The sequence below is a fragment of the Onychostoma macrolepis genome, chromosome 04, assembly GCF_012432095.1.
Source record: "Onychostoma macrolepis isolate SWU-2019 chromosome 04, ASM1243209v1, whole genome shotgun sequence".
NCBI classification, from domain to species: Eukaryota; Metazoa; Chordata; class Actinopteri; order Cypriniformes; family Cyprinidae; genus Onychostoma; species Onychostoma macrolepis.
The window spans coordinates 8,107,745-8,241,672 of NC_081158.1; the positions used below are offsets into that span (position 1 = coordinate 8,107,745).

At 37.3% G+C, this 133,928-nt stretch overlaps 7 protein-coding genes and 2 pseudogenes across 12 annotated transcripts; 7 read left to right on the top strand and 2 right to left on the bottom strand.

Annotated features, from left to right (window-relative positions):
• Positions 1 to 2,176: 2,176 nt before the first annotated feature.
• Positions 2,177 to 10,547, bottom strand: LOC131538815 (gastrula zinc finger protein XlCGF49.1-like). 3 transcript variants are annotated; one of them, XM_058772953.1, is made up of 3 exons: positions 10,462 to 10,547; positions 9,719 to 9,863; positions 2,177 to 6,570 (listed from the first exon to the last, which is right to left on the bottom strand). In XM_058772953.1, the coding sequence occupies exons 2-3, from the start codon at positions 9,789 to 9,791 to the stop codon at positions 5,879 to 5,881; spliced, it is 765 nt and encodes a 254-aa protein (XP_058628936.1). In that variant the 5' UTR covers positions 9,792 to 9,863; positions 10,462 to 10,547; the 3' UTR covers positions 2,177 to 5,878. The 3 variants fall into 3 exon arrangements, with proteins under 3 accessions (XP_058628936.1, XP_058628937.1, XP_058628935.1); XM_058772954.1 differs by lacking the exon at positions 10,462 to 10,547 and adding an exon at positions 10,379 to 10,399; XM_058772952.1 differs by lacking the exon at positions 10,462 to 10,547 and adding an exon at positions 10,088 to 10,349.
• A 2,307-nt stretch (positions 10,548 to 12,854) lies between these two features.
• Positions 12,855 to 21,077, top strand: LOC131538788 (uncharacterized). Its single transcript, XM_058772905.1, has 2 exons — positions 12,855 to 16,087; positions 20,214 to 21,077. Exon 1 carries the CDS (start codon positions 13,498 to 13,500, stop codon positions 14,434 to 14,436), a length of 939 nt encoding a protein of 312 aa, XP_058628888.1. The 5' UTR covers positions 12,855 to 13,497; the 3' UTR covers positions 14,437 to 16,087; positions 20,214 to 21,077.
• A 7,285-nt stretch (positions 21,078 to 28,362) lies between these two features.
• Positions 28,363 to 41,173, top strand: LOC131538722 (gastrula zinc finger protein XlCGF57.1-like). Of its 2 annotated transcripts, none has more exons than XM_058772787.1 (3): positions 28,363 to 28,407; positions 29,559 to 29,713; positions 36,618 to 41,173. In XM_058772787.1, the coding sequence occupies exons 2-3, from the start codon at positions 29,629 to 29,631 to the stop codon at positions 38,282 to 38,284; spliced, it is 1,752 nt and encodes a 583-aa protein (XP_058628770.1). In that variant the 5' UTR covers positions 28,363 to 28,407; positions 29,559 to 29,628; the 3' UTR covers positions 38,285 to 41,173. The 2 variants fall into 2 exon arrangements, with proteins under 2 accessions (XP_058628770.1, XP_058628771.1); XM_058772788.1 differs by lacking the exon at positions 28,363 to 28,407 and adding an exon at positions 28,498 to 28,655.
• Positions 41,174 to 43,161: 1,988 nt separating this feature from the next.
• LOC131538720 (zinc finger BED domain-containing protein 4-like) lies at positions 43,162 to 49,207 on the top strand (annotated as a pseudogene).
• Positions 49,208 to 49,818: 611 nt separating this feature from the next.
• On the bottom strand, positions 49,819 to 52,323 carry LOC131538823 (uncharacterized). 2 transcript variants are annotated; one of them, XM_058772968.1, is made up of 3 exons: positions 52,198 to 52,323; positions 51,294 to 51,833; positions 49,819 to 50,956 (listed from the first exon to the last, which is right to left on the bottom strand). In XM_058772968.1, the coding sequence occupies exons 2-3, from the start codon at positions 51,789 to 51,791 to the stop codon at positions 50,753 to 50,755; spliced, it is 702 nt and encodes a 233-aa protein (XP_058628951.1). In that variant the 5' UTR covers positions 51,792 to 51,833; positions 52,198 to 52,323; the 3' UTR covers positions 49,819 to 50,752. The 2 variants fall into 2 exon arrangements, with proteins under 2 accessions (XP_058628951.1, XP_058628952.1); XM_058772969.1 differs by lacking the exon at positions 52,198 to 52,323 and having other exon boundaries at positions 49,819 to 50,442; positions 50,821 to 50,956; positions 51,294 to 51,791.
• Positions 52,324 to 55,274: 2,951 nt separating this feature from the next.
• Positions 55,275 to 56,104, top strand: LOC131538827 (uncharacterized). The gene is made up of 2 exons (XM_058772976.1): positions 55,275 to 55,926; positions 56,016 to 56,104. Exons 1-2 carry the CDS (start codon positions 55,311 to 55,313, stop codon positions 56,051 to 56,053), a joined length of 654 nt encoding a protein of 217 aa, XP_058628959.1. The 5' UTR covers positions 55,275 to 55,310; the 3' UTR covers positions 56,054 to 56,104.
• Positions 56,105 to 58,034: 1,930 nt separating this feature from the next.
• Positions 58,035 to 70,560, top strand: LOC131538725 (tripartite motif-containing protein 16-like; annotated as a pseudogene).
• A 5,797-nt stretch (positions 70,561 to 76,357) lies between these two features.
• LOC131538785 (gastrula zinc finger protein XlCGF8.2DB-like) lies at positions 76,358 to 88,097 on the top strand. The gene is made up of 3 exons (XM_058772903.1): positions 76,358 to 77,053; positions 80,168 to 80,300; positions 82,682 to 88,097. Exons 2-3 carry the CDS (start codon positions 80,216 to 80,218, stop codon positions 83,572 to 83,574), a joined length of 978 nt encoding a protein of 325 aa, XP_058628886.1. The 5' UTR covers positions 76,358 to 77,053; positions 80,168 to 80,215; the 3' UTR covers positions 83,575 to 88,097.
• A 13,316-nt stretch (positions 88,098 to 101,413) lies between these two features.
• Positions 101,414 to 112,718, top strand: LOC131538752 (zinc finger protein 501-like). Of its 2 annotated transcripts, XM_058772838.1 has the most exons (3): positions 101,414 to 101,509; positions 102,107 to 102,316; positions 107,979 to 112,718. In XM_058772838.1, exons 2-3 carry the CDS (start codon positions 102,175 to 102,177, stop codon positions 109,046 to 109,048), a joined length of 1,212 nt encoding a protein of 403 aa, XP_058628821.1. In that variant the 5' UTR covers positions 101,414 to 101,509; positions 102,107 to 102,174; the 3' UTR covers positions 109,049 to 112,718. The 2 variants fall into 2 exon arrangements, with proteins under 2 accessions (XP_058628821.1, XP_058628820.1); XM_058772837.1 differs by lacking the exon at positions 101,414 to 101,509 and having other exon boundaries at positions 101,855 to 102,316.
• The last annotated feature ends 21,210 nt before the right edge of the window (positions 112,719 to 133,928 follow it).

A 133,928-nucleotide genomic window follows, 5' to 3' on the forward strand; every position in this document is an offset into this window, starting at 1 on the left:
TCTTTGGACAGCTCTTTGGTCTTGGCCATGTTAGTAGTTGGATTCTTACTGATTGTATGGGGTGGACAGGTGTCTTTATGCAGCTAACGACCTCAAACAGGTCCATCTAATTTAGGATAATAAATGGAGTGGAGGTGGACATTTTAAAGGCAGACTAACAGGTCTGTGAGGGTCAGAATTCTAGCTGATAGACAGGTGTTCAAATACTTATTTGCAGCTGTATCACACAAATAAATAATTAAAAAATCATACATTGTGTTTTCTGGATTTTTTTTTTTAGATTATATCTGTCACAGTGGACATGCACCTACGATGACAATTTCAGACCCCTCCATGATTTCTAAGTGGGAGAACTTGCAAAGTAGCAGGGTGTTCAAATACTTCTTTTCCTCACTGTACATAGCCTATGCAACCCAGGCAACAATAAGTTCTGTGAAACAAAGAAAAAACAATGTTACACCGTGTCTACGCCAAACGCAAGCGGAGCAACAAAATACTATAGAAGTCATTATAATCAGTGATGCTGTCTACACTGGATGCTGCGCGACGCAACAAATCTCCGACAGAAAACTGCTGCCGCATTCTATTTAAGACGTGCCGACACAAATTGAAAGGATTTTCAACGGTCGCTTTATCGCGTCAAGTGTAGACAGACTTTAGCTGTTGCGGCGCAGCATGCCACGTCTGGTGCAGACACGGTGTCACAGATCCTACTTCTTGCCTTATCGTTCCGCAGATGTTTTCCTCTTTTGTTTTTTATCCGCCATCTCTATCTTTCTGTCGCTCGGCTCGGCTGTTCACTAAACGCTCTCTCCTCCACATCATGAGTAGATATGCCCCTTACTGCTGATTGTTTTAGTACTCGGCCCAGACTCAGTTTTCTAAAGCGTTTTTGAAAAATTACATACCCCACCTTTAACAAATTCAGCGATTACTCTTTACTTACATGACATGTTAGAGTCCTTTGGAGATATAATGTTCCAACAAGCCTGCTTGATCAATTACAGAATGTTATTCAGGAAAATAAAATTTTCTTATCAAAGTGATAAAATGTTCTGTTGCAAAAATGAGCACACCCTCCTGAAAGTACTAAATAAAACAAAACAAAATCTAGTGTAGGTTTAAGGCAATTTTTAGTGAGTCACTGAATGACCCAGTGACATAATTACTCATTTATTTTTATATTCTACACACACATACAGAGGCTGCGTCTGAAACCACATACTTCCCTAAGATATGGCAGGCAAAAAACAGTAGGTGAATGGACATTAAAATTTTCACATAATTTTTTGACAAACTGAATTTCTCTATTTTCTTAAATGCAAATGATCAACCAGTGGACAACCCCCCCCCCCCCCCCCCAAAAAAAGCAATGTAAATAATTTTAGTTTATATTATTTAGTAAATTGATTTCCACTTTAATAAATAATATAACAAACACAATTAAATATAACCATGTTAAAGAAAAAAGGATGTTTTGTTGTAGCTTCTGGAGCAAGAATGCTCCCATCTTGCAATACCACAGCATGTGGCAACACGGGTTGGTTTGCTCCACTGGCCAGTGAAGTAATCTAAACATTTCTTTATGTTTGGAACACATGCATGTACTGAAATGGAGGAAGATGAACTTGAAAGGACTGTTGAGCCCATAATAAGTGCAATTGCTCATGCATTTGAGCCGATATTTTTTAATAAGGAGTTTGTTTGGAAGAGCATCTCTCTTCGTCGGGGTGGGGGAACGGATTTCTCACCGTTGGTTTTTATTTATTTAAAGTGCTAAATGTGGACCATGAGGTTTTATAAAGGATATTTAGATTTACATTACATTTACATTTAGTCATTTAGCAGATGCTTTTATCCAAAGCGACTTACAAATGAGGACAATGGAAGCAATTAAAATCAACAAAAGAGCAATGATACGCAAGTGCTATAACAAGTCTCAGTTAGCTTAACACAGCACACGTAGCAAGGTTTTTTTTTTTTTTTATTATATAATAAATAAAAAGAAAACAGATATAATAGAAAAAGAATAAGCAAGCTAGTGTTAGAGACCTTTTTTGCTTTTGTTAATTGTATAATAAACAAATAGAATACAAAAAGATTAGAGAAGTAAGTTTTTTTTTTTTTTTAAAGAAAACAAGCAGTTTGTAAATGAATAGCGCAAGTCTCCAAAAGGGGCAAGTTTTTTTTTTTAAAGAATAGAATTAGAATAGAGAGTGCTAGAGTTAGAGGGTCAAATAAAGATGGAAGAGATGTGTTTTTAGCCGTTTTTCTTGAAGATGGCTAAGGACACAGCTGCTCGGATTGAGTTGGGCAGGTCATTCCACCAGGAGGGACAGTTAAGCACTGCTTTTATCCAAGATTTGTTCATGCCATTACGAATAGCTATGGAACAGTTTATGGAATGTATGTGATAGGGGTGTCCCTGAATAGTCGACGATTCGATGCTTCGATTCGACTCCCAATCTCACAGTCGAATATTCGCGGGGTGTTATGATCATGCCATTTTGGCTATAAGGGGGTGCTTGGTGTCTGATTTCACATCTAACTACCGGTTTTCTCCCAGTAAGTTAATATACAGCCTATTATGATAATGCTGTAAGAATCTTAAAAGAAAGAAGCTTTAAATAAATATTTTAACGTGCGTAAATAAATCCAACTTCCCCTATAGATTAAAGTTTCGCTTTCTAATCCGTCACCGACAGAGGAGCATCTTGGCGGCAGAGATTTAAATCTTTAACAAGACTAAAATTGACACAGGCAGAGTGGAAGACTTCATTTTTTTCTTTTTCGATCAGGTAGGGTACAACAAGTGATTTCAAAACGTTTCAGTCGGTTTATTTATATCGTGTATATATTATTTATCTCGTATAAGATGCATTTGGTTGAGTTACGCTACAGTAAAGCGCTTCATTGTAGTAGCCTACGGTGATTATCTCGCGGTGCGAGCAGAACAACAATGCAGAATATTAATAACTATGACTGGCACTGTCATATACATAGCATTATAATGTGAACACTATTATAATAAAACATAGTGATTTTTTTTTTGTTTAGTTGTGTTTCTGCATGTTATTGTGTGAAGAACGCGTCCACAAAAGGAGTTCATTCAGAGCCGCGCAGACGCATTCATGTGCATTCGGGGGATTTTGTGCAGATAGCCTATAAGTTGTAATATTAACATTATGTTATATAAATAACGAAGTGTATTCTATGTGAGATAAATGAGTTACATCCCATTGATTAAAAACCTGCTATCATATGCTTCATTCTACTGGTCATCTTCAGCGCACGCAGCTCAAAACAGAAATGCAGAACGTTATAACTACGATCATATACATAACGTTATAATGAGAGCACTATTGTAAAAAAAAAAAAAAAAAAGTTGTGAATTCTTAAGGGTTTCGCTTATGTTTAATGTTAACTAAAAGATTCTGTTTAGATTACATACAAAGTCAATGCAAAGACACGTTTTCCGCGAACGCACAATATTCACCTCAATCGCGTCTTCTGCATAAGGTCAAATATTTCAACTCGAGTGGAAAATTCACATGACTCGTAAGCTCACAAAGAGCTTATTGACACGTCTGGTTGAATCAGAAAATTATTGTATTATTGTATATGCTATCATAACAGCATTATTGTAGCCTGTTATGATAGCATAGAAAACAATTAAAATCAGTTGTAGTGGTAGTTGTATTTTATTAGGGCAGAGATGCTGCTATCAATAATAATAATGAAAAAAAAAAAGAATTATATCAGTGTATACAGTATACAGTAGTAAAATGTAACACACACTCATCCTCCTCTGGATGGTGCTGTGAACCCAGGCACGTCGGCGTTTGGCTTCCATCGTATTTGGGACTTGGTACAAAACAGTGATTGTAGTTATCTCCACCATGGCTTTTATTCGCGCAAGTGACACGAAAAACATCCCGCGTGTAATCTAGAGTGACGCAATGTCATATTCGCTTTGCATCTGGTGTGAACACACCATTATTCTAGTTTTATCCTGTTTATTGCCTTAGTCATTCGTGTCTTGATCCTAGCCTGTGTATTTCGTTTCTTGTCTAATCTCTGCCTGCCCTGTAGTTCATAGTCTGCCTTGTATCCCTCTCTCATCTTGTCGTTTGAACTCTGTTTGCTCCTGACTATTATCGTGTGCCTGGATTATCTCTCTTTGTTTTGCTCCCAGGATTACGTTCGCCGCCGATCGACCCCGTCTGTTCACTGGACTACTCTTGTGTCTTGCCTGTGCCATACCCATTTGCTGTTGTTCAACCCTGCCTGTGTTTTGACCATGTCTGTGAATAAAAGCTTGCATATGGATCCGCACGCCTCTGGTCTCCTGGACTGATGGTGTGAAACTGTTCCTGTTTTGCTTGGACCACAATACTTTTTGTTTATTTTTTGTAACATATTCCAAGAATTCTCTCCTTTTGTAACACAAACTATAAGATTTTGACCCTTGGAGGTCATAGTTTTGGATCAAGTGGACAGGTTTCAACAGTCTACTGCAATCACACCTGATTTCCCTGTCAGCGTCGCTTGTTCAGAGTCCAGTATAATTTCCTGTCAAAATGCAGCCACTTGTCACACAGTATTTTTATGTTACTTAAATTTTTTTGTTATTGCAATGTTAAATTTGTTGCAATTTAGCACTTTGACTTTTGACAAATATTTGAATATTGCATGTAACAAAACAATAGTTTTTGACATCATAATTGTATTGTGTTGTATTGTATTGTTTTAAATACCAAATATTTTACTTAAAACATTTCTCATTAATGCTTATTCAGTTATTTGCAATATACATTGTGAAAAAAAAAAGTTTGAATGTAGCTAGCTACTTGTAGTGTAGCTAGCTACTTTTTCAGAAGGGTAGCTTGATTGTAGCTTAACTACTTTAATTTAAAGGTGCGTTCACACCATATCGGATTTCCCGTAATTACGAGATTCCAACTTGTAAAAAGTGTTCACGTCCTCGTAAAACTCGTTACTAAAACTTGTGAACTGGGAGTTTTCTGAGAGCTACGACTTGTACCACGTGACCACTGTACCACCTGACCACCGCAGGCTCTGTTTAGGCGTTGATAGTGTTGCCATAGAAAAGCATAATTCCGAGGACGTGAACAGCTCCGATTAGAACGTCACGTGTTGTCATCTCAAAATTCCGGTAATTACGATATGGCGTGAAGGCAGCATAAGAGTAGCTTCCCCAACACTGGTGACAGCTTTATCCAACTGATTAATTCCAAAGTATTATCCAGAATCAAAGTATCATATGCTATCTACCATAACTGCTCAATATTTTGAAACTACAGCAAAGATGGACTGTGGCCACATGCATTCATATAAACATGACACAAGAAAATAAAAACCTTCAAGACAAAGTATAAAGAGGTGAAGGATGCAAATAAACTAACTGAACTTGGCCAAATCACTTGTGATGATCACGGGGGATTCTTTTAGGAACCTGGAGTATCTGCATTTAGGGCACATTCAGCTACGGTGTGAACATAGCTTTGATTTCACACAGATACTTAATTGTCTGATGGCTGAGCCATTTAAAACTCTTTCCTCAAAAAGAACAAGAATAGGGTCTCTAATATGCATGGCTTTCCATATGTATCTGAAAAAGAATTTTATTGTGATACATGTGCAGATGATTTTTTAAATTGCTCCTTTCTGTAAACCTCTTTTCACATTCAAAACTTTGTCATTTCTGTCCAGAACGAGTTCGTCAATGATTTTTCATGTCTCTATGATATGTGAAACTCCTTTCACACAGAAAACACTTTTCTCTCTTCACTGGGAAGCCTCCACTGAGTGTTTATGTGCAAAACTCTTTCCACAGTGATGGCAAATCAAAGTCTCCTTAGATGTGAATTCTTACATGACTCTTAAGGTGTTTCCTGTCTGTGAAATTCCTTCCACACTGACAACATATAAAACTGTTCTCTATTGAATGCATTCTAATGTGCTGATTAAAGGCTACTCTAAATCTGAAACTCTTTCCACACTGACTGCATACAAATGGCTTCTCTCCAGTGTGAATTCTTATGTGGGCATTAAGACTTGCTTTTTGAGTGAAGCCCATTCCACACTGTTTGCATTTGAAAGGCTTCTCTCCAGTGTGAATTCTCATGTGGACTGTCAGGTTTCCTTTTCGATTGAATCTTTTTCCACACTGTGGGCAGGTGAATGGGTTTTCTCCAGTGTGAATCCTCATGTGGGTAATAAGGTGTCCATTTTGACTGAACTTCTTTCCACACTGCTGGCAAGAAAACCGTTTCTCTCCAGTGTGAATTCTCATGTGGATTTTAAGGCTTGCTGATCGATTGAAACTCTCTCCACACTGTTTGCACGTGTAAGGCTTTTCTCCTGTGTGAACTCTCATGTGGACAATAAGACTTCCTTTACTACTATAACACTTTCCACACTGTTGGCAGGTGAAATGACTTCTGGTCTTCTGAGCTCCTTGTTGTGACAAAGTATTTTCAGTCTGATGAAAGCATGTTTGTTCCTTTTCTTTCAGTTCTTGATTCTCCTCCTTCAGTGACTTTGGGTCTAAGGTGAAGAAAAGACAAATAAGCCCAGTTTAAATGGCAAAAAGCAACAAACATGTAAAGCATCAAAACCAACCACATGTATGCTAGATCCTACTTGCACTAAGCAGCTCTCAGAAATTCCTCTCAATATTGTTAACTTTTAGCTTTTCATTCAGAAACGAAGCCCCATCATAGCACAGAGATGGTCCTTGTAGATCAGGGATGTGTAACTTTTGTCTTTTATGGCCACCATCCTACTGAGGTCTGTTCCAACCCTAATTAAACACACCTGCATGTTACTGTTAAGCAATCCTGAAGACTTATGTTACATTGTTCAGGTGTGTTTGATTAAATGTTACTGGCCCTCCAGGTCCGTAGTTGTCCATCCTGACATAGACCATCACATTTCCCTGGACCTTGTGAGTCGTGTTGCCATTTGTGGACATGTAATAGCATGGTTATGTCACATCTATTTGACCATTTTGTTTGTGTGAAACAAGAGCAGTTTCTGTAAATCCTCTGTAACTGAATAAAGTAAATAGAAATGTTTTGAATGATGAAACATGAAGACAACACTCGACTGCAACAATGTATAATCTATCTCACTTAAAACCACCTCAGATATTTTCATAATTAAGCACATTTCTAATCCATTGCTAATTGTTATTTTAAACATTTGACTGAAGATGTAAGTTTTCTTTTGTTGGACAACAGGTTTAGAAACGCTTCTCATTGCAAATCATTACAGAGGAAGATTGCTTTTTCAAATGCTTGTTATAGCGATAAGGTGTTTCCTCTTCCTTGCACATAGTCTAACAGACACACACAAACACAATGAGCTTGGAGAGAAAGAAAATGCACAGAAATTATTAAAATGCTAAACCGAAAAAAATAAATAAAGTTCTGATTGGTCGAACTCTTTTGTTGTTGCTTGATTTGAGTACTCAGCCTGGACAGAGGCATCACTAGGTTTGTGCATAGTTTAGAGTGATTAAGTCAGAATTCTGGCAAAACAGAGATATTAAAATAGCTAAGAACTTGGGTGTTGTATTGACAGCAGTCTTTTGATAATCACTTTCTGTGATTCTGTGAAGTGATTCTTATGCCGAGTTCACACTGCACGATTTTCAAACTCGTCGGATTGCTGTTGTTTTCACACTGCGTGACTATCTGGGGTAGCATTCAGTCGCTGCTGTGTTCACACTGCACGATGGATCGGCGACAGGGGCTTTCACATTACATGGCTTTACAATAGGAAGAATCGCGACAACTCTGTCTGATCCGCAAACTACGTTTCACAACAAAACACACACGAGAAGTGATAAGGAAATAACGCGAGAACCCGCGTGCGTCAGCCCGTTGTTCTCGAGCGAGACTGGAAGTATTAAAAAAATATAGCCTGCAAATTGTCTGTGCGCTGATTTCCAGCTACAAAAAGAAAAACAGATTATGCAGGAGGGAGATGCAGGGAACAGGGACTGTGTTCTGCAAAGAGTGGTAAATAATAATTTTGCAGTAACTGTTATGCTGATGTTGCGGCTGGTCAAGCGTTTGTGCTTGTTTCTGTTTTATGATATAATTGTACATATTAAAATACTGATATGGTCTATAACTCCTCGCTGAACTTCCCTCTGCCCTGTATCTTTGTCTCTCATTGTAGTTTTCAGTCAGAAATCATTGCACACAGCGTGATTGTGAATCGCCAACAGCTCCAGATATTTAGCATGCCAAATATTTCACGGGTGTTGGCGACGTGTCGGCGATTCCCTCAGATCGCGTCTTGGATAATTCACACTGTGCGATTGTCACTCGCATGAACGAGCTCCGATATCGGGCATTTGTCTGCGATTTATCAAAACCTGTCGGCGAGTGAAAAATCGGGGCTAAAATCGTGCAGTGTGAACTCGGCATTAGAAATGTTGCGGGATTTAATCAGATTGCTCTTTTTCTGTTATGTTGGACGGACAACCACATTAAGTTCACTGCTTCCGTTTAGGGTGTATTCGAACCTGTCTTGTTTGGCTCGATTGAATCAAACTCATGTTCGTTTCCCCTTTTGGTGCGGATTAGTGATGGGAAGTCTGGCTCTTTCCAAAGATTTGGCTCTTCATTTAATATCACTCGGAGCCTTCTATTTTAGCAAATTTAGCAATTGTGAATGGCTTGTGTGTTGGTAAGCAATTTTTATTCAGTGTTTTTTTAATAGCCTTATTTTTATGCATTTATTCGTTACAAAAAAAATACAGTTACTATTATTTAACATTTTAATGAACACAGAACTACAGCAAACAAACAAAGGCAAAAGTCTTAACATTAAGATACTTCAGTCTTTAGTGGAGGTTGGCATTTAGAAATATCAGATGCCTCGATTTGGATGTGCTGATGTGATTTCTCCTCTTTGTGATTATTTTTTTCTGTTTTTGAGAAGACTCACTGAGGGGACCGATGTTGCAACAATGCAGTGTCTTCCTTCCTTAACCAACGTGCTTGCGTTTAAATCTGGCTCCCACGCCTCTCTCTGTCGCTCTGTGTACCTGGCCTGTAACACTACACTCACCATCTTCAGAGCGTGTGTCCCCCTTCCTTCTTTCACATAATGGTATGATCCTAGTCTATCCTCCCATGTGATTAGCCACATGTTTTTTTTGTAATGAAAAAATGCATGAGAAATTTATGAATTTATGAAAATACTAATAAAAAATTGCTTACCAACACACAAACCATTCACAATTGCTAAATTGGGCTAAAATAGAAGGCTCCGGCTCGCTCTCTGACGGGAGTCAGCTCTTCTCATTTGCTACAAAGAATCGGCTCTTAAAATACAGCACTCTGGTGTGTGGACCAAACAACCGTACTGAGACCCAGCTGAAGTGGGTGCTCGCGATGCACCCAGCTGAACGCGATGCTACTGGTCTAATCGGATTCAATGATCTATGCTAAGCTATGCTAAAAGTGCTATCGCCAGACCCGGAGAGCGGCTGAATGGATTCAAAAACGGTAAAACTCAACTTATTAACTCTGGGGGAGTTGGAGAATGAGCCTATTTCCAAAAAAAGTGTTGTGTTCCTTTAATTATGACATTCATCAAAAATATTGTTAATTTCTGTAGAGCTGGACCTTTTAATAAGGATCAAATGAGTGAGTTCCGCTTTGTGAATGAAACCAACCTGTTTGTTCTTGTTTGACTCTGAACGTTTCTTCAATCTTCATGTCTTCGCTCTCTTCTTTAATAAACACCATCTTTATAATAGTGTATCACGTGGATCTCAGTCGCTTCAGCAGGAGTTTTTCTGTGTGTTTGGACACTTTGTCCTGTTTAACAAAAGAGAATAATTGACAGAAAGAAAAATAAATCTAATTAAATCTTTGTGTGCGCATCTCAATCAGCTCCCTAGTTCAGTAGGAGCCAGTCAGAGTGAGAGTTAATGGACTTAAATCACCTGATGAGACAAAAAAAAAAACTAAGCATGCAAATTAATAAAAATACACAAGTAATATGAGGTTAATAATAAGGTTCACTGATTTGTGAATCATACTTTTATGTAGATTCCACTTTCATGAACACAGTTGCAGTTGGTTTGTAAAAGTTATCATTTCTCATATTTGTGTTTGATCGGTGTTTTGAGCAGCAGTGCTGTCAGTGCGGGGCGATTCAAAAAAGTGAATCATTTTGCGAATCAATTGATTCAAATGACTCGATAAAGTTTGAAAAAGATCCGTTTCTCCATCACTACTTATAGCGACTGAATCTGTGTTCATTATAAACTGGTTCACGATGCATGGAGCGAATGAGACGCAGCTTTTCTGTTCAGATGCGCTTTACTCACACTAAATAACCTTCATTAATAACTCTATACATCGCAGTGTTACACTCGGTATAATTCACTTCATAAATAGTTAAAACACACACCTTTCTTCATCCGAATCACAGACGCAGGAGCGCGGCGCAGCCTTGTGGCGTCACATCGCCACACCAAAATAAAAGTCTTGTCCACGCGCTAAAGAATAGAATTCATAGAACTTTACATTTGAAAACAAATATAAATAACAGATATGGGATGAATCGTAGAGCATGATTACTTAAAGAGCATTTGTGATATTCTCAGTCAATGATAAATTCCAGTATCTTGATCTTCATATTACAAAGGTTTGGAAAGAACCTTTGTAATATGATAATATAATGTAATATAATATTAATGAGTATGAAAGAATGAGTTTCATACTCATTAATAGATCAAAAATTAAATATGTGGTTGTAGAGAGATCCATTTCATTTATTAACTGAAACTACACAGTCTTTGTTTACACTTTGTGGGGTTTGTGATAAATGGCGACCATTACACAGAATGCAAGAGATTCACATTTTCTATACTCCTCACTTTTCACACTTCTCACATCTGCCACACTAGTTTTAAGTCATGTTTACAGTGTTTACTTTGTTGATTGATAATTTTGAATTGAGTTATCTTTCACACTTGAATGATGTCACACAAAATGATGTCAAAATGTCTGTTTTGGCCAGTATTTATTCACGGAAACCTAGCTGATTGTGTCTTAATTTATGTTTTCTGTTCATACAGTCAAAGTCAGTTGTAATCCTTCACAGTCATGGACCTTTAATATAATCCACTTTAACCAAATATAGCTGAAATCTGATTTATTGCCCTAATATTCTGGGGAGAAACTGAGATGAAATAAGATGGATATTTACATTGTCAGGATTCAGTTTCAGTTAATAAATGAAATAGTTAGAACTGAAAGCACTTCGCAGACAGAAAACTTTTCAAAAAATATTAATGGTATTAATAGCTTTGGGGTTTTGATAGCTCTGCAATTCATCTCACATCTGTTATTTGTTTTCTGGATGTTGATGCACATCTTAATCTTTTTTATATCTACCTGTGCCGAAATTATGAATGAATGTGTTTTACAGTCACTCCATGGTCTTCTGTAAATATGTTGCATCATTTTAATTATCCTGCATTAAAATACTAGATATACTGTCATTCATCTAAGTATGCCTATTTTAGTGTTATTATTATGAAGACTGTTCATATTGCTGTCAGAGGTTTGATGAATTCATATATTATTGAAGTTGTTGAGATTATAAGAAATGGCTGATGAAGTTGCAAAGGTGGTTTCATTAAAGTCCGTGACGAGGTCGATTCAGGTGTTTCCTCTTAACGATGGCGTGCCCTTTGTTGGATGATGAACTAGACGAGGAAGTGTTAATACTCAGAAGAGCATTCAGGCTTGAAATGCCGTTGGCTTTGCAGACGAATATCTGACTGAGAGGTACAGATTCTCAGGTGATGGCATCCGATATCGGTGTAGGCTGCTGGGTCCAAAGATACAAACACAGAACATACAAACATACCGCTGCGATTCTTAGCAAGTGGCATGTTCCTTTATTCTGTTGGAGAAACCTCAATAAAGGCACTATTTGCCGCACGATAAGAAATGTTAGTCACTTGGGCACATATTCATCACCTTCCCTAGCCACAGAAGATTCTTCCACATTAAGGAGGAGTTCTACAAGATTGCAGGTAACACGAATTACAGATTACAAAAAAAGTGTTACATAAGCACAGTCACAGTTGGACGCTCATTATTGTGTCACAGCTTTCCTAATGTCCTGTGCACTGCACCCATATTCGTATCAAACGCCCCTCAGGGGCACATGAGGGAGATTATGTTAACAGGAAATATATGCTTGTATTGAACATTAATGGAGCAACAGGTTTTATGTGAAAATAAATCATTCATAAATCATTAATTTTGTTTAATAATCTTATAAATGCATGAGGTGGCAAGGGGCCTTTTATCCCACACACGGTTAATACTTAATATTACACACGGTTAATACAAGTTAATACTTGTTCAAAACAAAGTTTGTACTATTTTCTGATTATTTTGAAAAAATAAAAGAATACATTTTTGTTCAATAAATATATTGTCATTAAAATGTTAATATAAAAATATATATTTTTAAATTCAGAAACACAATCATTTAAAAAAGTAAAGATTCTGAAAGTATTGGAGGTCTAATAATAATTGAATATATATTTACAGTAGTAACAACAAATTATATTTTATTATACGATACGATTAATATCATGTTTTTAAATATGATGGTTTCATTCTAAACATGGTGATTATCTCTAATATGGACAACCAACATAATATATGATATTTACCATCTGAATCTAACCATGTCAACAAATGGAAAAGTCAGCCATCTTTTAATTATCATGTTAATTACTGTGCGCCTTTAGCCCCAACAGCAGGGGCCAAATACCATACTTTTTCATATTATTTGGTTATTTAAAAACTGTTGCTTTAAGGTTTGTGTGGTCATTTCTGACCGGAGCATTTTATATTTAGAATTTTTGAAAAATCACAGCTTCATCGGAATGATATGAAACTTGGTGACTTTTATGGCACTTGGAATGTGAACAGAAAAAAATTGAGGGCATGATTTGAACCGGCTAACCGCCCACTTAGACCAAGAACCACTCTTGGTCTTCGGTCAAAAATGACCGACCATAGGAAATGAATGGGAAATAGACAAAAACACAATAATTCAGAGAACATTTGTGTGTACAATCTATAAATCGGCCAAAAAACTGAAAGAACACAGCAGTGACACTCTAAAACATCAAGAGTGTGATATAGACACATCCAATCACACACAGATGCGCGCGCACACACACACACACCTAAGAACTACTGTGTAACACAGAGCAAAGTTTTGAGAATATGTGAAATCCATTCAATAATTCAGCCATGATGCAGAAAAAGCTCATAGGAGCTCTGTGCCGAGAGCATAAGTAAAAAAAAAAAAAATACAAAATTGTCACGTGACGATATGTTCCTGAAGGCCATGCATCACTTCATTCATTATTTGCTTGCCCACATTTCTCTCTTGACCAAGGACTGTACATAAATGGAAGTCTCTCTACCCATTTTCCCCAAATCTCTCGGACAGGTGCCAGCTTGTCATTTTGCTTTCCTGCAGCTCTTGTTCTCTTGTCATCAATACGTTGATAATACAAATGATGCATTAGGACTTGCATTTACTGACCTAATAAACTCTTTTGGAGTCAAGCAAAATGTCACCGGGCCCACTCATTGTTTTAATCATACGCTAGATTTAATTATATCGCATGGAATTGATCTTACTGATATAGATATCGTACCTCAAAGTGATGATGTTACTGACCATTTCCTTGTATCGTGCATGCTGCATATTACTGATATTAACTATATGGCTCCGCGTTATCGCCCAGGAAGAACTATTGTTCCAGCCACTAAAGACAGATTCACAAATAACCTGCCTGATTTATCTCAACTGCTCTGTGTACCCATAAATACACATGAACTAGACGAAATGACTAGCAACATGAGCACTATCTTCTCTAATACATTAGAAGCTGTTGCCCCCATCAAATTGAAAAAGGTTAGAGAAAAACGTACTGCGCCATGGTACAACAGTTATACCCATTCTCTCAAGAAAAAAACTCGTAATCTTGAGCGCAAATGGAGAAAAACTAACTTGGAAGTTTTTAGAATTGCGTGGAAAAACAGTATGTCCAGCTATAGACAGGCTCTAAAAGCTGCCAGGATCGAGCATATCCGAAAACTCACAGAAAATAACCAAAACAATCCAAGGTTTTTATTTAGCACAGTGGCTAGACTAACAAATAACCAGACGCCACCCAATCTAAATATTCCCTCACAGTTTAATAGTAATGACTTTATGAATTTCTTCACTGATAAAATAGATAACATCAGAAATATAACAAATGTGACCCTGGACCACAAAACCAGTCTTAAGTGTTATTTTTTTAAATTGAGTTTTATACATCACATGAAAGCTAAATAAATAAGCTTTCCATTGATGTATGATTTGTTAGGATTGGACAATATTTGGCCGAGATACAACTATTTGAAAATCTGTAATCCAAGGGTGCAAAAAAAATCTAAATTTTTAAAGTTGTCCGTATGAATTCTTAGCAATACATATTACTAATCAAAAATGACGTTTTGATATATTTACAGTAGTAAATTTACAAAATATCTTCATGGAATATGATCTTTACTTAATATACTAATGATTTTTGGCATAAAAGAAAAATCTATAATTTTGACCCATACAGTGTATTTTTGGCTATTGCTACAAATATACCCCAGCGACTTAAGACTGGTTTTGTGGTCCAGGGTCAGTATTTATGTCTAATACTTTAGAAAAAGTTGTGTCTGCTCAACTGTGCTCCTTCCTGCAAAAAAAAAAAAAAAAAGATCTCTATGACGAATTTCTGTCAGGTTTCAGGCCCCATCACAGCACAAAAACTGCACTTGTTAAAATTACAAATGACTTGCTTCTTGCGTCAGACCAAGGCTGCATCTCATTGCTAGTTTTACTTGATCTTAGTGCTGCGTTCGACACTATAGACCATGACATACTCATAGATCGATTACAAAACTATACAGGTATTCAAGGGCAGGCTTTAAGATGGTTTAAATCCTACCTTTCCGATCGCTATCACTTTGTTTATTTAAATGAGGAGTCATTTAAATGAGGATTAGTTTCCACTGTTATGCAGATGATACTCAACTATATATTTCAACAAGACCAGATGAAATTTCTGAACTATCTAAGCTAACAGAGTGTGTTAAAAATTTAAAAAGATTGGATGACCAATACTTTTTTCCTATTAAGACCAAGATATTACTTATTGAACCAAAAAATAGTACACAAAATCTCTTGGATTACAATTTGCAACTAGACGGATGTACTGTTACGTCCTCTAAAGTCAAAAATCTTGTCTTTTGAAAATAATATTTGACATGTTACAAAAACAGTATTCTTCCATTTTAGAAACATTGCCAAGCTTCGAAACATGCTACCTGTTTCAGATGCAGAAAAGCTAGTCCATGCATTCATGACCTCTAGACTGGACTATTGTAATGCACTGTTAGCTGGTAGTCCTGCATCTTCAATAAACAAGCTACAGATAGTCCAAAATGCAGGGGCTAGAGTCCTTACCAGGTCAAGAAAATATGATCATATTACCCCAATTTAGGATAGCAAAGTCCACTAAAGGAGGTAGAGCTTTTTCGTATTTGGCGCAATGAGCAAATAGAGAGAGTTATTCATTGGTAACTCTGGAATAGCCTTCCTGATAACGTTCGGGGTTCGGACACACTCTCTCTGTTTAAATCTAGATTAAAGACACATCTCTTTGGCCAAGCATTCAAATAATGCATCTCATAATCATGTACTGCAGTTATATCTGCTTAAATGCACATTACTATTCTTTAGCTTCGGTTAAACAAATCAATTTTGCTTGGTTGGAACATCAGCTACGCTAATTATGTCTCTATTTGTTTCTCTGTTTCTAGGATATACACAAGCTTCAGTCTGGATCCAGAACGCCTGAGAAGAGATGATGCCAACCCCTCAGAGGACCTCAGATGATGCAAACCCTGAAACAATATACAGAACTACCAAATGGTCAACAGAATCACCACTGGTAAGCTACTACTAAATATAATGTAGAAACTAATATTTTTTTTTTTAGCTCAAAATACCCGACAGATAATTTTTTATAGCTTGTTAAAATTGCCACTTTTAGGGTATGAGCCAAAACAACAATTAAAGAGTCATTATTATTAATTTAATATTGCTTTAATACAAATGAGCTGTTGCTCCTGGAGAAGGGGGTGGAGCTTCAAGAGCTCAAGCTCTGGCATTAGCAGTGCTAGCCTTTGCAAATAAATATTCCACTATTAGTACAAGCCTGTTATCTTTACAGAAAGTCAGTCATCTGATTGTACTGTACATAATAAATTCACATTTATGAATTACACAGACGGGGAGCACGGCGGGATAAAAATAACAACATAGCTGGTCTTGTGGTGCATGGCATGCTATCACAAACTTTATAAGTCCCACTCGTGATTATGAGCTCAAGAAACTCAAGTGATCGACTCACATTGCTTTCTTATGCAACTTTTAACCACCACATTCCTATTCACGATCATTCATGGGCAGCACCAGTGAAAACAGGCAGAGACGATGGTAGCTTTAGCATCATTAGCCTTACAGAGTGCCAAGAAGCTCTTTCAGAAAGGCAATTTAGAAAAAAAAACACGTGATACTTACTTTGTCTGGAGCTGACATTCGCACACGAAGTGTTGGTTTTAATCCCTACATGTATTGAGGACTTTACTGATTTTTAGGACATTTCCTTAGACAATGAAATTTAACCAGTGTCCTCAGCAGCTCAGATGGAGGGAGTCTATGGAGACTCCTATGTTCGTTAGTGCATCCCAAAACACAACACTTGAAATGCATCTTTGGCGCTGACATTGTATATACTCTATCTCCAGCAGCTACAGCAAGTAATCAGTAATGGCGGAGTCGGACTGCTGCTTCTCACTCAGGCTTTGTCTATGCTTACAGGGCAGCGTCACAAATGGACGGGACTTTTTCCCCTCGGTGACGTGAACAGAGGGAGAATCTGAAACAGCTTGTTCTGAGAGACTGTTTATGATTTTTTTTTAGATTATAAAAAAAGGAGTGGGTGGATTTTTACTATTATAGGCTGGTTGTTTTCACACACTGCGGCCACACAACTGTGTTCAAACACCTTATAAAAGTGATTTTTGCATAATAGGTCCCCTTTAAGACTCATCCACAGACAACTGGTTTTGGGCATGGGAAGGGGCACTTTTACTGCTTTCTAAAGTAAGCAGCAATGCACAATAGTTAATGGGCTGGTCGTCGACTAAGTAGGACCCGAAGTAAATAAATATCAAGTGTGCTTTTTAAAACAATACATGACAACAGCGGGAAACTCTGAATATTCATGCAGTGTGTGCATGTCAAAAGATTATATCCGATCAGAAGCTTGTTTATCACTTTATTTAGTGTTCATGTAAACACTACTTTCGGATTCGTCCATCAGAATGAATTCATTCCGATGGAAGCAAAAAGTGTCCATGTAAACATAGCTATTGTCTCTCTCTCTCTTGCACACACACACACACACACACACACACACACACAGAGTAAGATCAAAGGCTGCAGTAAGATCAAAGCTTGATAGTCAGATCAAAGGCTAAGATTCTGCCCTAGAAACCTTCAGTCCAATCCCAGCATCTGTAAATAAAAACAAAAACTTGATTGGGTGTGAACTGGTACAAGTGTTGCTACTTTGAGCCCTGCACAATGGCACAAAGATTCACTGCTCAGGAGACCCTTGAATACTTGCTTCAGTCTAGTGAAGAGAAAGAGAATGCTGCCCCAGATGATCCAGTGGATGACACCTCTGAAGAAGGCCCTGCAACTTAAGGTCATTGCACACTGAGTCCGAAATTTTCGCAAGTAAAAAAAAAAAATTTGGATCAGGTTTGATTTTTTTTGCATCCATGGCAAGCATTTTTAGAGGTGTTTTGACAGTTCAGAGCCACCGTAAAAGCTAACGCCAAAATCCAGAATGGCGATTGTCAAGTTCATCCACTTCGTCTTGCAGCACAAAGCACTGTATATATAGATCCTTACACACTGAGTTCATGGGAATTGGTTGTCTTCTTTTTAATATGTGGCTCTAGTATCGCTAGCAAAGTATCAAACTGAGCCGCTGACATCCTGAAGTAAACTTTGAATCGCCCGTGATAATCCCGCTGCTCCTTAATAAGGAGGGGGAACTCTCTTTCCTCTATATCTAAGGATTGGATGGATCCAGTATTTCCTTTCTTTTTCTTTTTTTAAGAAGCGCGAGGACAACAAAATCATCCTCAATGCTTGAAGACTATTTAGTAGGCTACTGTTTTGCGAATGTTTTTGCAACGGATTAATTAATACGCATCGGACTCGGTGTGCAAGGTTTCTGTGCATGACGAATTTTTAGCATAACGAATACGAAAAAACGCATACGAAAATTTCGGACTCAGTGTGCAGAGACCTTTACACCTCAAGGAATGGGGAAATACTGTGGTCTTCATCTCCTCTTCTACAGACACAAGGGAGAGTGCAGGCAGAGGAGGTCCTCAGACACACCCCTGGACCTACAAGTGGCATGTGCGCGAATGAAGGACATTCTGTCAACTTTTGAATTATTTTTTACAACATAAATTCAGAACATTCTGCTGGAAATGACAAACTTAGAGGGGCGACGAGTGTTAAGAAATACAAGCATATATTGGCCTTCTGATACTGGCTGGCGTTTTCAAATCAAATAATGAGGCAACGAGCAGCTTATGGGATGGTGAGATCGGGAGGGCAATTTTTCAGGCCACCATGCCACTCAAAATGTTCCAAAGACTGTCAAGGGTTATCGGATTCGATGACGAGAACAAGAGATGCAAGAAGGCAAACTGACAAGCTTGCACCTATCAGAGAAATTTGGGACAAATGGGTGGAGAGATTGCCATTGATGTACAATCCTGATCTCAATGTGAGTGTGTATGAGTGCCTGGCTGGATTCAGGGGGCAGTGCCCTTTTAAACAGGACATGTCAAGCAAGCCTGCAAAATATGGCTTCAAAATCTGGACAGCCTGTGATGCAGAAACTTGCTACTGCTGGAATATGCAGGTATACACAGGCAAACCTGCAGGAGTACAGCATGAGAAAAACCTGGGCGAGCGAGTAGTGAATGAAATGATGCATGGCCTTCAGGGACATATTGTCACATGTGACAATTTTTTTTGTTTTTTTTTTGTACATCTTATGCTCTTGGCACAGAGCTCCTGCAAAAAAATAAAAATAAGAATGCTCAGAATGGTGCGAAGGAACAAGCCGGAGATTCCAAGTGCATTGATAAACCCAAGAGGCAGGGCTCGCTTCTCATCGCTTTTTACACAGTATAGGCCCCTCCTCAGCTAATTCCTCCTTGGCTGGTCCTTCTCTGGCTAGTTCCTTAGCCAGGAGAAGAAGGTGCCCAAGATGCTTGCCGAGGGATATTAAATATTGTACACCTTTCTGGAGTTTTATTTTAGGTTTTGATACCCTTAAGAATATATATTTGCGGTATAAGTACCAAAAACCATCTAAATATATTTTTACAGCTCCTCTTTCAGGAGCTCTGCTAAGAACAGGTTGTTTTTGGCTTGTCTAATTAATATTCACGAGCATCTCTTCTGATTGGCCTGTTGTTTTCTGAGTGATGCATGGCCAGGCCAACCACAGGTAACTAAGGGTCATGTAGGGCTGACGCCACAATTACGTCACAGCGCTAGCTGGAGGCAAAACAAAGGGAAAATTGGAGGCGGCCCATCAAACCAGTGCAGATTCGGCTACATAAGGAGCTTAAAATATCATCTTGTTGTGATGTTGGGTGCCAGAATCGACGTAATGCAGCCTCAAATTAGAAATTTGATCGCATACCTGCTGCCACTGCCAGACAGAAAACCAACGACAGCTGTGGTTAAACGCGATAAAACGAGCGGACTGGACAGAAACGATCGTCAAAAATGCTTGCGTAAAGTATTGTCTTTTGTTGTTATGGGCGCGTCTAAAGATTTCTTGCATCTCATGACTGTCGTGTATGAAATAATGTCTGTTTGCATGTGTGTAAAACAACAAACTGACGATTTATATATAATCATTTGTAATTGTATATACATTATGATTAACACTAGTGTCATTGGTTCAGGTCAGGCGAGTTTGGTGGCCAGTCAAGCACACCAACACCATGGTCATTGAACCAGCTTTTGGTACCTTTGGCAGTGTGGGCAGGTGCCAAGTCCTGCTGGAAAATGAAATCAGCATCTCCATAAAGCTTGTCAGCAGAAGGAAGCATGAAGTGCGCTAAAATTTCCTGGTAGATGGCTGCGTTGACTGTGGACATCAGAAAACACAGTGGACCAACACCAGCAGATGACATGGCAGCCCAAATCATCACTGACTGTGGAAACTTCACACTGGACTTCAAGAAACATGGATTCTGTGCCTCTCCACTCTTCCTCCAGACTCTAGGACCTTGATTTCCAAATTAAATGCAAAATTTACTTTCATCTGAAAAGAGGACCTTGGACCACTGAGCAACAGTCCAGTTCTTTTTCTCCACAGCCCAGGTAAGACGCTTCTGACGCTGTATCAGCTTCAGAAGTGGATTGGTAGCCCTTTTCCTGAAGACGCCTGAGCGTGGTGACTCTTGATGCACTGACTCCAGCTTCAGTTCTCTCCTTGTGAAGCTCTCCGAAGTGTTTGAATCAGCTTTGCTTAGAGTACTCTCAAGCTTGCAGTCATCCCTGTTGCTTGTGCACCTTTTCCTACCCAAATTCTTCCTTCCAGTCAACTTTGCATTTAATATGCTTTGATACAGCACTCCGTAAACAGCCACACCTTTCAGTAATGACCCTCTGTGACTTACCCTCTTTGTGGAGGGCGTCAGTGTTCGTCTTCTGGATCATTGCCAAGTCAGCAGTCTTCTCCATTATTGTGGTTTCAAAGAACAAGAGATACCCGGAATTTATACTGTAGGGATGGTCATTTATTGAACCTCAAATGTAAATATTCTAATATTTTGAGATACTGATTTTTGACTTTCATGAGCTGTAAGCTCTAATCATCAAAATAAAAAATTAAAAATTTTTTTTTAAATGTTTTACTTTACATGCAATTAATCTAAAATATATGAAAGTTTCACTTTTTGAAATAACTTACAAGAAAAAATGAACTTTTTCACGAATTCTAATTTATTGAGATGCACCTGTATGCCCATTGAAAATGAACGCATTTTAGTACAATGCAAATACGTTAAAGAACCATATATGTGTACTACTGAGCATTAACATGTGTTTCATGGAGCGGAAGATATGATGCCTAGTTGCCAAGTACTGTAATGGTGCAAAAAGTCAAACTTCAGAGGCATGTCATCAATAACCTTTATTGGAATGTAAATGTACACCCACCCTGTTGAAAAAAAACAATAGAACCCTGCCCAAAACACAATAGAAAACGTAATGGTTTTAATGGTTATAATGGGAATTGTATTAGTTTTAATGGAAACTATAATGGTGTCTACTGGTATGTGATGGATTCTATTGGTGGGATGTTAAATCCTATTGGAAAAATGCCTAAAACACACTACAAAAAGGAATTTTGTAATGGTTTTACTGGAAAAAGCTAATGGTTTATAATGGTATTTTAATGGAAACCATTAGAATTTCTGTGATGGTTGGGTATAACATTGTATAACATTGCTACAATTTCAAGCAGCCGATGCTCCACATATAGGCTTCTAGCCAAAGGCTAATTTGCAGCCCCAGTCCCTGGTTAGGCTTTTTTAACAACAACAAAACAATAATCACACAAAAACCAAGCAAAACACACACACACAAAAAAAAAACTGAGACTGTGTACGACCATCAGTGTTCACAAACCTGCTTTTGTTTGAACCACTTTTTCAAAAGCTTAGCTGCAGGAATCTGTGAGGGCAACGGACAAGATAATTGGTATACCCAGGGCAGGCTTTGTAACAATTATCCTTGTATGGTTGTCTATATACAATAAAAATTAGTGCTGTCAAAATGAATGATTAATCCAAGTGATTAATCAAAAAATAAAAAATAACTCATAATCCTGATACCTTCCTGGTATGTACTATGCTCAATCCTATAGCTAATGGCAACAATGTCACATTTAACTAGAAGATGTAACAAACACTTTGGACTCAATCCTGTATGTACAACAACAGGTATGTAATCTACATCAGGATCTACACCAGTTACATTTCGTTCGAGTTCTCTTCTTGAGTCTCTGCCACGGACATCTTCGTACTTGGCTACATACGTCTGCTGTGTCCAGTGTTGGGGGTAACGAGTTACAAATTTAGTATAGCCTACTTATCACAACATTGTCAATTGCAACGCTAATTTATTCAAACGTCTCTCTACCGAACTACCTACTGTAGCTTAATTTGCGGAGGATGAAGAGAAAGCACCCGTTTGATAAATGAGCCAGTAGTGGAGAAATAATAACTTTTAAGAAGTAATCTTTTTTTGAGTAACAACCCCAACACTGGCTATGTCCTTGCTGGAGTGTGACGTGATTTGTGTCATGTGCAGGTGCGATGGATCACATACAAACCAATAGGGTGTCGGAAAATGCAAGGAGTAGAAGTAAAAAGTCGGCTGAAAAATAATTACTCCAGTAAAGTATAGATACTCAAAATTTCTACTTAAGTAAGGTAACAAAGTATTTGTACTTCGTTACTTGACACCTCTGATGATTAATTGTGGCTGGAATAATAATGTAGCTGTAAACATAGTTGCCTGCTGAAACTGAAATGTATAACATCTTCTTCATGATTAGATAGTCACGGTGAGTTTGTCTTTACTATACATGTTAGACGTGATCCACCTCATCGTGACAATCCTGTCAGATCATCCATCCTTTGAGTGAGAGTGTAACGTTACAGGTCAGCCGATCTGGTTTCGTCCATTAAAATGAACCTTTTCGACATCTTTCCGTGTTGTTGCTCAGCAATGGCATGGACGCAATGCTGTCTGGGGGTTTGACAAAAGGAGGGTGGGCGGTGCTCGGCGATGGTGACTGAGTAGATCGGACGTCACGTTTTTTACGGAAGCCACAAGGGCTTGTGGAAAATCACAGCTACTTTATGCAGACTGTGTGCACTTTACTGTGGATTGACTGTTTTGAAACTCATATGGTAGTTACAAAACCCCTAGACCTCAGTTATCATGAAAAAAAACAGGAAATTTCAATTTTGAAAATATGGGACCTTTAAAACCACATTCTTTTGCAAGAAATGCAAAAATCCAGTTTGCAAGAGACATTGCGTAGTGATCTGTGACCTCGGCAACAATGCTTAGGCTAGCTGTTATGTTAGTATGTAGTTAGTATATAGTTCTAGTAGTTAGTATACACAGTAGTTATAGTAGGCCACATAAGATAAATAAAGTTAGAATAGTATTTATAACTCTTATTTTACTTTATTATTTCTCTTTTTTCATTTACTCTTTGATCATTATTATATGCTTCCTGTTATTTGAGCTTGTTCATTACTGCTATTTCCTTTTGATTATTGTTCCTTCCATTTGTTACTGTTCACTGACATTTTACAAAAATAGACGTTCATTGCAAAAAGTCCACTACTTAATATAAGTAAGCAATTATGTCTAAAAACAACTAGGGAATTCACAAGCCTCTTTATAGATTCCTATACAGGCATCTAGTGGTTACACCATGAAATTACATGTTTTTCTTTGCTCTGACCAGGTGGCACTAATCTGTTTTCAAAAAAATTGATTTGAAAGGCCTAGTCTCTATTTTAATCTGAAATACCACATAAATTGAAAAATAATTAATTGGGAACAATTGTTCATAATCATTGCATAAATATTAGTTATTACCATAAAATTCTCTCAAAATACAAAAGAAAAAATATTATTGAATAAAAATATTTTACATTGATTTTACTGGGGGGCAAAAAAGTTACATTTCAGGTGTACCGCAAAGACAATGAGTGTGACTCCCAAATGAGGAGCGCACAAGGGTCAATTGACGCATCTTAAACAAAACTAACAATTGTTAAGAAGACCTTTGTCTCAAAATATGTGCATTAATTTTAGTGATTCTCATTTGCTAGTTAAATCTACAACATTTTAAAAAACACAAAATATTAGATCAAATAAGCACAGAAACAGCTTAGCACTGCTGCCCGTGAACGCGTCAAAGATCAGACTAATATACACGTGCATCTTGAAAAGCGGAAATTTTGGAAAGTGCTACGCCACGTTTTTGTGCCATCTAGTGGTTTAGAGGAAAATAATATAATAAATGCCTCATTTAAACATGCCCCCACATGTTTACGTCACAGTGTGGGAAGATTTGCATAACACCGCCCAAATGTACATGCAAAGTAAGAGGGCGTGATTTTTATTCTTACTGTTGTACTGTTGCTGCCACCGGCACCATGTCGTGGAGACGCTGTGTGTTTCGCTGTGAAAGCGAAAGTACTTTGTTTGGGCTTCCAAAAGAGGACACAACTAGAAATCAGTGGTTAAATTGTATTTACAACACTGTTTCAGAACAGTTCAACCCAAATATTAGAGTGTGTGCAGCGCATTTTATGGAGGACTATTTCCTGAACCTGGAAGAGTAGCCTATAATGCTGGCTTGCACAAAGGCTGTTTCTATAAAGTGGGACAATTCCAACTTTGCAAGGACAGTCTGGCGTTTATGACTCACAGCCTTTAAGTATGTTTTCTTATTTGCCACTGATGATTCAAACACGAGTTTTGAGCAGTGTAGAGTAGTGCTTGTTGTTTGTCGTTTCTCCGATCACAAATACAGACATGGTAATGTTTACGCAGCGCGATGCGACGCGTAAAAAGACCATATGAGTCATTATAATCAGTAATTATGTCCCCACTGGATGCAACACATGCCTCGTTTATAATGGGTTTTATTGTTTTGGTCTCATTGCGCTGGGACACGGCATCACAACATGGTAAGGGACGTAACATTTCCATCACACGCTTGAGGTATCCGGCCAAACACAACGCACTGGATAGCTGGCCAATCAGAGCACACCTCGCTTCTCAGAACGATGAGCTTTGTAAAAATTAACACGTTTCAGAAAGGCGGAGCATAGAGGAGCAACAATAATGTACAGTATGTGGAAAATAATGTTTTTTGAACCTTAAACCACATAAACACATTGCATTACACCAAATGCACAAAATAATGTTCTTTTTAGCAACATCATATGACCCCTTTAAGACATCCAATATTGAAATAATCATTGAAACAATCACCATATTGATCAGTATATTGATTGTAATTATAACCATACATAATATTTTAGAATAAAATTTCACAACATTAGTTCTTCACCAACAACTTGCATGCTGGCGAGAAGGCTGTCAGTCGATGGGAAAATGCGCTGCACATGGGTCTTTTGCAGGTCATCTTTTATCAAGGTCTTATGCTGCCATCTTCCCAGGTAACATAAATGGTAGACTGGTCAGAGAACAATATATAGCAAATTATTTCATTTAATTTTGTTTTGATCTCGCCTATCCTTTAATAAAGAATAATTTACGTCACTCTTTCATGTGTGCATGCATTTTATTTGTCACTAGGTGCGTTTACATGGAGCATTGTAATCGGTTTAAAAGTCCAATCCGAATGAAAATGCTCCATATAAACACCTCAATCGGAATAAAAATGCCCAAACCGAATGAAATTGTAATCGGTTTGAGAGGGGTGGGATAAACCTTTCTATAAACCGAACAAAATTAAAATCCTGCCATGTAAACACTTTAAACCGATTACTTTGCGTCTACGTCATCACGTCCAGAGGTCGGGTCGTCAGAACGTGAACGTGAAGTCGGCAACGGCACATTCTGTGATTTGGGGACACCAACACTACAGTAGAGACTGGGTAATAGTGGAGGTATAAAGTTAAAATTTCCATTATACAGTTAAAAACACATTAGAAAGGAGAACGCTTGCTGTGTGATGGACTATCTGCTCTCATGTCCGGAGTGAAAAACAGATCTGAAATGAAGCGCAATTTTCTGCTTTTCAGCTTAGAAACAACACAGTGATGATAGTGAAAGTAGCTCAATGAAAATAAACAACTTGACCAAAAGTTGCCTTTGTCATTTGTATTTGTATAGATGACAGATTCATAATTTCCGATCTGCTTGAATTTATACGTGCTCACGCCATGAATGTTGTACGAAAACACGATTGTGATAAAGCAATGCTCCTTTGATTCATTGTTCAGCAACTCTTGGTAAGAAATCGTGTATTTGTTCCATTTAAGTACAGTACAACTTTGTAGTATCAGAGTACAATTAATCTCAGAGCTGCATTACAGAGGGGCATATGATTTCTATGATCGTGTTCTGGCCATATGACTGAGCGTTCGAATGAACGCAAGGGATTCAAATATTAACCATTTATTCTAAGCAAGTGCAAACAGATATTAAAAATATTAACGTAAATATGGGCGTTTTTTCCTCTGGTGACTTGTTTTTGTTGTCACTGTAGGCTATTAGCATATCCTAAAATCGAAAGCACAGGCACATGTAAACACCATATCGGATTAGATAACGTCTCATGTAAACAGTTCATCGAATCTTTCAATCGGAATGATTTGAATCGGAATGACAAAAAAAGTGTACATGTAAACGCACCTACTGTTAGCATACACTGTGTGGTTATCTTCCCAAATTCTAGTTCCACTTCACTGGATCAACAACTATATAGTGTACTGGACATTCATGAAAAAGGTATGAGACCACAATATTTTTGGATTAAAAAAAAAAAAGTTTTATTTTGCTGTCATCACTTGTCAGCTTGGAGCTTTTGTCTGGTGGCTCCAGAAGTGCAAGTGTGTTACCAGACACTGCAAGGTAAGGCAAAGTCAGACAGTCCACATAACAAAATCTAAATATTGGATTGTTTTCCATGTTCAGTAGAGTATTGGTCAGTTGGCAAGAAGTATGCCGCACAGGTTTTATCCATTTTTGCATCATTGATTCTGTGATCCATCTCGAACATACGTAGCACAGGGCGTCGAAGTGGCCAAGGACGGGTAGAGCTCATATTTTATGAGCTTTGTGAGGAGATCTGGGGTGGGTCGCCTGCTAAGACGCCAGTGTTGTGCCGAAATCAGTGACCTAGAGAAATCTGTGACTAGAGGTCACTGTTCTGTAAATCTTCGCTTGAGAATGCGCCTGGTGTCCGTGCACATTGTCGTGACTGCGCCTGGAAGCCTGTGCTGTGGAGAAGATGCGCTGATTGAACATGCAAGAAGATTCAATAGAGGGAAAAAAAATTATTAGACACATTCTTCATTTTCTGTTTGTTTTTCCCGGGTTTAATTTAGTGTTCTCAATGTTATTTTTATTTATTAAAATTATTAGGCCAGTAAAACGAAGCATACTTTGATGCTTTTGAATGTTGTATATTACTTGTTTAGCAGAAGCTTTTATCCAAAATGAGTTACAATTGAGGAATACAGAAAGTGATTCATTGGAAAGAGGCAAATAAACAGGAAATGCTTGGAATACAAAGATGTTGTAAGATTGTGTGTTTATAGATTTTGTGTATCCATGTGTGTATATTCACACTGATAATGTGTGATCTGTTTTATAACTTTCATTTTGGTCAGATGTGAACAGCAACAGATATACATCATGGCCCCCAAATTCATCCAAAATTTGTAAACATACTGTATTCATTATTAGTAAAATAAAAAATAAAAAAATAAAACGTTTTAGTGTGATAATTCATTGTAATAACTTTAACAAAAAGCACAAATTTTATTTTATTTTGTTATTTTTATTTATTTATTTATTTGCAGAAAATGGACATCAATTTGATGACACTGTATGGTGTTTTAAAGCTACAATTTATTAACTTTATTCAGAAAGAAAAAAAATTGCACATTGGTGGTGGTGGTGGTGGTGGTGGTGGTGGGGGGCATGGGGGAAATGGGTAGGGTCTAATTTCAAATTTCAGTGTACTTTTGAGGGTGGCTTTAAAAACTATTTTAACTTAAATTTGTTTTGCTTGTTGCTGTCTGTTGAGTTACTGCTAAATATGCTCTTACCCAGTTTTTGGTCAGGTGCGGTATATTAGCTGCCGCCTTCCAAGATTTGTCATCGTAATATTTTCAACACATAATTGGACAACATTTGTTTAAATATGTATTTCATCAATAAGTCAACTCAGAAATCCTCTGGCATTTAAATTTGCATTTGTGTATTTTAGACAGCAGACTTTTATTTTGTTTTTATGATGTGATGTCATAAGACTGCGCCACTCTGTTCTCCTGCATCTGTTGTGATTCGGACTGAAGAAAGGTTGGTGGTTTTTTAAGCATTTAACGTGTTTAAATCAATGCAAAACGTTCAGGAAATTTCATAGATTTTACAAGCAACGTGAAATGGTTTAATTATGGATGAAGTAAACATTGTGATACTTTATCTAACATGAATAAGTGTTATTTTTATGAGTAAACAGTACTCACACATGAATAACAGAAAAGCTGCGTCTCATTTCGCTCCCTATGTAGTCAATCAGTTTATCATAAAGACGAGTTCGCTCACTGGTAAGTAGTGATGAGAGAAACGGAGCTTTATGAAACTTAATTTAAGTAATTGAATGGATTGCTTCGCAAAATGATTCAGTGATTCGAAGCACAAATACAACAAACGCAATGATGACTGTTAAAAGCCAGTAGCATTTCTTTTTCGTGAAAACATAATCTATTAAATATAAAAAGTGTTAAATGAGCAGACAGTAATAACAACAACATTATTAGGGTTGCCAACTTCAGAAAAGGAAAATAAGGGACACTACATCATGTGTTTATGATATGCTTTTGTCACTACGCTTAACCTTGGCTTAATATTCTAGCTATAAAATTGGATTTATCTGCTCATTATAATGTATTTTGGCTGCTTTAAAAGCTTATTTCAGACATGAAATTGTTTGTTAGTGAAAAATACACATTTCAGCATTAGAGTAATCTCTCTGCTGGTCATCACTCAGAAACATCTGCAACGTTTTAATTAGTTTACATGGTTATGAAAATTAAACTAAAAATAACCTGCAGGGAATATTCTGGGAAGGTTCTCTTTAGGTTATAAAAGACAAAGAAGCATACAGGGAAAGTTCATAGAATGTATTTATTAGGATCTCAAAATAACCAAAAGGAAACCATTGGGGATCGTTCTGTGTTTGTTGGGTATGGTGTATGTCTGTGAATACGGGGAAAACTGTGTTTCATATGGCTTTCATACGGAACACTTTAATGCCTAAAATATGAGACAATTCTGTATTATACAGAACGGTTGGCAACTTTTTTTTTTAATAAGGTGATTTAAGACCATTAACATCATTTTGACTGGCTCACGTTAGCAGTACAGTAACTAGGGAGAAGATTGAGACGCACGCAGAGATCTAGTTTGCATTTATTTTTGGTTTTCTTTATTATTCTCATCTTAAACAGGACAAAGTGTTCAAACACACAGAAAAACTCCTGCCGAAACGACTGAGATCCACGTGACCCTGTTATAAAGATGGCGTTTATTAAAGAGGAGAGTGAAGACATAAGGATTGATGAAACGTTCAGAGCGAAACATGAAGATACTGAGGAACAAACAGGTTAGTTTTCATTCTCAAAACTCACTCATTTGATCCTTATATAAATGTCCATCTCTACTGAAATGAATTATATTTTTAAAGAATGTCATGAGCGTCCTAATTGAAGTTGTTTTATTTGACATGGAGAGGTTCCTAACTAGAGAAATACACTCAAAATGGCAAGTGATTTAATAAATCTTAAAAAAAACTAAAAGGTCCTGGCAGTCACGGAGATAATGAAAATGTCTGAAGACTGTTATGAAAATGAATGTTAAAAATAAAAACCTGTCTATGAAAATATCTGCCTGAGGTGAAGCTGATTGACTTTATGCCAATAAACTGAAGCCCGTTCTGTGACGCATCCTATGAAATTAATCAGATAACTTAGAATCATAACATGGACGTAACATTACAACATGTAACTGCACAAAAGGATGCAAATGCCAGTGAACTTTAAGTTGCGCGCTATAGCGAGTGAGAGAGCTCCCTCCGTGATGTGCTTTCATGACAGCGCACTGAAACACGGGCAAGAAAAGCAAACAGAATTTACGATAGATTTCACATCCTAAAAAGTTCTTGTTATAATGCTTATGGCGTTCATGTTTACACTGGTAATACGCAGCGTGCTCAACATGTTAATACATTTTAATATCCCAATGTATCCTGTATTGGATTAATTAGATAAGTATGTAGCTAAGCCAGACTGACCGCATGCTGTGGCCAGCGAAACAATCAGAGCTCAGGGTGCCGCCCAAAGTGCTGCCATAACCAATCAGAAATAAACTAAAAAATTCCAACGATCATCGTTTTCATGATCGATCGTCACTGTCACAACTGAGTGCTCAAGAAATATCTGCATACACACAAAACCACTGAAACCGATTCAAAACAATGTAGTATACATGCCGAACCAGTATGTGGCGCTGTAATTCCGCCACAGAGATGCACTTAAAACAGAGAAGACGACCTATGTGCTGTATACAAACTAGGGGTGTGAACGTTAACGCATGCGATTAACAAAAAAACAAATTAACACGTTAATATTTTTTTAACGCAGATTAATCTTTTGATAAGGTTTGACCCCAACTTCTTCCCGTCATCGCAGCGCGGAAGGTTATCTATCATTGTGTGATAAGGGTTCAGCGAACCAATGTTGCCAAGCTAACGGCACAAGTGGGCTATTTTGAAAATACAGTCGCGGGAAAAATTACAGAGCCCTGGGTTGCAGTTTTTTGGGCTACTTTTATAATGTACTGCGTTATACCCAAAGTGTATATAGACAAATAAAAATTAAAATAGATCCTTTTACTGATGTGTATTATACTTGGAACGTATCTCTGGCAACTTAAGAACGGAGAGGCGGTTGTAACATCACAAACAACGTGAGTTTCAGCAGAGCAGCAGAAATAAACATGACAACAGCCTCTATAGATTATATAAGATAATAAACAAGATTACGATAGGATATGGTCTGTATGTGATCTTCTTGAGATGAATACGTGCATCTGAAATGCTAATTTGTGCGGCGATATAAAAGGCTATAAATAGCATATTTTAACAACAGTAAATTACCAAATTCCACATGTGATCGCAAAAGAAAGTTATTGCAAACACTCGACGGTGGTTTGAAGTGAGTTCTGCGTAAAAGTGCACTATTAATTTCATAAATTGTCTTATGTAGCATGATGCTAATGTTAGCTCTAATGCACCTGCAGAACAGGTCCAATTCTTCTTCATAATGCATTTTGTCATAATACTTGACGTAAGGTCGCAAGAAAAGTTTTGTTGTATTTATTTAGAAATACTTTTGATAATAGTTGGGTAAATGTATATTGGGATTGAAGCGATGTGGCTTGGTAAACGTTTTATTGCTAGTATAAAGGCTGATAAACAGCTGAATAAAAACAAAAGAATAATGATAAAAGAATAATAAGGATTATGTCTCATACCTGGCCGAAGTGTGAAAGTTAAACTAGTTTGTCATGCATTTTTTTATCAGCACATTTCCAGGTAAATCCTAGTATTTTAAATTTGCGATTAATCATGATTAATCACAGTCCATGACTGTGATTAACGAGATTAATTTTTTTAATCGATTGACAGCACTAATATAAACCCAACATAACAACAAGGAAAAACTTGTAAAGTTAGTAAAGCTAATAGGCTCAGTAGCTCCTGCAGCACAAACGCAAGCATGTACACTGCAAAAAATGCAGTGAATTTTTGTCTTGTTTCCAGTCAAAATATTAAAAAATTCTTAAGTAAAAATTGTTGTTTTCAGAAAAAAATAGTCAAAATTAAGTGAGTTTTTGCTTGAAACAACACAATTTTTACTTGTCTAGAAAATCCTTCTTGATTTAAGAATTTTTTGATATTTCGGCTGGAAACGACAAAAAATCTAAGCAAGAAAAGCATTTTTTGCAGTGTAGTCTGCTATTGTGATCATCATTTCACAAAATCTGCACAAATCTCACTAGCTGGCCACGGAATGCAAGAGTGAATGTCTGTTTATCATAGCAGACACACAACAAAATAATGCTTCACAAAAAATAAAGTGCAGAGGATGAACGAATGATAAGGAAGCACAAAAATGAAAGTGCAGTAAATAATAATAGATACAAACAAGATTTCCTTGTTAGTTGCCAGCAACACTTAAAAACCAGTGTTACTCACGTATGAAGTAGAATTTCCAGTGAGATTTTTCAGAGTTTTTCTTTTTTGCATTCTCATATCTCTTTCTGCAGTCTTTTGTCAAATCTTCCCCTTGTTTTTTCTCTCTCCTCCACCTTCATATAAGTTTTATTTACACTGAACAAAATTATAAACGCAACACTTTTGCAGGGATTAAAGTTCTCCGTCGCTACGACGGATTTCCGGTAATTGCAGCGAGTCTACGGCGGATTTCCGTCATTTGTGGGGTTCCCGCCTGTCTTTAATGTCTTAAATTCACTTTTCATAATTTTAAATTAAATTAATAAATAGGCTTACATTTCTCAAATAGTGTAATAAATGTCTTAATTTTAGTTTGAATAGGCCTTAAATTAAGGAAAGTCGAGGTGTATTCATCCCTGAGGGGGATGTGATCAAAGCCTGGAGTGGAGTGAAAGCACGTTCCTCTCTCCGCTCGAAGTGTTCTGTAATTACTCCGCTGGGTCCACTCCAGGCTTTCCGTTCCCGCTCACGGAAAAACTGCTCCGTGTTCATTCTATTTGAAAAGTTATCAGGGATTTACGACGGATTTCTGTCAGTTGGAAAAAATGAGGGGAAAAGAAACATGTAGCGCATTGTTGCTTTTCTGCCAGCACATCAAAAATAATCCCCGCCACGGCTGCAGCTTCTCACTGACAACACAGTAACGCTGCTCGCATCATTCACAGTCAGGTTATTATCAGAGAACAGAGCAGAACTTGAATTTCGGCACGGGATTGCGGCTACTAATGATAATTCTACTCATTCCCGCAGGTTTCCGACGGAATGTATCACATTTGCATGTGCTTTTGAGTCTTGAGAAGTTGGGGGCTACTGTATAATTTCAGTTATTTGAATAATTTAATAGTTCTGTATTCAAAATTGTACATTTAAAACATGAATCTCCACATGAATTTATTAATGTAATTGCACTCATTACACCTCTGAGCCTCATTAACTCTTTCAACGCCATTGACGAGTTTTTACGGCAATCCGTGTTCTAGGTGTATTACGGTAAGGAAAGCCCTAGCCCGGGTCTTTAGGGTGCAAATAGAAGACGACCGGCATACATGGAGGATCAGAGAAAATGTAGATCATATATAGATCATAGCCTATGTAGATCATGCTTTGACCATTTTGAATCTGATCGGGACGATGTAGTCAGTGAGAGATGCATTTACAGACAGAAACATCTGTAGTTATAACCGATCCGTCGATCTGAATAGGGGTGGGTGTGTGGGCTCTATCTGTCTGTCTGCATGTACAGTATATGTATGCATATGTATGTATGTAGCCTGTGTGTGTGTGTATAATCAAATGTATGTATACGTGTGTGTGTGTGTGTGTGTGTCTGTTTGTTCTGTTTATTGAATGCTATTTAAATTATTCATATAATTATTTACAGGTGAAAGAATATGACAACTGAATGTATTTTGCATGAAAATGCACTACTTTGATAAAAATGCATTTTTCTCAGTTTTTTGTCCAAAATGTTGTATTTTTGATGGTACCCACCTGCATTCAAATGGTCATAAAACATGAACACATGAAGATAGAATAAAATAAGAGACTTGGTTCTTTATTTTGATATATATGTTCTTATATTCATAGCAGAAAATATTCTGAGGGCCGTCAAAGTTAGGTGAAAATCATCAAAAATGCTGGCGGTGGCTGGCAACTTTTTTTTTTAAACGCTGGCGGTGAAAGAGTTAAACATCTGAAAATGTATCTACAAGCCACTTTTGTGTTCTTCTGTGCCACCTCTGTAGTACAAATAATTTTTTTATTAATAATGATTTCATATAATTGGTAACTTATTTGTCTTATTCTACTTCTTATATTTTTTTTAAATATAAATTTTAAAAAGCTTATAAACAATTTTTTTTTTAATTTGACAGATGAAAATGATGCCATTGCAAAAAAGAAAATGCCCTGTAAGTCACTTTAAGGAGTCAAATGTCACCTTGTATTAGGAAGGCTAGTTTTTGATCAGAATTTTTGATTATGGATCAGAAGGTGCTCCTAATTAAATTAGGAGGACAAAGCTCCTAAAAAGAAAAGTAAGCATAGAGCCATGTGTAACACATTAGATCCATGCATGAGGTCTTAAAGAGACAGCAGCCTAAATAAACCTGCTGCTGTCTTTCATTATACAGTGAAGACTATACAGTGTTATTTTACAGTTGAATAGATTATAGTTAGACCTAACTGAAAAAAATTAAGTACTGATAATTTAATTTATCTTATTTTTGTTTGTACTATTGATTGTCATTAATTTATTTGTTCTTATTTTATTATTTACTAAATTATTCAAATACATGCTTGTCTTTTTTAGTTAAAATAAATTCTGAGTGCAGGTGATTGTTGGGTGGGAGGGGACGTGGTCCGTGGGAAACAGTCCTGCCACCACAGCTGGAATAAATCCTAGAGGAAACACTGCATACATTTAATAAAATTAGAAAAATGTATTTACAAAAGGTAAAACGAAAATGCCCCTGTAAATCACTTTGAGTCAAATGTCACCTCGTATTAAGAAGGCTAATTTTTGATCAGAATTTTTTAGTATTGATTAGAAGGTACTCCTAAATATTTTAAATTAGGAGGACAAACGCTCCTAATTACAAGAAGAAAAACACGGCTCTTAAACTGGATGTGTGACAGGTATGGCTGTGGAATGGGCTTTGGCCGAGGAAAAATTTGCAGTCAAAAGATTTTTTTTTTGCTTTAACCCGTTTTGTTTTTGCCCCCATTTTTCATAAGCTGAACTCAAAGATCTAAGACTTTTCCTATGTACACAAAAGGCCTATTTCTCTCAAATATTGTTCACAAATCTGTCTAAATCTGTGTTAGTGAGCACTTCTCCTTTGCCGAGATACTCCATCCACTTCAAAAGGTGTGGCATATCAAGATGCTGATTAGACAGCATGATTATTGCACAGGTGTGCCTTAGGCTGGCCACAATAAAAGACCACTCTAAAATGTGCAGAACAACACACATTACATTACATATTTCATGGCACACTCATTTTATGCGTTTTTGGCGCCACCTATTGTTGTGGGTGTATTATTGACATGTCAAAGTCTAGACCCTGAATATAAGACGAACGCGTTTTTTCAGATGTATTTCCAAGGAAAAAAACATTGTCTTATATTCGGGTCAATACGGTACTTATATTTAGTTACTTTATGGAAATTTATTTACATTACTTGCATTCATCTATTGCAAACAGTGCTGACAACAGTGAATTGTACACAATAGCACACATATACATCACTCAGATGTCTACTTCATATCTAGTACCTATTAGACATATTCATATCAAAGATTTTAAATAGACATTTAGTAATCGTATTTAAGATGCATATGGTTTAAAATGTATGTAAATCTACTTTGAAGATGTGCGTGTGCTTCCTGAAGCCCCCCCTGTTAGCTATACATAATAAAACGTGTTTTTACAGCAAAATCACAACTATACAATACCATTTAACATCTTTACACTTTCAACAATTTTCTCTACAGTAGTTCAACAAATGCAAATTTAAAATAAAGAACCGTGTTTTTGGTTTGTAATACTTGCATTTGTAAACACCCTCATCCAAATTTTCCGCCATGTTCGATTATGACGCATCCTCTTCTTTTTCTTCTTTTTTATGATGTATCCTCTCGCGTGGCCTCCTGGGATAGAAAAGTATACATCGGATGAGCACTCAAAAAGCTGGGCAGAAGCAGTAGGACATTTGGGAACTTCTCGACCACTCTTTTATGAATACTGAGGTTTCGGACATACTTATTTGCTCGCCTACTGCTTTCCCCCTACTATATAGTAGGTAAGTAGGCATATTCGGACGCACTTTAAATAGACGGACGTCCGAATCTCGCGAAAATTAGTATGTCACCCAGGTAATTCTCGCCTACTCTTTTATGAATACTGAGGTTTCAGACATACTTATTCGCTTGCCTACTGCTTTTCGCCTACTATATAGTAGAGAAGTAGGCGGTTTCGGATGCAGCCGGAGTTCATGGAGCTCTCGCCTAATGAGCTGGTGATTTGAATCAGATGTGTTAAAATAGAGACATAACAAAATGAGAGGAGACCAGGAGTGACTGGTCTATAATATACCAGTTTTGAGGGAAAATGTTTGCTTCAATGTTTTAATACTTTTATCTTGGTTTTGATGTCTGTTGCTTTAAGCCATTAAAGTGCCATTAACCTGTATTTGTCTTTTTTCAATTTAGACCTGATGGCGCTGAAAGAAGAGAGGCGAGAACTGACAAAGATAGAAGAGAAAGATCAAAATGAGAGACTTGACTTCATGACTGTGGAAACAACTTCATCACCAAAAAAAGTTCAGAAGACCGAATCTAACGGTTACTTAACCTGCCATCAGTGTGGAAAGAGTTTCAAGCAAAAATATATCCTTCAAATGCACATGATTGTTCACACTGGAGAGAAGCCTTTCAAATGCCAACTGTGTGGAAGGAGATTTGCACGTAAAGAAAACCTTAAACGCCACATGAATAGTCACACTGGACTGAAGCCTTTCATATGCCAAGTGTGCGGAGCATGTTTAGCACATAAACAAAGCCTTGAGTCCCACATGAAACGTCACACTGGAGAGAAGCCATTCACATGTGATCAGTGTGGAATGAGTTTCAGACATAAAGTATCCTTTGATTCCCACACGAAGAAAGAACACTCAGGAGAGAACTGTTTTAAATGTCATCGGTGTGGAGAGAGTTTCACTTGTAAAGGAAACCTCAAAACTCATACGAGACTTCACACTGGAGAGAGTCCTTTTACCTGCAATGTGTGTGGGAAAAGCTTCACATATAGATCACCCTTTGATACCCACATGAGAAGACATACTGGAGAGAGGCCTTTTGCCTGCAAACTGTGTGGGAATAGCTTCTCACGCAAATCATCTCTTCAGATTCACATGGTCGTTCACACTGGAGAGAAGCCGTTTCCATGTGATCAGTGTGGAAAGTGTTTCAGACATAAAACAACTCTTGATGCACACATGAAAAGTCACACTGGAGAGAGTCCTTACATCTGCAAATTTTGTGGGAAGAGCTTCTCAAGTAAATCGACCCTTAATGCCCACATGAGAAATCACACAGGAGAGAAGCCCTTCAACTGCAAAGTGTGTGGGAAGGGCTTCGCACAAAAAGGAAATCTTAAGCTTCACATGAGAAATCACACAGGAGAGAAGCCTTTTGTGTGTGGTCAGTGTGGAAAATGTTTTGCGCGTGAAACGAACCTTACTTACCACATGGCACTTCACTCAAAGGAGTTTAAATGTCATCAGTGTGGACAGAGATTCCCAGACAAGAGACACCTTACCTGGCATGAAAGAATTCATTCTCGAAAGACTTTCACTTGCCATGACTGTGGAAAGAGTTTCAGATTTAAAGGACACTTTAAGGTTCACATGAGAATCCACACTGGAGAGAAACCCTTCACCTGCACTCAATGTGGAAAGAGTTTCAGTCAGAACATAACTCTTCAGATTCATTCGAGGCTTCACACTGGAGAGAAACCTTTCACGTGTCTTCAGTGTAAGAGGAGCTTCACATATAAAAGAGACCTGAACCGTCATTTGCAAACACATGGAAAGAAACTGCAGTGCTCTGCGAGTGGAAAGAAGCTTAGAAAAAGGAGCAGTTTGAAAAATCAAAAGCATGTTCGCTCTGGAGGAAGGCAGTTTAATTGTGATCAGTGTAATAAGACATTTCTTTTGCCATCACACTTACAGATACACCTGAAAAGCCATGCAGATGTGAAACCATATTTGTGTTCTTCATGTGGAAAGCGTTTTAAATGGCTCAGTAGTTTAAAATGGCACCAGAAAATACGCATCTGTGTGAAACTAAAGCTCCGTTCACACCGCAGCCGAAAGTGACCCAAATCTAATCATCTGCCTTCATGACCATTTGCATTCTTCTCCTCGAGATAGACTCTTCTACATTTTTAACCGCTGTGTATGTGACCATCTGCTTTGCTATAATTCAGTTGTTTGGTATAATTCAATTTTGGTTTGCGGCAGGACACACCTTTGTGTATATTAAATTCATCTTTGAAACTTTACAGATACTTACATTCATAAATGTCAAAATTAAATGTCATTATTATAAGTGTCGTTATTGTTAGATTAGTTCATTGTAAAGTTCATTAGTTATGAAACTCAATTATGAAGGCAGGAAATAATGTCATTATCCAGATTAATTCAGTTCCATCTTTTGTTCTTATCTGAGGGCCTGTTTCCACCTGGTCACTTCATGCATTTTCTCTGATCGGATAGCTATCTGATTTTTTTTAAAAACTGTTCCATTTACACTTGGCCATAAATGTATCTTCGCAAAATGGATATATATCCGATCTTCAGTTCCCGTACTGTATGCAAATTTAACAGATTTCACGACAATGAAAGCAACAGATATGTGCTGTATTTATTTATCAAAAGATAATTTCAAGATCAAAGACTGCAATAGGAGAGAGCGTGGCATCAGCACTAGTTAAGATCATTTAGTATCACTGCTTTTAATGAAGATGATTGTGTGTTTAAGCATCTGCAACGTACTTTTAGTTTCATTTGCGGCAGTTTTTCCGTCGGCTTGCTGAAGAGATACTCAGCTACCCATCTGCAACGATGCATGTTGCATTAGCGCTGTCGTATCTTATTATAACATATCATAGCCTATAAAATGCTCTTTATTATTTTAACATTTTGGGAGGAGTAAAATTTACATACGTTTTTTCAACCAGATGCATTTTCACTTGTCCAGCTTCGTCTGGAATGCAGTCCAGACCACCTCCTGAAGTGGTTTGAGCGATCAGATTTAAATCCGTCTCGAAAGAATGTCGGAGGGCATTTACACCTGGTCTTTTCAAAATTGGATATCTATCCGATCAGAGAAAACGTACAAGGTGGGCAGGTGTAAACAGGCCCTGACAGTGTCAGTGCAGCCTAATTGATCATTTCTGAATATTACTGAATCTTTAAACCCCAACTGAGAAGGCCAAAGGTGACAATGGCAGGGAACACAAACTCAGGTGACCATAGTGGAAGAAAAACCTTGAGAGAAACAAGACTTAGTTGGAGGAACAGTTCTCCTCTGGCCTCAATGAACAAACACTGCAATTTAAGATTGAAGGCTGTATCACAAAAAAATTGGTCCACAAGTCATTTCTGTGATTGACAGTGATAACTGTAGCAATGAACGGAACAAAATATCTGACAAGACAATGTCAAAATAGACCTGTGTATTAAGTGATTCGGAGTAAATTCAGAGTAACAGAACTACAACAGCAACATGGTGTTATTATTGTAATATGTGTGCTTTGTAGAATAATTTTTAAATCTCATATTAACAACAAAATATGAGTTTGAATTTGTTGTTGGCTGCATCTTACAAGCTGTTGTTGAAAGTAAAAATAACTAACTTGTTTACATCTCTGTTTCAGTCTCTGTCAATATAATAGTTGTTACTGCTTCAGTCTCTTGTTGCCATTTTATGTCAAAGCAATGTAACTAATGTAGCATTTGGACCAATCAGACACACAACTATTTGTTATATTTAACAAATAATCTCTAAGGCGCCCTCACCTAACCAAAGGGCCAACAATGAGGGTCTATGGACCCTTCCCCCGAAATGCAACTAACACTTCAAAAGGGCAGAACAGGCCTCTGGTTCCATGGCAACCAAAAACAAACCATCTGTTAACACTAGTTTTATTCTCACAGGAATGCGGGCAGAGCAACTTTAGGAAAGACACATAATGACCATAAAAATGGACTCTTCTCTAATTAATTCATAGAAAAGTATTTCTTTGAATGAACACGCATATCCTTCAGGTCATTGTGTATATTGTTACTGTTCTTGTATATTGTCTTTTGTATTGTATGCTGTTTTATGCATGCTTATGATAGAACCACTTGTTCATATAACCTTACCTATACCGTAGTTTAGTATCGATGAATTCGTCTTCAGATGATAATTGAGAGTTTATATTACATGTTGATACATAGGTAACATATATTCAAATTATATATGCAAATTACCATGCTCCTAGACAAAGGGTCATAAAACCCCCCCAAATATTTCCAACCTCCCACCTGGAAATTCAGCCTTTCTCATTGGTCAAGCCCATCCTGAGAGGCGTGACTCTTCCCATACTTTAATGTGCTCACACACAGTTCCGCCTGTGCTTCCGCTAAATCTTCTGCCCGTGTGGAGAGCCTGAGCCAGTGTGGGCATACCCGGTGTGCTCCAACATATAATCAGTCTGCGGTTCTTTTAGATCCTGAGAGGATGAGGAGGATGAGCTAGAACTCTTCTGGACTCCTAAGTTGGTGCCAGGCCTCGCGTCTTTGACTTTCCATTCATCAAAGATCCTAGGATCTTAACTGATGTCTCTCTTAGCTCTTTTTCACTTTCCACCTGGGAAGAAACTCCCAAATCACCATCGAGTCGGAACATCTTTGGAATTCATCACTCTTCAAACCAGGAAGAACTTGATCGCAAGTCCGAACCCTTGAAACCATCAAGACTTTCATCTGAGACTGCATCCGCACACTCGTCAACGACCAAGGCGCAATGCAAGTATCGTACATTTAACTAAACTAAACAAAGGTTTAGTATAAGCTAGACCCCGTTATAAACGGCACTGATGGTTTTATTCAGGTGGTTAACTGACTCTTTTCATAGCTTCATTCTCTGGTTTCCTGATGGTTTCATCCATCAAGTCTCATTTGCCCTTTCCCATGTATGAGTGATTGTATGTTTGTTTGTTTGTTAGACTAGTTTGTGTTAGTGTTTAGTTAATAAAACTCTTGTGCACAAATTACATGAGTTTCTGATTCTGCCTTGCAAATTAATGTCCCTTTACGATTTTGATCCTTGCTACACGCTCTAATGCATTAATACTGTAGGAAAGGCCACGAAAATATCCTTTCTTAGAGTTGATATTAAATTAAACTAAATGTTCGCTGGACAAACAGATTAGTAGATGGCAATTTAATTCTGCTACAGTTACTACTGGCAGCTGATATAAATAATTGTAATTAATCATAATTAATTGTAATTATTTATATACATTTCCCTTTTGAGCTAATTTGCTACACTAAAATCACAATCACTAAAACACAGACCATTTCTCAATAGTAAGTTCTAGAATTAAATACAACTATTATTTATATAAAATATTATTTCTATTTTTATTTTATACAACAGCCATCATAAAAGTTGACAGCAGTGAGTAGTGAACGCACACACCTGGAGCAGTGGGCAGCCATTTTTGCTGCAGCGCTTGGGGAGCAGTCAAGAGGGTCTGGCTGCAGACATAGGAGCGAGTGGAGCTCCACTCAAGAGCGGAAATACGTCACCTCCATGAGCGACGCGTCCGCCATGTTGGTCCGGGCAAGACTTCCTGTGAAAATACGTCACTTACACTAGCGATGCGGCTGCCATGTTGGTCCGGGCAAGACAGAGGTGTCTTTTAAACTGATCCACAGGTTTTATCCTGTCAAGTAATTTCTACAAAGGTTTAGAGCTGATGTAGAGCTATCATGCTCTTTTTGTTTAAATGCTGATGAAACAGTGGACCACTTATTTTGGTCATGTCAATACACTCAGGAGTTTTGGTATGATATTGGTGCTAGAGGTCGATCGATGTATCGGTTTTGCCGATTAATCGGCACCGATAGTTGATTCCCGGAACTATCGGTTATCGGCAAAAATCCACGCCGATAGTTTTTCCGGGTTGTATCCGCTGCTGGAGCGGCTGTGAATGGTCCGTTATCATTAAAAAGTGCGAGAGCCAACATATATATAGAGAGAGCGGCCTCTAGAGGCAAAAATCACTGAAAACATGTGTATTTGTTTTGACACGTGATACTGCGCGCTGCACAGAGAACACACGCTGCCTGGAGAGAGCGCAGTGCACGGACAGCGCTGACATTTCAGATGCACGTTTAAAACACAGACAGCGAAAAGGTATGTATACAGTACACTCCAGTACATGTTTTCATGTCAATATAAAGTAATTAATTTGTTGACTAGATGCTGCATTGGAGAAAGAACAGCAGTATGTTTGCCGACAAGGCTGAGAGGACGCTAACATTAGCAGTACCTCAAGCGGTTAAATTAATGTGGCAAAAATACAGGCAAGTCCAACCCAAATGTTTAATGTCATGATTGTTACCATAAATTTGCATTAGTTCATACCCAGCTGGTCGCATTCTTTAGCCTGCGAAGTTGCAAATTTAAAGCCTGTGACTATAGAGAGCAAATTACATGCAACTCATGCAGCGGGCAGAAACACAAATTAGAAATGCGTCTGATTTCGGTTCTTTTTGTCGTCGCACATATTTTGCTATTTTGATTAGGTAATAATCAAGTGTCCTAAAATAGAAGCAAATAAAGTGCGAGACTATACATATAATATACATTTATGTAATTATGTAACATTTATTTAATACTCTGGCCTTTGTGGAGACATTTAAAATGGCCACTTTAGGCATGACTTTGGATTTATGTGAAATGCGTTTTACAGTAAAATTCCATTTATAACTTTAACTGAAGTTAATAAATGCATTAGAAGTATTGTTTATTTGTTAATTTCAACATTTACTAATACATTTTTAAATTAAGTTCATTTTAATTTTATCTGTTAACTTTAATGCGCTATGAACTAACATGAATGAGGTACACTTGTATTGCTCAAATATTAATACATGCTGTAAAAATGTATATTGCAAAATGCACAGTTCATGTAAGCTAGCTAATACATTCTTGTTAATAAATGGGACTTGCAAAGTGTTACCTATTAAACTGACATACATGTTTCTAGGTTATAGCTAAAAAAGCACACATTTGACCTTCAATATTTTAATGTTTACCTTATTTTCAGATGGCAAAGGCTTTGAAGAAAGTACCAGTGTGGGAGTATTTTACTGAAGTATCACCAGGGAAAGCACAGTGTAATATCTGTGACAAAATAATCAGCATGGGGGCATCAACATCTACAAATAAAAATACTACAAACATGTGGTCTCATCTAAAGCACACCCATCCAGAAGTCAGTGAAGAAGCGAAGAAAAAAAGGGACAAGAAAGATCCTTCTCAGCCATCAGTGTCTCAACTTTTTGAAAGCAAGACAGGGTGGAAGGACACAGATCCAAGGTCTCAAAATTGATGCAGCTATCATTGAAATGATTGCCGTTGACAACCAACCATTTTCTGTGGTTTCAGATGTTGGATTTAAGAGACTCGTGTCCCATATGGAACCCAGGTACAGAATTAAAAATGAGAAGTTCTACAGAACAAAGATGCTAGATGAAACCTACTCCAGGGTTCTGACAAAAATCAAAAGTGAAGTGACGAAGGACAAGGCCCCATTTATGGCATTCACAACTGACTGTTGGTCTGGAGCTACAGAGTCCCTGATGAGCCTAACTGGGCATTTCATTTCTGAGGACTGGTTGAGAAGGCAAGTGGTGCTCAATGTCAACCCTATGATTGGATCACACTCAGCCAGTTATATTCAAGAAACCTTCCTTAACATGTTAGGAGACTGGGATATCGCAACAGAACGTGTTGTATGGAGTCAATTTAATGCCGCATATATATGCAAAAGAAAATAAAGTTTTGCAAAAGAAAATAAAGTTTTGCAAAAGAAAAATAAAGAATTGCAAAAAGAAAATAAGTTTTGCAAAGAAAAATAAAGAATTGCAAAATAGATAAATAAAACAGAGCAAAAGCAATGATTTTGCAATACATATTTTCCATGGCCATATCTACTAATTTATTTGCAATGCAGCTTTTATTTTGCGTTTCAGTCAAGTTTGAGCTTGCGATACCGTTTTCCCTTTGGCTTCACGTTTCTGCGCGTCTCACTTTGTGGCGCTGTTTTGACACGGGGGCGGAGTCAAGGGACGGGGGCGTGTCCAACAGGCCTGGGCATGCCTCCGTGGAAGTGACGTCATCGGCCCGAGACGCAGATCACAGCTGATCCAGGCACCGTCATTGAGCAGAGGCATGCGGGTGGATCGTTTCCTTTTATTCACTAGCTTTAAAACATGCATGCTTTCGTTTTATTAACAAATGTATATGTGTATTAGCAGCGTTTGCTCAAGTTAAAGAAGTTGTTAATATGAACATCTGCTGTTTATTTCTCTCAATGTGTGCACACTTTTATAGCATTAAAATGTGTATTGTTTCATCTGGTTAACTAAATGTGCATTAATAGTGCTTGTTTAAAATCTCTTAACCTGTGCACAGCGCTCTTTGTTTACATTAGTTCAGAGTTACTGCTAGTTTTAATGTAAAAGAATGCAATTAACTTCACAAACTATACATCATTAAAAAGGTCTAAGACTCAAGCTTCATATCCATCTCGACTTCGTTTTTCATTTACATAACTCCTGGCATAAATTAAGAAATGACTGGCACTGGAAGTTAAAAAAAAAAAAATGAAACTTGAGTCTTTTTGGTTCAAATTTCTCGTGGCCACAAGATATTAATGGGCAAACAAACCAGCTTGACCATAGCAACCTGGGATTATCAGAGATGTATTTATTAATATTTTATTTAAAAAAAAATACATTATTAAATTATTATATTAACACCACCACGGGGTAATTTTACCCATGGCTGTTTTTCAAATAGGCTACATAATATATTTTCAATTAAAAATATCCAAGTCTTACAGTCATTGACTTTTACTAAAATTGTGTAATTTACAATCCCCTGTTTATTGTTAAAAAAATTGTTTAGATAAAACCAGAACAAAAATGGGGCATTTATACCTATAAGCGCCATCAGGACAAATTTACGCATAATTCCTGTCATCACGTTCAAATGAAGATGTTTTAAATGTTTATTCCTCTACTCATAAATGTTCAAACTTTGGATTAAATATTAATTTGTGTTTGCAATTTTTTATCGTTTATGGTTCGCTACTGTGTTGCTTATTTATTCCTGAAAAAAATCTGAATTATGATGTAATGAATAAAACAATTTTATGATTACCCCAAGTTTATTGGTGTTGTTCTCTTATTCAAATGATAAATTATATAACTAAACAAATTAATTAATTAGGTGAAACTGTGCACTTGAATTTGTCATTGTACATCCTTTGCAATGTGGTGAATTAGTATTGCTTATAATAGTCTATTTAGGGTGTTTTAGTCATTTAAATAACATGGGTTATCTTGAAACATTTTATTAGCTATAATATTACAACACCCAAATATGTATTTATTTCCTCGTAATTCTCGTTGTCATTGCAGGCTGGTTTATATTCATCATTAAGAAAAGTGATTAGTGTAACCTGCTTAAAAATAGCTGTGAACTTAAAACAACAGGACAAAAACATAGCTGATGACTAAAAATAATAATTTTATGACTCTAGACATTGTGAAGACAGTAGCATAATACAGTGACATGTTTAGCCATATCAAAACAGTAGTCATGGCATGGGTAAATTTGACCCGCTGGCGCTTTTAGGTATACAGCGACCTCTGGTGGTTGAAGTGTTAACCATAGGCTACGTACTGGACTGTATCGGACTGTATTCATAAGTTTATTATGAATAAATGTTACATAAAGTATAATAAAATAGGCCGACAAGAAAACATTTTTATCCATCCCACAAGTCTTGTAAGGCCATGTATTTTATTAGTATTGGTAATATTTTTATATTCGTTGTTATGTATTTGATTTATTTTCCCTTCATTTCGATCTCTTAACATTCAGGGCTGTATAATAATAATAATAATAATAATAATAATAATAGCCTAATATACACATATATTACATAAAAAGACACGATCAACGGACTGTGGGATGGATAAATATATTTGATCAGTCTCTGATAATCCCAGGTTGCTATGGTCACGCGGGCTTGTTTATGCATGATTAAACTCATGGCCATGACATACAGTATTATCACGTTCCCACGACTTAATATCTCGTGGCCACGACAAAACTAAACCAAAAAGACTTTTTAATCTTTTTTTAAACTTCCAGTGCCAGTCATTTCTTAATTTATGCCAGGAGTTATGTAAATGAAAACGAAGTCGAGATGGATATGAAGCTTGAGTCTTAGACCTTTTAATGATGTATAGTTTGTGAAGTTAATTGCATTCTTTTACATTAAAACTAGCAGTAACTCTGAACTAATGTAGACAAAGAGCGCTGTGCACAGGTTAAGAGATTTTAAACAAGCACTATTAATGCACATTTAGTTAACCAGATGAAACAATACACATTTTAATGCTATAAAAGTGTGCACACATTGAGAGAAATAAACAGCAGATGTTCATATTAACAACTTCTTTAACTTGAGCAAACGCTGCTAATACACATATACATTTGTTAATAAAACGAAAGCATGCATGTTTTAAAGCTAGTGAATAAAAGGAAACGATCCACCGCATGCCTCTGCTCAATGACGGTGCCTGGATCAGCTGTGATCTGCGTCTCGGGCCGATGACGTCACTTCCACGGAGGCATGCCCAGGCCTGTTGGACAGGGCCCCGTCCCCTGACTCCACCCCCATGTCAAAACAGCGCCACAAAGTGAGACGCGCAGAAACGTGAAGCCAAAGGGAAAACGGTATCGCAAGCTCAAACTTGACTGAAACGCAAAATAAAAGCTGCATTGCAAATAAATTAGTAGATATGGCCATGGAAAATATGTATTGCAAAATCATTGCTTTTGCTCTGTTTTATTTATCTATTTTGCAATTCTTTATTTTTCTTTGCAAAACTTATTTTCTTTTTGCAATACTTCATTTTCTTTTGCAAAACTTTATTTTCTTTTGCATATATATGCAGCATTAAATTGACTCCATAGTGTTGTTCTTGTCTTAAGAGATGGGGGAGCAAACATGGTAAAAGGAATGAGGCTGGCTGAACTTCCTGATTTAAGCTGCACTGCTCACACTCTTCAGCTCATTGTAAATGAGGGCCTATCTTGTCAGAGAGCTGTTATGGACATTATTGCCATATTGAAAAGCTGTGCAACTCACTTTGGCCATTCTGTATTGGCAAAACAGAGGCTAAGAGCCATACAGGAGGGTGGGTGTGTGCCAGTGCACAACATCATCCAGGCTGTCCCAACTTGCTGGAACTCAACGCTTCACATGCTTCAATGAATGTATGAACAGAGACGGGCACTGAATGTGTACGCTGGTGAACACGGCCACATCAGCTTCTTATCTGCCACACAGTGGGACATTGTCTGCAACCTGATTGACACACTAGTTCCCATCGAAGAAGTCACAATGGAGATGAGCAGCTCTGAGTCTTCAGCAGCATGCATTATCCCCAGTGTGTCTGTTCTGAAGCTGATGCTGTGGGAAGAGGGTCCATCCTCAGCAGGCATCAAAACTTTGTGCAAGACCATGCTTGACAGTCTGACAAAGCGGTTCTCCAAGGCAGAGGAGACAAAAATTCTTGTCCTAGCAACACTCCTTGATCCCAGATACAAGTGCCTTTGCGTCTGAAGAAACACTTGAGAAAGGAAAAAAATGGCTAAAAGAGGAAGCTGAAGAGCTTGCCATGCTCAGAGAAGATGATCCATGCCCTCTACTAGAAGGACCTGAGCAGGATGAGTGTTTGGATCCAGAGACTAAGAAGCAGAAAATCCATCAGCACACTTTAGTGGACACTCTGTATGCCAGGGTCCTTGGTGCCACAGCTGTATCTCATGGGACGTACAGCTTTGAGACTGAGCTTGAGTGCTATTTGTCAGAGCCTGTCATTGAAAGAAGTGACATGCCTCTGCAGTGGTGGCAGAAAAATGAAACAAGATTTAAAACACTTGCACATCTGGCAAAGAAATTCCTGTGCCCCCCACCATCCACTGTGCCTAGTGAAAGGGTGTTCAGTGAAGTGGGCATGCTTTATGAAGCCAGGAGGAGCCGACTCACTGGACACCACGCACACCAGCTCTGCTTTCTCCATTATAATTTGAGGCTTCTTAACTTTGAATATTAAAATAGAACTAGAACTAGAAATGGACCATGTTACACTTGAATCTCTTGCAGTTCTTTAACAGGACTAGTTAAGTTTCTCTTGTTTCACAAGTTCAAATTTGTTGTTATTTGGAGTGTCTTTTTTATTCATTTTGGATGTTACTTTTTGTTTCAGTTTGAATGCATGTCTTTAATTTACCTCAATATTTCTTAATATAATTAATATATTCATATTTATTTCAAATAGCACATTTTCATGATTCAGTTCTGGATCTTTTATTTTTATTTTTTTTGGTAATAAAAGTTCAGTACTATTTTACATGGAGTGTTATGTTTTATTTTTTTTATCCAGTATCCATTTAAAAAACTATTGGTTAATTCATCGGTTATCGGCAAGTACAGTCCAACCTAGCTATCGGTATCGGTAAAATTCAATATCGGTCGACCTCTAATTGGTGCTTTTGTTAAGTTGAAGCTTTTGCCACAATTTTCTATACAAATGAGAAATATTATATTTGGGTATTTTGACTCAGACCCCACAAAAGAAAATATTTGTTTTATTATAAATTTACTTCTTTTCTTAAGCAAATTTTATATTCATAAATGCAAATTCTCAAATTGTAAACCTGTCTTTGTGGTCTTTTTAAGAGACATGGAGAATTATATTAATTTGATTTTAGTATATAATAATAAGAAAGCTATGAAGACTGTCAGAATTTGCTCTGCACTTAAAGTTTTTGTGTAGGAAGTCTTATGTCAAACAATGACCCTTTATTGCATTTATTTATTTATTTATTTATTTTTCCTTTATTTATTTTTTACTGTTTTATTTTATTATTGTCTGTTCAAGTGTTATGTGGGTATTTTGTATTTTGTATGTTCTTGATTTCAGCAATAAATTTAAAAAAAAAATGTTGGTCCCGGCAAACTTTTAAAAACTTTTTCATTTATTTTGTTATAGCTTTCGTTTTGTAATATTTATTAATTGATATAAGCATATATAAATGGTGCTTTGCATATAGTCACCTCTTTGTAAGCAGTGTTGATATTTTCTGTACTTTTATTTTCGGCATTTTTACCTTGGCATTAATAATAATAATAATAATAATAATAAACTAAGTTTTTACGGTTTATGACACGACAGCACTGTCTTTTTTTTTCCCCCCAGCAATTTGCACTACAGACATTAGAACATAGCAGTAGGTTTAAAATACACATTTTGAGGGCCTCTGCCTTTTGTTCATGTTTGTTTTTTAACTATACATATTTCAACTACCAATGTAACATTCCATACATTTTACTATGTACTATGTTTGTGATATTTAGCAGTGAACATTAAATGAAACATTATTTGTATTTTAAGCTAAATAACAACATATACAAATCAACCACAGTAAAATAATGAATAATTTCCACAATTTAAGTTTTAATTGTTTGAGTAAAAACCCCAAAAACAGAAAACATCTTACACTATATTGAAAACACATGAACTGCAAGTAACGGTGATTGTTACAGTAAAGACACATTGCGCACGCTCACACACACACACACACTTCACTCTGTACCAAGACCTCCATCGTCCATAAAGCAATCCCAGCTACAGTAGCCAGAGCGGTCATCTGAGGAGTAAAACCCCAAAAGCACTCCCCGTTGCCCATTTCCCTGGTAGCCCCACAGTCTTTATAGGATAAAAATATTCCATCGTGTTTCTTCATCCTTTTGTGCATAATTTCATGAAAGCCCTGTGCGTTCTGCTTGCACTGCATGTTAGAAAAGTGTCAGTTCGCCATTGTAGCGATGATAAAATAAAATTATTTGAGTTAAAATTTAAAGAAGACGCCATCTTGATTAATTCAAGTGGAGATGACGTATTTCCTGTTGGAGAGTGGAGCTCCACTCGCCCACGGTCTGCAGCCAGACCCCTCTCGGAGCAGTTGGGATTCGGGTCTCACCTCAGTTGTTGAGGACGGAAGAGAGCGCTGTTCATTCACTTCCCTCATGCAGAGAAAATCTCATCTTATGATTTTTAAAGCTGCAGCCTGTAAGTTTTGCCTCTTTGTCACCATCCCTATTTGAAACCTGCAATTGCAAGTTATTTTCAGAATTATCATCTTTATGTGGGGTGTGCACGGCTGCTCAGTGCGGATGAATCTCATGTTTTGATGTGTGACTGTCAGCCACCGCACCGGTGTGGATATTCTCTGTACTTCGGAATCACAGATTCTATGTCTTGGAAGTAAGAATTTTACCTAAATAACAGTTTTCATCTGAATTGGAAAATATCAAGTAACATGTCTGCCGATTTTGTTCTAACCAATTGAAAAAAGAAAAGCATTACAATACTTCGCTCTACCAATGGTGATTAAATCTAATGATCACTTAGCTCATATCACATCAAACCGTGCAAATTATTGTTGTTGTTATACTTTGTTACACTGCAAAAAATGCTTTTCTTACTTAGATTTTTTGTCTTGTTTTCAGCCAAAATATCCAAGTGGATATAACTGCAGACCGGAGATCTCCAAATGGGGACGGGAACTCCAAAACAGGGCGTGGCCTCCTCATCTTGACAGACAGGCCCAATTATAGCGCGCTAAAGAAAGGGAGAATGGCGGTTCAGGTAAGCAGTCGGTCATGCGATATGATAGCACATAGGCTTAATGAAAAAATAATAATAAATGTAGTTTTGTTGTGTTCAAGTGTGAAGTTTAATATTAAAGGATTTTTACACTATTGATGAATCGGCGGCATTATTCATGCATTATTCACATTATTCACACAGTACCGTGTGTGTGTGTGTGTTTAGCACTTAAGAAACGCAAAGTATGTAGTATGTGTTGTTAATAGTGAGTAATAAATTAATATAAAAATTCAGTGAGTGTAATATGTTGGTGTATTTTTATTAGGTACATGGATCAAGGTGTCTCCACCTTGAGCCCCAGCAGCATCTCCACCTCGAGCCCCAGCAGGATCTCCATCTCGAGCCCCAGCAGCATCTCCATCTCGAGCCCCAGCAGCATCTCCACCTTGAGCCCCGGCTGCGTCTCCACATCGAAGCCCAGCTGCGTCTCCACCTTGAGCCCCAGCAGCATCTCCACCTCGAGCCCCGGCAGCATCTCCACCTCGAGCCCCAGCAGCATCTCTACATCGAAGCCCGGCTGCGTCTCCACATCGAAGCCCGGCAGCATCTCCACCTTGAGCCCCGGCTGCGTCTCCACATCGAAGCCCAGCTGCGTCTCCACCTTGAGCCCCGGCTGCATCTCCACATCGAAGCCTGGCAGCGTCTCCACCTTGAGCCCCAGCAGCATCTCCACCTCGAGCCCCAGCAGCATCTCCACCTCGAGCCCCAGCAGCATCTCCATCTCGAGCCCCAGCAGCATCTCCATCTCGAGCCCCAGCAGCATCTCCATCTCAAGCCCCAGCAGCATCTCCACATCGAGCCCCGGCTGCGTCTCCACCTTGAGCCCCGGCTGCCGGGATCCCAGAAAAACCTAACTATGATTTTGTAGTCATATAGCCTAGTATGTATGATTTTATAGTAGCCTATGATATGATTCTGTAGCCACAGACTCAAGCATGCTTTGTACAATAAAAGGATGTACTTTGTACTATAAAAATTATATTTTATATCTGAGAAACTAATTATTATTGTTTAGCACGCTATTAAAATCTATTTGTGAACAGTATTAATAATAAACATGGTCTAAACATTCTTAGACGCGTAGCATTCATCATGTTGTCGTTTGGGGGAAAACCCAGCTAACTGTTAGTAAATCTGTTCAAGTTTATGTCACAATAAAACGTTAACTAATGTAAAAAAGAAACATTACTTACTCATCTCCTCTGCTGGATGAAATCGTGTTCTTCTTTCGAGGGAAATCCTGCCTTTACTCAGCGCGTCTTCTTCCAGAAACGAACAGAAGCCGCGATGAAGGACCTCCTCTTTGTTTGTGTTGGGCGTTTGCACACGCGCACTTACCACGTGGCTATTTACATATGAGCCGCGCGGGGGCGGGGTCACATTAGCGATAATGAGTCAGACGGGACAGAATGAACATCGTGTTGGTTTCATACGGATTACTTCATCACAGAATGTTTGTTTTCGATAAGACTTGCTTTATTTCAAAGTAGACACTTCAAGCTTTCTATAGATATATTTCTCATGTCTCTGTGTGAAGTATTTGCTGAGTTACAGTTCATTTTAGTGACGCGTTTCTAAAAACAGTTCGCGGAGACGGAGAAGACAGAGAGCACACCCTGTTTGTTTTCTTTATTCTTCAGAAGCACAAAGTTTAGTTGTTATTATGAGTGTATACAAATAAAAGTAGACCCCTTACAGATTCGAATGGTGTATTGCTTTTATCTGTACGATCAAAAATGGCAGAGTAATTAAAGCTCATTTCGGCCTTATCAGGAAAATCTGCCTCAAAACGCGTATACGCGTTTGTCGACCCCAGGGGGTTAAGGACCAGCCTGGTAGTATTCATTGTGAGAATGTGACCCAGCGCCCTGTTAGAGTTAATAAATTAAACCAAACGATTGTGGAGTGTCCTCACTGCAATATGTCTCTGTATTTGAAAAATCTGAAGCGCCATTCTTCAAAGTTCCCAGACATCACAAAAGAATACCACTTACAGAGCCAGCCTATAGACCCACAATCAGGCATTTATGCAGTGGCAAAGGCATTTTGTGGACCTCCTGTTCCTATTCATGTCAAGCATAGCATTCAAGGTCCAAAACAACACATCGAGTGTGAGCTTGAGGAGTGTTGCCTCTACTCTGAAGTTGCTGGTAGAAGTGGACACTAGACATTTCGCCATCTGCAATCACTGGATTATTGTTTTGTGCCTTCCAGTTATTGTACTCTGGAAGAAAACTCATTGAATGAAATGGTGGCTGCACATTGGTTTGGAGATGAAAAAAAAATGCCATGTGTTTAGAACGGCTTAAGAATGCTGGCTTTGCTCCACTTGCTGTATCTGTGAATATTGGACCTGACACAGTCCACTATGTTTCTGTATTGGAGCAAAAACCATCATATTATAGTCGTGTTGGAAGAGTGATGGTGGCCTATAACTCAAGGAAAAATAGCTGGCACTGTCCTTGTGCGAAGCCACGGGCGTCTTGTATACATAAGAACATAGCAAAATGGTTTTTATTCCAAAACAAACGCCATCTGTTCAGATCTGTCAAGTCCACAGAACCAGTGGAGAATACCACAAGCAATTATCTGGAAGAGGGAGAAGATTCACATGATGGGTATCCACTAGGAAAAGAGTTGTTGAGAACTGCAACATACATCCAAAAATTCAAGAAGTTGCCAGCAACGCTTCCCAAGGATGTATTAACACCATCATTTGAGCACCAACCTCCAAAAGAATTTGTACCCTCTGAAATGTTTTGCACAGAATCCAGTAGACAGTCCTTAGTGACCCCATTCTCACAACAAAAAGTGCAAAACTTGTAACTCTAACATGTCTTTGAAGGTAAGAGAAAAAGCCATACAGAACAGATTCCTTGTTGTTGTGTAATACTTGAGCATTAAGAGTAGAAACAAAGACACATTTTAACTAATATCGATTTTTTTTTTTTTTTTGTCTTAAAATTGATTTGTGTCAAATGTTTAGGTATATCAACATTCTTTAAAAAGTGCTTCTATTGTGGAACGATATACCGATATCAAGAGTGGGCTGACGGTGTACACAGTTATGATGACCACATCATTCTTAGCCTTCACTTCTATCTGTACATAAGGGCATCTCTCCAGGTAGGTGACTGTATAGTCCTTGCTTGTTGCAATACAAAAGCATTTCTGGATATTTCACTTTATGTGAATAAGTAGAACATTTTTCTTAACATAATTATCTTTGACATTATCATTTTATAGAGTCACACCGCAGCAGGAAGAGTTTTTGAAGCCATGGAACTGTCATTAGGTGTGAAGCTACCTCCACACAGCCATATACTGCGGGGATACATGCATTTTGAAGCTTTGACAGATCATCAATGTGTAAAATGTGGCTCCAATCCAGCCATTGTTGTAATGGATCTGCATAAGAAAGGAGTGTTCAGCCTGCCAGGTGAGGGAAATGTTTTAAAATTAATTTGAGGTGTTACTGAATTTCTTTTATATCATAGTATATTTATCAACTTGCTTCAACTGTCTTTCACAGTGAGTGAAATCCCTGATCCATCAGATAACACTGGTATGGTGGACATGGAAGAATTTTGGATTTCACTGTCTTCAGAAATCATTTCTGATGGACTTATGGAAACCTTCAATAAGGCATAATTTACTTAACATGCTTTCATACAATAGGAATGTCTAATTTTTGGCTTCAGGGATTCAGTAGCCTAATCCAGTCTTAAAATGTTATATTTTCAATGATATTGTCTTTTAACTGTGTGCATACAGATCAGGAAACAAAGCCATTCGTTGTACAACCTGACTACAATAAATGGTCACCCTGGATTGGGCCACAAACCAGGAAATCAAATGTAGTCTACAACACAGAGTGGGGGAAGGTACACAAAAAAACTAACATCATCTGAGAAGGTCAATGTAGAAATACCTGAAGATAGACTTCTGGAACAAGTGATGGCAATGAAGGTAAACTTCCTTTTTACATTTCTTCCCCCAAAATCTATTTATTCTTAGTCTTTAAATACATATACAATTTTAATCTTGGTGTGTTTGCTGTTTGACAGGTGGAAGAGGTGAAAAAACTATGCAAGTCTTGTGGCATGGACTCATCAGGATCCAAAATGGATCTCATTCTGCAACTTTGCACAGAAATAAAGAACCGTAGCAGCTATTTGCCAAAATTTGGGGTGCCTCTGGTAAGTATGACTATTGTTACTAATATTATTATTACATTTATGGACAGATGAATAGCATTGTGTGTTGCTAAAGAAATGTTATCTTCTTAGGTGGTTGGGCGACAATCATGTGTCCATGTGGAATTGTGTATAGTTTAAAGTTCAACCTGAGAGCAGAAAGTCCAAGGGACTATATGGACTTGTTGATGTCATTGCAGCACATTCCAAATATAGTCATTTATGATTTTGCCCAAGGACTGGCAACTCATGGAAATGTAAGATTTCCAACAGCACTGCCCTTTTCTCCTCATGAGGGAGGATTACTCAGCCCTACTGCTGAAAACATCCAATGTGCTAAAGAAGGGAGGCTCACAGTAAGTCTTCCATGGTTAATAAAGGCAAATGAAACTCCTGACATAAATGGGCATCCCTTAACAAGATCATCAGAGCATTATGTGCTCTATGATAAATTGCATGAGGGAAATACAAAGGATGAGAAAGATGTACTAAGGAGGGTTGAGCTTGTTCCTGAACTTGCTGGCCGTATCAACAGTCAAGTGATTGAACAATTTTTCTCACAAATGGAAAAAAACAACTACTTCTTAAACATGATGAAGATTTTCTTGATCAGAAACATAATCCATCACAGAAACTCCATCATAAACACGGCAAGGATGGATAAGATTAAGAAGAGTCTGGACGTTGAGCATGTTACATTGAACAAACATGGACAAGCAGTCATTGGTAAAATGTAGTTGTTTATTTATACTTTTGGGTGTTAAATGTCTTGTTTTTGTGACTTTTTTTTCTTTTCTTTTTTTTTTTTAATTCAGGTACTTCCAATGAAAACAACAGGTTGGGTGAGTGTTGAGAAATACCTGTATAGTTCATAAGATTACATTTTCTCTTACCAATTAGTCAATTGTCCATTTGTGCACTTTACAATGAGTGCTTTTGCAGCAAAAAAGGCAGAAGTTAACATGAACACGTGTGGACACCAGTGTGAGGCTCTCACTCAAATAGCAAACCTCAGGCCCTGCAGAGATTCGTGGACACTGAAGGGACATCTCCTTCAAGAACAAATGGTACAGTAGAAGGTTTGTTATTTGTTGGGATTTCATTTTCATTTTTCTTTTTTTGTCATTTTCAGATCAACTATGTCTTGGATGTGAGTAAACCAGTCAATGAGCTGATAGTAAAGGAGGGATCAGTCTGCCTTACCCGAGACAGACCCGAGTCTCTTGGTCTGCAAAGGAACATGGACTCATTTGTGGGTACCACTCTTGTGGAGTCACCACCCTGTTTGAATTTATGGAAGTAATGCTAAAAGCAATATTTTAAAACTATTTAAACAGGTAGGAGATGCATGCTTGGATGTTGTACGTAGCATGGCACAAAATCAAGTATGATTTTGACTACTTCCAACATGTAACAGTGTAGCCAATCATTTACTCTGTATGGAAGTTTAAAGCTTTGTATTGTTTTGCAGGGAAAAACCATATTTATTTCCACATTGCATATCCCACCAACTTGGCTCCCACCTGCACACTATGATCCTCTAATTTCTCTCCCAGTAAGTTGTGCTAAGTACAACTCACATCGGACATTTTTCTTTTATATTTCCGTAGAAGGGATATTTATTTTATGATTTCAGTGCATTTTATATTGATTGCTGTATAGTCAGTAGCTCAGAGTCTTGTTCATTGTCATACAAGGGAATTGGGGCTTTGAACCTTGGACGAGAACAAGTTTCAACTGCTTTACTTTCTGAGATCTCAGATTTTGACCAGCTTTTACGCTGTTTTTTTGACTGTTTTTATTTATATTTCTTTATTTAGACAGCTTTTACAAGTACCTTTCTCTGTATTTTCTTTTCCACAGAATGGCAGCACCAACTTCTCCCCCTGGTATTTTTAAGGCGCAAGTACGTGGACACGCGTCTCAATCGCCGCGCACTGACCTACACTATGAAAGGAAAAAAATAGAAGTTGCTAAAGTGAAAACGGAAATGGTCAGTGCATTAAGTGATGGTACAACTGTGTACCTTTAATAAAAAAGAAGGGCTCACCCCTGAATCTGAGGAAGGGGTGAGTTACATTCTACAAAATGACACCCTGTTCAACACATATGGACAAATGTATTTATTCGTCGGGCCTGGAACGCTGAAATTTAAAACCGTGCCACTGGACATCAGCGAAGAGGCACAGAATGCTGCAAAAGAGGCCCTGTGTCCATCTTCAGCGAGTGTGACGGGTGAAGAAGAGGACATATTTTCAAGGGGAGGCTACCTCAGCCTCCAAGAGCAGATCAAAGAAGTGAGTGAATTTTCTATTTTCTTTTGATCTAGTAAATTTTGCAGTGTTAAATTCTTTCTTTTAAGAGTTTAAGTAACTTTAAGTAAGTAACTTACCAGTTTAACAGTGTTACCTCTGTCATCAGCTGCTTACTGATAGTTGTCACGCCCCTGGACTGTTTTGTTGTGTTTTTTTCCCCATGTGTTCCATGTGACCCAGTTTCTGTCTCCCAGTCTGATTGTTGATTTGATTCCAGGTGTGTCTCGTCTTAGTCCCTAATTGTCTGTGTGTATATATAGTGTTCAGTTCCCTGTTTGTTTGTCCGGTATCTATCGTCCACTAGGGTTTTTATTTTGCAGGCATCTTTTGTAACCTTGTGTTTTGTCTAACCGTACCACATGTTGGTGGGCGGAGTTAGTGTAAATAACTTCTGCCAACAAGGCGGGCTTTTTGCACTTAGACCTTTAGACGTCACACAAACACAGGAGGAGGAAACAGGAATCACATGAGTTCAGGGAAACTGAAACTGAAACTTAAGAGCAGTTGAGCTGTTGTGTGTTTGTGTCTCTGTATACTTGTAGTAAAATGGCAGAAGCCAGATTTTCTCAGGATGAGTTCATGTGTCCAGTGTGTCTGGATCTCCTGAAGGATCCAGTGACCACTTCCTGTGGACACAGTTACTGTAAGAGCTGTATTACAGGCTGCTGGGATCAGGAGGATCAGAAGAGAGTCTACAGCTGCCCTCAGTGCAGACAGACCTTCAGTCCAAGACCTGCTTTATCTAAAACACCATGCTGGCTGAAGTGGTGGAGAAACTGAGGAAGACCAATCTTCCTGCTGACTGTTACGCTGGAGCTGGAGATGTGCAGTGTGACGTCTGTACTGGAAGAAAATACAAAGCTGTCAAGTCCTGTCTGGTGTGTCTGAACTCTTACTGTCAGAATCACCTCGAACAACATGAGAGTTTGTTTAAAGGAAAGAGACACAATTTGACTGAAGCCACTGGACGACTGCAGGAAATGATCTGCCAGAAACATGACAAGCTCCTTGAGGTTTTCTGTCTCACTGACCACAAATATATATGTATGCTCTGTGCAATGGATGAACATAAAAACCATCACACTGTATCAGCTGCAGCACAGAAGACAGAGAAACAGGTATGAACTTATAGTAGTAATTCACCCAAACATTCATTACATTCATAACATCATTTACTTACCTTTTGTAACGTATTCCTTTTTTATTTTACATACCTATTTATTAATTTTTTCAGATGAACAAAAGTTATTTTGATCTGTCCATACTGTCCAAGACTTCTGAAGCAATACAATTAATTTGTATCATGAACAGAGTGAAATTATAAGTTAATAGAAAGTTGTGTTACTAAGTCATTATTCACACTCGAATCTAATCTTTGATCAGAACAAAAATCAAATATGGTGACATGTACAGACATGTCATTTAAACACAATAAAACGAGCGGACTGGACAGAAATAATCGTCAAAAATGCTATACATTGTTGTGATTGATTTCATGGATTAAAGCAAAAAAAACGAACTGAGAATTTTTCCTCGGCCAAACCCCATTCCACAGCTATACACCCACCCGGTTTAAGAGTCGTGTTTTTCTTCTTGTAATTAGGAGCGCTTGTCCTCCTAATTTAAGAAATTTAGGGGCACCTTCTAATCAATAATAAATCAATTCTGATAAAAACAATTTGCCTTCTTAATACGAGGTGACATTTGACTCGAAGTGATTTACAGGGGCATTTTCTTTTTACATTTGTAAATGCATTTTTCTAATGTTATTAAATGTATGCAGTGTTTCCTCTAGGATTTATTCCAGCTGTGGTGGCAGGACTATTTCCCATAGACCACGCCCCTCCCACCCAACAATCACCTGCACTCAGAATTTATTTTAACTAAAAAAGACAATTAAATAGTAAATAAGAACAAATAAATTAATTACAATCAATAGCACAAACAAGATACAAATTAAATTATTAGTACTTATATTTTTTCAGTTAGGTCTAACTATAATTTTTTTCAACTGTATAGTCTTCACTGTATAATGAAAGACAGCAGCAGGTTTATTTAGGTTGCTGTCTCTTTAAGACCTCATGCATGGATCTAATATGTTACACATGGTTCTTTACTTTTCTGTTTAGGAGAGCTTGTCCTTCTAATTTAAAAAATTTAGGAGCACCTTCTGATCAAAAACTAGCCTTCCTAATACGAGGTGACATTTGACTCCTTAAAGTGACTTACAGGGGTATTTTCCTTTTACCTTTGCAATGGCATCATTTTCACCTGTCAAATTCAAAAATGTATGGTTATAAGCTTTTTATAATTTCTATTTAAAACTATAATAAGAAGTAGAATAAGACAAATAAGTTACCAATCATATCAAATTAGTATAAATAAAAAATGTATTTGTACTACAGAGGTGGCACAGAAGAACACAAAAGTGGCTTATGCCATTGTCTGTCTGAATACTCTATTCTGATTGGCTGGCAGGTGTTGATTAAATTAGTTTAACTGCACAGGTAGTTCCAGGTCAGTTTAATCACGTTCTATATTAATGCGCTTCCTATAAACATTGGTTACCATAGTAACATACAGTTACAGTTGAATAGTAATACAGACGAAAAAAACGTCATTTTTATCGTTCCGCAAATATTATTAACACTGAATGCTGGTGGCAAATGACCATGGCATAAACGGGATACTCAACAGCTAGCTGTGCATTAAACAATTTGAATGCACTTCGCGGAGGCAACCACCCTCCGCTGTGCGTTGGGCGGTTCTTCGCCTCCACGTCGTGCATTCAAATCGTTTAATGCACAGCTAGCTGTCGATTATCCCTTACTTGTAGTTGTAGGTACATTTTCAGACGTTTAATGAGGCTCAGAGGTGGCATGAGTGCAATTAAATTCATAGATTCATGTGGAGATTAATGTTTTAAATATAAAATTTAAATAAGTGAAATGATACGCTAAAAATGAAACTGAAACCGCCAGTAGGTGGCGGCAAGTCACTGAATCATTCATTCAATTGATTCGTTCGAACAGCTGATTCATTCAGGAATGAAGCAAGTGACTGTCTTTATGAATGGGTAATCATGAATCACTGACTCACTAGATTCGTTCAAAAACGCATTTTCATTCATAAATGAAACACTGCTGTGTTTGCTTTTAGAGATGCACAGCAGCTCAGCTGTTACTTTATTTGGAACTATTTTCGTTGATGATATTTTCCCAATTGATGGAAATCCATCATAGCGACAGAAAACTTTAATCCCGGATAACTTCAAATGGAGTGAACACGGAGCAGTTTGTCCGTGAGTGGATCCAGAGCGGAGTGATTACAGAACGCTTAGAGCGGAGAGAGGAACGTGCCTTCGCTCCTCTCCAGGTTTTGATCACATCCACCTCAGCAGGCTGAATACACCTCGTCTTTCCTTAATTTTAACCGTATTCAAACTAAAATTAAGACATTTATTAGACTATTTGAGAAATGTAAGCATATTTACGGCCTTAAAATGATAAAAAGTGAATTTAAGACATTAAGGACAGGCGGAACCCTGCAATTAACGGAAATCCGTCCTAGCGACGGAGAACTTTAATCCATGTTGTTGTGATTGATTGTTGCTGGAATTTTTAAGAACATGGTAAGAAAGGATAATCAAATACAAAAAGTTCAAAAGTTAAGTTTTTATTTCTAGAAAATATTCACATCTCACTTTAAAGGTGCTGTATGTAATTTTTTGACTCTTCTAAAGCCAAAAAAATAACATATGCTTCCTTAATATCTACAAACATGTTATGTTTACATAGCTGTATATAGCCAGTAAATTCTACTCTGAAATGTGCGTTCCAGGGAGGAATGCCTGGGTTTTTATCGCTAGCTGGCAATATTACATACTGCACCTTTAAATGTACTGTATGTAAAGTAATGTAAAGGTACTGTAATGTCACTGTAAACTTACATTATTCACAATAACTATTTGGACATTACATACAGTCGTAGTCAGAATTATTGGCACCCTTGGTAATATGATCAAAGAAGGCTCTGAAAATAAACCTGCATTATTAATCCTTTTGATCTTTTATTTTTAAAAATCACAAAAATCTAACCTTTCATTGAACTAAAACAATTTTGAAAAACAAATGGGGGAAAATCTCATTATGAAATAAATGTTTTTCTCAAATACACGTTGGACACAATTATTGGTACCCCTAGAAATTCTTATGAGTAAAATATCTCTGAAGTATATTCCCATTCATATTCACAATTTTGAGCACTCCAGGGTGATTATGAACATGAAATTATTCAGGCATGGCTTCCTGTTTCACAGAAATATAAATAGGAGGGAAAACAAAGCCCAAATTCCCTTAATCGTACATCACAATGAGAAAAACCAAAGAATATATTTCTGATGTGCAGCAAAAGATAATTGAGCTTCACAAATTAGTGAAGTGGCTTTAAGAAAAGAGCTAGAGCAGTGAAAAATCCCATTTCCACCATCAGGCAATAATTAAGAATTTCAAATCAACATAAAGTTACGAAACTGCCTGGAAGAGGACGTGTCTATATCGTCCTAATGCACGGTGAGAAGGAGAGTTTGAGTGGCTAAAGACTCTCCAAGGACCACAGCTGGAGAACTGCAGAAAATAGTTGAGTCTCGGAGTCAGAAATTGTCAAACAGCACCTACATCACCACATGTTGTTTGGGAGGGTTTCAAGAAAAATTCTCCTAGCTCATCCAAAAACAAACTCCAGCATATTCAGTTATCAGACACGACTGGAACTTCAAATGGGACTGGCTCAGATGAGTCAGATGAAACTAAAAAATGAGCTTTTTAGCAGCAAACACTCAAGATGGGTTTGGTGAACACAGGAATAAAAAGTACCCCATGTGTACAATGAAATATTCTGCTGTATTTTTGATGTTGTGGGCCTTTATTTCTGCTGGAGGTCCTGGACATCTTGTTTAGACACATGGCATCGTGGATTCTATCAAATACCAACAGATAAAAAATCAATAAGTGACTGATTCTGTTAGAAATCTTATAATGGGCCATGTTTGGATCTTCCAACCGTACAATAATCCAAACACAAACCTCAAAAACAACACAAAAATGGGTCACTGAGCACAAAACCAAGCTTCTGCTGGTCATTCCAGTCCTCTGACCTGAACCCTATAGAAAATGAGTGAACTGAAGAGAAGAAGCACCAACATGGAGCTGGGAATCTAAAGGGTCTGGAGTGATTCTGGATGAAGGAATGGTCTCTGATCTCTTGTCAGGTGTCTCTAACCTCATCAGGCATTATAGGAGAACATTTAGAGCTATTAAACTGGCAAATGGAGGTTTCAAAAAGTATTGCATAAAAGGGTGCCGTTAATTGTGGCCAATGTGTATTAGAGAAAAACATTTATTTCATAATGATATTTCCCCCCCATTTTCAATTTTTATTATCCAGTGAAAGGTTAGATTTTTGTGATTTTTTTTAAATAAAAGATCAAAAGGATTAACAATGCAGATTAATTTTCACAGCCTTCTTTGATCAAATTTACCAAGGGTGCCAATAATTCTGACCACGGCTGTACATACTCAAATAATATATCCATCACATTGACCACTGGTTTCACAGACAAGGCTTAAGCCTAGTCCCAGACTGAAATGTAATTCTGAGCTGTTTCAACTGAAAGAAACTTGCACTGACTGATCTTCAAAAATATCAGTGCTTTTATTTTGTAGATGCACACCAGTAATGTTTTTTTCTAAGGCACGTTAATGAAAATTACTTAAATGTCCTAATTGAACTATGGTCTAATCCTGATTTAGTCTAAGCCCTGTCTGTGAAACCAGGCCTCAATATTTAACTTTTTATTTTTTATTTTGGCCCAGTTCACTCTCATGTAGCTGTAAAAATTGTTGCCTGCTGAAACTGAAATATACATCTTCATGATTAGATAGACACAGGTGAGTTTCTCTATACACATTAGGTTTCTCTATAGATGTGAGTCACTCAACCGGAGGTAATCCAGTCGGATCGTCCATCCTTTGAAAAAGTTAACTTTAACGGATTAAACCAGATTGGCTGACCTGTCCATGCTCACTCAAGTAACAATCGCTGTCCCAGACAGTGAGTGACCTTACATATTCAGGCAAAATCTGATTTTCTCCAGTCAATGTTTATAGATAAATAAATAATCAAGCTAACAAAACTTCATAGCTAGCGTCTTTGAAGCGGTCAGAGAAATCTTTCTGCCTCCACCAAAGCTCCGCCCACAGAAAAACGTCACAATGTTTACTAACAGAAAAGGCGGGGTCTATAAAACCTGATAAAATATGATGACACTTATACTTGAATTCATATCAGCTGTTCACTTGATGATTTAGTGAAAGTAATTGAAGTGAATAGTGAATGTGACACTTCCCGTTATTGGTTTGTGCTCCAGAAGCAGTTGAAGGAGACACAGAGGAGGTTCCAGCAGAGAATCCAGCAGAAAGAGAAAGATCTTCAGCAGCTGAGAGAGGCTGTTCAGTCTCACAAGGTGAGTCTGGAGAAGGATAGTTTATCTCCTCTTTTAGTCCCACTGAAGCTCACCTTGTGATTTTGGTGTGCCTAACAGCGCTCAGCACAGGCAACAGTGGAGGACAGTGAGAGCATCTTTACTGAGCTCATCCGCTCCATTGAGAGAAGCCGCTCTGAGCTGATACGGCTGATCAGACATCAGGAAAAGCAAGCAGTGAGTCGAGCTGAAGGACGACTGGAGCGACTGGAGCAGGAGATCAATGATCTGAGGAGGAGACACGCTGAGCTGGAGCAGCTTTCACACACACAGGATCACATCCAGTTCCCGCAGGTAACACAGATCTAGAAGTACAGGATCATAGTGGCCACGAGCAACCCTTATGATACACAAATATATGGGAATATACTGCAAAATATGTGAAATATTACATACAGATGTGGCCTTTAAGAATGCACGTTTTTTTGTTTTCCATGGCTTGACACAATTCGTCCCGGGGAATGCTGCTGAATCCTGTCAGCACGTTTTCAGAATTTAAATAAATGTGTTGTGCTTCACAGAATATCCACCAGGTGGCGCATGGAACAACATACAGTATCTACAGGCCACACCAAAATTGCTTATAAACACTTTGCAAGTATTCGTCATTTACTCACCCTCAAGTAGTTCCAAACCTGTATGAATTTCTTTGTTCTGCCGAACACAAAGAAAGATATTTTGAAGAAAGTTTGTAACCTGGCTGTTTTGGGGCACCATTAAAATACTATGGAAGTCAATGGTGCTCCAGAACTGCTCTGTATCCCACATTCTTCAGAATATCTTCCTTTGTGTTCAGCAGAACAAAGACATTCATACAGGTTTGGAACTACTTGAGGGTGAGTAAATGATGACAGAATTTTCATTTTTGGGTGAACTATCCCTTTAAGTGTATAATAAGTTAGCCTAAAAATATACCAGTATGTAATGCTGAAGCTAACATCAGTCATGTATTTTACAACAGATCTTTAATGATTAATTTTGGTAAATGCGCTTTAAAATTATGTTCATAATAATGAGATGGTTACTACACTAGGGGGTAATCCGATAACGTGAGCAAAAGTCCAGGCGAGGAGCAAACATAGTCTGAAACAGCAAGCCAAGGGTTAATAAAAAATACATGGGCAAGAATCAGGAACTAGGAAATCTGGAAACACAACGGGACTAGACTAAGACTAGAACTAGAAACTAAGACAGGAAAAGGCTCGGTAAAGCAGCTATCACTTGGAGAGATAATACACGCAGAACAATACTAGAGACTAGACAGAAAACCAACACGGAAAGGCTTGGTAAGTAGCTAACACTAGGAGAGTGCGAAACGCAAGACAATACTCGGCAATCTGAACAGGATCTGAGTGGGTGTTAAATACAGTGTGTAATAGCTCTCAGGTGAGCGTGTGATTGGTGACAATTGTGTGATCAGTGCAATGGATGATGGGAAATGCAGTCCAGTGTGACGTGCAACAGTCTGTGTGGTGCGAGAGTCAATATGATAGAAGGGCGACCTCCGATGGCGAGTGGACAGAAGACCACGAACCGGATTCGTGACAATTACACTGCTCAATTTGAATAGTCTGTAATATAATCTGTGCCGTTTAGCATGACCACCGCCTCAACGTTCTGTTATTATTAGGCTATAGCCTATATCATTACATATTTAACCATGCAGCAAACATTTTAAAATATCTTGAAACCATAGCTACTTTAATTTATTTAAACAAATTTCCTTTTTCTTTTCACTTCATAGGGCCAGCATTTGGACAAAATCTTGTTATAAAAGATGATTGTAGCACTATGATTTGAAGGCAACACTCTCTTTATGTTTTTGAATAAAGAAAATGCTGTACTTTATTATTATTATTATTATTATTATAATAAACTAGGCTACATTAAAAAAAAAAAAAAACATTATTAACTTTTTCTAATCAATTAATACAGAAGGAACGCAGGAACAGAAATGTTAAAAATAGATTCTGCTCAGAGTGAGCAAATTGAATTTTTTTCATTTTGTATAATATATAGAATAAATATAATATATATGACATAGCGTCATCAAATGCCGTTAGAACAGCAAGCTGGCTGAACTCAACAGCATACTCCAAAAGGGGAAGGTCTTTACGGGCTAAGGAGGGGAAAAGTGTGGCGATATCCATGACTAAAACAAACGAAACACTTTCAAAACAAAAAACAAAACGAGGAGGAAAAACGCTGTGTACTTTTTGTCACTTTTTCAGGTCCGGTCTTCTGTCACACTGTGGTGTGAATAAAGAGCGCACAAAGACGACGATGAAGAACAATTTCCAATAAACTTTAATTACTCCACAACAAGGGGTCGATTCAGACAGGGCAGGAGAACACACGAGGTAGCGTAGTCACATACACAAATAATACCGGACAAAGGAGAACTGAACAGGCTAGAACTAAAGTAGGGTAGCTAACAAGGGACAATTAGTAATTGGACAATTGACTCAAAAGCTGTTTCATGGACAGGCGTTGGCAATTCTTTTGTTATTTCTACATCAATTAAGAATTATTATTTTACATCATCTATATTCACATATAGTCTAAGTGGCAAATACTTGAATTTGTAGCTCTAATGTAATATAATATGAGAAGAATGTGGCAGATACTGTGAAAGTGCTGGATTGAGGTGAGTTACTAATAAGTCAACAAAAGCCACACAAATCTGATAGTGCAGGTTATTGGGTGAAGTGTGGAGCTCATGAGTTTTGATTTCTGTTCTCTGTAGAGATTTAAGTCCCTCTCAGCACCTGCTGAATCTACAGATGAACCCATCGGTCCTTTCAGTTCTCTCTTCTCTTCTGATGCTGTGAGAGAATCTGTCTGTCAGCTGAGAGACAAACTGGAGGATTTCTGCAAAGAGGAGCTCAAGAAGCTCTCAGACACAGGTATAGTCCTGGAGATTCATCTGCTCTGAGAAATGAGTCCTCCGTCATCTCATATCATTTAGAACAGGGCCGTCCAAACTCGGTCCTGGAGGGCTGATGTCCTGCAGAGTTTAGCTCCAACTCGCCTCAACACACCTGCATGGAAGTTTCTAGTATGCCTAGTAAGAGCTTGATTAGCTGCTTGAGGTGTGTTTAATTAGGGTTGGAGCTAAACTCTGCAGGACACTGGCCCTCCAGGACTGAGTTTGGACAGCCCTGATTTAGAACATCATATTAGAAATGTCTTAGGAACGGATGCAGGATCATTTTCTCTTGATATGAAAATAACTCTGTTCATGTCTGTTGATTTTCCACAGTCATGTCCACCAACATTGTTCCCAGGAACGACTTCCTACAATGTAAGTTACTAAGAAAACAATCATAAAAACTCACTGTATTCACATTCTACATGCAGAAGGTGAAAGAAAACATGATTTTAAATAAAAATTTGCACAACACATCTGGTACTGAGACACTGATAATATTAAACAGAGGTCATGAAGGTTTCAGCTATATTAAAAGATCAGATTCATAATTCCTTATTCTTTCTTTTTTTTTTCTCTCCATCAGATTTCCGTCAGCTCACACTGGATACAAGCACAGTGAATAAATACCTCTGTCTGTCTGAGAGGAACAGAGTGATTACTTGCACTGACACAGAGCAGCTGTATCGTAATCATCCAGACAGATTTGATGTGTCTCAGGTGTTGTGTAGAGAGAGTGTGAGTGGACGCTGTTACTGGGAGATTGAGTGGAGTGGTGTTGAGGTGTGTATATCAGTGTCATATAAGAGCATCAGCAGGAAGGGTGATGAGTGTGTGTTTGGATGGAATGATCAGTCCTGGAGTTTGTGCTGCTCTAAATCCAGTTACACATTCAGACACAATAAGATAGTGACTCGTCTCCCTGTGAAGCCCATCATCAGGAGAACAGGAGTGTCTGATTATTTCAGTAGAATAGGAGTGTATGTGGATCACAGCACAGGAACTCTGTCCTTCTACAGCATCTCTGACACACTGAGCCTCATCCACACAGAACAGACCACATTCACTCAGCACCTCTATCCTGGGTTTAGGGTTTATTATAAATCATCAGTGAAACTGTGTTGATGAATCAGAATAGACTGATGAGAGATTCTACCCATAATGCTCTGAGCTGCATGATAAATCAGTAACTGAGATGTTATAGAGTCTCTTCTTTTCTCTTCATGACATTAATACCACAGCTGAGCTTCTGTCATTGAAATAACTTGTGAGAATAAACGTGTGTCATAAATCCTCATATAGAGAGTAAGATGGTGCCACGGAATTGTCCTGTATTTAAAAGTAAAATGATGATCAAATAAACACGGGACGCAATTTTTTTTGAAGGCTCTCCAGATGTAGGTGTGTCTAGTCTGTTCTGTGTTTTCATTGGTTTTAGTTCTGCTCCCTGTGACCTAGTTTTCCTGAGTTGTCTTTATTCATCATTATATCCACCTGTGTCTTGTTAATTAACTCATCAGTTCCTTTGTTTGAAAATAGTTTCTGGTCCCCAATGACTCTAATAGTATTTTTTTTTCTCTACTATGGAAGTTACTGAGCACCAGCAGCTGTTTAGTTACCCATATTCATCAAAATATCTTTTGTGTTCAACAGATGAAAGAACTTTATGCAGGTTTATGACAGAATTTTCATTTTTGGGTGAACCATACCTTTAAAGTGACACACATCTGTGCTTCTAAAGGTATAGGCCTATTATTTTATTAACATTTGGATAGTCTGTTAATATAATATTCCAAACATTATCAGAGCTTGGTAGATATAATTATTATATTTTTTTATTATTAGACAGATTAGATTCTAATTAATGTTGGACCCTATTTGTTAATTTATCGTTTGTATTAATCAAATTAAAATCATGTCATATACAAGTTGACATTTTTAAAAGTAAAAAAAAAAAAAGCTAAATTATTTAGATAGAAATGGGACTTTTATGTTTTATTAAGGTTTTTTTTATTAAGTTTTAGTTTTATTTAATTTGAGTTATTTTAATACTTCAACAAACTAAATGGAAATGAAATAATATATGGAATTTATAAATGTGTATGTATATCTATGTACTGTATGTGTGTGTGGTTGTACATACACGTAGTTGTTTTTTGGTGTTTTGGTTAGTGTTAGAATCATTATTATACTCCTATGCCTTTTGTTCTTTAATATTTTTAATTGTTTTTAGCTTGATTTAGCTTAAATGTTCAATTTTGAAATTTTGTTGTATGCGTTTGTCATTTTTATTTAATTTCTTTATTTTTAAAATGTGTATATGTAGTATTTATAAAATTTTAGCTTTTAGTTTTGGATCTGTTTCTAGTTGTTTTAATACTACAATTGATTGCTTCTGTTGTCCTCATTTGTAAGTCGCTTTGGATAAAAGCATCTGCTAAATGACTAAATATATAATATATATGTTGTCTTTAATGTCAAATACATAAATTTACTCAATTACTTTTATCAATATTTTCAACTGTTGTCAATAGCAATAGACTGTATAAAATTGTATCTAAATTATACATGTAAAAAAACAGGAGCTCATCGGGCTACAATATTATGACAAAAAACATTATTGTACATTCTTGCTCTTTATATTGTAATAATGATTATTAATGTTGATATAGAAAATTCTGTTTTATTAACAAAGTCTGGGAGGAGCATGATCAGATAATCAACCAATTCAGCACAGGTGGAGCATGTTCGGATAATCAACTTAATTAGTACCAAGGTGTATATATGCAGCCAACTTGCCTGATTTCTGGCCTCACTCCATACTGTTCTTACCCCAGCTTGGGGAACATGGGGGAGTTCTCTGGGTTGTGGCCATATTTAGAGTTTAGAGCCCTCCCCTCAGACTCTTGATTACTATTTGCTCAATCTGGTTATATATAAGTGCAAACTCAATATAAAACTTTTTTGTGTTTGTGTCTGTGTTTTGGACACATCACATTCTGGCTTCACAGACAATGTCGATCCATGATGTTAGTCTAGTCTAGCGCAAGTTAAACCAAAAACTCTTTTATATTGTATCTGCACTGTGTTGTTTATGACGAGGGAATTTGTGAGCGTGCACACTCAACACAGCTCCAGCGTTTTCGGCACTAACTAATCTAACCCTGCGTCCCAATGTGCCTACTTGTACTACATCCTAAAAGTATGTACTTTTTTCGCGAAGAAAAAGTAGATACTTTTGAGCGTGTAGCAGAAAAGTATGGACGTTTTTGGAAAACACTACTACGTCATAAAATTGCGTCTGGTGACACAATTGCGTTCATTTTACATCTGCTGTCAATTATTCAGATAGAAAACATTCTTACATGACATTTTTGCCATTGCATAAAAAATACACATCGACATTTCTTTTCCATTACTCGCAAGTTTATTTATCCTTACCGTGCCCTACACTGCTCATTATTTGTTCTACAAATGCTTACCAGTTTATTCGCGAGACAAGAAAGAGCGCGTCGGCGCAGATCTGCCGTTCACAAGCATAATGTCTGGAGAGCGGTGCTGATGTTTTTCCACAATGCTATATGTATGCAATACATCACAAACAGCTGCATTACGCTTATCCATTTTCATATTAAAATGTTACATTGAACATGCTTAAAATTAATTTATATATTATATTAAATATTTTCTAAATAATTTGTAATAATATTTAAGGAATTATTATTGTTTGCTGTTAATATCCATGAAAGAACTGAAAAAAACAAAACAAAAAAAAACAATATATTGTATTCAACCAAATGAAATAATCAAATCGAAGTCATAAAAACATTAATTTAACAAGCCGTTTTTTTTCAACAGGATCAAAGAAAAGAAGATTGAAATAATATTGAGCTAGACTCCATAATGCCTGCTCACTTTTGCCCAGGCCTGACGAAAAATAAAATTCTGTAGGCCTATATAGGCTATACATTTTTGCCTCGCTACTGGCGGCGCTGCAAGTATAATTCAGGATTCCGTGAACTGCACACGGAAATATTTATTCCGTAAATAAACACAGCTGGCTTGCTCTGAAGGGGCATATTTTTTTAACGTAATCGCAACCTTCGCAATTTGACTCGCATTAAGCAATATCGCAATGTCGATTTTCCACATAATTTTTTATTTTAAATAAAATAATGGCTATTTTATTTTATTTACAAAATATTTTAGTTTGTCTTGTATATTTTTTTCATAAGATCAGATAACATTTTCGGGTGTCATATGGTCATGTTACAACGTGCCCCTCAGCTGTTACAATGTACCCCACCTATGTTGTCACATTTCACTTCCAATTTTTGAGGGTAAATAAAGAAAAACGTATACACTGTATTTATGAAACAAAGCGACATATTTATACTAGACAAGTGTGAAATTACTGTGGATAAAAAAATTATACTTTGAACATGAAGTGGATTTACACAATTTGAGAAAGTCAAAAAGTACCGTATTGACCCGAAAATAAGACGATGTTTTTTTCTTGGAAATACATCTGAAAAAACGCGGTCGTCTTATATTCAGGGTCTAGACTTTGACATGTCCGTAATACACCCACCACAATAGGTGGCGCCAAAAACGCATAAAACGAGTGTGCCATGAAATATGTAATGTAATGTGTGCTGTAAATGTCGCGAGTGAAAACAAAAGAAAAAGAAAAGCTTACAGCGGCATGAGTCGTGACTGTCATGTTAGCCTGATGGGAACAAACTTCCTCTGTAAGTGATTTTAAAACATAAGACAGTACTCAGATTTGAAGACTACAATAAGATTTCACGTCTACTGATAATAAAATTTTGGTAGGCTACTATGAGATGGATAGCCTAAATGTTATATAATTCAGATGGGCTACCTGTTATTTCAATGGTATATCAAAAAGTGTATATTTTTCAATGTCATTGTTGGTACATTTTACCAGTATTTACTATACTTTCAAAACAAAAATTAAAATAGAAAAAATATGCAATTTTAAAATAATTTAAGAAAAAATGTGTTTTACAGAGAGAAGACAAAAAAACAACAACAACAAAAAAAAGGTACATCTGGAAAAAGGGGGGGCGTCTTATAATCAGGGTCGTCTTATATTCGGGACAATACGGTATTACTTTGTGCCCCGCTCTCCCCTATCCTGCAGCCTTAACATAGATCCACATAAGAAAACAATCAATCGTACTCATTCAAATCCTTTTATAGCAGCGTTTCTCTTGCCCGTGAATACGGCTTCATTGGCAGCTCGCCAAGTAATTAGCTTTTCAGTGTGTTCATCTGACCCGGCAAAATAAGAATTTCAACTACTAGGTCTACAGTTAATACACAAAAAAGAAAAATTCAAAATAAATGCTTTGCTTTATAATGTATAAACTTTTCACATTTAAATGCTGATGATGACAGTGAAATCAGGGTTGTCTGTCATGTTTGTTTAGCGAATTCACCTTACTGATCTTAACTCCTCCTCCCACATTTCACCTTGAAATGTGTCGTCCCAAGGCAGCATATTCCAGTTTTCAGGCACAGCCTAAATGTAATTTGGCGAATTGACACTTTTCATTAATTTTCTCATTTAATTTAAATTGTGACAGTCGTAATACATTGTTTAATTGTGCAGGGGCATATTTTTGCCCCTTTGTCTTGAATTTATGGGGCATTTTTGCCACAATCTCTCGTTAATTTCTGATCCTGTTGTACTGTATTATATAATGTTTACAAGACCAACTTCTCCATTTACGTCAAAACAACTGTCACCTGTTCAACATAAAATAGAAACGTGAAACCTGTTCAACATGAAATATATATTATTCCAATAGTACTCTTTGTTGCATGCTTCAAATTCCTGAGGTACAGATCCAAAGTTTTTTATGCTGATTATGTAAAGTGTTCTCAATTTGCTTTCACTTTGTTTTAAATGTACAATCCCAATTACAGCATTATATATTATAGTATTACAGAATGATTCCACAGTAGTGTTACTGTAGTATCACAGTAAAATTACTGCATTTCCATTTACAGTATAATTACTGTTTTTTTTTTACAGTGTATATACTGTACGTTCATACAATTTATTTTCTACAAGTAAAAAACTGTCCTGTATAACACTGTAAACTACATTTTCTATCTAACAAAAATCACAAAGACTCTTGAACATTTGTCTTTAAAATACGCTTTTTAATTGTTCAAAATTTACTGACAAAAGTACGAATTGCAAATGTGTTCTAATTCATTCCTCGGGTATTTGTAACATGGCTAATGCTGAAGAGCAGAATGAAAATCTAAACAGAATAAAATCTAAAAATAATTTTTTTTTTTTTAACCATCTCTGTCACATGTTGTAGGAGCCAGGGAAACGAGGAGATGAGTAATTCTTCAAACAACACAGTCTTTAATGATCAACACACGTAGGAGTCACAGGAATGACATTTAACAGCCGACGTGAAGACAGGGAAACACAGGGCTTATAAACAGAAGGAATCAAACGAGGAGAACTGAAACAGGTGGGGAGCAATCAAACACGGGTGGAGACTAATGAACTCATAATGACACTACACGAGGAAAGGAACAGGAAGACCAAATATGGGCACGAGAGAAGGGGAAACACAGGAAGACAAGACTGACAGTCATCAGTTTTTGCATTTTATTAAAGTAATTTTGCCAAGCAAAGTCAACAAGCTCTCTAATGAAAGATGCCACAAGGGGATTCAGGCTGGTGCTTTTTGTCTGGACCCTTTTTCCAGACATCATGCTGATCCGTGACTTTGATCTGTGAATTTTGCACCATCAGGGTTATGTCTCAGAATGAATCTACAAGCACGAGAAAAAAAAAACATTTATCAAACCACTGTTTTCCCACCGTTTCAAAAAAGGGGTTACACCATAACACATCCACAATAGAGAAATGCAAACACACACTCATACACACACATAGCACCATGCTTGAATGCAATAATGTGGCATATTTTGCAAAAGCTGATACTTCAATACAATAAAATTTGGTAATATTTGCCAAAAATAGCTTTTTTTTTTTTTTTTCTAATAGTGATTTTATAATGTCTAAATATAAATCTAAAAGAAAGTTGTGAAATTTTCACAGATTTTAAGTGTTTTGTGTTCCAGCAGATGGCAGCAATCTTCCACTAAACTATGGCACATTTTTCATGTTATCACCATGTTTGAAAATGAGAACTGTATATCTTCTTTAAAATAAATTTGTCATAAAATCTTGCTATTTTATATAATAAGAAAAAAATACTTAATGAGGCAAATAAATGTAAAAAAAAAAAAAAAAAACAGAATGCCACAAATCTAGAGTAAATTAGGCAATATATTGAGTGATGTTACATATTTAAAAAATGTAGAACATTATTGTTAAAAAATCACATTTTACTCTCTGGAGTTTCTGGAAACAACAAGCCTTTTTTCAGTTTAGACAGGTTGGCTATTACAACAAAACCACAGTACACACTGCATTTACCTACTGATACAGGTTACATCCCTCATCTACTTCATTGTTGGTTAATATTAGAATGCTTTTGAATTATTTTATGATTATCTTTGAATGAACTCAAGTGTACTGGCGGCGTCTTCCTGGTGCTGCACACTGAATACATAGCAGCAGCCAAACAAGACCACAAATGCTGACTGAAAATCTGTGAGCTCGTGTGGTCAAATGATAACTCCGCCCTCCACTGTCACAATCCATTTTTTGGAATAGAGAACAGAATCCCCTGTAACAGATACCATCATAGTAGTTTTTTAATAAGAGTATAAAACAAATTTATTGTTAGAAATTATGATTATTGAGACCGTATTTTCCAATCATCACCATGATGAAAAATCGTTTTTAAAATGCTAACATATCACCATAAAACGACTGATACAATTTTCAAGCCAACAGTCAATCAAGGGCATTGATGTTTTGTTGGAAAACTGTTGTTCAATGCCAATAAACAGTATTAAGTATTTTAAATGACAATTCACATTTACATATTTATTACTTTCAGACATAAGCAGAAAAAAAACAAACATGATTAATTGCAATTGATTTTTTTTAATCAATTGACAGCCCTATTTAAAATATATTTATATAGAAAACGGTTAATTTAAATTGCAATATTACTAATTTACTGAATTTTGGAATAAATAAATGGGGAGGATAAGAGCTTGTGATGGTAGGTAGGTAGGATGGTAGGATTGGTTGCTGCTTCTTTCAAATAGCCAACAGAGAAGCCAGTTAGTGTTGTGAATTAAATTAGACTAGTAATAGTGAGAATGTTTAGTATTATGTTTAATTAATTGTTTTCAATAATGACGAGAGAAAGTTTATATAGTCCGAGAATGAAAATGTTGATCTTGAGGAGTATAACGGGCGAATCATCGCAGTGAAAGCAGCAGACTGAGCAGCACAGACAAACAGTTAAGTTACCATGTTAACAATGAAGTTATGCACTGAGCAAAACATCATTCAGTCCCAGAGACACACACGTCGTAGCCAAGTTTATTAGATCCCGGTGTGATCTGCGGTGATTTTATAGGATTGCTAAAATCGTGCAGTGAGTCTTGGGCTTTAGAAGGACCTTCATCCCTCCGCATCAGTCCCATCCATGCTTTCCTCAATTTGTGTTGTGAAAACTGAGGCAGCGTGTGGTTGTTTACAATTAAAGCAGCAGTAACACCAGCTATATGCTTTAAATCTGAGCTAATAAAGCCATACATGTTGCATAAAATAATAGCAGCCTGTCCAAACTGAACAACAGCTGTTATCCATCTGTCCTCTGAAGAAAAGTGAGACTCAAGAATTTTACCATTAAAATTATGGTTAAAAAACATTACAACTCCCCTAGAATGAGTGTGAAAATAAAGTTTTACCTCCCACTGTGCTGAACGAATAGACTCATCATTAAAACTAGAATGAGTTTCTTGCAAAAAAACAAAACACACAAAAAAATCTTTTAGTATTTTAAAATAAAATAAGGGTTTTCCTTTAGTAAGATCTTGAATTCCCCACACATTAAGAGAAAAACACACACACAAAAAGTTAATAGACATTGAACAAAGGCAGAAGGATAACTAATCAATAATAGAATTAAGTACAAAACCAATGTGAAGGGCATCTGTGCCCGATCTCTGCAGAAGCATCTAATTACACCAAGTGTAGCTTGACAGACATGTGAGGACAAAAAGGACATCTTTGGAAAGAGGTTTCCTAAATTTCCATGTTTGAGGACTCAAATAGATGCCTCCAAATTTTTGAAAGGGGGTTTTCTGGAAGTGGTAAACAATCCTCTTCAGAAGTGAGTTTATCATAATCATTCACATGCTTCAATTTGTCTCAGGTCATCTTTTGGCAACACGTGAAGGCTAGTTTCAATCACATTTTGGGACACATCTGGTTCTAAAAGGCTAAATTAAAGTAAATATTCTCAACTCAAACTTAAAATCAGTACAGAATCATTAATATGTTTATATACTTGTATCAGTAAAGCATAAAAGTAAGGAAGATCAAATAAGATGAAGATTTGCATGAAGGTTTGTGAGAGACAGACAAGTTGCAACTACACAGCACACAACTTCTTGGTGCTTTTGATACAGAAAAAAGCAATAATTTTTTAATTGGTCACACCACAAGGTGCCTTTGCTGACACAAGGAATGTCTAAATAAATAAATCTGGAAATAAATAAATGTCGACATAATGCATAATTAAATATACAAAATTATGTAAATGTATGAATAAACATGGAAATAAATAATTGTGGGAATAAATGTTGTCATAAATACATGAATGAATACATTTGGGAAAATATAATAATACATAAATAAGGAAATACAATTATAAATATTATTTTCTTATATATTTCACCCAGAATAAAACTCCGAATACCACTGACATATGTTGTATTATTCGTATGTGTTTAAATATCTGCACTTTTCCTGATTCAGATTCAGGAATTCGCAGCGCGTGAACAGGACTTTTATTTTGATATGGTGGCGTGACGTCATAAGGCTGCGCCGCGCTCCTGCGTCTGAGTTTCAGCTGAAGAGAGGTTTGTGGTCTTCATCATTTAAAGTGTTTGAATTCATACAAACGCGTTCCGTCTATTTTATATGGTTTACAAGCGAGGTAAAGTTAATCATTATTGAATGTAACACTGTAATATTTTATAGTGATGGTGAAATGAAGCTTTGCGAAGCACCGAGGCTTTCTCCTCAACTGTATCGTAAAAAGGTTGCTTACTCGAAGCTTTTCGAGACGATGCACACTAACGACATCTTGCGGTCAAAAGGTGCAAAAAGCTGCCTTTGCGTCCCAGACGACTCTTTCTGAACAGTTTCAGATAATAAATCAGTTTGTGCTTTGGAAACCTGTATAAAGCAAAGAAAGTATTAAGTCTATATAAATAAGTCTTTTACATATCAGTCATTGTTTTACACAATATATGAATAAACGAGTGAATAAATTTGTGGGGGAAAAAAACAGGCAAGCAACTTAGTTACATTTAACTAAATTACATAATTTAATTACAAAATAAATGTAACCTGTTAGTTACTGAGAGAAAAAAAGTGTAATTAAATTAGTTACTTATGAAAATGTTAATGATTACAAAGGGGATTAGATCTGAATATTTCCTCTCTGACACACACACACACACACACACACACACACACACACACACACACACACACACACACACACACACAGTTTTATTTCCTATTAGGATTTATGTATATGCTTTTTTTGATTAAATGGTTTTTTCTTTCTTTCTGTTTTCCAGTGTTTCCTGTCGTAGCAATCCAAAGATTTGATTTCAAAAACAATATCATAGCTTTTAAATTATATCGTATGATTTTAAATCTGAATTTATCCTCAAAACGATCTCAAAGTAAAAAGAGGTGTTAAAATCTGATTTCGTGGTGGCTGTGCTGTAAAATTAAATTATTATAATCTTAATTCAAGCGATGAAGGGTTTTAAGAAGTCTGACAGTAATCAGTGTTAAATGTTAACCCTGCCTGCTTTAAATGTTTCAAAATTATTAACAGTTGAAAACATTCATTGGAAATTTAGAAAATCATTCAAAAAGTAATTAAATGTAATCAGTTACATTAATAAAGTAATTGAAATAGTTACACTACTTATTATATTTCAAATAGGGTAACTTGTAATCTGTAACCTATAACATTTCTGAAGTAACCCTCCCAACACTGGATATATGATAAAAAAATAAAAGATGATTATCATAGAGTGGTTAGCTGGAGTTATTGTGAAGCGGGGGTTAATGCAAAATGAACATGCACAAAACTACACGTGCAAATATTTATTCGCATTATGATTTATTCTTATCAAAGAAGTGAGTGATACTAGAAACTGCAGTTTGCGATATTTGAATCAGAATACGAGGCAGTTACGTGGTTGTGTGCGGAAACAAAGTTTCGGACGTCACAGATCACGTGGTTTTGGCAAAATGAATCAAGCTCCGGTACAGCGCTTCACTGCGAGATGCTTCGTTTTTTGATACAAGCTTCGAAGCCTCGGTGTTGAATGTCACGTAAGGGATAATCAAGGCTAGCTGTGCATTAAACGATTTGAATGCACGACGTGGAGGCGAAGAACCACCCGTCGCACAGCGGAGTGCATTCAAATCGTTTAATGCACAGCTAGCCGTTGATTATCCTGTTTATGCCATGGTCATTTCCCAGCATTCACATATTAAAGATGTTAATAATATTTGCGCCGCAATATTTGACCGAACGATAAAAATGACGGTTATTTTCGTCTGTATTACTATTCAACTGTAACTGTATGTTACTATGGTTACCAATGTTTATAGGAAGCGCATTAAAATAGAACGTGATTAAACTGACCTGGAACTACCTGTGCAGTTAAACGAATTTAATCAACACCTGCCAGCCAATCAGAATCCAGTATTCAGACAGACCATGGCATAAATCACTAATATTTGATCTAATAATGAACGTTATTTTGTGTGAGTAAAGCGGATCCACACAGCGTCTAATTTCACTCCCTGAGTAGTGATTCAGATCATCGTAAACACGCAATTAGTGATCAGTTGAATCAGTTGCTCCACGAAATGATTCAGTGATTCGAATCACTCGAATAATCATAACATTTTCACTTAGGGGTGTACTTTTGTGGTCCGCGGTTTAGACATTAATGGCTGTGTGTTGACTTATTTTGAGGGGACAGCAAATTGACACTGTTATACAAGCTGTACACTCACTACTTTACATTGTAGCAAAGTGTCATTTCTTCAGTGTTGTCACATGAAAAGATATAATATAATATTTACAAACATGTGAGGGGTGTACTCACTTCTGTGAGACACTGTAGATTAATTAGATAAGGTAAATTATAACTCAAACTTGATATTTTATTGGGGCACAGCTGATTTTAACTGGGGTCTAGCAACGCCCATGGTGACTACCATCTTTGTTATGGAATACACTTGTTGGTTCGCTTTGAGTTCATTATTTTAATGAACATGTTTGCTTTAATTTATATATAAGACCTGAGGGAAGTATCTGTTGTTTTCAGTATGGCTATAAATGTAATGCAAAATGATATTCAAACTCACATTAGACACTTTTAACATTGAATAAATCACATTGTTTATCATTGTTATAGTTTGTTTGATGTTGTTCCAGACACAATGTCACAGAAATAGAAACCGTTTCTAAAATAGAGAGTTTGCGTGTTGCCATCACGTCTGGTTAGGAGAAAAGCTCAGATTAACATGGAAAAGATACCTTTTATCGTGTGTCGCGGCATCGTGTGTAGTTAGGACACGGTGTTACTGTTGTTGCCAGAGAACGCAGTTTCAAGCAAAAAAAATTTTTTCCTGCTTTGGTACTCAAAACGTTTGTTCTCAAAAAAACTCAGTAGGCTTGGATGCATATTCATTATGTTTTGTCTCAGAGTGCTGTCGTAGTTTGTTTGGTTTCAAAACTTCATTTGATAAGACGAGCATAGCTGTCCGTTCCCTGCTCCCACACATGTGAAACCTAGCGCTAGTCGCTGCTATAATTTTCTTCGTTTAGGTTTATTTTGAGACTTTTCAGAGTCAGGCTTACTTAGATGAAGAAACGTCTGTATTTGTCCTTTTCAGTAATGCTGTTGACAATCATTTGTCCAAACACACAGAAAAACTCCTGCTGAAGCGACTGAGATCCACGTGACACTATTATAAAGATGGCATTTATTAAAGACCAGAGTGAAGACATGAAGATTGAAGAAACATTCAGAGACAAACATGAGGATACTGAGGAACAAACAGGTTGGTTTTCATTCTCAAAGTTGAACTATTCTATGAACTTTCCTGTACATTTTCTCCATTGATTTGCCTTTGGCAGGTATTTTTGTACACTGTGCCCTCCTGCAGCTTTCTTTTTTGAAAGGATTTTCTACTCTTATTTTAGTGCTCTGGTTTAAAAATGTCTTTTAAAGAATTGTCTCATTTAATATTTAAATGTTAATGTTCACTGCTAGGATTGAGTAACATATTTGCATATGAAATGGAGAAATAAAAGTTGTCTAACTTGCTATGATGTTATGCTGATGTATGCAAAATAAATTCTGGCGACAGCAGTTGCTTTCACCCGTCTGAATGTTAGTCGGCTAAAATTTTATATTAGTCTGTAAGTCAAAATGGTTTGTTTCACTGACAGAGAGATCATTAACAGCTGGTCCTTAAGGTAACTACGGTATATCGGGCAGGAAATCAACACATTTGCTTATCATTCATTAACCTCAATTATGGCTTATCATTTGAAAATAAGTAGTGGCACTCGCTCTAACTTTAACCTAGATAATTGTGCTATTAGGGTGCATTTCCAGGTGCTTACACAGAGTTTGGAAGCTATTAGCGTGTTTGCTGCATGACATGGAGGCGCCAGCGTGATTACTGACATTTTTTTTATGCCATCAATTACGCAGATAAGAGGAAAACATCATTCAAAACTGTAAAGGATCTATTTTATTTGTGTACTCGCAATATCAACAAAACGTTGTACTTTTGAAAATAAAGTAAACAAGATGAAATTCACATGGAACTTTACAAAATACACCTTAAAGTGTTAGTTCACCCAAAAATGAAAATTAGCCAATGTTTTACTCATCCTCAAAGCATCATAGGTGTATATGTCTTTCTTTTTTCAGACAAGTCCAATCGGAGTTCTATTAAAAATAATCCTTGCTCTTTTAAGATTTAGAATGGGAGTAGGTTGGTGTTTTTGTTCAACAGTCGAAAAGCAGTAAAATAAAGCATGTGCATCCGTAATAAAACATGTGGGGTGAAGAAAGGCCTCCTGTAATGAATTTGGAAGAAAAATATCCATATTTAAAATGTTATAAACACTTTTCTCTCACTTCTGCTGACTGTCATACACGGAAGCTGTTCCTAGCGGATGACGTAGGATGCATGCGTTGCGCACATCTCTGAGATATGCTAGTCTCGCGAGTTCTAAGTTCTAGCAAAGGAAGCAAAGTTTCCTCTGGACAAAAGTCTCCTCTGGGCTTATATCGAACTCCTCCAACATTTTTCTTTACAAATCCTCGTTTTGTGCTTCTAATTCGTGACCGGCATTTTGTTTTGCTGTCTCTGCTCTGTGCTTCCGCGTTCGTCATGAATCACCGGCGCATATGCAACGCATGCGTCCTGCGTCATCCGCCGGAACGGCTTCCACGTATGACAGTCAGCGGAAGTGAGAAAAAAGTATTTCTAACATTTTAAATATGGATATTTTTCTTACAAAAAACGCATTGATTCAGTACAGGACGCCTTTATTCACCCCCCGAAGCTGAGTGAGGCACGTTTTATTACGGATATGCGCACTTTATTTGACTACTTTTGGACTGTTGAACAAAAACACCCACCTACTCCCATTCTAAAGCTTGGAAGAGCAAGGATTATTTTTAATAGAACTCCGTTTGGATTCATCTGGAAAAAAAAGGCATATACACCTAGCATGCTTTGATAATATAATAATAATAATAATAAAACACATTTTCCAAGGTTAAAATAGACTAAAACTGCAGGGAAATTAAAGGGGTCATCGGATGCAAAATTTAAAGCAGCATGGGACTAAAAGAACGGCTTGCTGAAAACAGAGCTGATTTTGACAGCGTAAAGGTGTTTTTTACACTACCATTGAGAAATTTTAACCAAAGTATGTTATAGACTTTTCATTAAGACCCTAAAGAATCATATCAACTTGTGGAAAATGGGCATCCGATGACCCCTTTAAAATGTCTGTCAACGGTATTTTAAAATTTATAGGAATATTAACTTGGACAAAGTTAAAGACTTGGAGGAAAAAATAATGTTGTAATTCAAAAATTCGAAAGAATAAGAACACCAATGATTACAATAGGTGTCTGCCTTCAGTCCTTGGTGCCTAATTAATTAGATCCTCTGGGTCAAACTGTTTTTATTTTATTGATTTTTTTAAATAGAGGGTTTCAATGCCAGCTTGATAGTTTTTGAGATGTCCTAAAAAAGTGAAGAGTTAGCAATATTAAGAAGGGTTTCTTAGATTACATGCAACACCTCTTGCAGTTGCTTAGTGGTTATAGGATGCAGCTGTATGTTAGTTTTGACATTTATGTGTTTGAATGTTTTGATGTCTGTTGTTAACTTTTACTTATTTATTACCTTAGACTTGATGGCTCCGAAAGAGAAGAGTGAAGTACTGAATGAAATGGAAGATAAAGATCATGATTTCATAAATGGAGAAAAATCCTTTAGTTGTTCACAGACTGAAAAGACTTCCTCAAGAAAAAAGGCTCAAAAGACAGGAAGAAGTTATTTCACCTGCCAACAGTATGGAAAGGGTTTCAGTCAAACAGAAAGTATTAAAAGACACATGAGTATTCACACCGGAGAGAAGCTATACGCATGCCAACAGTGTGGAAGGAGTTTCACTCAATCTAGACACCTTGTAGTCCACATGAGAGTTCACACAGGAGAGAAGCCTTATGCCTGCCAACAATGTGGAAAGCATTTCAGTCATAGAGTAAGTCTTAAAAGACACATTAGAATTCACACTGGAGAGAAGCCATACACGTGCCAACAGTGTGGAAGGAGTTTCACTCAACATGGACAACTTGGAGTCCACATGAGTGTTCACACTGGAGAGAAGCTTTACAAATGCCAACAGTGTGGAAGAAGTTTCAACCGGAAGGGAAACCTTAAATCCCACATGAGAATTCACTCTGGAGAGCAGCCTTTCACATATGATCAGTGTGGAAAGAGTTTTGATCAACATGAAATCCTTGAAGTCCACATGAGAACTCGTAGAGAGAAACCCTACATATGCCCTCAGTGTGGAAAGTGGTTTAATCATAAAGGACGCTTTGAAGACCACATAAGAATACACACTGGAGAGAAGCCTTTCACCTGCCAGCAATGTGGAAAATGTTTCCGTCAAAAAGGAAACCTTGACAGGCACATGAGAGTGCACACTGGAGAGAAGCCGTTTATATGTGGTCAATGCGGAAAGAGTTACAGATATAGCGCAGGACTTAAGTACCACATGAGGTTTCACATATGAGAGGGCTGTATTTTTTAACGTTGTCAGTGTGACATAAGTCTAGGGCTGCAGCTAACGATTATTTTTATAGTCGACTAATCTATCGATTATTTTTCAATTAATCTATTTATTTTATTATCAGTTGATGAATTTAGTTAAACTATCAAATGATAATAGTAACTTCTGCTATTAATCTTTTAATATTTTATTCAAACTTTCTCATAATTAATACTTTAAAAAATAAATAATAACAACAAGAAAGACAATAATAACAAAAAAAGGGAGAAAAAGAAAGAAATAATAACAAACAATTAATACAAAAAGAAAAAAGAAAAGTGCAAGGAAGCAAGAAATAAATAACAACGAAAGAAAGGGAATTACAGGGCAGTGATACAATACAATCAATAGAAATGCACATTATGGCTGCATTCACAGTTACTGTTTGGGACTGACAGCAGTTGCTTACAGGTGGGCTCATTTATTTAAAAACGGGCTGCTACAGATATCTGTATGAATGAACAGCCGAAGTCACAACCGCATTCAGGACACTAGAGCGACAGAATCAAAAATGGCGTCATAACACCGGGAAGTTTTAATAAAATAAATGAGCCCAGTCGAGGCTTGTCAAATCCATCACACAGTTAAACAACTAACAATGACTTTAAATGCTTTGTTAGCGAATGCGTAGAGTGCATTTGGTGCTATGCAGTTCTGATGGTCGTATAATAATAAAATGCTATATTAATGCAACTCTGTGAAGTGATGTTGCCAATGTTGCCATACTAGCCTTTACCTTTGGTTCTAGAGTCTTGTTTTGTGTTAAACATGGCAGAAAAACAGTCTTAAGTAGGGATAACTGCAGGCTCCTGCGATGGGCGTGGTTAAGGTGTGACGCATCGTATTTTCATAATTGACGTAATAGATGACGTCGACGAATCGCTGCAGCCCTACATGAGTCATGTAATAACACCAGAGAGAAGCCTTTGCTGTGCCATCACTGTGGAAAGACTTGCAGAAACAAGACAATCTTGAGGTTCACAGAAGCACCACTGATGTAGTTCAAAATAGCTGAGCAGTGGATTTGGGCTTGGTTTACACCTGGGTTTAAAATGTGTTTTGTTTGGTCGGATCACAAATAGACTGTTCCTGTATCACTTCTGTCCCCATTTTTTCAAGGGGAGGTTTTTTTTTATGTTCTATTTACTCATTTTATTTGATGATGTAAAGCACATTGGTGTTGTAAATGGTGCTATATAAATAATTTAAACTTGAAACTTAAATGCATGGGATCTTTCAGATCTTTCGATCAAATGAATAAAATATGTTTGCACAATTTACTTATAAACGCAAGTCTAGGGCAAACCACCAAAGAGGGAAAAATAAAATGAAGACGACTTAGTAAGCAGTGCTGGTGAAAGTGGAAAAGAATCAATAAATTGAAAAGGGGAGGAATTAAAAATTATAGTGTGATTTAAAGAGGGGTACGGTGTAAAAAAGTGTGATTGCATTAACAAATGAGTTGAAACAAGCAGATGAGATCAAGTGTGCAAAAGTATTTCAAGATGGAGCATTAATGGTAATATGTAATAGTGAAGTTACACTCCAGTGTGTGGAGTAATAAGTGGGGTCCCATTAAGTGTGAACATGGGAATATAATGGGAGGAAATGTAATGAAAGCCAAACACTTACAGATAACTAATGTTTTGTCACCTGAGCTCTTTCTTCTTGTCTGTCTGTCATGTTTGTCTTAAGCCCAAGCCATGCCATCTCTGTTGCTGAAGACTGCAATGGTGCTACATTTTGATTATCATCTTTTCTGTCACATAAAACATCTGGGCCCGAATTCACAAAACATTCTATCTTTCCACTAAGAGTCCTAAATAGCAGTAAAAGTTTTTTCTTAAAACCTATTCACAAAGCTGCTGAGACAAACTTTTACTAAGGAATAGAGAGAAGTCTTAAACTCAGAGTAAGGGGCGGGGTTGAGCTTGTTGCTATGGGTGATGTCAGTATGCTGATTAACTACTCACACAGTGATTGGCTGATAGTCTCTGTAAGAGATTTATTCATGGAAATATTGTAAAGTGCGATATGATGTCGCATTCCAATAAAGCTTTCAAAATGCAGGTTAAGTCTCACTATTTAAACAAGTATATGCTCAACTAATTGTCAGCCTGTGTGCTTCTTGTAAAAAAAAAAAAAGTGTGAATATGCATATAAACAGCCTTTTAATTAACAGATTGGAATAATCATGGCTGATAGTAAGACATGCAAACATAAAAGAAAACCAAACTGGGCACAAGAACATCTGTTACTTCTTGCCCAACTGGTTAATGAAAACAAGCATATAATCAAAGGGAAATCTGGAGTTGGGATAACCTCCAAAACCAACGGTGATACCTTTTTAAAAGCTCATTATTGTTAAATGTTTCTAAAATGTTTACGTTCCAAGGCAGATTGCCGGCAACAGCCATTTTAGGATAGTTTGTGGTATGGTCTTAGTGACTTAGGAGTCCTCTTCACTACTCCTAACCTTTCACAAATTTAGGAGCTAGTTTTAGTGCTTAAACGCTTTGTGAAATACTCTTAGGCTGGCCGCATACTAGAGGATATTAAGGCCGATTCGCAACTTGTCGCAAGCAAATTTTTTTGTAATTTATTTATTTTTTTGTCCAGAAATCCTCTATTGTGTGGGGTCATTACGATTATTCACTGTGAAACAGAATGGGCGCCAGGAGATCCAGCTGACAACGTTGATTGTCCTCTCTTTGTTTTTCTTCTCTAGTCACGTTTGATCTCGCGAGTGTGAAATCGTTCCTACAATCATCAAGTGCGTGGTCTCGTGATCTGGTCTAAAAATCTAGTGTGTTGTTTCAGAGGATTATAAGACTAAAAATCGGTTGAACAGTCTTCATGTCTGTGGTCTCCCATGGTTTTAAAATCGTTTAAGATTTGAAAATCGTCTAGTATGCAGCTAGCTTTAGAGCAAAAATTTTGGAGTCCTAAATTTAGGACTGACACACCCATTATTTTTAAGATTTTGTCCTAAATTGGCGAGTTATGAGCTACTTTTAGTCTTAAGATGTTTTGTGAATACGTGCCCTGATCTTACCTTTCAATATTCATATCTAATTGTGGTCCACTGATGAAATGTGTGTGTAATGCTTGGTGCAAATTTCAAGTATATTAATGTCATTAAACTCGATCCAATGTATGTGATTTACAACTGAATAGCTCTGCAATGCATTAAGAAAAAAATATTGCCTGAAACCAAGGTGTTCCTATAAGTTTCTTTTATTTTACATTTTACACAATAATAATAACAAACTAAATAAATATGTTTTCTCTGATTATTTTAACAATTTGGCTTAGTGCAGGATTATGGTAAAACTAGAAAAGTGTACTCTTCCACTTAAAACTTGAGTAACAGCTTAACCTGAACATAAAAACAAAACAAAATAAGTTTCTACTTAATGGAATAGCAGCATTACCGCTAAACCTGAAGAAGAAGAAAAATTGCAAGGCACTTTCATCAAAGGAGTCCAGTTCTTAAAGTGCTTTAATTGAAGCTGCTACAGGAGATTTTCACTTTCAGTCATCTATACTATTACTCTAACTTTGAAATTAAGGCGAGATTCTTTTTGAGGAAAATCAGCATCTCTGCCATGTTAGAGGACAGCCGGTTCCTCTTCATCAGTGACATGCACTATGTAGAATTATTACCTAATTCATCTGATATGCGATTCCCTGATCAATCCTCTAATAGAAACGTGAGGAAGAGGTCAGATAAAATAAAGGTTGATTTTGATGATTTTTTAGTTCAGGGACTACAAAGGGACTGGAGTAGGGAGGTCAAGAAACAGGAGAAGAAGGAACGTCGCAGACGGGCCCAAGAGAGAGCGAGAGGACCAGAAAATCATCTTCAAGATGAAGGCAATATTGAGACTGATGAGAAAACAGGAAACGACAAATAAAAGAATAATGAAATTAATAAGAGAGATGATTGAATTATGTGATTATTCAGATGAACTGCAAAAGTTAACAAATGATTTAGAGACAGTGAAACTCTAAAACTCCTGTTATAAAAATATGAGTGTTGAAAGCTATGTATAAATATATCTTATGTCGAAACCATAGATGATTATAATCTTGTAGGTTTAACGGTTATATAAGTTGCTGCGCTTATTTTGTAACATAACGGTTACAAGTAAGAGGATGCACTTTGCATTTCCATGCAAGGTGGAACCTTTAGCTAAACCGTGGCATAAGATGCTCTTAACACCTGCTAGAGGTGTTATATTGTGGTTTAGGTATATAGTTCTATATGTTGCTTATGTTTGAAAAAGGTGTCATAATTTTTCCTATAGTTTAAAATAGAACTAGACACGCTTGCTATCTAGAGATGTTGTAATATTTCCTTCTGAACTTTTGACATTACTTTTGTACAGACTCTGACATAAAGGTCATGTTTCCTGCCTGGGATGGAGGAGGCAGTTACAAGCGGTGCAAGAACTATATAAATGCTTGTTAGACTATATGTCAGGGCCGACACTTCGTGGTGAAGACTATTCGCTGTTATTTTATTGTTATTTGCTTATGAGTTATTTGTTTTTTAATAAAACGAAACCAATGCTTTGGTGATTCGTTAACCTTTTAAACAAGTCTCTGAGTGATTAATTAATAATAATAACTCGTTATCTGAACCTGAATATATTCTAAACGAGCTCCCAGAGGTACGAATTTGACTGGGCCAGGACGGTCACCGGCGGGGAAGCATCCGGAATCATTAAAAGCATCCATCCAGATAAGAGGTAAATATGCATTCGCTATTTATGAGGTACTTATGGATGATGAAGATGTGAATAATGGATTTTTGGGTCTTTTAACCGGTATAGAAACACAACAACTAAAGAGTCTCTCACTGTCCACACTTGTGCAGGGGGCACAGAGAAACTTAGATGCAATAACAGCCAGTGAGGGAAATTGTGTAGCATGTGCCACTATAGCACTTGCATTTAATTAAAAAGACTTTGTAGGTGGTCACGAACCTCGTTGTAAATCTTCAGTATAGCAGTTTCTGACAGGTAGTGTCATGAGGGCAGAACTTATCTTGGCTCCAAAATCTCCAAAAGAAGGCGAAAACCTGTATTCTCTTCCACAGCAATGGGTTGGTCATCTAAACTAATTAATTCAATTAGCCTCTCTGTAATATGTGGCTTTGTCACACTCAAGAGGAAATTTCTCCTTCCGTTTGAAAGTGTCCTCTAGTGTGTGTTGCTTCGGAGCAGCCTTTGCCTGAGTGACTTGATTGAACTCATTGTATTCCGTTGAGTGTTTGGTTTTGAAGTGGTGTATCAAATTGGTTGTATTTTCAAATTTTCCCCCAAAGGTCTCGGGTTCGAGTTTCAGTACCAGCAGGAATTGTAGGTGAAATGAACAGTTCTCTCTTCCACCCTCAATACCACGACTGAGGTGCCCCTGAGCAAGAATATTTCACCATTTATTATACTGCATACAGGTGAAAATGTCTATTGGTGTCTATGTGGTTATTAATGCAAAATCATTTAACCAGTGACGGCTATCATTACTGCTTCACAATGTTACACTCCAAGAAACATATTTCAGCTTTAGGTCACTGCTCACAGTTTACTTTTGGCATACAGGTGAATTATTTAAATCCAGCACTTAAAGAAAATCTCACAATATATGACACTGATGCCAGGGAATGTCCGGTACAGTCCTGGAGGACAAAAAATAAGCAGCTTGCTCTTTAAAGCCTTTATTACGTGAGTCAGTCTAACCCTTACCAAGAATTTCAAAAGTATATTTTAGCTTCAAATGATAATGCAAAATCAAGGTGAAAATCAACATTAAAAGTGTGCAAGCTTTTGCTGTTTCCACATTTTGTAAGTGTAAGTTTAAGTGTATGTGTATATATAATCTCAACAGCGAGTTGAAATTGTGAATCTGTGTTCCTGTTCTAAAATTTGATTTATTTCAGAGTTCATCTGTGTGCTTTCTGATTGGCTGAATGACCAGTTGGTGTGTTGTTTTTGTCATTGTTAAACGAGAGAGTAACGACAACTTTTACGAGCTGCTTTTCCAGTGATTTATTTTATTTCTCCGAGTGTGAGGCACGCAAGCGTAATGAATCCTGGATTACACCACCATTGTCCTTGGTTTGTGCCAGCTCTGCTCAGCTTTAGTATAGCTTTGAGGCCAAGCTGCGAGTAGCGTGCTGTCTGGAAGAGTAGAAAACAATGTGGCTCACACTGCTGTGCCAGCAACACAGGAACAACGTGATTTTTAAAAAAATGATTGCAACCAATTAAAATGTTTGAAAAGTATCAAAGAACAGTCCAATAAGGTGTGGGAGTCACTATCAAGCACCACTTTAAGGCGGGACATCCTGTTCTGACACATGGTCACAGGCGCACATGGTGTGAGAAAAAGGCAAGATTATTTGCTTTAGTAATCTTATTTAAATTGACTTAAAATATGTGTGTGTGTATGAAGGTATAGAGAAGACTTTTGTCAGGTTTTATGATTTTTTATTTTATTTTGCATGTTCAGAAATTCAGTTTTTCTTTTCATTGCCTCAGGGCAACGTTATGCAGTAAGGGGTGAAGAAGCAGGGGTCCACAGCTCCCATCCCTAAGCAGGATTTCCCATTGACAATACATACGGGCAAATAATGTGTGACAAAAAGGGAAGATGCAAGTTTCCTGGGTGCACAGGAACACCCAAAGTGGTGTGCAAAAAGTGTAACATGCACCTCTGTTTCACAGCAGAGAAGAAGTGCTTCTTGAAGTTTAATCTCATTCCATGAAGTACATGATATGACACGACATAATGGAGGGCCACTGTCCTGCAGAGTTAGCTCCAACCCTAATCAAACACATCAGAACCAGCTAATGAATGTATTTTAAGATCACTTTAAGGTCACAATTTTTTAATCAATAAAACGTTCCCAAATAAACCAAAAAATTATGTGGAATAATTTTTTATCATGTACCATCAAAATTCATGCAGTAGAGGGATACTCCACCCCAAAATGATCAGTGGTTCAATCTGAATTTTATGAAGTGACTAGAATAATTTTTGTACGCAAAGAAAATAAAAATAACATTTATTCAACAATTCGTCTCCTCTCTGTGTCAGCGTAGCACCATTTTGAAAAGCTTTGATTTGAACGGAAACAGCGTATCCATGCGTTACTGATGACAGAGAATAACGTACGCACTTTGCGTCCATCAGATGCTTTTCAAAATGACGCTACGCTGACACAGAGAGACAGAGAGGAGACGAATTGTTGAATAAATGTCATTATTTTTATTTTCTTTGCGTACAGAAAGTATTCTCGTCGCTTCATAAAATTCATATTGAACCACTGATGGCAGATGGTTTATTTTGACGATGTTTTTTATACTTTTCTGTGCCTTGACAGTGTAATTTACTTGGCAGTCAATGAGACAGTCACAAGCCTCCTGGTTTTCATCCAAAATATCTTACATTTTGATCCGAGAACCTTTTACGGGTTTGGAACGACATGGGGGTAAGTGATTAATAACAAAATTAGCATTTTGGGGTGGAGTATCCCTTTAATACAGTCTGTGAAGATAATTGAATTAAACAATGGCAAGAATTAGCCATTAATATTGTTTATAAATAGACTTTAAAGGGTTAGTTCGCCCATTTAAGACATGAAGTTGTATGCAATCCTTACCAGCACTATAGTGCATACACACTGACCCACCCTTTAGTCACCTCCCTGGTCAGAGTTCTGGCCGCTGGAAGTTTTTCAAGATAGTACTCCCGGTTAGTTTCAAAACTGTGCGTTTTTACGTGAAAAAAGTATTTGCGTTTCAAAGCTTGATTAATTTACATCACAAAAAACACGCCTCACAAAATTCATACCTCAGTTTTAATCGGCACTATTTTCTTTCCATTTCTATCAATCCGCGCTGCTGTCAACGTCAACAGTGCGCACGTTCAGATCAGCTGTTGATAGCGCGACTCACTGACAACATGTCTGACTACGAAACTTCTGATGACGAAACCAATTTTAGCACAATGTCAGACGGAACAGATGATGATGAAAGTAATTTTAGCACAACGCCAAAGGGATACCGTGTTTACCGTACAGTTTAGACATTGGATCATAAAGTTAGTAAATAGAGCTTACCCGTGGTACTGGTACAGCAAAACTCTTTAAAATCATTTTTTTTCTTTTTCCTCCTTGGTTGGGGATGTAATCGTCTTCGCTGAAGTGAGCACTGCACACAACGGAAATCCTTGATTCTCGATATTTTAGCTCCCGCAGAGTAGCCGATGGCAACCAGCCAAAGCTGTCTCGTAGCTATATCCGAAACTGGAAAACGATGGAATCTGAACGGTGATCCCGGCACATTCTTGTGGTCACAGCCTGGGAATTTACAAGTTCGCACCATTGTTCATTTTCTACTTTTTATGTCGTTGTCATTCGATTGTGTAAACACTATGGAACAGCTGATCTGAACGTGCGCACTGTTGACGTTGACAGCAGCGCGGATTGATAGAAATGGAAAGAAAATAGTGCCGATTAAAACTGAGGTATGAATTTTGTCAGGCGTGTTTTTTGTGATGTAAATTAATCAAGCTTTGAAACGCAAATAATTTTTTCACGTAAAAACGCACAGTTTTGAGGCCCCGGAAACTAACCGGGAGTACTATCTTGAAAAACTTCCAGCGGCCAGAACTCTGACCAGGGAGGTGACTAAAGGGTGGGTCAGTGTGTATGCACTATAGTGCTGGTAAGGATTGCATACAACTTCATGTCTTAAATGGGCGAACTAACCCTTTAAACATAGCCATATACTGTAATTAATACTATCCCTAAAATTCTTAAGCTTAAATTTTCAAACTTATGAACCCATTTAATGACTATCCCTGTCTTTGTGCAGATGTAGAACCAACAATTAAAAATTAACAATTATTGTGTCCTCCTACTCGACTCGATTTCCTCATCGACGAAACATGTCGTCCTCACGCTGATCTCTGCTGTCACCTGATCCTTACTAGAAACTGAGAAATTACTCATAGTTAGTAACGTTCATAGTCCAAAATTTAATATTCACAAAAAAGCCCATAAGACGGAAACAATGTACATAAAAAATTTAACTAGATATATTTAAATAATAAATACAAATAATTCAAAGACAGGTATGAACTGAGAAACAGAGACCGCTAGAATCGCTATTTGTATATAGCATGAGAATACTTACCCTAAAAATTATCGGTGTACCTCAAAATATATAATTTTAAGTCCTTCTCTATCTTACTGTTGGGTGTGACGGCTGACTGCCTACTGATACAAACAAGGTTCAATTATTAACATTAAATAACAACTGTCATAATTGGTTACAGTTTGGACTCGGTGAGAGATATTCTTTGTTGTTGTGTGGTTTCTCTTTGCTTCCTGTTTCACTGTTTTGTTGTCATGGTTATTAATTTTTTTTGGACACACTGAGTTGTTCGTTACCCATGTATTTAAGCCCTCAGTTTAGTTTTGTTCAACATTCAAACAGTGCAAATGATCTTCACAAATACAAATTTAGAGAAATACCCTCAGTGTAAATGAACAAATGGTGCAAATAATCTTCAAAAACTATATAAATATTTACATAACCATACTGGGTTCAGTAAGTAACATCTTGAGGTTTTATGTGCCACCTTATGACACCCTGCCCCTATGCCAAGGACAGACACAGTTTCTGTGGGCAACAAGACACTTCCATATAGTGCGCTTCTTGCGGTGCATGCAGTACTGCCACCCCTTTGTTGCCGTATCTGCTGACCTACGTCTCTCAAATGAGGAGCTTCTCTCTCACTCCCGCTCTGCCTCTGCTTCCTCATCCACACAAGCCAGAGACTCAGGTACTCCTCCATGAACTGGTTGTGAGACATGGACACTATCTGTGATGACAAGCACATCTCTTTGCACAAAATATCGCTGCTAGTTGCAGCCGTGTCGATGAAGTGATACAGTGGTCCTATACCACTGGTTGGATTTCTTGTGCACGGAGTAACACTGGAGTGGTCTAGCACACAGACACTTATCTTGGACTGAACTCCTGGGGCTCTGTGTTATGACCACGTCTTATGCTCCCCTGTCTTGTACCGCTTTTCCACAGGGGCTGGTGCTGGGGCTGGTGCCAGAGCCCAATTGGAAGCAGGGCTGTGCTTTTCCACTAAAAAATAAAAAAATAAATCCTGGTCAGGTGCCAAGATCCTGGTTCTGAACCAGCCCTGAAAACTTGTTGGTCTCAAATAAGGTAACCTATGACATCAGTGGGCGCAGCTTCCACTACAGACCGCAGTTTGAAAGTCGCCATTTAAAAAAGCTGTCATAAGTAAATGAACAACATTAACACAACAATTAAATATGTCAGGTCGGCAGAAGAGACCCTCACTCTCCTTCTACAAGAGTAACCAAGTGAATGCGGTCAAATGTTGGTGACGTAGAGGGTTCTGCTCCCTGAAAACGTGAGCCAGTTCTGTACGAGCGCCACTCTTGGCCGAGAATTGGCACCAGCCCCAGTGGAAAATTGTTATTGTGTTTTGGAACTTTCTGAATTCTGAAATGTTTTCGGTTCCTGCCTTAGTTTCCATAGTTACCCTTGTTTGTCTCCATAGTAACTAATTACCCACACCTGTCCCTCGCCAACCCTTGGTTTCCAAGAGTAGAAATACTCCAGAGTTTCCTCTGTTAGTTTTCTGGTGGTTTCCTACATGGATGTTTAGTGTGTGTGCTTGTTTCCATTTCTGGTTTTGATTGCCCTGCTTTGGTGTTTTGATAGACTCTGTTTTTGTCAATGTTCCCTGTTGCCTGGGGGGTATTCCAGGTTATGTGACCTACCCGGGTATGTTTAAGGGTAAATAAGTGGATAAACTCAGCTTTCGGTTCCAAAAACGGAGGCAAATCTCAGGGTATGTAAGTAGCGATAGCAACTTATTCTTTGAACATAACCTGCTCCGGAGCAAGTTCTGTTTCAGGGTTAGTTTACTTCAGAGCTATCAGTGCATGCATGATCTACTGACGAGACTCCAGTATGTGTTGATCCTGACGCCTGTTTCACACATACTCCGTTTGTGGTGCGTATTTTTTTTCCGCACCCATGTTACCGGATCAGAGTGCGGTTGCGGTCCGGCAGTGCGTTCCAGGAGCGGTGCGTCTGCAGCAGTGCAGAGATCATTTCTGCACCGAGTCTATTTTTGCTGTGCGCACGCGCTGAATGTACGCAGTAAAAATTAACATGGATTGGCATGGAAATATAGTAATTTCACAAAAAATAGATATAATTATATTCTACTGTGTTTCACAGGCTTTTGGCTAGGTTTAAAATAAAGACAAGTGCACTTTTAGATAAACAAGGAAACATATGCACTTGTCTTGTGGAGGTAGAAAAACAAAGTTCTTTAAGACCCGCGGGACTGTTTGTTATAAAGATTTAAATGTAAAAGGCACAACAGCCGACTGTTTCTGTCAGTGGTAAGTTTTAATTAAAAATACTTGTGAAACGTAGGATATATGCTGTGTTTAAATGTGTTTCCACTTGCTTGAGCAACTTAATAGGCTATACAAATCTAGAAGCCAAATACATTGAATGCATTGTTTATAATAATTGAGTTTAAAGAGACACATTGCACGATTTTCGGCTGTCCCAGACGAAGGACTGGCATCGTGAAACAATCGTGGTGGTTTCTGTGATCGTAGCTACTCATCTGTGCTCTTATGTCATACAATGAGAGAGGTTCAAAGACAGCCGTTGTCACGGTCTTGCGACCAAAGATAGCCTACGATACAGCATGATCATCGCACAGTGTGTTTGCTGGTACGATCCACATTTACTGACCAACCAATAAAAATGCGACATGAAATCAACGTGACATGGCGCTAAAACATAAAACTGCTCACCTCACGCTCTTATGCCTTCCTCTTTCGCCACTTCCACTTTTTTTAGCACACATAAAAACTACAACTGCTAAAGTGTGATTTATCATGCACTTTTTGTTTACCACTAGTGCATGCTGATGACGTTTTATCCTTTTATAGTAACGTGCGTCGTAGCGTGCGAGTCAATAGGTGTTATCATCGTACAGTCTACACACACGTCGTAGCCAAGTTTGTTAGATCCACGTCGCACAGTGTGACATGCAGTGATCTTATAGGATTGCTAAAATCGTGCAGTGTGTTTAGGGCTTTACAATATATGAAAATTTCTTCGAAGTTTTCACAGATGTGAGCTCCAGGATGTCAGCGGCTGTTCAGCGCTTATAAACATAAAAAAGGTTTTTGGTCTCATTAATAAATTATTTGTTCCACAGCAAATAGTTTTGGCAAAATCCCATCATGTTTATGTAAATTCAATGCTGTATATCAGAGTGCTGCCTTGTACTTTTGACTTAATTGCCTAGCAACTTTTATGATGGCCAGTTTTCCCCACAACAAGACCCCCTGAACACAGGGGGAGAACATACAAATTAGTTTTCAGTGAACAAGTTCCGGCTATTTCTCACACATATCATAGACAATACAACAGACAACACTTTAAACACATAACTAAACACAAACATTATAGTCACCCATTACTTCATCTTATTACTATTCATATAATTAATCGCTACTGGGCAAAGCTGTTTTTATACCGTTTTGTTGTTTACGGTACTCTAAACAGTTGATTAGACGGAAGATGCTGGAACTCATTATACAGGGGATGATGCCTGGGGGAATGATGCTCACTTAGAATTGAGACACTTATGCTGCCTTCGCGTGCTATCGGAATTATCGTAAATACGAGTTTCCTAATCGGAAATTGGCCTTGGAACGGCCTCTCAAGTCGTATTTACTACTGGGAAATTCAGAAATAATTTTGATACCAGAGTTTCCGAGTTGGGCAGGTCATAAACTTTCAATTCAATCAGGACCACTTTCATCAAGTATATTTATTACAATTATATTGCATACAGTTAGTGTTGGCGGTATGGTTCTGTTCTGGGCAACACTCCATACACATGGACAGGTGTGTGGATTGTAATTATGTATGCATATAATGGTTCTGTTCTGTCACGACTTCATAAGTAGGAAATAGGAAATTTCCGATAGCACGTGAAGGCAGCATTAGTTGCTATACCTGCCTGGTATACAGCAAAGCCGGATTAAGTATTGCACACGTTGATGCCCCTTACACAGGGCTTTACAGTTGGCTTCAAAACTTAACTTTGAATTAACTTTGATTGTTCCTAAGTATTTATAAGATTTCACACACTCCACTGTCTGACTCTTAATGGATGTGTCTTCCGTTTAGAGTTGGTGGGGGTAGGATTTGAGGGTTTTTCGGCCATGGAAGGAGTAGTCCTTCCCCAGGGCTTCGCAGAGGGTTACTGGGTGAGCAGCCCAACCTGGATGGGGCTAAGGTTCGATGACGGGGCTATCAGTCATGCTGAGCGCTGCCATATCCTTTACCTTGAGGCTGGCAAGACCATGTTTGAAGTTGAGCAGATCGCTCTAGTAAAGTATCATGTGCTTTGGCCACACAGTCCTGGAGGACGGGGAAGAGTTGTTTCCTTGGGCCGGAAGGGGGTTCCAACAGCTTCCCGTCATAAATATCCCTCTCCCGGTCATTGGTGCTCTGTGGAGCCAGCCACTCAATGTTGAGGTGAGCAGCCGCTCGTTCACACACATCCAGGAGGATGGACTGGGGTAAGACCGTCCTCTGAGACCCCGAGAAGGCCCGCATTGTCATCGTCACCGGAACTGGGCGGTTCGTTGACGAACAGGAGGTTTCCTGCGAAAATATCCTCTTTGGGGAACACTGGATTGGGCTGGTTAGCTCAGCTGAGAGACGTTGTGCCTTGGGAGGCCCCTGGTAGCGTGTTGTCGTCACTGTGTCCCTCATCCAAATCAGAGAGGCCGAGCTCAACGGACTGCATTGTGGCAACTTTGAGGCTGCACCGTTGGATCTTCGTAGGCAACATAAGGCAATGGCTGCAATTCTCCACATTCTCCAAAGCCTCTTCTGCGTGCTTGAGGCCCAAGCAGATCACACAGAACAGGTGAGAATCCTTAGCAGCGATCAACTTGCCACACATGGCCTGGCAAGCCCATGATAAGCTATCCCCGGGCGAAGCAGCAGATTTAGAGAGCAACATATCAGCAAAAAACTGAGAAAAATCCATGATGGGCAGCCGTTTGAAAGAGGAGCAGGTGAGATAATGACAATAAGCGAGCAGCCTGAAGACAAGAGAGAGTGTGGACAGCTCAGGATGCGAATACATCTGACCTGAGGCTGAATAAAAAGACTGTCACGTCTGGCAGAGGCTATGTCCTCCTGAAGACGTGCAATTGAACAGTTTAACATCTAACTGAGCTGAGAGTGAGCACAGAGATCACGAGAAGTGAATGTCAACTGAGGAAAGGTACCACGGGCAGGGGTTTTATGTGCTTAGTTAAAGGGTGGCCCCTTACCTGCTTAGGGCTGTCAAAACTAAATTCAAATTTTGTACTTATGAATGATCAATATTCAAATTATATTCTAATTTAAAAGGCATAGTTTCAGTTAGAGGGGAAAAAAGCTTTTCGCTTCTCTCGAGGCCACAAGAGGGCGTATCGAGTAAAATATTACTAATTCATGTTTCTTCAATAAAAGCAATAGCAATATAATAACACGACTATCCTTGAAAAAAGTGCATAATGTTTAAAATAATTTTAATAAACCATATATAATTAATTAAGTTGCTTAAACAATTAGAAAAAAAAACAGCATCATGTATGTATAGTTTAATACAAAGGACCGAAAACCAATCACATATAGTCCTTTTTTTATTTAAAAACATGAGATGCCGTGGGTTTGGGAAAGACCGCCAGAAAGTCTTGAGACATGTTTTTCATTTTTTATTTTATTAAAGAATTTTCCATGGCTTTCAAAACATGCGGCTCACTTGTGCAAGACACGAGTGCAGCAGCGATAGATGTCCCTATAGAAAATGTGATAAATATGCGTTCTGTGTGAACGGCTTGGTTTCAGCTTTGACGTAAACAACATCTTCTCCGCATTGATGTTCTCTTTTCAGGGGTGCAAACTTGTCACCTTTCTGCGAAATTCGCCGTTTTCACCTTGAAATAGGTAATTCACATGAATCGTGTAGATCTGTAAAAAACAGATCTGCACGTCATCTGTGTCACAAACTTGTTTTTTCCCCATGTTGGGAAAGGACTGGCCCCGCCCTACTCTGCCTCTGATTGGCTTACCTTAATGTTCTTTCCCTCAACCAACCAATCTCACTCCTGAAGCATAACTTTTAGACGCTGCAGGCAAATGTCCATATTTCCAGAGGCTATGTAAAATGTGAAGGAACAAGCTAACGGCAAGCAACTTATTTTTGAAGTAATTGGGCTATGTTGGTGGTTAGATTAGCCTGTTTGTAGCTAGCTAAATTAAGTTCACTGTAGAGCAGGACGGAATGCATTTGTATCTGCTGTAAATTATGGTGTTCCAGTATAAATGGTGATTATCGCGTGAGGCTGCTGGTTTTTTTTGTTTGTTTTGTTTTTGTTTGTTTTTTGCATGAGGCTGCTGTTGCAATAGCTATGAAGATTGTAAGTTACGTTATCGCTGCATTAGTTCGCTACCCTTTGCAAAATGCTCCTCAGTCTCATTTGTCTCACATATCAGCTATTACTCTGACATGAAGTCGATTTGAGAACTGCTCGACCTACAAGTAAAGCATACTGTTTAATGTACAGTAATATTAGTATCACTCCGCTCAAGTGGAGGCAGCACTAAGCTAGGGCTGGACAATAATTCAATATCAATATGTATCACAATATAATTTTTTTCAATAACGGTGATATGATTTTTAAACACATTTCCAATATTTCGATATACATTACCAGTGTTTCCCATACATTGATTTATTTGTGGCGTTTGACTTCGTTGAATAAACATGAGCACTGCACGTTTCAAAAAGCGGGTGATTTATATGAATGTATCTCTGAAGGGAACATACTGTCTTCAGAATAGTTTTGATGTTATTTTAATTTTATCTGATAAAGTAGCGTTCATGAGCGGAGCTGCTTAGATTACAGCCGTTACCGGGGAAACCGCTGGTTCTACCGCTCTCACAGCGCCTCCTACTGGAGAGAATCAGATTCTACTCCGCTGTTTTCGACATAATAATAAATGTTTTTTTGAGCAGCAAAGCAGAATATTAGAATGATTTCTGAAGGATCATGTGACTGGAGTAATGATGCTAAAAATTCAGCTTAGAAATCACAGGAATAACTAGCATTTTAAATGGTAAATATTTCAAAATGTTACTGTTTTTGCTGTATTTTGGATCAAATAAATGCAGGCTTGGTGAGCAGAAGAGAATTCTTTAAAAAACTAAAATCTTACTGTTCAAAAACCTTTGACTGGTAGTGTATGTTAGCCTATAGTTTGAAGTTAAATATATTAATATTAATAAGGTGAGTCTGAGATGTTTATTTGACAGTGATTTCACAATTCTTGTTTGTATGAAGGCTAAATGCAAATAAAAGGTGAACATTAATTTATTTATGCTGTCTAAGTTCATGTAACATCTTAACAACAATACTTGTTGATTGTAGACCGTAGTTGTCGCTCAAACGTCTTTTAATCATATAAAGGTGTTTATCCTTGAATGATGCACTGCAAAAAATGATTTCCTACTTTTTTGTCTTGTTTTTAGTCCAAATATCTAAAAATTCTTAAATCAATAAGCATTTTATAGACATGTAAAAATTGTCTTGTTTTCAGAAAAAAAAAAAAAAAGTCAAAATTTAGTTTTTCCTTAAAACAAGCAAAATAATCTTATTTCAAACCGAAAACAAGATTATTTTGACTTTTGACAAAATATTTTGAAAAACTATTTGATTTAAGAATTATTAGATATTTGGACTGGAAACAGTTTGGTTTGTCACCTTTTACACCCCTGACGAGTTTGCACCCCTGCTTTTTCCGCAATATTTTGAATGAACATAGCAGCGTCACATCTAGTGTGTTCAACTGGATGGGCTAAAAAACCTACATCTTCATTGCATCTTGTGTGCCACTGATAAGGTTGCCTAACGCACACCTAAAATTCAAATGCAACATTTTTGTATATTTATATATTAAATTTGACAAATATTCGAAATTTGAATTTTTTTTGGACAGCCCTACTCCTGTCTGTCAAGCCAGACTTGTTGCAATCGGATGCTTCTGCAGAGGTCAGGCACAGGTGGATCTCGAACATGAGATGATGGAAGAGAACTTTGAGTTGAAACAAAATAAGCAATGCATTCAAGAACAAGTGCCATGTGAGGACGAGGACATCTTTGCAAAGAGGTTTCTTATCCTCTTTTGTGAGAGACAGGAAAGTTGTGTGACTACACAGCCACTTGGCACTTTTGATAAAAAATATATATATATTTTGGTTGGTCACACCACAAGGTGCTACTGTTGCTGACAAAGAAAGGTCTAAATAAATAAATGTTGGAAGTAGGCCTAAATAAATCTGGAAATTAATAAATGTCCACATAATGAATGAATAAATACAAAATTAAGTAAATGTATAAATAAACATGGGACAAAAAATTGTCATATAATGTCATAAAATTGTCATAAATGTTGTCATAAATACATTTGAATGAATCAATTTGGAAAAATATAATACATACGGAAAATATGATTATAAATATCATAATTTGTAAATATTTGCAAAAAAAAAAATCTTTATATATATATATTTCAAAATGTATTTCACCAAGAATAAAACTCTGACATATGTTGTATTATTCGTATGTGTTTCTGCGCTTTCGGGACGCAGCGCGTGAACAGGACTTTTATTTTGATCTGCTGGCATGACGTCATAAGGATGCGTCGCGCTCCTGCATCAGTTTTTCAGCTGAAGAGAGGTTTGTGGTCTTCATCATTTAAGTGTTTAAATTCATACAAACGCGTTCCGTCTATTTTATATGGTTTACAAGCGAGGTAAACTTTATAATTATTGAGTGTCTGATTTAGCTCCCTGTGCAGTGATTCAGATGATCGTAAACACGAATTCAGTCACTGGCAGTTAGTGATGAGAGAAACGGATCTTTCAGAACTCCGAGTCAATTGAATCGGTTGCTTCACAAAATGATTCACTGTTTCGAATCTCCGCTCGCTGACTGAACACTGCCGCTCAAAACAGCGAGAACAACAAATAAACGTGTAGTCTTTTACAAACAACTACTAATGTGTTGTTGTTGTAATGGCAATCTTAAAATACAATATAATTTTTAAAAGTGTAATCGATTAAATGTAATAATCATTAAATACCTGATGTTAATCAGAACTAAATAGTAAAAGTTAAAGTTCTGAGTGTTTGTCTAATCAGATCATTTAAGTTCATTAACTATCACTCTTGACTCCCTTAACAGTGCACTGACTACTGAACTAGAGAGCTGATTGAGACACACCCAGAGATTTAATTTTCTTTTCTTTCTGTTAATTATTCTGATTTTAAACAGGACGAAGTGTCCAAACACAGAAAGACTCCTGCTGAAGCGACTGAGATCCATGTGACACTGTTATAAAGATGGCGTTTATTAAAGAGGAGAATGAAGAAACATTCAGAGTCAAACATGAAGATAGTGAGGAACAAACAAAGATGGCGTTTATTAAAGAGGAGAGCGAAGAAATATTCAGAGTCAAACATGAAGATACTGAGGAACAAACAGGTTGGTTTTCATTCTCAAAGCTGAACTATCCTACGAAGTGTCCTGTACACTGTCTGCCATCCTGCAGCTTTCTTTTTTGAAAGGATTTCAGCTTCATTTTTTTCTTAAAGTTCTCTTAAAGGCCATTTTCTACTCTTATTTTAGTGCTTTGATTTAAAAACGGCATTTAAAGTTATTGTCTCATTTAATATTTAAAGCTGCAGTCCGTAACTTTTTTTTTTTTTTTTGGTTAAAAATGTTCTGAAATCAATATTTGAGCAAGTACATAACCAGCCAGTGTTCAAAACTTTCGCCTTACTTTAGCCCGATTCACAACGGTTAGCTTATAATAATGTTTTCTAATTTGAGTGGTACGGGTAGGTTTTCGTGGGAAATTCGAGGATGGCACTGTGTCATTACGTCACGTCTGTAAACATAAAGAAGTTTTCCCGGCTACTAGGCTATCACACGTGAGGATGCTGCAGGTGGCGGATCGTTTATAGCCTTTTCTCACAGCAGCTACAGTAATTAAATGTATCATTTGATGGCGGATTCTAATCCAGAAAGGATTATGTGTTTATGAAACACGCGTGAATGAAATTAAATTATATTCCAGTTTTAAATGCGCTTCTGATTACAGATAGCCTGGGATTACACAAGATTTGTATTTTAAAGAACACCAGTTCGAAGGGAGCATAATTTGCTTTTTGGGTTAAAAGAATTTCTTAAAATGAAATTCGAATGGTATGCTACATGCTAATAATAATACACGCAATGCTCATGTTGTTAACATTAATAATTTGAGAATAAAGTATAACAATAATTTGCACGGTTTGCTGTGATATGAGCTAACCGATCTTTAGATTAAATCACCATTAGCAGCACGATTTATGGTAATGCTTTTTTCCTCAGTTGGTCAGAACAAACGTGGCAGACTTGTTAGTTACTTGTTCAGATATCCGGTGAAAATTCTTATTTGGGTCATATATTCCAAGACTTAGACTAGAATCTGTGATGGCGAAGTAAAGTAAACATCCACACCGGTGATATAGAAATATCTTACCAAAATATCTTCTTTTGTGTTCAGCACAAGAAATAAATTAATACAGGTTTAGAACAACATGTGAGTGAGTAAATAATGATAGAAATTCAATTTTTGGGTGAACTATCCCTTTAATGACGGCAGAATGTTTAGTGGCTACTGTCCCTTTAAAGGGGTCATATAATGCCCATTTTCCACAAGATGATATTATTCAATATCATATATGTAAACCTTGTGTGTTTTGACAGTATTAGCGCAAAAGATAACTTAGTCTAGTAATCAGGCGCTGTTAGACAGTGTTTGCATGCGCTTCAAGTGTACATGCATATCAGAACAGCACACGAAGTGTTTAACCGGCAAGGCTTTAAAGCAAATAACGTGATTGCGAATAAGTGCAGTGTCTTGTGAGTATAACTCTAATACAGAGTTAACATTTGATGTGAATGTATTGCTTTCAAAGCTAACTTGCTATATAGCTTTTCTGAAATTGCCTACCCTACCTTTAATGTTCACTGCTAGGATTGAGTAACATTTTTGCATATGAAATAGGTAAATAAAAGTTGTCTGCAAAACGAGCCCTAAAATATCCTCACATCCTGCATAAGGGGCCTCTCCAGCATTTGTTTGGGGTAGGGCTCCTGTACTTGACGTGAAGACTTGAAATCGGTCAAAATTCCTCATTTCTGTCAACGTCAACAAATTCTTCGAATGTAAGACGATGTTTTTTCCTTGGAAATACATCTGAAAAAACGCGTTCGTCTTATATTCAAGGTCTAGACTTTGACATGTCAATAATACACCCACAACAATAGGTGGCGCCAAAAACACATAAAACGAGTGTGCCATGAAATATGTAATGTAATGTGTGTTGTAAAGATCACGAATGAAAACAAATGAAAAAGAAAAGCTTACAGCAGCATGATCGTGACTGTCATGTTAGCCTGATGGGACCAAACTTCCTCTGTAAGTGATTTTAAAACATAAGACAGTACCCAGATTTGAAGACTACAATAAGATTTCACGTCTACTGATAATAACATTTTGGTTGGCTACTATGAGTTGGATAGCCTAATTGTTATATAATTCAGATGGGCTACCTGTTATTTCAATGATATATCAAAATTCATGTCATTGTTGGTACATTTTAAAGTATGTTCACTATTGTTGAACATACTTTCAAAACAAAAATTAGAATTGGAAAAATATGCAATATGAAAATAATTCCAGTGGGGGCGGCAGTCATATTTCAGGGTGACCGTGCCACTCTTTATCACAACCCTGTTAAAATGTAGCGGCAGTATGTGCGCTCATTGGCGCCCCTTCAGCTGGTGGCGCCCTAGGCGACCGCCTAGCTCGCCTATGCCTAGAAACGGTACTGGTTCAGATGCAGGTTTTCACAAAAACAATCAAGTATTATATTAATTAAATAACATATAAATATATTTTACTGCCTTAATTGTTTACATTTTATAACACATTATCTTCTTGTTGATCCACCAGTTCACATTTACAACTCTGCGCGTTTGCTTAAAAACATGGATTGATTTTCACATTTGACAACAGCAGACTGTTCGGGCTGATTGAAAGTGGAAAATCATTCTCTTCCAGCAGGTGGCGCTTTGGGAATGGCAGTACACAAAGCCCACAAAGCAGCGTAGCAGATGACTTTGAAACGTGTAGCGCTCATATTTTTTCAAAGAATAGCGCAATTCTTGTCTTTTAGTCCCCACATTTAACACCTCCTGAAATCATAATTAAGACTTTCTTGTAACATTTAAGATTTTTAAGGACCTGTCAACTTTCCTAATTTTTGAAAATGCCATTGCTTTTCACCCACTGAAAGTTTCATCTGTCTGTGCGCAGACTCATCACTGCACGCACGACCGCACCCAAACGGCTCTAGAGCTGACCTTGATCTGCTAGATATAGATATTTGATGTACTACAAATTAGCATTTGGTATTTATTTAATTATGTCAAAAGCCTTCACGGATTCGGACCGGAGTCCGCTACCGTAAAGACTACAAAAGCTGCGCCAGTTGAAATAGAAGCTAGATATGTAGGTCCGGGTCCAGATGGGACGGCTTCTGGGTCCGGACCCGGACCGCGGTCCGCCTGTTAGTGACCTATGCTCTAGAAGATGTAGAAAAGAGAGCTTGAGGTCAGTTTATAAATTTAGCTGCAAGCAGCAATTAAGGGACCAAGCGCAATAGAGGCAGAAAGCCTCCCAGTGAGCATCAGACCAACCGCAACAATGAGTAATTAAAGACATTTTTTAAGATGATTTTAGGCAAAATGGCTGAAAAAAATGCAAATACAATCAATAGTAATATGATTTAACAGTTTATCTCTTCTGACCAATAGCTTGCAGTGTTACCAAGTTGTTGTGGTGTCAATATGTCAAAGCTTTGCAGAGATACAGCGAGTCCACAAGCTCCTTCAGATCAAAACACTCCAGTAAAGACAGTCTTTTGCCACTGCGGAGACTTTATTAGCTACGTTTCCACTGTCATGAACAAAGGCGGAGTTTATCCGAGTTAGAGTCGGTCAGCACTTCTGTTCATTTCCCACGTTTTCATATCAAGCTATCAACTAGTATCAATATTTCAGACATTTAAAACCATTTTAATGGCAGAACTCTCTCAGACTCCAGCGAGTCTGAGTGTCTTACAATTGTGACCTGATGGGAATTCTGATGATCGTATGAGGCAGAAATTTGCTATACACGATGCTCAATGCTGCATGTGCTAAAATTTGCTCTAATAAAAACACGTTATTCTTATGAAAATACCAGAAACTGCTTGAAGAAGGGGCTATTGTCAACATGGATGTAAAAGTCTTATCCCTAGAATAAGAGTTCTCTCAAACTTGAGGAACAACATAGACAGCAGATCAGCAAATTCAGGCATGAAATCTTCCTTTGTCTTAGGAGGTATACAGACTGTAACACCCGTTTCACACCGCAAGCGTGAGCGGCGCGTCAGCGTAACTACAGCGTCACTGCAGCTGCAAACTCGCCAGAGTATTCACACTGGAAGCGTTTGTTCAGCGTCACAGCAGCGGCTCCAAAGTGACATATTTCTTTACAAAGACAACTATAAATTTGTTTTTAGAAGTTGGTCAGTTATAAACTTGAAAGTTTTGAAGTCTTGGGGATTAGCGTGTAAATGGTCAACAACAAAAACATCTCATATCATGTTGTTTCAGTCATACTCAAATATAGAAAGTGCTGTTTATACTGTTTTTTTTTTTTTGGATTATTATTATTTTTTAATAATATATACTTTTACCCATATCTCCATTTCTTATAGAAGCTGTCAATAATGAATGAATAATGAATTTATTATGAAGGCCTACTGTATATACTCCATTGTAACTTAATATCCTGAGCAAGATGAATTGTTCGTTGTGAGTTTGATAAAATGCTTTAAGTTATAATTTGCTTATGGCAATTATAAAATGAAAAAGTTAAAATGGGTAAATATTCTATACATATTTTTAATTGTTCATTTTCTTTCCTGACATACTTCAATTCGTCTTAAAACACACTAGACATGCTTATTCTGTGCATTTTTAGCACGTTTTGTGTGAAATCATATTTATTTTGTCCATCAAAAGTGTGCTGTCACTTTAATTGAGCGTGAGCGGCGCAGAAAAAATAGACTCGGCGCTGAAACCATCGCTGCAGCGCTGCTCACGCGACGCTCCTGCTTGACGCTCACGCGATGCTCCTGCTGCCGGTGTGAATGCACTCATTTGTTAACATGGCGCCGAAAAAAATACGCGCTGCTCACGTTTGTGGTGTGAAACGGGTGTAACAACGACAGTAGTGATGGGTGCAGAGACACTCAGAACAAGACATTCAAAAGAATAAAAATGGGGAATGACCATATGAACTTCTTTTGAATGGTTGGTTATACAGCACAATGATACCCGCGACCCCTTCCACTGGGATGTAGGGAATCCATAGCCAGTGGAAGTAATGTTTGTTAAACAAATGTCTTTGACTTTTGTGCCATGTTTCCATTAAGCACACCAAGTCAAGTTTTTTTTTTTTTTTCATGATAATATCCAATAAAATCACTGCCTTTTTGGTGTCCATTTGACTCAGCATGTGCTGAAGAATTACAAAAAAAAAAAAAATTGCTTCTATGGTCCAAAAGTTATTAGAATAAACCTGAGTGCAAATTTGAACTGTTGGTGGCGCTAGAGGGTTTGAGTTAGAGACTCCAAACTTGCTGTGTCCTCTATCCAAATTTCACAACTTTCCTGCAAGCGGTTCTACGGGCTTCCATAGACTCCAGCGGAAGAACACCAATGAGTGTCTACGTTTGGCGCTTGACCCCGAATTAATTAGATCTCCTGAGTCAATCTGTTTTTATTTTATTTATTTATTTATTTATTTTCAAATAGAGGGTTTCAATGGAAGCTTGATAGTTTTTGAGACGTCCTAAATACGTGAAGAGTTACCAATATTGAGGAGGGTTTCTCAGATTACATGCAACACATCTTGCAGTTGCTTAGTGGTTCTAGGATGTAGTTGTATGTTAGTTTTGACACTTTACATGTTTGAATGTTTTTATTTCTGTTGTTTTGTGTCCTTAAACTGGGGTTAACTTTTATTTGTCTTTTTTCACCTTAGACCTGATGGCACTGAAAGAGGAGAGTGAAGTACTGAATGAAATGGAAGAGAAAGATCATGATTTCATAAATGGAGAAAAATCCTTTAGTTGTTCACAGACTAAAAAGACTTCCAAAAGAAAAAGGGCTCAAAAGACAGGAAGTGGTAGTTATTTCTGCCAACAGTGTGGAAAGAGTTTTAGTCATAATGGAAAACTTAGAGTTCACATGAACATTCACAAAGAGAAACCTTACACCTGCCAACAGTGTGGAAAGTGTTTCAGTCAAAGAATAACTCTTAAAAGACATGTTAGAATTCACACTGGAGAGAAGCCATACACGTGCCAACAGTGTGGAAGGAGTTTCACTCAGCTTGGAAACCTTGGAGTCCACATGAGTGTTCACACTGGAGAGAAGCCTTACAAATGCCAACAGTGTGGAAAAGGTTTCAACCGGAAAGGAAACCTTCATTGCCACATGAGAATTCACGCTGGAGAGAGTCTTTTCACCTGCCAACAGTGTGGAATAAGTTTCACTCAAAAAGGAAGCCTTAACAGACACATGAGAATTCACTATGAAGAGCAGCCTTACACATGTTCTCTGTGTGGAAAGAATTTTAATCAACATGAAAACTTTGAAGTCCACATGAGAACTCATAGAGAGAAACCCTACACATGCTCTGAATGTGGAAAGAGTTTCTGTCAAAAACGACCCTTTGAAGACCACGTGAGAATTCACTCTGGAGAGCAACCCTACACATGCCCTCAGTGCGGAAAGAGTTTCAATCATATACGACACTTTGAAGATCACATAAGAATTCACACAGGAGAGAAGCCTTTCACCTGCCAACAATGTGGAAAATGTTTCAACCGAAAAGGAAGCCTTAACAGGCACATGAGAATTCACACTGGAGAGAAGCCATTTACATGTGGTCACTGTGGAAAGAGTTTCAGATATAAAACAGGCCTTAAGTCCCACATGAGTTTTCACAGTCCAAGACCAGGAAAACCAACCAAAAAAGAAAAAATATATAATGAAGAAAACTTAGTAAGCAGTGCTGGTGATAGTAAAACGGAGTTAATAACTATTTAGGGGAGGAATGAAGGAAATTCAAAATTATAGTGCAATTTAAAGAGGGGTATGGAGTAGGGGTTGCACCGACTAATCGACTAGTCGACTTTAATGCTCTGCCATGACACTTTAAGCTTGACGTCGACTAGTCGCTGGTCCTATAAAGGATGCAACAGTATAAGAAATCTCTAAAGAACTTCCACATTTACATTCCGTTTCCAAACAGTTAAAATGACAAATAAATGCATACTCTGAAAGTGCTCCACAAGACATGTTTGATTATATTACTGGATGGTCGAAATTGAATGGGAGAATGCACATTTTAAACCGCTTACAGTACAGGTCAGTTAATCGCCATTCTAATCTAATGCGCTGCTGCACTGTAACGCACACACATAGGCTTCAGACAGTAGCGCGTACGAAAAATGAAAACTGTATGTAAGCAAGTTAATCTAAGTTACAAACGTGATAAGACGTGTGTGGAATAATAACTGGTCCCATTAGGTGTGAATATGGCAAAGCTGAAGGGGGGAATATAGTGGGAGGAAAGATAACGGGAGCAAAATGCTTACAGATGAAAAGAAAGTGTTTTGTGTTTTCACCTGAGTTTTCTTTGTCAAGTTTGTCAGTCAAGTTTGTCTTGAGCCCATGCCATCTCTGTTGCTGTCAGTACATTTGATTTCATAATGGAATTTTAAATGGTAAGCAACATGTACTGTATAATTTTTCAGCAAGCTACCACCATGACAAACCAACTCGTTCTCAGTGTAAGGTGCATTTTGATGCTGCAACAGGAACTAGATGCCTGAAAGACTGAAGTATCTCTGCTCCACCAATTAAAATCAGGACTGTCATGATGTATTCATGTTCATATTTAAAGAACTTTTGTAGCCATATGAAAGAACTGGTAAACTGGTTTAATAAGTAAAGTTGGTAGTGCTGTGTTTGAATTTATTTGAATGAATCATCCTCTGTTGAGATCTTGATAGATTTAATGTCTTTTATTTGAAGTTGATTTCAGTGTTACTTTTAACACTATGTAGTGCAGATTATATAACCAGTAATATTCATTTTATTAAGCCATTTGATCTAACCCACGTGGGGCTCCATGAAAGCTGTTAACAAATTTGATTGGGGGTCGCTCAGTTGGGTCCCACATGGCTGTAGTGGTTTGGAAGAGGCAAAATAAGTAACTTAATTAACTGGTCAAACAAAAATATAAACAGTACTTGCATTATAATGCTGGCATAGATTCACATGCCATTTTAAAATGTATTTCTTGATTTAAAGGCTTTCACAGTACAGAAAGTGCACTTTTAAAAGTTTTTAATGATCTCTTATTGGTCGGAGATTCTGCCATGCTTATGCTTTTAGACCTCACAGCTGCATTTGACACCATTAATCATAACATTCTGATCTCTCGGCTTTAGAGTGGTTTAGGTCTTATCTGTCTGATAAGATAAGACTTCTGTCCACCTTGAAGAATTTGTGTCTCTGTCGGCTCACCTTCCTTGTGTCCCTCAGGGATCTATTCTTGGCACAATGTTGTTTTCCCTTTATGTGCTTCCACTAGAGTCTGTTCTAAGGAAGTGTGGCATTGCGTTTCATTGCTATGCAGAAGACACAACTTTATCTGCCACTGAAATGAAAAGATATCAGATCTTTAAAATTATTGTTGAACTGCCTCAAGGACATTAAAACTGGGATGGCTTTTTTTTTTTTTTTTTTTTTTTTCATTTTAATGAGAGTAAAACTGAAATTGTGGTGTTTGGCTTGAATACTACCCATGTCGCCCTTAACACAGGATTGGATTCTTTACTTCCTTATTTTAAATCTTCTATTAAAAATGCGGGTGTAATCTTGGATCTTGATTTTAATCTTAAATTCAATAGCTAATGCCAGTTTTTATCAGTTATGGCTTTTATCTAAAGTAAAACCATTTTTGTCATTTAGTGACTTTGAAAGGATTATACATGTTTTCTAGACGCAAACGTCTAGCGACACAAAATTAACGCATGCTGAGATTGATTAGATGGAAAAACTATACAAATATACACCAAAATGAAGCAGTCAAGCCTTTTTACTCTACACAAGTTGCACATGTCATATCTGAAACCACTTGACTACATGATAAATTTGTTTTGAGATATTTAATATGAAAATAAAATGTAATTTGGTTATATTAGATCAGGGGTGGGCAAACGTTTTGACTCATGCCACATCAAGTTTTCCACATTAACTGAGGTGCCGCATAATGTGTTTATGACATGAAGCTTTGATTTATTTATTTTTTTGGTAAATTGACTTACTACTGTACTGTATGTATACTTGTACATAGGCCTACATGGCAGTTCTATTCTTGCACCATCACTACCTTTTTTTTTTTTATGAGCACTTTATGACACAGATCAGTTGTATTGGTTTACAAGTCGATTGATGTATAAGACACATTTTATCATTTTATTCAGAAATAATGTACAATAAACAAAACGTTTACAAACATTAGAAACATTCCCCACATTCCACAAAAAAAACCTGTAAATTTTGCAGTGTTCAGAATAGAAAAAAGAACAAAAATATAAGTAAAAAACAAATTATAGTGGCATTCACTCTAAGCATATATTATAAACACCCAGCCTAAATATTTAAAGTGAAACTGAAACTAGCGGCGTGGTTGCTGGAAAATGCACAATACAAACTCAAAACAAACTCAATTGCTTTTTCTCATTCGTCACCAATCCTAATGTGCACGCTTTGCGCTTGACCTTGATTGCTTTATATAAGTCGCCTTGGAAATCGCAGCACGTTTCAGATGAAAAAAACAAAATTTATAATCAAGAAAAAAACAGTACTTTATCCATTTTCATAAAAATTTGTGTAGAAAACAGAAGAAAAAAATCATATACAGGTGCATCTCAATAAATTAGAATGTCGTGGAAAAGTTCATTTATTTCAGTAATTCAACTGAAATTGTGAAACTCGTGTATTAAAGGTCCCATGACATGCTGCTTTTTGGATGCTTATATATAGGTCTAAGTGGTCCATAGTACTGTATCTGAAGTCTCTTTCCCGAAATTCAGCCTTGGTGCAGAATTTCAGCCACTACGAGTCAGTCCCACAATGAGCTTTCCTTAGGACGTGCCATTTCTGTGTCTGTAGCTTTAAATGCTAATGAGGAGGAGAGAGGCGGGGCAAGGTGGAGGGTGGGTGTGTGGCCTTAACCAGCTTGCGGCCATGGTACCATGCGCTAATGTTGACAGTGGATGTATCGCAATGGCTCGTAGACACACAGTCCTTTTCAGTTTGACCCAGAATCTGATCCGGATGGAGAAGCACCGGATGAAGAAGTTGCAACTCAGCGGCTGCAGCAGGAAGTCTCTGAATGGTTAGTTTAAAATATTGTGTCTGGATACGGTACTTTAGTTGGTTTGGTTATGTATGCTGTTACAGTTATTATAATGTAGCTAATGCTAGCCTACATTGTTGGCTTTTCATGTTGCTCTGATTTGCTATCGTGTACATGCAAACGAGCGAAGCATGGCAGTTGCAAAGTGTTTGTAAGTCATGATGTCTCTCGAGGAAAAAAAAAATATTGGGCTCGCCTCGCACGGTCATAGCTTATTTTCTCATGGGCGGGCAAAGCAGAGAAAGGGGAAGTAACCTTTCCTCGTATGGCGACATAAAGGGAAGATTCCAGATTGGGCATCTGAGCTTTCATTTTCTCAAAGGCGAAGCAGGATACCCAGGGTTTACACCTATCGCCATTTCTAGCCAAAAAACCTGTTAAAAAACCTCATAAAGTGACATTTTCATGCCATGGGACCTTTAAATAAATTCAATGCACACAGACTGAAGTAGTTTAAGTCTTTGGTTCTTTTAATTGTGATGATTTTGGCTCACATTTAACAAAAACCCACCAATTCACTATATCTCAACAAATTAGAATACTCCATAAGACAAACATAAATAAAAACATTTTTAGTGAATTGTTGGCCTTCTGGAAAGTATGTTAATTTACTGTATATGTACTCAATACTTGGTAGGGGCTCCTTTTGCTTTAATTACTGCCTCAGTTCGGCGTGGCATGGAGGTGATCAGTTTGTGGCACTGCTGAGGTGGTATGGAAGCCCAGGTTTCTTTGGCAGTGGCCTTCAGCTCATCTGCATTTTTTGGTCTCTTGTTTCTCATTTTCCTCTTGACAATACTCCATAGATTCTCTATGGGGTTCAGGTCTGGTGAGTTTGCTGCCCAGTCAAGCACACCAACACCATGGTCATTTAACCAACTTTTGGTGCTTTTGGCAGTGTGGGCAGGTGCCAAATCCTGCTGGAAAATGAAATCAGCATCTTTAAAAAGCTGGTCAGCAGAAGGAAGCATGAAGTGCTCCAAAATTTCTTGGTAAATGGGAAGTTTTGAAGGCTCAGGAAACCTTTGCAGGTGTTTTGAGTTGATTAGCTGATTGGCATGTCACCATATTCTAATTTGTTGAGATTTTTGTTGGGTTTTTGTTAAATGTGAGCCACAATCACAATTAAAAGAACCAAAGACTTAAACTACTTCAGTCTGTGTGCATTGAATTTATTTAATACATGAGTTTCACAATTTGAGTTGAATTACTGAAATAAATGAACTTTTCCACAACATTCTAATTTATTGAGATGAACCTGTATATTCAGTCATATCTGGCAACATATGTTTTCAGTAGGATATAAAAATATTGATGATAGTATGGAATTTTTTTTTTTCAAATTGATTATATTGGGCTTTACTAAACTTTATGAAACTAATAAAATTTATATACTTTTTTTTTTTACTACAAGTCAATCTATTGAACCATTTGCAGTCTTTGAATTGTGATCTAAAATTTGTTGTTGTTTGGTTCCCTCTAGTGGACAATATTAGTTTTACGGCCTTTATCTCTGAATCCGATTGATATATATGGCTGATATTTAAAAAAATTGCTCTTAGCGCCCTAAGAATCAGAAATTCATGAAACTTGACATGTTTACTCAGAATGTTTTGTCCATGTGTATGCAGGTCTGAGAAATTATGGATTCAAACACTAAAACTTGTTTTTCTTTTATTTCTTAAAACTGGTCATTTTAAATGCTGCAATTGACATTTACATTTTGTCCTCGCAACACAATTTTTGTTTTTATCCTTCACTCTGTAGGTCTGTGATACCATACTCTTACACACCATGGAATGGTTCTAACAGTGTTATAATGCATACTGTAACTGTAAATCACATCATTAACAGTTACTGACCTTACCTCAGTAATTATAAATGAACTCTTCAAAGAGAAACATTTTATCTCGCAAAAAGCCTGTAGATATTGGTATTGTAGACTGATTTTAAAGTTTTTGACGGATTTTATCTTTAATTTTCTCACAAAATCCACTGTAAAATATCTTCAAATGTAATAAATGTTTTTTTAAATATCTAATGTAAACACAGATTTTTAATAGGTTTGACTTGTTAGTGGGCAAATTTGATGACTAACCATTGAAATACTGGGGTTTCTAAGCTTTTTGGCTGCTCCATGTATCCGTACCGTAATTCAAGAAATAGACAAGCATCAAACTTCGGGCGGTGGCTGGCTTGACCGGGTGTTCACAGATGATGGCTCACTTGACCACGGTGTCATTGCACAACAAACAACGGTGCACTAGACTCGATACAAGACTCGAACATCACCATGTGCAAAATCAACATCTATTGAAAACAGCATTGCAGTTAAAGGCTTACTATCAATGAAGTCATCGCTATTAGACCGAATGAAACTTTTCGAAACGTTTATACTCTCGGATTACACATGGATGTGTGAGTAAGCACTGTTTAAATAGTTTTTGTTGTTCTCCTTTATAGATGAGTGCTAGTTACTTAAAATACATACTGTTTATTACCAGTGGTGTAGTGGTGCCTGGAGAAGTGGGTATACTCATAATTTATGCCCCCAATGTTTTTAAAAGCAACCCAACAAAGGATGAACACAATGTTATAAACAGTGACATGTAAGACTAGTCTTGCATATTTAGTTCACCCCAAAATGGGCCAGTAGTACTTGCATATTGTCACTTAACTTCTGCTACTTGATTTTAAGGGGTAGGGATCATTATGAAATTAATATTAGCCACAGAAGAGGTGCAGATTTTGCAACAATTCAAATAAAATAAAAAAATAGATGGCAGCAATTAACATTTTGTCAGAACCTCTAGTAAGTTACATTCTATTTTGTTTAGTTGTCTGTTCAGAATCGTAGGAGAATTATGCTCTCTATTTGAAACCAAAAAAAAAAGTGGTTATCAATTTATCCAGAATTTCTCAAATGTTTTGTTTTCTCACAAAACTTTTGCGTTCTGTTGCAAAGATATTTGCGTTTTTTCGCAAAACCAGTTCAGACAAACTTGAAGTGGTTCATAAAACACTTAACGTGGCTTAATGAATATGATAAAAAAAAGACCAAATATGCTATATTATGTCTGTTAAAGTCTCTGCTTACACTTGGCTACAGCTATTCAGACAAGCTATCCGGTGTTCTGAAATATTAGGTAATGAATATTCATGAGTTTTCTGTTTCGCTTTAATGCACCACTGAAAATATCAGTGCACTTTCACAGAAAGTTTTAGGTAATGTAATTATGTTTCAGCGACAGTGGCGATCTAGCTAATTTAGCTTTTTTAAGTTTTGTTCATCTGAGCACAATAGTTTGTAGATTGTATTATATGTTATGTTTGATTTCATGATTACAGCCATTGATTTGCCTGCCTATCATTAGGATACGCTCCTGGTAAATGATCCAACAGCCATTAAGTATGTTATATACATGTTTTAAACCCTTTCCAGTGTCTTTTAAACTTACGTTTGACAACTTGTATACAAATATCTGAGGTGGCATAAAGATCTGATACAATATTTCTTTTTGCTTGTTCAGCTGGTAAATAACAGATTGTAGTACTTAGTTAGCAAAAATCATTTCACATGATTTAAGTAGCTAATGTAACATACCACATTCATTTGCACAGTTACTACTATAAATAAGTTATAATGCTGAACACATTAAAGACATCAAACGATTTGGCATTAAGTTTTATTTACAAATGTGTTATGTGGACAAGAAAAAAACCAAAAAAAACCACTCTAAATAGGGCCTTGACATCCCGGACAAATAAAATGTGCCTCCAAATTTGGCCTGTTTATGCAGTCCCAGTGGTACCGGCCTTTGCAAGAGTCACATGCAATCTAAACAAAATAAGATTTACAACACATGAATGAACTTAAACAAGTATAATGCAATTATAAGAACAATTTACAGCTACTTACATGAAGTGGCATCTGGTTGTAGGCTGTGTGGTAACGTGGCACCCTTGAAACCCTTTTTGTCCATGAAACCCTTTTATTGAAGAAAGAAAAATTTGTATAAAACTTATAAACCATTACCTGATGAGGGTTCTTAATTTCTCACCTAACATGCAGTTGGCAACTTTCCTGCTGCCTTCACCACAGGAGTTCATATAAATGATCTTTCCTTCCTGAGGATATATTACCTGGCAAGACATTGAATTTAACTTTTAATCTTAAAGGAAAAAATCCACTCACTTATAGTGTAATAGAACAACAGACATCATAGAGTGAAACAAACCAGTAGTGTCCAGTGGTCACCCTCGTTTACAGAGCCCACCAGCAAATCATATACCTGCAGATTCATCTATGGGTTCACACACAGTTACAGATGAAACATGAACATTTATGATAATCATAAAGCATAAAGCAAGCTTGTTCACCTTCTTCATTTCAGTGGCCTTGCCATTCCACAGATTTGTCATTTGAAATGAATCGATGACAAACGCCTTTCCTGCATGCTTGCTATGCAAGTGAGGTAGGCATTGATAACCTGAACAAGAAAGTGGTTCAGTCATTTGTCAGTTCCACACTCGTTTAAAAAAGCATTAAGAATTATTAGGAATTGTGTGAAGACTAGCTCACCTCACTCTCAAGCTTCTCTCAAACCAGGTTGGAGGCGCTCAAGGTCCCAGGTAAATATTTTATATGGACCTATTTTGCTTCACAGTCTTCCTCCTACTTTTCCTGCCCAGATGTTTTGTGATACTAAAGATAGTTTAAAAAAAACACTAATGATAATAGAATATTGTTCTCTTTACATTGGTTTTAAAAGGTGGATACATGCAATCAGTGCCAGGCACAGCTGAGGAGGCTGCAGGCTGGGGGGCTTCAGAGCAGGTGGTATGAGGGACTGAAAAAGTTGTGGCAGGGAAGGATGTGGTTGTGATGAGTGAGGTGACGGGAAAAGAGGAAAATTGGGCTTACACATTGAAAAAAAAATAGTGCCTACCTCATAGGTGTCTGGTACCTCACATTGGTACCTAACCTCACGACCAAATAGCAGAAAGTATGGGGAAAATTTGGTTGTTGGTTCGCAGACCAAACATTGTGGCCTCCAAATAATCAGCCCACGAGCTTGGCCTGTTCTCTACCAACTTGCTCAAACATCTGTAAAATGGAAAAAAAAAGATTATATCGCCATATACAAACGGTCTCATATTTTAAATATATGGACTGTGTGTTACCTCTGAATCGTGCCATTGATTCTCTCAACCGTCCATTTGTTTGTGGATGGTATGGCGCACATAGACTTCTCTTAATGCCCAGAGTTTGGCACACACCCAGACTGATCTGTGTACAGATCAACACAAATCTCATTTACAAATAAGTAGTAAGAATCAGTTATTTCCTTATTTGGAAGAACAATTAATGGAATAAAAGAGAAATAAAAAGTAAAGCACTAACCTTATTTACAAATTCAGTGCCTTGATCCGTCTTTTAGGGGCACCAAATTTGTAGAACAATTTTATTATGCAGGCCGTTACCTCTGCGCTTTTGGTTTTCAGTGGGAAAGCCTCACACCACTTTGTGAAGATGTACACAGATGTACTGGTAGCCTTCTTTCGTTGGTGTGAGCTTTCCAACTAAATCCATCCCCACAATATCCCAAGGCTGTGCCACCTAATAAACATTCATGTTTAATATATAAAATTGCTGTAACAAAAATGTTACCATGATAGGGGTATATTCTGTTGGGTTCTTCAGAGAACATTGCTTTTTCTGACAAGCAGCAGTGTTTGACCTGAAATCTATTATTCCATCAAAACTGATTTTGATGATATAAGTATAAAAACGTGACGAAGGGAGAATTCGTGGTCTAAGGGGTAAAAATAACCTGCTGTCTTTATTGTATTCATAAATGCAAAATAGCCACATAAGGACTTTTATCTTTTACCATCTTGCCATGTTTCTACCATTTGGAACACTGTGTTAAGAATGTTTATATTACAATTTAAATATATTACAAAAACAGTAACATTAACAGCGCGTTGCGTTCATATTCCATTGTGAACATACGGAGCTGTATGAACCACTGCAAGCTGTAAAGTAAACAGGAAGCGTTTGTCCTAACTCGCGAGAGAACCTAAAGGTTTTGCGGGGAAACGCAAAGTTTCTCGAGGGAACGCAAATGTTTTGCGAGAGAACACAAAAAAAAATTTGTCCCACCCCGAATTTTTTCCACTCACCTCAATATATATATATATATATATATATATATATATATATATATTTACCTTTTTTTAACCAGGATGAGACTCATTGAGATTAAAAATCTCTTTTTCAAGAGTGTCCTGGCCAAGACAGGCAGCAGTACAACCATACATACATACAAACATAAAATACACAAAAATAATAATAACATAAAACAACTGAAATAACAAACTCTTTAAAGTCAACCACAATCCTTAACACATCAGGCAAAACATCTACAGCCAGATGTGGCTGCCTCCAAGTCAGTTAGCATCCTTTTAAAAGCGACCAAAGAGACCAACTTATTGAGTTTCATGGATTTCTGTAACTTGTTCCATGTAGAGGGAGCAGAATACTTAAACGCCTTTTTTCCAAGCTCAGTTCTAACCTTTGGAACAGACAAAAGGATAAAATCCTGGGAACGAAGATTGTAAGTCCCGATATTATTTACACTGATGTAGGTCAGAAGATAGGATGGAAGTAGACCTAAGACAGCCTTATATATAAAAATATACCAGTGTTGAAGTCTCCGTGTTGCTAGAGAAGGCCATCTAACACGTTCATACAGTTCACAGTGGTGAGTGAGGACTTTAAAACCAGTGATGAACCTCAGAGCTCCATGGTATACAGTGTCCAGTGCATGCAAACTTTGAGACGAAGCATGCATGTATAAGACATCACCATAGTCAATTATAGACATAAAAGTAGCATCAACCAGCCTTTTTCTAGATTCAAACGAAAGGCAGGATTTGATTCTGAAATAAAACCCTAGTTTAAGTTTTAATCTTTTTGCTAGCTGCTGAATATGAAAAGTAAAAGAAAGAGATTCATTTATTAAAATACCAAGATATCTGTATTTAGAAACACATTCAATCTTCATACCCTGGGAAGTGAGGATTGAAGGCAGATTTAATTGGATTTCAATTTGAAAAAACATAACTTTTGTTTTTCAGGATTTAAAACAAGTTTTAAATCATAAAGATTCTGTTGAAGCGTGTTAAAATCAAGTTGTAATTGTGAGAGGGCCTGGTCTGCAGTGGGTGCTGAGCAATACAGTACAGTGTCATCTGCATAAAAATGAAATTTTCCTTTATACACGTTACTATCAATATTATTTATATATAGGATAAAAAGCAATGGCCCCAAGACTGACCCCTGAGGCACGCCTTTTGTTAATTTGAGATAGCGAGAAGTGTTTCCCTCCATCTGCACACACTGAGTTCTGTCAGTAAGATAATTAACAAACCAACTAACAGTTTGTTCAGAAAGTCCAGCCCTATACAGTCTGTGCTTAAGCACTGTGTGGTCCACTGTATCAAATGCCTTAGAAAGGTCAATAAAAAGGGCTGCACAATGCTGTTTGTTGTCTATAGTTTCAATAAAGTCATTTAAAACCTTAAGAGCTGCCGATGTTGTACTATGCTTTTTTCTAAAACCAGATTGGAAGTCAGATAAAACATTACTGTTAAAAAAAATCCTTTAATTGATCACTGACAAGGGACTCTAAAACTTTGACCAGAACAGACAATTTAGAGATCGGTCTGTAGTTATTTAAGATAGAAGGGTCACCACCTTTTAACAGGGGAACCACAAAGGCTGATTTCCAGATGGAAGGAATGACATTTGTGTTTAAGCACAGATTAAAAATATTACTTAAAGGCACGACAATAAAATTTACTGCTAGCTTTAAAAAGTAGGGATCCAGTTTATCAGGGCCTGCAGATTTTGTCCTGTCCAAGTGCTTGAGGGCTTTATTTACATCTGAAACTGTAATAGGACTGAAACTAAAAGACTGACTAGAAGGATCCGAACCAACAATCTCCACTGTAGAAGAACACTCATATTGAGTATTAAGTGACTCAAATAAAAATCCTGAGGCTGGGAAATGTTCATTGAAAAAATCAAGTATTTTGGTCTTATCAATAAGTTTTTGAGAGTCTATCACAATGCTTGAAGGAAGCTCCTGGTCTTTACTGCTTTCTGATAATGATTTGATAGTTTTCCAAAATTTTGATGGATTATTCAGGTTATGAGTGGTTTGAGAAAGAAAATAATCAGCTTTGGCTTTTCTAATTTTTAGAGTACATGCATTACGCAATTGCCTGAAAACCAGCCAGTCAGAGCTCTGATTTGATTTTCTGGCTTTTGCCCACACCACGTTGCGCTCATGGAGAATATTTGCTAAATCAGGAGAAAACCAAGCATTATTTCGGCCTTTAATTCTGTACTTCTTTAGTGGAGCATACTTATTAATTATATTGGTAAACCCCTCATAAAAGAGGTTCCAGGCACTATCAACATCTGTACTAATATAAATTTTTTCCCAGTCATAATTAGATAAATCGTGAAGAAATTCTTTTTCTGAGAAGTGCTTCATATTACGTTTAACTATAATGCGTGGTTTGGTTTTAGGTATTTTAGTATTTCGAACTGTTGCTACGACACAGTGATCACTAATGTCATTTGTAAATATAGAAGCAGTTGAATACTTATAAGGGACGTTAGTTAGAATCACATCTATCAGCGATGATTTTTCCGTATTTTTAAAGTTTGGCCGTGTGGGACTGTCAACAATCTGAAAAAGATTTAATGAATCACAATAAGCTCTAAAATCATCAGATACTGGTTGTAACCAGTTCCAATTAAGATCTCCAATTAAGGCTACTAATTCCTTAGAGTTAAAATCAGAAAGGAGTTGCATTAAGGAAGACAGAGCACCGCTAACAACTGAAGGTGTCCTATAACAACCAATGACTGTTATACAAAGTGATTTAGAGACTTTGAGCTCCAAAGCTAAAAACTCAAACTTTTTAACTAACAATATTGATAGCAGTACATTAACTTGATACTGGTTTTTGATGTAGATTGCTACACCCCCACCTCTATTAGGGCGGTCAGTCCTAAAAACATTATAACCACTTATATTGATTTCTTTATCTGAAACCGATTTACTTAACCAGGTTTCAGACAAGACAATTACATCAGTATCTGTAGAGTGAGCCCAGATACGCAACATGTCCATTTTAGGAACAAGACTGCGTACATTCAAATGAAAAAAAACAAGACCAGACCTTTCTTTAAAATCTGCCGGGGTGTTAAAACCTATAGGGGTGTCTGGGCCTGGGTTTGGCTGCACATTTCCTGACATCAACAATAATAAAGCAATTAAACATTTTAGCTTAAGTGATTTCTTGTACAATTCATTGTTTCTCCGACCAAAATTGGAGTCTAGGGGCACACAAGAAATAGTGGAAAAGTTGTCATATAACATCATGACACTAAACTGACAGACCAAGTCAACCGTGTCAGAGGGAAAAAATAGGGGCAGAGGGAATGATGCGACATTAAATAAGCAGCCATATGCACACGTGCCTTTATATAATTCATACGGTATTGGGAGCACTGGACTGGAATAGCCATTCCGGTAGTAGGTGCCCCCAAAAATAAATAAGGACAAAGAAAAATTAAAACAAAGAAAGGCAAGGAGCAACCACTTCTTTCTCTCCATGCCCGTCGCAACACCCAAAAAAAATAAAATAAAAATCCTATACGGATTATCCGTTTCTCCGTATTTTTCCACCACCATGTCCCTTTAGAGGCTCTGTACTCTCTGATGAAATCGGTCGGGTTTTCTCTGTATTAGAGCCGTTGAACTTAGTTTACCGGTTTAAGAAATTTCTGATCGTAAAAACCTGCTTCTTTTCATTTTTAAAGGTATTGTTTTTGTTATAATGTACTGATTCAAGTAGCTAATCAATAATGAATTATTATTTCACCACCATTCTTCCCCTGATGAAACACTAGGTTTTTTTTTTCTATATTCTATCTATTCATTTTCTTCCAAAAAACACTTTTTATGTGTACTGCGTTAGGCTAACCAAGACTTGTCATAGCACTTGCATGTTGTTGCTCTTTTGTTGGTTTTGATTGCTTCTAATATCCTCATTTGTAAGTTGCTTTGGATAAAAGTGTCTGCTAAATGACTAAATGTACATGTACAATGCCAGACAACTCTTTGGCCTTCTTTCCTGGGAGAAACAAAAGGATGTAATCTCTTCTTAACGCTCTTTAGCATAGTAGTCCAACCAATCTATGTATGTTCACCAATTATTACAATTTTTTTTTTCTTTCTAAAACTGAAATATATTTGTTACTAATTTAATCTGTTTTCGTTTCTTCTGGAGCTTGTGAGGGACCTTTGGGGTTTCTTCACAGTAGGGCCTTAAATGGTCAGTGTTAAGTTTTTGTACCTTCAGATCCATTTTGTTCTGAAGACCAGCACTCTTTCCCTCCTGTGGAACAGTAGTAAAGTAGTTTGGTTTGAGTTTACCACCGTTACGTTGTTGACTCCTCACATTTTGCCTCCACATTTTTTCTCCCACTTTAAAAGTCTTGATGGATGGAGAAGCTTTTTTTTGTTTTGTTTTTTGGTTAGGCTTTAATATCGACCTCTGCCTCACGCAAAGCTTGACTCATCCACAGTGCTGATTCTGTCACTTCCTCCACAGACACTGTTTTTTTCCATACTTTCATTGATCTAAAAAAAAAAAAACCCTGATGGTTTTTATGCTGATATTGACTGATTATTAAGGGTTAGTTCACTTCAAAATGAAGGTTGACTCTTGCTTCAACATGTATGCATCATACAACAGGCATTCACAAGAGAGCCACATCAGCTAAAGTAAAGAAATTTAAAGTAAATATTTTTCCCCTTTATTGCTACACACGGCACATTTGGAGCGCTTCATAAAATTGGGATTAAACCATGAAAGTCACATGGATTATTTTATTTTGTCTTTATGGACAAAGATTGAAAGCTTTGGGTTTTTAGACATTCGACTTTTATTTTTAATGAAATTCAGATTTTATTAAAAAAATATCTTCATTTGATGAATAGGAACAAACTTCTTGTGGTTTTGGAACAACATAGAGGTGAGTAAATAATGACAGAGTTTTCATTATGGGTTGAACTAACCCTTTAAAGATTCCATAATTTTTTGTCATGAATAATTATTTTGCTTTGAATTTTCAGTTACCCGCGTATTACTCGGGAATCTCACACGGATAACGGGCCTCCCTCCCAAACTTTAAAAAGAAAGGTGAGAATTTTGTTGTCATTAGTTTTTTTGTTTGAAGGCCGAACATGACAGCATTCAGATGTTTGTCCCAGTCCTGTGGTCGGCCCTTGAAAAGCTTGCAAAGTGCTCTGTAGACATAACAAAATTGAACATTATCCGCCAGATTTACTAACAGCTTGCTCCAGCACAAACCGTCTTTTGTTGTTAAAATACTAGTCAGGATTGTCTAAAGACAGTAGATGAGACTAAGCTCCCATTGAGCACTGGATACGCCTTCAAAATCCTGCTCAGTGCATCTTCAGGAAACGCCACTGTGTACTGTTCAAACATGTCTGCTTGCAGCAAGGTGGCACTAACAAGGTGATCTGTGAAGGAGAACCGTTCCATGGTGTGTAAGAGTATGGTATCACATACCTAGAGTTAAGGATAAAAACCAAAATTATGTAGTGATGACAAAATGTAAATTTCATTTCATACATTTAAAATGACCAGTTTTAAGGTGCAAAGGAAAACCAGTTTCAGTGTTTGAATCCATAATTTCTCAGAACTTCATACACATGGACAAGACATTCTGAGTAAACGTCAAGTTTCATGAACTTATGATTCTTAGGGCGCTAAGAGCAATTTTCAAAATAGCCATATATATCAATCGAATTCAGAGATAAAGGCCGTAAAACTAATGTTGTCCACTAGAGTGGACAATAATACCTTTAGATCACAATTTACAATAACAAATACTTTTAGATCACAATTTAAAGACTGTGTAAATAGTTGAATTAGAATGACTTGCAGTAAAAGAAAACAAAACAAAAAAAGCATATACATTTTATTATAGTTAAAAATATTATTTATATAAATTTAGTTAAGCCCAATATAATCAGTTTGAAAAAAAAATCTCCAAAATACATACTATCATTAATATTTTTATATCCTACTGAAAACATATGTTGCCTGATTTGACCGAAAATATGTCCGGTTGAAGTAAAGTGACTGTTTGTGTATTTTAATGTATTACTTGGAATAATACTTTTATAACGAGACACTTAAAGACTCATATTTGAAAAGAGACATGGCCATTGTGTAACTGTATCATCCACACAAGCCATTGTGCTTGGACCCTTTTTATTGCCACTTTGGGCTATATTGTAAAAAAATATTTTTATGCCCAATCTTCATATCTATAAATTGGTGTGCAACAAGACTAATAAAAAAACTTTGCTGGACAGAGGAAGCTATCAAGAAGACACATTTGCAACAAATTAAACTGCATTGTTTCATTTACCTTTTATGGGTAATTGTAAATGTCTTCTCATGCCTTTGATGACTTTACAATATTTTTTTCTTAAATACTTTAGTAAAGAATAGAACCTTAAGATATATTCCTCCCATTGGTCCCATATACATGGCATAGTAAAGCAATCACGGGGTGTCTACAGATATAAACAAGTTAAATTTAAGATTAAAGACCACCCTGTATAAAAACCAATGGAAGAAATTTTATTTTTATTATTATTATTATTATTATGTTATTATTTAGATATGGCTTTAACTTAAGGATCTACTCTTTACTACAATATTTAAGCAAAAATATAATAAAATTATCAAAGGCATGAGAAGACATTTACAAGCACCCATAGAGGGTAAATGAAACAATGCAGTTTAACTTGTTAAAGGGGTCATATAATGCCATTTTTGTACAAGCTAATATGATTCTTTAGGGTCTAAATTGAAAGTTTGTAATATACTTTAATTAAAAATTTTCATTAGTATTGTAAGAAAACACTCATTTTACCTGCTCAAAAACAGCTCTGTTTTCAGCACACAGTTTTAGTGCGTGTGTTTTTAAATGCTAATGAGCTTTGCTCGCCCCGCCCCTCTGTTCTGTGGGGCGTTTTTGACACAACACACGTGGAGTGTTGCCTTGACAACAGTTGAGGGTATATTTTGAAGAATGGCAGCGGGAGTCTCTGAGGATACTGTGCAACCGTATCAATTCGAACCGGAGTCGGACCCGGAACAGGTAACAGATAACATAACTTATTCTGGCATAATATTGAAAAACATCAATTAGAGTATTTATAGTCTTGGATCATATGCATTTGCAGGATGTAAACAGTATTTTGCAGGTATTGTGTTACCATTAATTTTCATGCAGTTATAACTGTTTTTTATTTATTTAAATTTTTTACATTACTTCTTAACAGACACCGTTATAAACCATCTACAAAAGTAAGCTTAGTGTAGTGTTATAATGTTAACTTTAATACTGCGTACACAGTTTGTAATAACACAATAACCATAACGTTTTGTTCATTATAAACGTGGGATTATTAAGTATATTGAGAACGTCAGAATAGAAAACATGCATGTACCCTGAATGTAAACATTAGCCACATACATCGTGAAGCGTGCTAGCGATTTGCAAAGATTAATATAAAGATTAATATAAAGGTTAATTAAACGTTACACTCACTTCTTCTGGAGGTTCAGCAGGAACACGAATAGTTGGTACCGATTCTTTTTCAGGAGCAGCTTCTTAGCAAAACCAGCTTTATACTGACCTTCATTTATAAAGCAGTCTGGTGAAAAATGATTCGCGCAAACATGAAAACATTGACGTTGCTCGTGGGGAATATTCCCTTCAAAAGCAAAACTCAGCCACTGTGTCTTCAGCGGTTCGGACTTAGGAACATCAAAATGACTGCTGTGTTCATTATTGCACCCGAGAACAGAACACCACAATCGCTTAGACGCCATTCTGCTCATAGACAGCTCCAGCGTATATCAACAATGACGCGCGGACTATGATTGACAGCTCGCTCACGAGCAAGGGCGGGTCTGTGTTGAAACACTGCTGTCAATCAACCATCGTGGGAGGGGCGTCCGACCGTGTGGCGTCACACGGTCGAACGGCTTGATTTGAGACAGGGTAAAACAAATAAGGAGATTAAAAAAAAAACACTGGATGGATTTTTATCATTTTATGATGGTTGTGTACAGGCACTGCTAACACACATTTCAGTACAATCAACTTGTAAAAGTGCATGTACCATTATATGACCCCTTTAATATTTATGTTATTTTTGATAGCTTCCTCTGATATCTTTTCTATGAAATACTGCAGAGTAAGTTGGACTGCAATTAAAAACTCACCTCTGCTGCAATCCGTTCATGGACTTCTGGATTGAGTGACCACCGCCTCTTCAGTTGAGAACCACCTTCACTGCTTTGGTCAACCAAGCAATGGAGAGAATTTCTGCAAAGGAGGAGTAAGAAAATGTATGAATAATAATAATAAATGCAAAAGGCTTGACTTATGTACATCTCATCCAGCTAGCCAACTACGTTTCCAATAAGACGTACTGGAAAAACACTGAGTGTAAGCTCGACTGCTGCTGAATTTGCATGTTGGGTCCATCTGGTTCAAGCTCCTTGATCTTGATGATTTTTTTTCTTCATTTAAACGCCTTGTAAAGATAAAACCAAATTGTCTTTCATCAAGATATTTTGCTTGTTTCTTCATCCACATTTATCAGTACCTGCCAGTCAAATGACAATCTGCTGAGTGCGAATGAGACTCATTGAGAACAGTCCAATCACATGAGGCCAAAAATATAAAAACAATATTGATTTGCTAACAACAAAAGTGGGAGGGTTCGGGGCGCAGAGTGCTGCACCCCAAGGACAATTTGAAACAAGCCAATTAGAGCTGAGCCTCAAATCACATGCTTTTCAAATATTTACACCACAGCACCCTATTGACCGGCCGCCACTGGACACAGTTATTTTTGCGCCTGACCTTATTGAATATGCATTAGTAGGAGTTTACCTTTCAGATGCAAAATTTATGGGAGGAGAGTATTAAAATGAATCACGCAACGTGATTTGCGTATAAACCCAATATCACTCTTGTAGTTGAGACAAATGGCTCTATATAAGCAAGGCTGTGATTGACTCCGGCATCTAGTTTGGTTTTTGGTTTTAAGCTATCACACCTTGAATTTAGATTCTCATTTATGCCTATCTCCCTTGTTGCCCTTGTTACACAGGCGGTGTAAATATAACTGTCAGGGAATGCATAAGTTGAAAGAACTCTGAATGCATTGTTTTTTGAAACATATAGTTGTCTGCCAAATGTCTACATATAAATGCAATAATATTTATGATCATATCAAGTCAGTATAAAAACGGCACCTTTGTAGTGTGGCATTCATCCTCTCCACAGGGCCATTGGTTTGAGGGTGATAAGGTGCACACAGTGAGTGCTTAATATTAAGATGTTTCCAGACATGTTTGTTCAGCTGGAATTGTAAAAGAAATGGATTGACATTTTAGAGGCATAATCATAAGAACCAAATTTACAACATAATTCTGTCATTTAGAAATTAGAATGACAGAGACAAGAATTTTTGAGAATATGTAACATTTTAATCACTATTCAAATAAGAAAACCAACAACATGAAAAATTAAGCCTTGTTCTATGGACTTTATTTTCACATAAAACTTACCTCATTCACTAACTCTTTCCCCTGGTCAGTTAAGACCCTCTTAGTGGCTTCAAACTGGTGCACACACTTGATCAAGCACTCAGTGACCTCTTTGGCAGATTTGGACCTCAAAGGACAAGCCTGGGGTCACCTCATGAGGTAATAGATGATAACACAAATGTACTGATTACTGTCATCACTCAGTGAAAGCTTGCCAATGAGGTCCCTTCCCAGCAGTTCGAATGGCTGTTTAATCTAGAGTAATAAAAATAAGTTCGTTTTTTCTTATTTTCTATTTCCCTGTTATTTTTCTCCTGTTTCAAGTTTTAATTTGTTACCATAGTTATGGTCTTGATTTGGTTCTCATTTAGTGTGAATATTGCCTTCAGTTTCAGTTATATTTATCCATTCTGGTTGCAACATCTGTTTTGTAAAATAATTCATACCTCAAACCTCAATTGGTCGATGTCCTGTGACATGTCAGGCCAGTAAAATCTTCGCAAGGTAAAGTTCCTTGTTTTATTTTGTCCAGAGTGTGCCCAAATGCTGCTGCCGTGAAAATCCATGAATATGATGTTTGCCTCATTATTTCCACAGACCACCTTTGTTTTTATTTTTTTTGGTGTTTTTGTATCAAATATAGTACAATTTGCCATCTATGGAAGAACAACCCGACGCAGCGGAGAATCGAGTATTCAGACAGACCATGGCATAAAGAATGATAAAGGGATAGTTCACCCAAAAATGACAATTCTGTCATAATTTGCTTACACTCAAATTGTTCCGAACCCTGTGTAAATTTCTCTCTTCTCCTGAACACAAAGGAAGATATTTGGAAAAATGTCAGTAACCAAACATATCACGGACACCATGGACTTCCATAGTATTTTTTACTTAGTATTAGTATTTTTTAGGACACAGAATTCGAGCTTATTTGATTACTTTTATTTATCATTTGGGTTTATGCATATGCTTTATGTTTTAAGATTAAGATTTAAGTCTTTTTCAGAACAGTTTTTTCCAAGGCATTGTTAGATGCCAGTGTTTCCTGTCATAGCTATGCAAAGATTTGCTTTTTTAAAAATGGTTTCATAGCTATTAAACTATTACTTGTTATGAATTTAAATCTGTATTTAACCTCAGAACGATCTCAAAGTAAGTCTGATTTTGTGGTGGCTGTGCTTTATAATGATTATAATCTTAATTCAAACAATGAAGGATTTTGAAAGTCTGAGATGTCCCTATTACACCCAATCATGATCCCCTCATCTATTACAAATTCACCAGCTTATTGTGGACTGTTTCCAAACAGTCTAATTTAGATATTCTCTAACCTTCCCACTTTTATTTTGCCTCTGTCCCAACTTTTTTGGAGTGTGTTCCAGCCATCAAAATCAATATTTGTTTATATTTACAAAATGCAATTATGTTGGTCAGTGAAAACTTTGGTGAAAAAAATTTCTTTGCACTTTTGTCAATTAAATAAAAGTTAAAGACAATAAACAATTCAAAGATTCTTGATTTTTAATGCATTTTACAAAATGTCCCAACTTTTCTGGAAATGTAGTGTTAACCTACTTAAATTCATGGCAATACTGAGAATTTTAGATACTAAAAACAACAACAGCTGAGAGTTTTAACATTCTGACCACTGTGAACACATCTAAAAAAGTAAGAACATTTCAAACAAGGAGCTGCTTAAGTATTTTGAGAACAAAATCCAGACTCTATCACCATACACTTCAATGAGCTAAAGAACAACCTTAACCTTTTTGGATTTCTTTCACATTCAGAGTTGTATTTGTAGTTGGACTCTTTGAATTTGGTTCCACATTTGGTTCTGCTCCTAAGCATGTTAAAAGGATATAGTCGGCACAACTGATAGAATGCAATGGCCTTTGAGAATTTACACGCAGTACATGAATAGATTATTTCAACATTACCAAGTATAACCTTTCCATTGCAATCTAATTGTAAATCATAATTTAAAATTGACCTGGACCAATTTCTTGAAGTGTTCCATCTCCTTCCTGTTCCGTGCAAGGTCCCGATGGTGAAGGATGTTTCGAGCCAGAAATATGTAGATGGTCTTAGCATGTTTATGAAGTAATTGTTTATCCTTATTTCAGAGAACAGCTGCTCTACACACTGACTGTTGATTTCTCCAGCCAGCTCTGGTACAAGACCAATAGTGAGCAGCACATCTCTCTCATCCTTACTGTTGTTTTGATAGAAGACATCACACAGACAATAGTGTTCAGAGGAACCTGTCAATGGATCAGCAGGTTTTTTCCTGTGTGCCAGCCACGGAGGATGAACCCTTAAATTTCCTGCTTTTGCTTTCTGGATGTTTTCTTCAGCACATGTTGTTCTGTGTCAGCTGTGTCTTTGTGAATGCAAGATTGGCGAGGTCTGGCACAAGGACAATTCCAGTTCTTTTTCTTTTCATCATAAGCCACCATGACCCTTTAAGACATAAGACCCATAAGACATTTTCAGTTCAAATACAGAAATGAAGTACTTTTGTTGATGAACCTCCAGTAGTCACATGAAAAGACAAAGGTGCCTCTTCAGTGTTCGTTTGTTGCTGCAGCTGTATCAGCTGGGCTTTCCTTGCTTCACCAAACCACTTAGCTCGAGGGCAAAATGCAAGTTACTTCACATGGCAGCATTCAAAAGGAAGTGAAGCAATAGCGATGAGCTATTATGAACCACTATGAGCGATAGTTTGGGCCCCAAGTTTTTTTTTTTATTACATGTATGTGTGTTGCTTGACCATGAAAAGACTTCTCAACTGCAAAAATACCTATTGTTTCATCAATGCACTGACACTGAAATTGCCTTTCGGGAGTAATTGTATCGTCTTTGTTAGTGTGATGCCAGCAGTGTCAAATTACATTGGCTGCAAGTGACTGTCCTCTTTGAAGATGACTAAAGCAGAGGCTACAGGACAGCGGATGATTGAGGCTGGGTTGCTAGTGACTCTGAAGGATGGCTGGCAATGTGTGTCAGAAATTGTGCCTGACTTAACTGACCCTGCGTTCCATTCGGAAGGGCTCATCCCTATGCCCTAATCCCTTCAAAGGGTTTACCCTCCGGAGTGAGACCTTCGATGGGTTGAAGGGTGTAGAGGACCAAACAACTGTTTCTTGAAGTGCCCATCATCCCGTGCCCACACGGAGGTGCCAAATTCTCAACAAATTAGAATATGGTGACATGCCAATCAGCTAATCAACTCAAAACATCTGCAAAGGTTTCCTGAGCCTTCAAAATGGTCTCTCAGTTTGGTTCACTAGGCTACACAGTCATGGGGAACACTGCTGATCTTCTGTTGTCCAGAAGACAATCATTGACACCCTTCACAATGAGGGTAAGCCACAAACATTCATTGCCAAAGAAGTTGGCTGTTCACAGAGTGCTGTATCCAAGCATGTTAACAGAAAGTTGAGTGGAAGGAAAAAGTGTGGAAGAAAAAGATGCACAACCAACCGAGAGAACCGCAGCCTTATGAGGATTGTCAAGCAAAATGGATTCAAGAATTTGGGTGAACTTCACAAGGAATGGACTGAGGCTGGGGTCAAGGCATCAAGAGCCACCACACACAAACGTGTCAAGGAATTTGGCTACAGTTGTCGTATTCCTCTTGTTAAGCCACTCCTAAACCACAGACAACGTCAGAGGCGTCTTACCTGGGCTAAGGAGAAGAAGAACTGTACTGTTGCCCAGTGGTCCAAAGTCCTCTTTTCAGATTAGAGCAAGTTTTGCATTTCATTTGGAAACCAAGGTCCTAGAGTCTGGAGGAAGGGTGGAGAAGCTCATAGCCCAAGTTGCTTGAAGTCCAGTGTTAAGTTTCCACAGTCTGTGATGATTTGGGGTGCAATGTCATCTGCTGGTGTTGGTCCATTGTGTTTTTTGAAAACCAAAGTCACTGCACCCGTTTACCAAGAAATTTTGGAGCACTTCATGCTTCCTTTTGCTGACCAGCTTTTTAAAGATGCTGATTTCATTTTCCAGCATGATTTGGCACTTGCCCACACTGCCAAAAGCACAAAAAGTTGGTTAGATGACCATGGTGTTGGTGTGCTTGACTGGCCAGAAAACTCACCAGACCTGTAAAAAAATATATTTTGCCTATGTCACAATTTGAGGTCAATCCGGCCCTGTATTTGATACTGATTATGTTGCCAAATTGGTTTGGAACAGCTGTTGAATAAACAGATAAACTGAACGTGCCTGTCTATCTGTTTGACTGACAGTTTTATTGATCACTGAGAGAGCATTGACTTGGTATGATGTTGGTTGTTTTTTTTTTTTTTTAAATAGCTTGGATGTAGTAAACTACTTTTGCCATGTTGCCGTAGCTTAGCTTGCTACATTTCCCAGGGCTGTAGCTTTAGTGTAGTGAAGCTTCATTTAATGAAGAGTAACTGTTAGCTTAGCTCACTACATGTTCCAAGTAGCTTGCCCAACACTGATCGGCAATTTAATGTTGAAAGAGAGCGAGGTAAGATGGAAGTTGTAAATCATTTAATATTAGTCAACTGTTTCATGATAGAAATGTTAAATGACCGACAGCTATATCCAGTGATGCAAACTACTCTTTTTCCTCAAATATGGAGAGATTAAACTTGCATGTGTGTATTAAGTTACCTGAGTGTGCGTCTCTCTCTACAAACAATGAAGCTGTGAGTTTTACTTAAAAATTTATTTTCCCCCCTCGTTGCTGAGAAATATAGTGTAGAGGTATTCAGGATTCAGTATTGCTATTTTATTAATAAAAGTCGGCGTTGACAGCAAGTTTCTGAGTGTCTCTGTGTGCAATGTCCGATCCCTGTGCGTCAATAAAAGCAGCGCATTAATATAGAATGGTGATTAACCACCTTAACTCTGCAACATATTTTGGATTTTTTAGAGAAAAAGGCATATCTACTTTTAAAAGAGCGTCCTGCCCACATACATTGGAGTATATGGATAAAAATGGTCTCATTTTACAGACAACACTCTATATTATAACACATTGGTGGAATATTGCATATATTGTATTGTATTTGTTCACAATTTTATGATAAACAAGGATAAAAAGTCAGATTTTGATAGATTTTTTAATAAAGTATTTATTTGAGAGTCTGTAATTTAGGACCTGTTTGATGTATTCAATTAATCTTTCTATCTCCTTCTTAACAAAAGTTATTGAGATTTTACTGTAGGGAGGTAATGTCTTCTCTGAAGTCTCTGCGTTTCCTCCATAAACTCAAATTATTCAAAGTGCAAAAACAGGCTAATTACCTATAAATACAATTTTTACCATGTTACACTTGACAAGAGAATAAACACCATCACCTAACTTAACCCATGTCATGAAACAGATTACCAAAACGAGTGAGGAATGAGTGAGGAATGAGAAAGTAGCAGTTATTGTATTTTTATTACACACAAAGATAAAAAGAGAAAAAGTTGAAGTGTTGCAGCTGTTAACGAAACCGCACACTATGTTGAGTGTCCATCAGTGTGCCATTTACTGAAGCAGTTTCTAGATGGCACCAAGCACAAGGGTACATTGCACTTTGTACAGTACATCGGAGTCTTTATTTTGAGGCCTGCAAGTTTGCACAAAGCACAAACTCTCCTCCCACTTGCGGCATCTGACCCAAAGTACTCCGGAAGACATTGCTCAGCTGCTGCTGTGGCAGATGTGGACGGCTCTGGGGCATCTGAGGTGCTGGACTGTGTGGCCAGCTC

Bases quoted from the DNA above. Each gene is read 5' to 3' on its own strand.
- LOC131538823 (XM_058772968.1), bottom strand. From the start codon at position 51,791: ATGCTGCTGGGGCTTGAGATGGAGATGCTGCTGGGGCTCGAGATGGAG. The intron at 50,957-51,293 runs GTGGAGACACCT...CCCTTTCTTTAG, and splicing joins AGATGCTGCTGGGGCTCAAG to CGCGCTATAATTGGGCCTGT.
- LOC131538788 (XM_058772905.1), top strand. From the start codon at position 13,498: ATGGAAGTCTCTCTACCCATTTTCCCCAAATCTCTCGGACAGGTGCCA.
- LOC131538785 (XM_058772903.1), top strand. From the start codon at position 80,216: ATGGCATTTATTAAAGACCAGAGTGAAGACATGAAGATTGAAGAAACA. The intron at 80,301-82,681 runs GTTGGTTTTCAT...TTATTACCTTAG, and splicing joins GGATACTGAGGAACAAACAG to ACTTGATGGCTCCGAAAGAG.
- LOC131538752 (XM_058772838.1), top strand. From the start codon at position 102,175: ATGGCGTTTATTAAAGAGGAGAATGAAGAAACATTCAGAGTCAAACAT. The intron at 102,317-107,978 runs GTTGGTTTTCAT...TTTTCACCTTAG, and splicing joins AGATACTGAGGAACAAACAG to ACCTGATGGCACTGAAAGAG.
- LOC131538722 (XM_058772787.1), top strand. From the start codon at position 29,629: ATGGCGTTTATTAAAGAGGAGAGTGAAGACATAAGGATTGATGAAACG. The intron at 29,714-36,617 runs GTTAGTTTTCAT...TTTTCAATTTAG, and splicing joins AGATACTGAGGAACAAACAG to ACCTGATGGCGCTGAAAGAA.
- LOC131538815 (XM_058772953.1), bottom strand. From the start codon at position 9,791: ATGGTGTTTATTAAAGAAGAGAGCGAAGACATGAAGATTGAAGAAACG. The intron at 6,571-9,718 runs GTTGGTTTCATT...TCTTCACCTTAG, and splicing joins AGTCAAACAAGAACAAACAG to ACCCAAAGTCACTGAAGGAG.
- LOC131538827 (XM_058772976.1), top strand. From the start codon at position 55,311: ATGTGTCCATGTGGAATTGTGTATAGTTTAAAGTTCAACCTGAGAGCA. The intron at 55,927-56,015 runs GTAAAATGTAGT...TTTTTAATTCAG, and splicing joins ACATGGACAAGCAGTCATTG to GTACTTCCAATGAAAACAAC.